A 144,179-nucleotide genomic window follows, 5' to 3' on the forward strand; every position below is an offset into this window, starting at 1 on the left:
TCACGAACTCCTTTGGGTTAAATTAAAGTCTCATATGAGAGTAAATCCCCATTGAGAATATCGTCTAATCTTAACAATTTTCTGATCATAACGTCAGATTTCATGGCTTATGTAGTGGAATCCACATGGTTTCGTTTATTGTGGGGTTTCAGCTATGTCTCTTATAATCTACGACTGCCAGACGAGCTGTGGATACTTGGGAGGGAGATTTCTCCACGCAGCCTTATTCGAGTCATTAGCGTGCATTCTGTACAATTTCCTTCCTAATTCTTGTCTTAATAGCTCCTGATACGTTTCGGAAGCATGAGCCACTGAAGTACTGAGAAAGACATAATAAATGACTCCACTGTTTGAAGATCTGGTGGTGAGATTGGGTAATGCCATTCCTTTGACCACAAACAAATTGTTTGCTGATGAGTACGTTAAGGCTGAAATAAACAGGAGAATATGAAATGACCATATGACCATATGAAATGACAAGAAGAAGTTTTAAAGTGTGGTAACTCAAAACATCATGTAGATTCACCAACAGCAAACGTCAAAAAAAAAAAAAAAAAAGTCAAACGATTTTATTGTTAACTGTCCTCCTGCGCATCCTTTCTAATATGTCAGCTTCTACTCAGAAGTCATCTTTCCCAACATCTGGACTCTGAAGACCAAAAAGAGCAAAAAAAAAAAAAAAAGATAGAGAGAGAGAGAAAGAAAAACAACAGTGTTTCAGACTTATAAATCAATCAGTATGTCTTCACTGCAATGACTTTCTTGTAAGCGAACCCGGTGAACTTCTGTGAATTGTCAACCCATTTACAATCCATGGGAATGCCTGTCTGATTATTATTCATAGCTAATAAAGATGTCATTTTTAATCGTGACATGCAAAATACATGAGCTGTACATGGCACTGTGATAAGCTACCGAGCAGCGGGTATGCTAATTTGGGTTTGTAACGGTGGATTTGCTGTTTGTTGGCAGTGTTTTGAAAGGGAGAGAAGAGATCAGACTGCAGGCAGAGTTGGCAACTGCCGTGTTTGATCTCTCACAGGGCTTTAGTGTTCTGGGGGAAAAAAAAAAAAAAAAACAGTCTGAAGAACTGCTGAGTTCTCCTCCATACTGCAAACACGTCACTAAAAAGACTGTGTTTACTGTAGAACAGACAAGGCAAACATGACTACTGCTGAAGTATTTATGGAGACAATGAGTAATGGGCGATCGCTTTACTGTCTTGTCTAAAATTGTAAAATATTGTGCTATAAGGTAAGTCCATTTAAACTGTCGTTTTTTTTCCGAACTCTGTTCAAAGGTATGTGAAGACAAATAATGCAATGGGCAGGATTTTACTGCAGTGAACATTCATATTTTGTGTGATAATGTTGACTAATTAGTCTCCTGCAGAAAGGTTACCAAAATTCATTGTTAGCAAGCTAATTAGCTTGTTCGACATGGAGGTCTTTTTTCTCCTCAGTCAATTCTCTTTTATTTTATCTCCTCATTTAACAGGCAGACAGACAGACAGACAGACACATACACACCACACACAAACAAACACACATGTTTTGTTTAATCCTTTTTTATTTGATTTCGGATTGTTTTTTCGACATGACCTTATGTTTGTAAAATACTTGACACATTGCGTTGTGCCCTTAATTGCTCTACTTTTGATATTTTTAATATTCAGCATGTTCACAAGAAAAAAAAATATAGCCCCTGTGATGCGGCTACCTTTTATGCCGAAAGCATTCCACGCATTTCTCCAGCTTCACAAGACGGCAAAGATTACTATGTAAAAATTCATACAAAAGAGTTACTTTGAACCATGAAGTCTCCGTTAAATAACCCTGAGTAAACCAGACAGTCAGGAAATAGCAGTATTGAGGCATCTTTCTTGAGGGTCATCCTGGATGGTTCAAGGTTAGATAGACAGGCATAGTTTATTCCAGTGGAATGCAGACCTCCCTCAGTCAAGAGAGGAATTTCACAGTCTCTTTTACTGTCTGATATACCAGCTAATTTTGGGGCAGAACAACCACGTTGCTTCATCAGCCCATACCTTCATCATGACATTATCCCCATAGTGACGATCCCTGAGGCTTGTGAACTCTCTTCAGCAGATGTAATCCAGATATTGAAAGGTGAGTCATCCACAGATACTGTCTGAAAAACTCGCCAGCTGCGGATTAAATCCTTTTGGAAATACTGCTGATACCATTCAGCCGTATTTTTGACCTGTTATAGAAGAGCAGGCTACTGATTATCTCTGACTCAGTGAAAGCAGTAATAAACTGGTCAAATAATAAATTGTGCAATGAAAATGAATACCCACAAATCTTGCACTGTTTCAACACATGCAAAAAAAAAAAAAAAAAAAAAAAAACAGGCAAAAACTCAGAGGTCTAAGGAGTCATTTTTCTGTTTAATAGCCTTTTCTCATTAATAACGGGCTGAGTGTGTACAGGCTGCAATCTAATGTCTCATTACATGTAACCTTCAACTCAAAGAGCAGATCTTACAACCTGACCTCTTCCAGAATGCTCAATTTGAAAAGAAAAAAAAAAAAAAAACCCAAAAAACTTTAATTTCCTCTATGCTCTGCCGTACAGCCAGACATAAGCGAAAGTTATGCCGGCCGCATGCACACCAGAGCAATGTGAATAATATAACACAACTGAACAAACACGGGCGCTGTTGATTCAGCGTGTCACAGAGTAGAGGCGGTGGGGACAGATAGGCCTTGTCTGTAATTGAGGAAATTAGAAAGTGCAGTGGGACAGGCGCGCAGTCAGCAGAGGCAACACCGCTGCGCCTCACGCAGGTCTAATGGAGCTGTTTACTGGTGGCTCAACAAAATGACTATTGACATTTTTAATGTGATTAAGATGGATGAGGGATTCCAAAGCTAAAAAAAAAAACAAAAAAAAAAAAAACCCCAGTGGTGAAAATTTACGCACAGCCGGTGAAAAGTAGAGAAAAAGAAGATCACAAATAGATCAGATAATGAAGATCTCGCTCATTTTATTCTCGTCTCAGCATAAAATACACATGGTCCTCTTAATGCGGCAAAACATTTAAAGTGTATATGTATCATCGAAATCTAATTTTGTCTCTTTTAAGCGTATGGATTTTAAGCACAGAAAGAACTTATTCAGAGATGAGTTTGCAACATTAAAATCCATTTATATATTTCTCCAATAGACAGTCTCACTCTACCTTCAGTGCATAAATTATATCTATAATCAGGGTTACAGAACTCAACTATGCTTCTCAGCCTTGCCTGCATAAATGTCTTATATTGTCGCTAATCATGTTCTCATCAGCCCACAAACATTAAGGGAAGAGGATTTGAAGGAATACAGGGCCTTTTTGAATGGTTTTACCTGCAGATAAACTGTGGAGCTTACAGCAGGGCCACACTGATAGAACCCTAGGTCTCAAAGGAATGCAAAGTAGTGAGAGACTTCTTGCATTAGACGTACACTTAAGCCCAATGCAAATGATATGCAAGGTGAAGGGGATTAATCATGCTTTAGGCTCATCTCACTCTCTCTCTCTCTCTCTCTCCCTCTCTCTCTCTTCTCTTCTCTGCTGGAGGCTGCCGCTTAGTTCTGCGGCTAATTGGAACAAAACACTCTCTTGTATCTTCATCCCAGGTAATTGAAAGGAAAGCACTTACAGTGGGGCTGTGCCTGGAGCCACGATACCAAACCAATGACAGAGTGTATCCTGCTGTGACACATTAGCCAGGACTTGGCTTGTGAATTTGATTAAACGCACGGTGTAAGCCCCCTCTGTAAAACAATAATACGACCATTTGTAACAAGACTCTGATGTAACCTTCTCACATTTGAAATACACCTCACAACTTCTTGTTCATTAGTAGTGAACTGCTGAACTAGGAGACACAACAATCACATCAAAAAGGTTACATTTTTTATTTGCGTACATCAATTGCTCTTTGCCTAAGTTGATTTATTAATTGCATGAAACACTGAGGGACGGAATCAAACAGCCTAGTTAGTTCCATTCATTCAGTTAACTTTGGACACAAAACAGAGTTTGATCTATAAGACTGTTATCCAAGTGTATGTGGGGAAAAAAGAGAAAAAGAAAACATACTATGGTCGATTAAGTAATTTGTATCTGATCAAAAGGTTTTCATGGGATTCCTCTGCTATTTCATTCTTTTTGAATGATTTTTAAGACTACAATGTAATGAATAGTACTTAGAGTGCAAGTAACACCACAGAGCTCACAGAACTGTGAACTGTGATTCAACTCTTCAGCACTTTCAGAATTGCACTGTTAATTGCACTAGACTTTCTTTTAATTAAATGACATAATCCTATTACAAGTTCAAATAGGATTAATTTTGCATCTCACTCTAGTGCCATAGCATGAGTGGAGCAATGAGACGTTGCAGTAAATTTGGTCTCTTGTTGCCGCCCATGCACTCCTAGAGATAGCAGCTCAATCGTTAGAAATCTCAGTACAAGAACTCCCTGAGGGACCCAGTGTTAAAGACTTGGTTATTCCAGTCTCATTACTGTCTGGGATCCTGTAATGTCGACTTAAGGTTTGTCACACATCTGCTCCGACATTACGGGATACAACTACCCAACATTACAGGATACAACTACCCAGAACATTTTTAGGACTGCCCTACAGACACCATGGAGACTTCAGAGTTAGTCCTCAAAGACCGCGCTAGTTACCACTGGGGTGTGTTGTCGAAGGAGCTGGCAGGTCTGCAGTGAAGGCTTAGCTGTCAAACTTGGAGACTAGACAGGTCATGATATGTTATTAACTGTTATTTATGCATTTTAGATATGTAATGGGCGCTTTGAAATGTAGTATTATTGTTGAATGTGGTATTATTGTTGAATTATTTGGTACCACTGGCCAATTGCACATATTTCTGTTTTACTCATGCATGCTCACAATACATCATGTATTAAAAAGATAGCTGTTTGAACAGTAAAAACCAGGGTAGCTATGAAAAACAGTTCCATGATTTATTATCAATTAATAGACTGATAGTCAATTGCCATGTTTCTGCTTGGGCTCTGACGCTGTGGTATGTTGTGGTTAGCATTCCAACTGCTGACTGGAGCCAGATGATTCAGTGGACTGTCAGTCATGTGGAGATAGAGACTGGCCTTGTGGCCAGAGTTCAGAGGGCCTGTCTGATCCGTCTCCTCCTTGCATAGCAGAAAACATATGAAGCGCTGACTCATCAGCCTCACTTTTCATTCAACACTGACCCCCACATTAACATCAGATAGGAGTGAAAAATGACCGATACCAAAGAACTGTGTTCACTTTTCCATGACCCTGGTGTCATTCACTGTCTCGTATTTAAAATATGTCTAATTACAAAAAAAAAAAAAAAAAAAAAATTCTCACATTACTAAGTGATTTGACAATACATCAGGTTTTGCATCACAGTTTGAAGAGATGAGGTTCATTTCGAGTCTGTTTCAAGTTAAGTTTCTGAACTGAATCTGATTTTAATGACCTCGATTCTTGGACCGCTTTTCTGAGTCATCCGCCGTACCGCTCGGTCGGGGTGTAGGAGCTGCATATAGTACACTCATTAATCCACCATCAGCAGAGGCATCAAAGGCAAGAGGATTAAACACTACACCAGTCCAACAACTTCATCAGTGTTTCCCAGCTCTGTGTTTCAGGCAGCCAAAGTTTTCTTTATGAGTCACTTACATGTATATTCATTCTGACTGTAGATAATTACCTCACACAAAGTGAGGTTAATAAAAAAAAAAGAAAGAAAGAAAGAAAATCGGATGCATTCTCAGGGCTGTAACCAGGCAATGTTCTCAAGGAAGTGAAACCATGGAGACTCCTTTAAGTTAAAATGCTACAATCACACGTGTTTTCTTAAAGCGGTGACAGTTTTTTTTTTTTCTTTTTTTATTCCGCCTGTGACTCCTCCCATCTGTCCTCATACTCACCTTTTGGTTTGTTCTCCCTTCATCCTTGCAGGCTACCTTTAATCCGAATGACTGTCAGATTTAAACGCTCTTCTCTGAGTGAAGCGTTTAGCAGTGCCAGACAGAGTGGGAAGTGTTGAGATAAAGAAGCATGCAGCACAAAAAAACGGCGGGGCTTTGCTCCGCAGATTACAAACACCGTATCTCCGCCGCTCTTTAATTAACACGGGGCTTTATCGGGGTGATCACAAGTTCAGCGCAGAGAAGTTCCCAGCTGATAAACGGTACAGAGAATCCAGAGCTAGTGATGAATGCTGAGTAGGGATGAAGGGGCCTGAGTGCAGCCTTTAACTTTAATTACCTACCTGCTTTTTTAACACGTTAGACTGCTTGCCGTCCGTGGTTACCTCTCACTAAGTACATCGAAAGCAACTTATGACAACCAAGGATGCAGCACTCTGGGAACAGTAGACAAAATGCATGTCCAGCTTGTATTTTGACAAACATGAACAACACAGACATAGATTTGTTTAAAAAATAAATAAACAAATCAAATAAAAATTGCTATGTAATACATTCTGAGGATATTTTGGTCGCATTTAATGTACAATGTTCTGGTCATTTTTGATTATTAAATGCTGGTCTCCAAGTCTCCGCAATGTCTGACCTGTTTGTTTCTGTGGGTATTAATAAAAAGGGTCATTAGCCACTGAAGTCATCCGAAGGAGTCCGTAAATGTCTAAAATACTTAGGCTACTTTATTGGTTTATTTCTTTACACAAACCATTTAAAACCTACAGGTTTGTTCTATGATTAATTATCCAGCAAAACGGCCAACACTTGAGATGGATTCTCGTGTCAGGACAATTGTGTTTTAAGCAAAAAGGAATGTAAGCTGTTACCCAAAATTACTTTCATCTGTCAAAGATACCGTGCTCTCTCAGTTCTACCTTCTGCAGCTCCGTCTATAGCCAAACCATTGAGACTTCAAGTATGCCAAGAGAAAGGAACAGATATTGATTATCCAGTGAAGGAATTTTGGCAGGGCGGAGTGTGGTGGAGAGTTAGACCTCAGCTTGAGAATTTCAGGGATTGTTTCCTGAGACGCGTCCAAGGCTATCCTGAATTTCAATCCCATGCAAGAATCTGCAGCAGCACGAGTTTGAAAAGAGAGGCCAAGTTTTTACAAACAAGAAACCAGGGGGAGCTGCGTTCCTATTTCTGAAAATGACGAGAAACAAATCCTTTTCGAGTCGGAAATCAAGTTTTCTGTCTATCAACATCAAAATCAACAACTGAAAAATAGGATCATTTTCAATATTTGCAATAAAGTTAGTCATTTCTCATGTTGAAATCTGTTTGGCCATGAAATGTTGGAGACTTGAGGCTTTTCTGGATGTCTCAGCCCAAATACAAATGTCAGAACAGCAGCTGTAAGGAGAAAACAGCCGAGTTGGAATAAGAAGAAGAAGATATGGCCAGCTTTCATTTCTCTCTCTGATGTACTGGAGCTGATGTGTCTGTGTCCCCTGCTCACACAGCAGATGGAGAAAGAGAGGGAGAGAGAGAGAGAGGGAGAGACAGAGACAGAGAGAGGGAGAGAGAGACAGAGAGAGAGAGGAATGTACTACAAACATGAAATTAAGAGACACTGGTGATTACATTCTGCCAGATGACCATTTGCCATCAAATATAAAGTGTGTGTGTGGGGGGGGGGGGGGGGGGGGGGGGGGGGGACAAGTGACAACCTAGGATATTACTTTATTACTTTAACTTACATGATTTTAACAATAATATTTACACCAAAAAGGATTTTGCAGGGTGAGCGCTTACTGATTGCTTACAAGATTCTTACGAGATGCTTACAAGATTCACTTTTGGTGTTTGACACCACTTCCAGGAATAAAGGAAACAATAAGAGGAATCATCTTAACGTAGAGGTAGAAAGCAAAATTCTTCTTAAAGATGCTATTATATTGGAGGTCTGCTGTATTGACTGAATAAACATAAAGATGATATTTCAGAGCACATTTTTCTAGGCAATATGCATCGGATTTAAGAGAGAAAGCACTGATGTCCACCTTTTGGTGCCTCACGTCCTCCTAGGCAACAAAATCAGGCTCGGAAAAAGAAAAAAAACAGAGACCAGCTTGGAAGCCAATGTACACAACGTCTCCAGTGGCAACCAAGCACCTGGAGCTTGCATATGGAGCTAAGCACCTCACTGAAAGCTGACCGCTTCCATTAGCCCAGCTCTATCAAAAACAACCAAGCTGTTATGCTGCACTGACCTCATCTGGTAGAGGTTCAAGAGAGAGGGGATTAGGTAATGACCACTCATTACTGAAGTACTTAGCAATGAGTAGTAAAGATGAGTCTCATTTTACATTTTGTTTGCCTGATGATTAATAGTTTGTTGGCCCTATGGTTTCAGGGCTGTTTTTCTGCGGATCAGTGCTGATTATGTGAGCATGACTCTGTATAGATTTTCAGAGAAAGCTACTTATCCGAGAGTATTACTATTTGTCACTAACGGAATGATTTTAACGACGTGTTCAGGCATCTCTCAACCTTTGTGTCCGGTCGTCGTTGGAGCGTTGTCGCCATGTGTCCGCAGTCAGGTTCAACTTTTACCCCGAATCACAGAAGTCTGTTTCAAATTAATACCAATTCTGTACACAGCTAATTATAATCAGGCCTAAATTCCATTTACGTTAGGGTTGACGAGTCATCAAAGACACTGCAACCTCAAAAAAGGAGAATAATTCTGGGAAAATAAACACTAAGCTTACTCTGGTTTCTCTAATGCCATACTTGTAAAGTGAAAAACACAGTATTACAGACATTGTGACAAATAGGAACCAATAAGGTGAATAAATGTCACTGAGTCAGTGTCGAGAGTACAGGCTCATTATTCCATAGTATTGAATAATGACTGCAGAGGGGGTTTTTGCTCCATGTTTTTCACAGGTGGAGCAGTGGTTTTAATAAAATGTACTGGAATTACTTAGGGAGAGGAAATTGAGTGCATTTTGAAGAAGTTTTTCTTTTGGCTCATCGGTATCATAGACGAGGTTATGTGGAGGTAGTGGAGGGATTAGAACACTTCAAAGCAGCAGCGATTCTTAAGCTTTTCAGAGCAAAATCCTCTTTGTGCAAAATAGATGGCCAGCCCCCCGAAGAACACACTGCAGAGCAGAGCAAAAATCCTGCAGTGATTGAGTTGCCGCGGCCGGTCTCTGCTAAACAGCCACGTCTCGCGTGGAGAAGTAAATCAGGCCCAAACAGGACCATCCAGAGTGATGGATGTTTTGGCCCTACCCATGGAGCAGGAGAACTCTCATCAGTCACACAATAGGAGTGAGTGAGTGTGACTTTATAGCACACAGGTCACATTGTGCCAAGATGGACTGTAACAAGCAACAATAGTTCAAGTGATTTATCGCTCCCGCGTTGTTGTTCTTGAATTCCTAAATATATGCAACTAGTTGATTGTGCCGGAGCATTTTAATGAGATCAAATAGTAGATCCAAACGCATGCAAGGCCAGCACAAGACGAACGCCTACGGAATCTGATTACATCAGAGGAGAAATTATATCCGCCATTACCAACTTCCACGGAACTAATAAAGAGTGGGATTCGAAAAGTCCTAGATGGAAGGGAATAGGCACTGAATATTTTGTTGTGGGGAGATAAAATATTTATCCAGATCAACTCAGGTGTGACAGCGTGCTCGAGGGACGGGCTCCAGACTGTTTTAGCCCCCCTCTTTGACCCTATGGATCAAGCTAACCTAAAATGCGATTGTTTTTCTGCTGTCCAGTTTGTGTCACTTTAAAATGCGTTGGAGTAGTTATTGCGGTAGTTCATGTCCAGAACAAAAGACCCAGCGGGCCCCGACCACACCCTTTTTAACGCAATGTTTTTATCTGAGAAATAGCATGTTGAAATCATCTAAATGCTACATTTGCTTCCTGACTTGCACCAGTTTTAATCCCTTAACTAGTAAAGGGCTGCACAGACAAATGTGAGAACAATAAGGATGAGAGAACAATGCTTCTTTAAAATGCATTCATGGAGATGGAGATTACGTAATGGAAATGAGACCACTATGTTATATAAGGTCAAAAAAAAAAACCCTTAGAATTTTGTCACGTTTTACCTGTTAGTGGTACACATACATAAAGAGAAGAGCTAAATACTAGAATCAGTATGATTATATGTGAAATATATAATATTTCATGTATTATATACATGGATCTCTTCAGAGTCTCATGATTAACTTAAATGGGTCAAGTGTATTTGAACTGATTCTTAAGCCTCTTTTACCTTTTTCATCATTTCAGCTTCGTATTCCGCTGTTTAACAAATCTTGTTATTGAATTAAGTTAATGAATGATAACGGTTAATTACATCTGTGACTATTTTACTTTTATAACTTGTAGGACAACATTAACTGTTCATATGTATTGCAAATTAATTCAAATACTAACAGCTAGTCTTTGTGGACAGTTGATTCAGGGTAATTAAAATATATTCAGAAAATTTTAAAAATCTGTATCACTTAACAATTACTCTATCTATCTATCTATCTATCTATCTATCTATCTATCTATCTATCTATCTATCTATCTATCTATCTATCTGTCTATCTATCTATCTATTTATCTGTCTGTCTGTCTGCCTGTTTGTCTACGTGTGTATGTGTGTGTGTGTGTGTGTGTTCATTTTTATGCATCACTGAGAGCTGTACAATGGAAATCGGTCTTACAAGAATTTGGAACGGAGTGATGAGATCAGTTAAAATAGAAGGAGGAATAACATCTTTAGTTAGAAGTATTTAACATTAACATAAACATGTTTAACATTAATCATTTGCTATGGGCTTGACTTCCTCCTAACTCTTAATATTACATTACAGACTAATTCTTATCATTTTTTTTCCAAATAAAAAGAAACAATATCTGCTTGTAATAGTACATTAACTACCTTAAAACTACCAGTAATGTTGCATAAATTGGTAATTATAGACATAGTTAACATATTACTATAAGCACAGCTTCATACAAATAGCCTTTGTGAGTAGCTAATTACTAGCATGTAGAGGAGGAGAAAAAATAATTATGATAATATTATAAATCATAATTACAACCAAAATATGAGATAAAACTGTGTTGTGCAGCAGGCTGTCTACATATTATGATGCATAAAAGTTAAACATATATGATATTGCACAGAGACAACAAGCTTAAATATACTAATTATTAGGATATTCTTCATGCTGGGATTTCTTTTTGACAAGACCGAGAGACCCAGAGCTCTCCTCTGCCAATAACGTTTCCTTTCTTCCTGAAGAAAGCTCAATAATCAAAATTCGATAGAACTAAAAAGAAAACAAAAAAGGAAGAAAACGAAAGAAAACAAGCTGTCCGTCTTAACATAGCAATTAAATTGGCAGTTGTGTTTCAAGCAGAGCCAAGCAGCGGATTTTTTTTTTTTTTTTGGAGCGGGCAAGGAGCCCAGTGGCCAGGCATAAGAATGGGGGGGGGGGGGGGGGGGGGTGTCTGATCCAGACCCCTCCTCCTCTCTCTCTCTCTGGCACTGCCCACACTGTGTAATGATGGCAAGAGCTAAGTGTTGGCCGTAGGAGGGAAAACTGTCCGGCCCCTGATGCCACCTTGTTTTGACCACCGAAGAAGGGTTGGAATAGCAAACAGGGCTGTCTCTCTGTCGAGTGAGCACACTTACCGTTATTCAGTCCCAGGCTCTTGGCAATGTCGGCTCGGTCTGATAAATTAGGTGGATCATTAAAAAAAAAAAAAAAGCATCCTCTAGTTGCTTCGTTACTCGACGTCCCACCACGGATATGGACCCAGAGGAGATGAAAGCAAAAGTTTACCATGGCAAGTTCATAATGTAGTGAGTGACTAGAGACAGATCAAAGAGACAAAAAAGGAAAAGGGGAAAGATTTTATAGGAGTGCTCTTTGGAATCAAGACACTGCCTCTGGTCCAGCAGACAAGCAAACCAGTTTACCATTCCTGCAAGTAAGGCAGCCTCCAAAAAGGATGGCTTTATTAGGGAGAGAGCTCCATAAAGATGCGTTGCCCTTTAAAAGAACAGTACAGCAGTCTGAGTAATTAAAGAGACTACACATATCAGCTCTATTTTATAATGTGTATCAGCCCATCTTTTTTTCTCTTTTTTTTTTGAGTATAAAGTATAGTCAAACTATGCAATTTTTATTAAGCTCCAGTTTATACAAATACATACCAACAAAAATGACAAACACACACACACACAGACACACACACGTATATATATATATATATATATATATATATTTTTTTTTTTACTTTTTTGCGGGATGGTCATTGTTTTTTTCATTTCACGCAGTGTTACAAACGGGCAAAAATGTCTCTGAGTTTTACAGGGAGCCCGTGGAGCTGCAATTTTCACATGCATGACAGTGCATTCACCATGGCAACAGAAGTAATTTGAGCAAATTAGTAATAAAGTGCTGTGTCAGTGGATTGATGAGGTTTGACTGCTGAGGTCGGAGGGTGAGCTGGAGGTTGATTGAGTTCAGTTTTGTTGAGCAATAAACACAGCATGACCCCAAGCAGTGTTGTATAAGTCCCCTGCGTCCCCTGTCTGTGTACCACGACTTTTACATTTGACTTAGAGACACACACAAGTTTTTCTTTTTTTTCTCTCTTTTTTTGTCAATAAACTGTTTTTTTAGAAACTGTCCTTTATTTTGGCAGAAAAGAAATTATCATCATTTATCTAAATGTATGTAATTAATTAAATTTACATTATATTCTTATATTCTGTAAATCTGTAATCGTAATTTAGATAAAAACCAGTAATTGGGAAATGTGGGTTCAATATAAAAGCAGACTTTAAATGAAATGTAGATCTGAACTGAAAGACAAAGACGGTAATTAGGTTCGGTCAAAAAAAAAATTAACCGGCACAATGGGAAACTCATGTGGAGAGAAACAAACAATATTAAATCTAATATTATTATTTGCATTCACAAGAGAGCTTTCAACAATCAAGGCAACAATTAAATCAGCGCATCAAAAGCCAATCAAATAGAAATAAATTGTTTGTTTTTTTTCTTTTTTAATTGTGTTCATTTATTTATGCTCCTTTAAAGTAATGTAGGTGTACCCAAAATATGGAGGTTGCCTGTACATCCCTAGAGTGTATTCAGTCACTTTGTCTCAAAGCATTCCACTAATTTGTGTCTCCTTTTGTGAGCATAGTCTTTGCATTTTGTGCACAGCAAAAGGAAAATCCCAGAGCCAGTCCCTATGTAGTTTAAACTCCCACTGAGGCATCTGTTCCTACGTACATTTCACAGAATATTTATATGTTGAAAAATCAAAGTTAAATCAGTGCGTAGTGGCTTATGGAATAGTATACTTAAATACACCAGTTACACTAGACTATTTTTTCTCCATTTGGAAGCGCAGTTGCCAAAACCAATAGGACAAAATCCTGGGTTGAATGAATGGATATGTTCAATTTTAAATAACAAAATACACAGACTTTTGTGATTAGCATATTTATAAATTACAAGCAATCCAAATGAAGAAAAATTTAATTGAATCTAAGACATAAAAAAAAAATGGAATAATATTTTTACGGGACGTGGAATAACATTTTCTTTCAGTGGAAAAACATATCCCAGCTTTGTCGTTTAACGGAGTTCTGTTAAGACTGAACTCAGACATGTGATTAAAAGAGACAAAGGGACAGAACTCAATCTAAATCTGGTCTGTCCTGGTCAGTGAACGTCTTTGTTGTTTTAATGAAGGGTGAGCCACCCCTCTGACCCGGCCTGGCCGCACAGCTGCGAGCCCCTCTCCTGCGCGGGCCTGCTGTGAATCTGATACAGTCGGGTGTGATCATTTAACGGGATAGGCGATGAGGTCGGCCCCCTGATCCACAGAGGCGGATTGCTTTTGAGTCCTGGGTGCTAAAACCCACCATCAGGTGCACTGATGACCCGCAGTCAAAGCCTCCAGCGCCTCCACCTGCGTCCCAAGGGTGTCGTGTCAGTTCGTATTATTCCTGTGGATGTGACACTAATATGTTTCAAGTGGTGCACGCATCATATAGTCAGACACTGTTGCATTAAATAAGCAAATTATAGTCATTAAACTCTACAGGGAAGCCAGAGTCTGCAAATGCGCTGTGGAGAAGCACTTCATCCCCTCCGTCACATAGGCTAGAGCAGTTCAGAGTCCCCATCAGCACTGCCAGACATCAGTCACACGTACACACACACGTGCACACACGCGCGCACGCACACACACACACACATACATACGCACACACCCACACCCACACACACACACACATACATGCACACACACAACAGACACACACACACACACACACGGACATAATTATATGTATGTATACTGTCTTACCAAAACAGGATTTAATGGCATGGAATAGCAATGTCAAAGTGTGGATGTGATACCAGTTTGTCTTTGATCCAACAGTAAAAATGCACCTCATTTAGGTTGACACATATGGCTGTGTGATGTTGACAGTAACAGATATAAGCTGTTTGTCTATTAGCCATACATGAACCTGTGTGTGCTAGATATCGAGCCACCAGCAGTGCTAGCCTGATCGTATTTATGGAAAATATCGACCGTCTTATTGTTTCCATCTTCAGCTTAATGGCTCATCAGACTCCTCAGGTCTGCTGCAGGAAAAGCACTGCAGGACATATCTCACTCATTGATCCTGAGTGTCACTCATGTGAGTGTAAATCTCATTAACGATGACAGTTCTACCCTGACAGCTTCCAACACACACACACACACACAACACACACACACACACAAGAATCATCATTCTACCATCACACACCGTCACACAGGTTCTCTACTCCCAATCTGTCACAGCAACCAAGTTTCTGGATGTGTGGTTGTGTGATTTTTGCTGTAATGAAGCCATATGGCCTGTCTGCTGGAATTGGCACAGTCACTTCTGGGGGATGTGAGGAGCGGGGTGCGTGTGATGCAGATGTGCGATGCATTTCCATAGGAGCCACTGGGTTGCCATTCTTGGCCGGCGTGCACTTCTGGCACTCTCAGAGGCTGCTTCTTGAGCAGGTTGCTATTTCGTTTGCTTTCTCTGCTCTAATAAGATGAAACGGTGAGAGGTTCGCTTCTCTCACCGTTGTGTTGCCTGTAAGCGGGTGCAGGGGATTTGCTAAGAAAATTGCGGCTTGACCTAAATTCACATGTTGAGGTGGAATTCAAATGACAGCAGATCAAGGCGAGAATCAGGCCTGTGCCGCTAGGGCGGATGTTACTGACTGGAGTGAAGCTACATCTGTGTGATAGGGTTTTTTTCTTTTTTCTTTTTGTTTTTTTCTTTTATAACAGCTGGAGAAAGCTCTCAGCAGTTTAGCATAACAATATTAAACAGTTTCCAAATTCAGAATGTTGCAAACATATTATTCAAGCAATTTCCTGAGGTGAAAAATGTGTGATTATATATAAACGCATTCAGTGATGAACACTTAATAACTAAGGAAAGTAACCCAAGTGGCCTCTTCTGCCTTGTAAAAGACCTGTTGCACAGAATGCAATCACGCCATGCTTTTTTTTCTTCCTGTAAATTATAGTAATTTAAAGTAAAATTCTTCAGGTCTTACAAAAAGGCTTCAGTTCTACCTTGTTTCTAAATATTAAAATGAAATGATGTCAGAGGATGGTCAAGCTTATTGTGGAAAATATGTCCAAGCAGAGAAAAATACTTTTGAGAAAAAAACAAAAAATGAACATTTTTTGGCAAATTGAAAATAAGGATCCAACCCTAACTAAAATTTGTTATAATTTCTTGTTGCTTGATTTTTAAAAACGTTTATGTATGTGTGTGTATTCAGTGTATTGAAACAATTTTTTTAAAGTAAATAAACAAATGAAATAAATAAGGGTAAATAAATAAATCAAACAGATAAGTGAATACACTTTGCAACGAAAAATAAAAAGCTGGATTAAATGCATATACTGTTGTTAAACACAGTAAAAATAGGACAATATTAAATTATATTATTATAATAAAATTAAGAAGACCATCAAATTGGTCCACTGTTTGTTTGTTTCAGTAAAAGTATTTTTCAATGTCAATATTCTAAAATGTTGTGTGTAACTGACTTAATTTATGGCATTTCAGCAAATTTCTCCTGTATTGTAAAGTCCATAAACTATGGAGGGCAAAAATGTCCATGTGTAAACTGTAACTAAGGCAAAAAAACATAAAGTGTATATGCTGATTCTGCAGTATATTAATTCTGTTTTTTTGTTTTGTTTTGATTTTATCATGTACTCTCAGTAAGAGCAGTCAGACTTTTCTTATTCTTATTCTTATTCTTATTCTTATTCTTATTCTTATTCTTATTCTTATTCTTATTCTTTTTATTATTTTGGAGTTATATTTGGTTTAATTATATAGGTGATATATATATGTGTGTGTGTGTGTGTGTGTGTGTGTGTGTGTGTCTATGTATGATGCATAAGGACTGCGACACTCCTTTGAAAACATCCTTTCTCTTTTTCTGAAAAATACATACAGGCGATAACAACCTCCAAAACTAGATTACTGTACATATTCCACTCAAATGTATGTGTTCCAGAGGAGTATTTTAAGTCGACCTTAAATGACCAACCAAAAAGAAAAACAAAATAAATAAACTGCATGCAAAGAGCACATCGTGTTGACAGCGGGTCCATGTGAATCTGTACACCGACGTGACATAAACTCATGGGTGTGCCACGAAAGCTGTTGATGTACGGGCACTGGCCTGGGCCAACACAGTGTTTCTGTACGTGGGAAGGCAGCACCTTGCGTGATCAGAACAAAGCAAAAGAGTAGGAGAGTAACTCCCTCAATGCCCGGCCTTTAAAAATGCACGAACCGCATGCACGCAGGAGCAAGGAAGGTAGATGTATAAATTATAGACCGAAAAAAGTCTACATTTCCACATTCAAAAAGGTAGGAGACATCACCCACATGAGGCCGCAAACTTTATTGCATGCGAAAAGGCGTAATAATTTAAAATGAACGTTAAGTTTTTCACGCTTGAAAACTTGCTCATTAATACCGTTTGCCGTGTTACTCAAGGAGGTGTGCGTGCTGTACAGAGAAGAACAAAAATATTTATGAAATTAGGATCCCTTTTACCCTTCCAAAAGACAAAAAAAACTTCTGCTAGCAATGGATTATAAGTGCATCAAATCTGTCACTTCACTGAGAGTTTGACTTCACAAAGTTTTAGTTTGTGCATTTTTTTTTTTTTTTAGCTTAGTTTATGCAATTTTGTAACATGTCCTAAATCAGTAATCAAGTGACTAACTGTTCATGGAATTTGCAGTGCACCAACCAGTGGTCACATTACTAGTTTGCAAATGCCAGAAAAAAAAAGTTAACATGATTATGTGCAGATGTTAAATCTGAGGTCACAAGATTAAAGATTTTATGTGAAAAATTATTTATGTATTATGTCAGTACAATACATTTTTGTGTAGTGCTACAGCCTGTATTATCTGGTACTAAAATATACGAACCAAATGGAAAAAATAACAAATGCTCACAGACATCTGCACTATCCCTTTAAGTATACAGTGTACTGTCCTTGTGTGCGCGCGCGTGTGTGTGTGTGTGTGTGTGTGTGTGTGTGTGTGGAGCAATCTTCCTCGAGACCTCCTTAAACTGTGCAGTAAGGCATGACTAACAGGAGCATGCAAGCAAAGCTCAGTTTGGTGGATTCATAGAGGGATGCAGGGAATATGAATATCTATACTTGAACCTCTGAGGCTATATCACAGCAGGGTTGTTGGTTTTCAATTGACAAACTTCATTCTGAAGCAGTTATTCGACGGACAGCGCAAGACGTAAAGAACTAGTCGTGTTCTCTTGAGGAAAATGAGTGAACGACATACTTGTTACTCTATCGTCCGACAGAGAGAGTTATGAACTTAACCGGATAAAATTGGTTATTTTTAAAGGCCAGATTTAACATGCAATAGGTCTGCGGTTTCTCCTTCCTATTTGTCGGTGCAAGTTGCAAAATATTTGTTTGAAAGAAAGGACACTGAATAATGCAGAGAATGTTGAATAATGCAGTGAACTTGAAGGGAGTTTCAACTTAAAAGTACACTGTTCAAAAGTGATGCACTGCTTGCCTGGATTCTTCACCAACACAGGCCCTCTCTGGATGACTGCTACTCTGAAACAGTCATTTCCTGACTATGAGAAAAATAATGTCCCTGATGGTCAAAGCACAGCATTTTCTACGCAATCCTGTTCCAGAGCCATAGACATACCGCTATGAAAAAAAAAAAATATTTAAAAGACGTTTATACATGATAACTTCAAGTTCTTTTGAAGCCAGAGGAGAAATAAAGTTCATGAGGCAAAACCAAGACTCATTGGCTGCGTTAGCGAGCCATGAGAACCTTAATCCCTTCCCTGAGGTTCTGAGGGAAAATGTATTTTATAACCAAGCAACACTTACAACAAAGCCAGTGTATTTATATTAAGCTGGGGGATCATGTTGATGTATTTGTGACACTCCGCAGTATCGTCAAAGAACAGCTCGGATTGTCACACGAAGAGAGAGCCGTGGAAAAGAACGCTTTAAACTCGGCGATAGAAAACACAGCCCGGAGAGTGTATCTGTTTAGGGTGACTCATCCTGTCTTAAAGCAGCAGTAGGTGGATTTGGCACTTACTCCAAAGAGGAGAAGCTCTAATTCTCATCAAACTGAAGGCAATAGCAAATTGTAAATCATTGTGTTAGAGCGGTACAAACCATTTCTTACATCCGTCACAGAGGATTGCGCGAGGTCATCCAGAGTTTTCTCAGCTATTGGGATGGGTACTGAAACTTTTGTCCTGAAATAAGCACGGCTTTTCAATGGTGAAACGCTCTGGCTTCTCAGAAAGTTCGAATGAGCAGAAAAGTTTGATCAATACTGTAACTTTTTCCTACAGAATCACAACCCCCCCCCCCCCCCCCATCCCACGCTTTTACAGTCTCAGAGTCTATGAAATTAGAGGAAGTACCAAAAGTTGCTTGGAGAATGAGAAACATATCTGTGGTTTCAGTTGATTTCAGATATTTTTCTTTTTTGCTGGTTGTTGGTCATGTTTCCACCCCCCTGTGGATTAATACAGCAGAATAATGTGCCCTGAGTTATTCCACACTGCACATTCTACACGCCGACACAAGACCTGCCTGGGGCCATGCTCTGCAGGTGAACCACATTTTATTATGCTGCTGCAAATTTAGCACCGCTATTCATATCACTCAGGGATCAAGAATAATGCATGTCTGCACAGCAATATCACTTTAGCACATTTGTGAAGATAATAAGTGATATATGATGTCGAAACGAATTATGTAAGGAGACATTATTCAATGGATTTCAGTCAAAAATGGTGTTAGACATCACGGTTTCTCCGCAGAAGTACAGTCATTTGTTTTACTTTGCAAAGCTCTTTAGATGTGAATAAGTAGGATGCCCTATTTTGTGTCTAACGTAGGCTGTTCCAAGTCTGTTGGAACACAGAGTAGAAAAGCAGCAGAATGAGTGTGAGAGCACCACTGCAGTGGTGTTTGTATAGGTACAGAATGCATGAGACATCATGTTTACATCCCTGCTTGGGCGACGTACTATAAATATACAGACTCTGCTGTTACGCTACAGACATGTCTCCCCTAGAGATCAGATCATGGTTTTGCAGCGTTGGACGGCATTGAATGTAGGGTCAACATACATCACACTTATTGCAAGCTTCAGCCTAGCAAGCCTGGGGATTTTACATTACCTGTACTTGGGATTATGCATTCCCAAGACTATAAATATGAGCTGAATGAATTACTTATATCTCAGTAACTGGCATCATGCTAAAATATGGTTTAATTGACCTCTGCAAAGGCCTATGCCAAACATAAAGTTCAAATGAATGAAGCAAACAGAGGGTTGTTGAACAACGGTTATTGCTCATGACTATGTACAACTAGCACGCGGGTCCCTCGCTCTTATGAAACTGTAGACGTTTAACACACCGGCATTAGGTGCATTATCACCTGACTGCGGTCCCATTCACCCCCTGTTGATGCTTGTTCTCCTGCCCCCATGTGTTGTGCGTGCTGTCCTTGTTGCTGCTGACACTGTTGAGTTTATGGCTGCGACTTGCATAGCCTGCCTCTGGTGATGGTGCAGCTAGAGTGGCCTCTTTGCAGCTGCGCACTGTGGCATGGTAACAGGGCAGTACAACGGGCACAAAGGGGTTAAGGCTTGTCTGACTTCTCTCTCTCTCTCTCTCTCTCTCTCTCTCCATGCACCTCCTACTCGCCAGGAGAGAGTCTGGCGGCGGGAGCCTCCATTTCCTAAAGCTAAGTGGGAACGGGGGGGGGGGGGGGGACGAGCAACGCCGCCAAGCATGGCTAATCCGAAAGGACAGTTCCTGCTTATTATAGAACCATTGCAGATAATAAAATCTGAATCAAACTGCCAGCTGAAAGCCACTGGAGAGTTTCCCCCTATTTAATTTTTAAACTTATGGAAGCACTTGACACTGGGGTGGATCAAATATCACTAGTTTGCGTGCAAATACTTACTTAGCGAGTTGGTATGTCCAAATCTGTGCAAAAAAAAAAGAGGAGGAAAAAAAAGGAGAAGAATCCAGGTGAACAGCAGTGTTTCAACAACTAATTACAGCGACCCATCTCTATCTCTCTCCAACTGTCACTGTTGGCCCTTAAGTGATCACGGCTGATTTATTTCGATTAGTTTTCACAGGGCCAACAGTTATGACAAATTCATGTTTTGGCTGCAGGAAACTGGTGCCGATCACGAAACCACCACAACATCAAAACAGACGGGAGTGCATCTGCCCAGGCTGTAGACTGCTGGGATCCTGGAGCTAAGTGCATGGAGGAGCCCTGTGGCACAGAAAGAGAGAGGGGGGAGAGACAGAATGTAGCACAGAGAGAGAGAGAGAGCGAGAGAGAGAGAGAGAGCACACACTGTCTGGCTGCTTTCTGTCTGTCAGCCTTCCTGCTCGTTCGCCAGCTTCTCTCCTCAAGCGTCTCTTCTCACACACGCGCACACACACGTCCTCATTTGGTGTGAACATCAACCCTCACACCCCAGCCTATTTACACTTATTCCTAAATACATGCGAGAGGCATTCCCTTTTGTAAACATTTTCTCCTCAGCGTTCACACGCACGCTCTCACTTTGCCTCCACTGCAACTAAGGCCACAATTAGCATCCTTCTCCTAGAGGATCTGCTCAAGACTCCGCCCTTCTCAATGAGTCTCCGCCCCTCTGCGGTTCTCTGTGTACGTGCGCAGCCCCCCTCGTCGCCAACCCCGCCCGCTACCCGGCACCTGTTCAGTCATGGGGAAAGTACTTAAGTGATATACAGCAACAAGCTGACAGCAAAGGGTGAGTCAGTGTGCATTTCAGATCTTGCCAGGGAACAGGGCATTGAAAACAATGCGTGTGGGAGTGGCTGCTTGTTCGGAGTACAGGGAATATCTCAGCACTAAGCTCCATTGCCCCTGAGTGTAACTCAGGAGGCTGTGCAAGACCGTGTGCCTTACCACAGAAGAAAACAGACAGAAAATATTGGAAACAGATGAATATTGAAAATTTCACTGAAAGCATGATTTTTCTGGGGGGGGGGGGGGGGGGTGGCAGAGGAAACCAAAGAAATGTAAAGATCTGTCATATGGTTATTCTCACATGCCATGAGGTTAGGCAGATTTGCAATGTGGTTGGTTAAAAAGTTGCAACTTATCTAAAGAATGAGGATCACATAATCCATAGTTCCCGAGGATCAAAATGATTCATGCGTAGTTAATATTCCAGTGCAGTATGACAGATCTGGACAGAGACAACCCAGCTCTTTGAAAAACTTGCACTGTGTCTTAACAAGATACTACAAAATAAACATCTGACTGAAAAACTGAATAAATCTGTACGGTTGGCATCCCAATAAAATGTTATTTAATATGGACTCACATCAGATATTAAATCATATTCTATATTAAAATTAAGAAAGACAGAAACAGAATCTGTGATTTTGAATGAAGATTTATACAGAATCATAACGTGCAACTCCAAAAATATCTTTCACACTCAGGCCACAAAATATTGTGAGTTTTAACAAGGCAGGAAGCGAATTTCTCTCAAAGCTGTCTACATACTCTCACACTCTGCTCTAGTGATAATGAGTGTTGCTTCTGGGTGCAAGCAATGATTTAAAATATGTGTCTCTGCGTATTTTTTCAACAGCGTCCTTGCCTCTACCCAGGCACAGCCAGCGTGGAGATGGGGGTCACCCCATTGCAACTCGACACATATTTCCAGAACTATAATTTTCAGGAGGTATGAAAGAGGCTCAATTGCACAGCCTGACAGCTTAATTAATGACTTGACATGCATGAGTGGCATAGGAGTTTGGCTTAGGAGTGCCAGAGCTTGTTTTTCAGTGGCGAGAGGGAGAAAGGTACTTGTTAATTACGATAATATGGGATTTTGGCGGACTCTATAAATCATCCCTCAGGTGGAAGACACAATAGCAGATGATGCAGCTGCAGGCTGTGACGGCTGCATGATCACAGAGGAAGAGAAAAAAAAAGGTTGGGGGCCAACAAGCTCTTCATCAGATGAACAAGTCCAACTGGGAGATAATTACACACAGAAGACTGGAATCCTCACGTAACAAATTTCAAATGAGCGTGCACATCACCTTTCAGGACGGTAGAGAGGTAGTCAGCGTAATTGTCTTCTTTGGCTAGACAAGACTACATGTGCTTTACCCATGTAGCGGTCTATCTTTTCGACACTTCTGTTTTTCCTCTCTCCTGACAGAAATGTGTAATTTAGCTTCATCTAATGGAGCTATTTGGCAAAACAAATGGGATGAGATCTTTGGAAGTACCAAGTATGGTGTTTCTTAACTGACTGGCCGTTTAGATTTATTTGCATCTGGAAAAGTGAATGAAAGAATTTATCAGGAAATCAGCGCCAGAACTGAGTCAGTAAGTTGTCCGCGCCATAGGTGGATACGCTGAGGCCAGTGAAACCTTTCAAAGCCACTCTGCTCATTCCAATCTGCCTCCACAGCCTAAACTAAATAAGATAACTTCAGTGTTTTGATGTCTGGTGGGAATCAGGCTCAGTCCTTCATCAGAAACAATCTGATAAGTGAATTACCCCTTCCTCTGATCTCGCTCCTGATAAATGTGTAGTTTCAGTTCTCCAGGATATAATTTACCAGAGCTGAACCACAAACATCTGACCCCTGAAATCTTCCCATCTAACCTTTAACAACAGCATTTAACTGGAACATAAAGGATGACTCAAGCGGTGGTGTGGTTTGTGGATTGGTAGATTATTTCAAAGCCTGTGAGGGCCAGCCACGACAGTAATAAAGAGGCTGTCTGTGAAGAGGGACAGGTCTACAGATTCCGAGACAGACTCAGGGACCCAGCAGTGCAGACTGTAAAGGGATGGTCATGCAGGGATCAGAAAGGATATGTTTTCAGAGGAGACTCAACAGGGATCCAGAACAGTACACACTACAAAAGCCAGGTTGTGTATTGGAACACATCAGCCTACAACAGACACAAGGAAGCATGCAGTTCTGAATTGTCCCAGTTGAAATCAAAGGCCCCTGCTGTAAATTGAAACAAAAAACTCACCTAAACTGATAGTGAAGTCAAGTACCTAAATACATGTCTGCCTTGTATCCTTCCCTAAATATTCAGAAGAATTACATATCAGATGAATGCAACCTGAATATTTAAATCAACAGAAGTGAGACCTTTTTTTTTTTTGAGACATTCAATAAGATATCATTTTTATTCATCCCACTCAGTATTCATTGTCAGGGGGCTGCAGGAGAGAACGGAAGAGAAAAAATAAAATAAAATGAAAGTGCACACCCAGAGGGTGAACTTAAAAGAGATTAGTCTAATTTCAAGCAAACAGCACAGAGAGGGCAAGAGGGTTTTTTTTTTTTTATCTCACGCTTGAAAGAGAACTTTAAACGTGCAGAGATATGAAGCGTTATTAATTGCATAGGCATATTAAAAAGACCTCGGGAAGTGACCTCCTCTAATATGGGAAAAAGCATGAGAACAAAATATGTCTTAATCTTCTCAGCGCTGCTTAGATAAATGTCAAGAGTATCTATCACCTCAATTAACCAGGCAGAGAAAGCTGTCAGTGTCTAATTCTCCCACTGCATCTCATTGGTTCGCTCTCCACTATGCCTCTGCATTCTCATGGAGATGACACAGTGAGAACAGGCTATTTTGGAAGGGGGGGGGGGGGGTTGGCTGTGATTACCTGCCTTACCTATATCTGCACAACACAGCAAGATCAGGCAGTTCTCTCAGACTGAGATTACCACTCTGCCTATGTCCTCATAACACAACAGACGTAAACTGTTTTCTGTGTCTGGAATCACAACACAGCTTTGGCAGTTCTCTGAGAACATTGATCTGCCAGTTTACTGCGATCCTATAGGTAGCACAGCTAATGCAGCTCTCTGGGAGTCTATCAGTACTAATCAAGCTTTATTTCACCATAGAAACCAAAGCTTCACTGTGTGAAAACACCACTATATATATAAATATATATTACTCTCCTTATTCCCTTTTTTGGAATAGAGTTAATTCATGTGCAGTAAAAGTATTGTAAATAGTGTAATTAAGCTAATGTAATCATTGAACCCAATATTTACAGAACCACCAAAGATTCATTAAACAATTTTCAATGTTACTATGTCTGTCACAGGTGGTCAACATATAGCCAAACTAAACCAATATGTGGTCATTAACACTTTTCATCAAGTTCATGGTTGTGCCAACATCATCCACCAGGTCTTAAGCAGCACAGATGTGTTTCTATAGTGCATCTCTTTCAGCATGAGAAATCTATTCACTGGAGTAGCTGCCGTGTTCTGTACGTCTGCAGGTTTGCTGAGGATTCCATTCGCCGAGGACGGTTTTTTCGCTCGAAGCCACGCGGCAAACATGTGTGTGCCACACAAGCCTCTTTTTTTTTTTTTTTTTCACTTCTAAAGTTTACACAGGCAGATGGTAACCTTTTCTGATTGGAACCAGCACCGCCTTGTGTGGTCGCGCGTCTAGACAAAGCGGGGCTCAACTGTGCCACTCACGCACAACAGACGTACAAGCGGCAGCAGCTCCATATTCAGAATCGGGTTTATTGCCAACCGCGCGACCTCAAAAAAAAAAACAGCTGCCAGTTTCATGTCATGCCCATTTGTGCATTATAAGAGGGTACAGAGGGACTGGACAGTGTCGTTGAGCTGTCATGTTCCAGAATAGCACAACACCCACTGTGGCTCGAAAAACCATCAGAAAATGTCGACTCCTTCTCTGCCCACAGGCAAATAAGGAAAGAGTAAATCTCCTTCCCTCTCAAATGCCCATTAAAAGTCAATTTGGTCACTTTGTAATGAGCAAAATGGAAGTTAATATGCTTTACAGGCCTGTAAAGAGCCCATACGCAACTGGCCTAGTTTTTTTTGGTGGGGGGGGCGAGAGGGATGGCTTAATAAATCATGCTTTGCGATGAATTTTACTCCCATTGCATTGTCATGACAACGCTGTTTTACTGAAGGTGTTTTTCCTTAGGATGCTATCGCCCTCCTCAGCCACAAGCTATTGACCTGGCAAGCATCTGATTTCCGCCGAGACCGGCCACGGCAAATTGAAACAGCCGGCCTTTACCTGAAACATTAAACCTTCCACGATGCCTGTCATCACACTGTGTCTGGCAGATCTGGAACAATGACATATAGAATCTCTGTGTTTGCACATAATGACACAATGACACGTTCCAGAGAGACAGAAAGGTTAAACAGATGGGGACAAGTATGAATTATACATGCAAAGTTCTTCTGATGGGGGGGTGGGGGATTCAAACATATATTGTAGTAATAAATTTGTGCCTTGACGTTGTTTAATTCTGTTTTTCAGGACCGTAGCACTGGAGGCATATTGCGGTGGACCACACACACAAAAAAAAAAAAAGCCATTGTTTTTACCTGTCTGTTTCATTTGTATTCACATAGCTGACTCTTTAAAAGAACAAGGACAGAACTCCACAAAACACTCAACCTTTCCCACTTTCGCATTCATTCACTTTCTTTACCAGCACTTAGAACACATCAGGCCCCTGACAGCGCCTTAATTTAATGAACTTGTAGCTAAATTAAACACTATCAATACTTCTAAATTGCTGTGGCTTTATAAAATGTCAATCAATGTCCTTGGAGCCTTGATTCAGCATCAGGCATAAAGCTGATATTTTGATTACCCTCACTTTGTTAATGTCCTTAGATTTATTGCCCTACTTAGGACAGTTGACTTTATATCACACAGTGATTTAAAGCCACTGCAAAATAACGTGTCCAGTGAACCAGCGTTCACTCATATACGTGATGGCTCTTTCAGAACATCACCACTGCCTGACATAGCTACATTCACACGGCGTACCCACCTTGAAACTCCTTGTTATTTCTGTACCATCACGCTCACAACTTTTGACATAACCGTTTCGTGTCTTTCGGCAGCCGTCAGAGAGAAGTCTCTGACATCTACGCGTTCTCGAACTGATTCTCAATGGAGCTGATGGTAGTCCATTAACTGTTTTAAGGTGATGTCAAAAGAGCACACAGAAACCTAACACCGCTATGGAAGCATTTGATTGATGGCCATCATTTTAGACACTTTGCTGTAATTACACAAGTTCACAGAGTTAACTAAACACTCAGAGCTATTTGAATCGATGTTACAGGAAAGAGAGGGAAGAGAAAAAATGAAGACGAATGACCTTCATCTGGTGAAAAATCTTGGAAGTAAAGGAATAATTTAAGTGACAGTTAAAGTTACAGTGAAATATACACTGATATATAGCTTTTGAGGATGAGTGGACCTTTTTTTCCAAATTCTTTCTGTGTTACTGTGAAACATTTTACACAGTAGCTTATAGTCACTACATCAAAAGCAATCATTTTGTTATAAACATTTCTGTAATATTTACATGTAGAAGTTTTATCATCTGTTGTTTATATTCACATTGTAAAATAAACAACTTCAAATTACTGGACTGACCGTGCATACCACTAAACAATTTTCATTTAATTTTCTTTCATTTAAAATGTTTTGACTGGGATGAAATATGCTAAACTATGTGCCTGTGTTATGGGCAGTTCAAGAAAAAAATTATAGACTACATTTCATGGTTTGGTTCAAATAACTACATGAAGGCAATCGTTAACCGTCAATCCAACTGTTGAGAATGTTTTCTTTATTAAGATTAAGTAATATCTAATTTCCTTCAGTGCCTCGTTGCTATTTTAAAAGCTAAACTTACTAAAACCGTGTCAATTAAATGTTCATTGTTTGATATTAAGTTTGGCAGAATGTGTTTGTTCATCTGGGTCTCTTTCATAAGCACACAGCCTAATTTGGCAGAGCAGCAGTGAAGTTGCAGTTTCCTGTAATTGAAGTGGGTGGCAAAGGTTTGCTCTTGGGCACGCTGCATCGAGACAGTCTTTTCCAGACGTGTCTCTGCTTTTGTTCTGAATTACATCCAACCGCCACACTCACAACAGCGTATCTCTCGGTGGTCTAGAGTGCACAAGTTCACCACCCCTGCTGGCCCCCTCAATGTGCAAATTCTGCGATGCTGTTGGTCCAGAATCATGAGAAGATTTCTGAGACAACTGAACTTAACGTATTCTCGTTTTCAGGCTTTTTTTTTTGTCTTTTGCCAAGAAACACAGAGGAGGACCTGTTTACAAAGTCGCAATGAACACACAGACGCATCGTTTCTCATCGAAATGATTATACACTGAGCGTAAAACATTGGATTTGTAAAATAAACGCGAGTCTCAGTTGAAAAGGCAGAAGTGAGTTTTGAGAAAATGTATTTGAAATTGTAAAGTCTGTGTTTAAATAGGAGGTTTTTTTGGGGGGGGGGGGGGGCACGTTCACATGTGAAACACATTTTGCCTTTGACTTTTTAAAAACTAGCTTCTTCATAAAGACAGTAACTTTTCAGTAGAGCTAACATATAAGGTAGGGCTGAAGTCGCGTGAAAAGGGGGAGTAAAACGGTCTGGAAGCTCTCCCTTCTCTTGCTTCTGAATAAAGGGACGATTGAATTATTCATATTCTCCATTTGTGTTGAGGAAGGATCATGCGTGGATTGAGTTGGCGTTCTATAGGTGGATAAAATTGTCTCATCAGCAGAAGTTTGGGGAGAGAATTGCTTACACAGTTTGCTAACAGGGCTCTGTTCTATTTCAGTCCTCAAATAAGCCCTGGTTATATCCCATGTCATAGATTTCAAACTCCTTGGGTGACACACAAGTTTTTTTTTTGTTTGTTTGTTTTTTTTCAATAATGATAATAAAAAAAAAAAGAGAGAGAGAAAGTTTTTTGCTTTGTTTTTGTCGTTCTGGAAACAAACATGCTGACACACTGGATACTGTGCCTGTGCTGTCAAGTAGCCGTTGCGATGACGTAATGACAGATGTAACGTTACCCCCCCCCCCCCCCCCCCCGCCCCCCCCCACCCTGCCCCAAAGCCTCCGGTGCTGAGAATTTGGTCGGCTGAATCATCGGGGGAAATAAAAACGAAGGGATGGAGGTGCCCAGGGGCCAGACCTAGATTAGGATGAATGAAGACACTCCTGGATGTCAGCAGCAGGCATATCAAGTCCAACGGAGGCATGCAGCTAACAGCTGGATCTACTGACGGCCATCGATTTACTCCGCTCTCAGTCAAATTATCAAGGACTGTAGGCTGTACACCCCTCACACACAAACAAAGAGCAGGAGTCCTAAGGGACAGACAGTACTCACAGTACTGCGGAGGGACATTTTATCAATCAATGTGACCTTCTCCTAGAGCAGACAGCTCCTCTCCTTTGCAGCAACCTGTCCAGTGCGCCAGGCAACATGCCACAATACCCCTTAGGGAAAGTGCTGCTTTAGCACTAGGAGAATTGAAACCATTTAAGCAAACTGTTGGAGTGACTTTGTAAAGAATGTTGGAGTGTCTAGGTTCTAGTAAGACCCCATGGGTAAGTCAAGTACAAGAGGAAATCATCTCAAAATGACCTCCTAGGAAAAAAAGAAGAACAAAGGGGGGGAAAAAAGAGAGAGAGGAAAAAAAAAAAGAAGAGTTACGTAACGTGACTCTCCGTTGGCAAATTGACTTTTGCCATTTCCATTCCTCTGCAGAAAGAGTGTTCTCTAATTGGATTAGGTCTTTGACAGGAAGTCAGGATCGAGGAAGGTGGGAGCCTTTTCCTCTGCCAAGAGCCAAAAAAACCATTGACCCCTGAAGTGTCACCCCCATGAGGCCAGTAACGGTACTGCTGTAAAATGAATCATTCTTTCAGACTCACTTTCCCAGGATGGCCTTGCTGTGAGGTGACACATACAGACAGAGCCGTACAGCTGTTCTTTGGAGCAGCAGTGGGAGAGAGAAGATGACGATGAATACACATTCTAAGCCCTCCATTTCAAACGTGCAAAACTACACCCTTTTATCCATACCTTTTGTGTTGCTCAGAGCAGCCCCCTCTCTCATACCCTGTATTCAACGACTGTAAATATCCATGTGAATGGCTCCAACATTTGTTTTACTTAAGTTGTGAACGTGGGTGTGATCACTCTTAAGGTCAGAACTTTATCCCTAGCCTTATAGTACCCACTCATACATATAAAGGATACAAACATGGTGGACTATTAACAGCTCCTAACAGCCTCCAAATGTCCACATGCTGACGTCATGGAGAGAGAGAGAGAAGAGGGTGGGAGGGTGGAGGAGGTTCATAGGGGAATTGAAATTAATGAGTGTAATCAGTGGCAAACAGCGAAGGAGGCAAGGGCAATTAATATAAACAGGCTACCAGTGGGCTGCAGATCGGTATTAAGATGCAGAGAGGCAGCACTGCACGGCAGATGTCCTGGAGGAGCCAGAGGACGTTGGCATTGCAGACGGCAGGCCAGAGGCAACCTGACAAGCTCCTGGCACAGGAAGATAACATGATCATTTCTCCATTCAGCACCACGCTGGAACCAGCCTCACTGGCCACTGCAACGGCCTCTGCCAGCCTGCTGGCAGAATCCTTAATAATACAGAGTAATGCGTCACTACAAAAAAAAAAAGATCTGAAATTCTTGTGATACTCTCATAAAATCGGTTGCGAGTCGGTTATTGAGGGAACGTTTACATGAGCGTTCATTCAAGTTTGCGCGCTGCATATTACAAATGATGTTTTATTAGGATTCATCCAGTGTAACTGTTTTTTTTTCCTTCTGTTTGTTTGTTTGTTTTTGCTTTCATTACTTTCATAGCTCTTTAAAATGTGCTTTTTACACCTTCTGCTGGTTGTTCTTCATAGCAGTGCTACAAGACGAAAGCATATAATCCCCGAACTGACTCTGTTTGTTTCTTTAAATCCGAGCTCTGAGAGTTCCTCTGTTTACGTGAAATAATTATGCACGTGTAAGCCTATACTGGGACGAGCCAGAGAAAGTTGACAGTAAAAGCCGTCCGCCGCTTAAGTCAAGAACGGTCTCTGAGGAAACAGAACAATGATGTCAGCTGCTTTCCACCTATGGTAATAAGTGTGGGTCTTACACATTGAGAGAATGAAAATGCCAGATTGCTTAACATTATTTAACAAATTATATAATGGGATACTTGGCCTTAATTCAGACAGTTCTCCGCATTCATTCCTGATTTAAAACGATCTATGGGAAAAGAGTCATAAACATCTGAGTCACAAAAGTTTTGGTAAACTAGGGAAGTTTCGGTCAGCAAACTATTGGTTGCGACAAACAAATTTCCTCTTAAAGTAAAAGAAACACTTCACACAAACAAAAACTAAACAATTGGTTTAAGTCACATTCCTAAATATGGCACTCTCTTAATCATGTAGCCAGACGTTTCTGGGTGGTGTGGTGGGGGTATGTGGGGGTTTTTCTCGACTGTCTGCATCGCACAGCATTCCTAAGCCTAAGGTAATAGTGCGACCATGTGTTTTTGTAATGTACGCAGGTCAGTTGATAAATGACGACCTTCTCCCGAGGTTTTGCCCTTCCCAAAGAAACAGCGCGACCTCTTACGCACTTCAGACTTAGTCGTTGGCATTTCAGGCCGTGTTCCCATTGAATTACACGTTTGAAATTTGTATTGCGGTTTTCATTCGACTCAACATTTCAGTTTAATTGGTCTGCCAAGGTTGAACAGAAAGATTACTTTCATTTGATTGATTCTGCCCCACACACATAAATCTTCAGGAGTTTATGTAAAGTTTGTTCTATCGCTGTGCTGTCTGCTGATGTCCCCACTCAAATCCATCAATGAATTATCAAGAGTTTTAATATCCTCTACAATATGTTTCATAGTTTTGGAAAACATTTAAAAGGCTTTTCTTTAGAACTCCGTTAATTTAATAGCAAGCCATACACAATAAACTTAAAATTTATCGTCTTGTTCACGACCTGGGCTATAATATATTGCCGTATTACATAAACCAATGCGGAGTGTGCATTGAAATTGATGACTTTCCTCACGTAATCGGTTTAAAAGCTTCTGATCTGGCCAGAGATCAAAATGCAAATGTTAAAAAAAATAAAGCTACAGCGCCCCCAACAGGGGATTACAACACCTTTCCAAATAGAGTTGAAAAAGACCTTGGAAAAGTGGAACACTAGGTTAGCTTTGTATCGTAGTTTTGAAAAAGTTAACCATAATATAATTTTATCATCTCATCATTTTGAGAGTCACCTCAGAAGAACACAAACTTTTACCTTTTTTTTCCCTATTAATCATATGCAAGTACTTTGTAAACGCTTAGACTGTCAGTTTTAAATTAATGTACAGCCTTGCAGAGAGAAATACTTTCTGTCCTTTAACTTACAAAGCTTAAAGCTACAAACACAAATAACTGTTATTTTAAATGTTAGAATCATTGCAGTTCACCACAAACTTTAAAGACTTACATAACTAAGGGTTAACATAATCTTTACGAGAAACACACTTCTCCATTAAAAAGGAAAAAAAAAAGAGTCACAGTGACCCAAGAAGACACTAACGAACAGTTTTTTTCATTTTCTTTCTTTTTTTTCTTTTTTCTTTTTTTTTTTTGATCCAGTGTGTCATAGCTGCAAGAATTGGCCAAACCATTTATTAAAAAAAGCTATGCCAAGTGCCATAAAGACAGAGGGCAAGCTGCTTGTTATTTTTCTTTCTGTGAGACGAACAGGAAAAAGATCAATGACTGTACTGCTTTCATTTGCCACAACTATGGCATATTGAGCCATAAAAGCATGGCTCCAGAAAAGATATTAAGATTCACTCGTCTTTGAAGAAAATGCCAAGAATAATTTCCCACATGTAACATTTCCCACCAAAACCACACTGTCGCTGCTGCATGTTGTACCACTCCCATCAATGCCATTAGTGCATACACTCCACTTCACTTCACAGAGAGGAACTCATTTCTCCCTGATGAAAAAAAAGGAATGAGCGTAGTTTCTTTGTTGCATTGCAGGAATTAATGCCTAATAATAATAATAATAATAATGATGATGATGATGATGATGATGATGATGATGATGATGATGATGATGATGGTGGTGGTGGTGGTGGTGATGATGATGATAATGACGATAATAATAATAATAATAATAATAACATCTAAACCTTAAGTCTTCTCTATACCATGTAACAAACTTTTCCACCATGTTAAGGTCTTATTCCATTGAATTTTAAACCACTGGTGAGAAGTTTGGAATGAGAGGAAATATAGCCATGGATGACTTCCAAACAGCCAGCCGCTTAACTGGTTCAAGTCAGAGGCCTGCTCATTAAGTAAAAAATGAGTGCTTCAATTATTTGCAAGCCTTAAACAAATGAATTCAAATCCAGCACTCAAATAACAGAGCTATGGAAAACAACTCAACCAGTTTCATATCTGTTTTTTAAACGTGTGTGTGTGTGTGTGTTTGTGTGTGTGTTGGAAAAGTAACAGGACACAATAAGTCATAAAGAAAAAGTTTTCATTAAATGAAAATAATAGTGTGTCGTGCCATCTTTGGCCTTGGTGATTTCTTCACTGTGCCACAGTGGATTAGGTAAACAGATTTCGATCAGAAGATTATTTCATTAGCATACCAGTGGGTAATCAAAGCCTTGCTTTGTTAATGCACTCTAATTAATCCACAATCCTCTCTGTGCGTTTGATGCAATTTCAACTACATTGTAAATGTAAGACTGTGATGGACTGGCGACCTGTCCAGGCTGTTTCCCCGCCTTTCACCCAATGAACGCTGGGATAGGCTCCAGCACCCCTCGCAACCCTAATTAGGATAAGCAGCTTAGAGAATGAATGAATGTAAAGGTAAGAATTACCACTGCTGCTTTACATACGTAGAGTGTTTTACATACTGCTGCTGACTGTATCAGATGACATTAAAAGCCAAGCAAATGAGCAAGAACTCAGATTCCCTTATGTTCAACAGATAAAGCAGAACTACAGATAAAGCAAAACTGAACTGAAATGACAGATCACTTCTTATGAAGCATTAGCATGTAGGCATTTAGGATTAAATCACATTTGACCCAAACAGTTCAAACATTTTTTTTTTCCTACATGCGTACACACATAGTAAACATTGGTCAGAAATTCAGTAACTTTTCCAAATTCACAGAATTTGTTAACACATACAAATAGCGAAGAGAGATTAAGAATCCCCATAACTGCTGCCCGAACCAACACTAATTAAACAAACAGACAAACTGTGAGAAAACCGAGATTTTGTAGACTGAAGTAATCACATCACTACTCAACAAGGCATCTTGTGGTTAAAAAAATAAAACAAAATAAAAAAAACACATAAAATCTTTAGATTTTGTTATGTTACATAACTTTAACTTTAGACTTTTGTTACAGCTAGCTAAACAAAGATATTTGTTTGAACAGCCACTTAAACAAAGATATTATCTGACATTAAAATGAAAAGCAAACTAGCCTATATGCATCAGGGTAAAGTAAAAAATTTGAAAGCCAATTGCACGTCCCATTCAAAAAGTTTCAGAGGGTCCACTAATAACTAGACATAGGCCTAGTCAAATGATCTTTAACTATACAGAGAAAGCAGCTCACTTGAATCAAATGTCAGTGCAGGTGGTCCAGATCTCTGTGCCGCTTGAATTGCATTCTGTCCTGTTATTTTCAAATCCACAAATTTAATCTTCCAGCTGTTATTGGTCAGGGGGGAGCGTATGAGACCAAAAACCTGCTCAAAAATGCCAAGACAATTGTTATGCCTGTAAATAGTTCCAGCTACTGCTACTAGTACCAGCCCATGAGGGGAAGATATGCACTTCAGCCCCTGACCTTCCATGTTGGGGTTAAATAAGAGCTGCTCTTCCTCTGCGAGGGCCTTTAGTCGCATGCTGACCATTTCAGCACCATGGAACTCCTCCATCTTCTGTTCTATATCCAAAAAACCAATCCGTAGTCTTACAGTTTCCCAGAAATGCTGAGGCCCCCAGTCCTGCATTGGCTGACCCATCAATGGATTGTGGGAATTGAGGAGGCTGTAGAACCAGTGACAGAACTGCTGACTCAAGGCTGTAAGATCAGAGAGTCCATCTCCAGCATAAACTGCTCTTTGACCGGTTGAAACCGGAGCCGAAATCGAAACCTGTAGATTGAAGAGTATCAGAAGGGAAAATGAAAGATGAAAGTTTCCAAAAGTGAGTTACATGCCGGTTTAATGTTATGGATTTTAATGTGCACATCGTTGAAGTTTACTTACATGGCTTACATGGCTAGACCAGAGTTCAAGCGTCCTTTTTATAAGCTGGTGTTTTTCGCTACTTGGTGTGATCACAACACCTTCTTTCGCAAGGTATTTAAAGATTACATCACGGTGCACCTTCTTTCGCTTCAGGAGCTCCTCCGCATTTTCGGAGTATGTGACAATGGCCTCAATTGCCTCTGTTAATTACAAAAAAAAAAAAAGTGTAAAGACATTGACGAGCTCCACTGAAATGCGTTACCTATCATTTAGAAGCATCTCACGAGATTTTTTTTGACTCGATTGTATACGAACATATAACATCAAAGACGAATTCAATACAAGATACAGTTAGCAGAAAGTAATTAAAATGAGTACACTTATCTTTCATGCAGTATTATTATCAAAGGGACGCAAACTTCGAGAACTCTCAGGATTTCGTGCCTCACCTCTAGGGTTCTCCACCGAAATCATTCGGTTTGTTACTGTATCACTAAGGGACAGTAAGTCTGTCTCTGGAAGTAATTCCAACAGCTTTCTGCAGCCATCACGCTCCCGGTCTGTCAGCTTTGGCATATCTACAATACCAAATGTCTATACCGCAAAAACTTCCTTGTTTCTGTCACTCTGAGCCTTTTACACTCCAGCACATTCCTGTCTTCCGGAGTTTCTATCGACATCGGTGACTCCAGTGTTACACCAAAACATTTCCGTGAAAAACACGTGACCATGCTTTTCGGACCGTCCATTTAGAGTGGGTATTTTTTCAGGATAGACAATACATTGGCTAAATAGCATTTATCCAACCGCCAGGAAATTACATGTTTTGGCATATTTTGCTTGATAATTAATTTTGTTTGTTGAACCTCATAGGAGAACCTTATATGTCTAAAAATTTTGTGAATGGTGATTGTCCATCAGCAAGTATTGTGAAGTAAGACACGGAAAGGCTCGTTAAGTGATCTTTCAAAATAAAAGCTTTATTAAATCAACTGCTTTGTCTGCTTTGCGGCTGTGAAACTCATTTTCTCTGGTTGGTGGAAAATAATGCTGCTGGTTGTACCAAATTACAATAAAAGTCAAACAAGTGAGCAAGAACACAGGTTTTCTTATGCTGTTTAAAGTAGAAGTAAACTTAAAATACTGGTGTGTGACTGTGTATGATTAAATCAAGTTTAATCCAAAATGGTTCAAATCTTTTTCAGGATGTATTGAGACCCCTTCACTTTTTCCACACTTTGTGTTATGAACACGATTCAAAATTAATTAAATTCCAACCCCCACACCTGTGGTACATAGTGTCACAAACTAATATAGATGTGATTAAGTTACTGATGTGGAGGGTGAGTAACACAATGAGAGTTTAGTCCAGTTTAACCCGGAGTGCATGTATGGCAGTGTATGAGTGTCTTCAATAAATGTTGAGCTCACGCAGTTTAAGTCAAGTTTGTGGATATTTATCATATATATATATATATATATATTTCGAGTCTTCCGGTCATATGAAACTATAACAACATCCAGTCAACACACAATAACCCATAATGACAAAGTAAAAAGAAAAAATTATTAAAAGCACAAAACTGAAATTCTCTCATTTCTCTCGTGTATTTAGACCCTTTATTTGGCACTTTGTGAGACTGCCTTAGGCAGCCATTATAGCTGCAAGTCTTCTTGGGTATGCTTCTCCCAGCTTTGCACACCTGGTTTTGCACACATGGAGTTTCTCCCATTCTTCCTTGCAAGTTCTATGAAGCTCTATCAGATTGAATAGGCAGTGTTGGTAAACAGCAATCTTCAGAGCTCTCCACACATTTGTATGGTTCAAGTCTGGGCCTCAGCTGGGCCACTTAAGGACATTCATAGATCTGTCCCAAGCCTTCTCCAGTAATGTCTTGGCTCTTTGCTTTGAGACCTCGTCATGTTGAAAGGTGAAACTTTGCTCTGGTTCAAGGGTGTCAAAATCCAGTCCTGGAGGGCCACGGTCGTGCTGTTTTTCTTGTCAACCAACTAAATACAATCTCTGCACACCTGTTTTCAAGGTGAAAATCAAGAGGTAACCGAGAGGTGAAAACAAAAACCGGCAGGAACCTGGCCCTCCAGGACCAAATTTTGACACTGCTTCCCTAGTTCAAGGTTGTGTGTGCTCTAGAGCAGGTTTCTCATTCTCCAAATCCTTTAAGAGCTGTTTCCCAAACTCCAGTCACTCTGCCAGAGAGACCTGAACGATGGAGTGCTGCAGAGATTTAATCTAAAACACAAAAAATCATGGGGGCTAGATACTCCCTGTAGCTAATGCATACAGAAGGTAACGCTGATGAAAAATTCAACAACTTTCCAAATTGACCGAATTTGTTTACATACATACAAACACACAGGCAGACAGACCATACAGACGGAGAGAGAGAGAGAGAGAGAGAGAGAGAGAGAGAGAGAGAGAGAGAGAGAGAGAGAGAGGAAAAGGAAGAGGACTAAGGATGCCTATTGCTGGTCTTGATACCGATTTAATGAACAGCAAGAAAACAGGGATGAGTACTTCCTACTGTCCTGCTGCAGGCATCAGTAACGACAAGGCGTTTCACGTATAAACATGGTAACACACAGTCAAGATGGCAGTCATTCTCTGAGTTCTTCCTTTTTGTTTATTTTGTTTGTTTGTTTGTTTGTTTTTGTTATAAACTTGAAATCCTCAGATTTTGTTATGTTACAAGTTTAGACATCCAGCTGATCACTACGCATCTGAAAATAGAACATAGAGAGAGATTAATCCATTTTAGGATAGTAAAATAGAAATGCATCATTGTAAAGTGAACTGTCTATTCATCAAGCCATCAACAACCTGATTGCTTAATCGTTATGCAGTTTCAGGACGGTAAACCTCTAATTTATTTTTTTTTCCTGAAGTAACTGAAATTAATGTACTTTGGTTATAAAGGCACTTTGTCTTTCAAACTTCCAACAGGAGGCAGCAGCATACTAGAGAACTGTCTCTCTGTCTGTGTGTGTGTGTGTGTGTGTGTGTGGAAACGAGAGCGAGGGAGAGAGATTTGGACTTTTTTCGATCAGTGGTTTACTTTTGCTTACGTGAATAAACTGTTTGCAACGCCGAAATCATTTGTATAATGGTAATGGGTGCTTAACTGACTATCTACACCCAGCACAAGATTTTTCAGTCCCGAATATGTGTCTCGCTTTACTTTTCTGGTTACGAGTTGCCCCGCATTTTTCCTGAGCTAAATGTTCGATTTATAGATTTCTGTAGATAGGTTGTAAAGTGCATGAGATGCAGCGTCCCGAAAGTAGCAGTCTTCGCGACAGTGTGCATAAATCATACCAAATACCTCATAATTTAAGATCGGGGAAATATTTAATCTTATAAAATCTTACTGGATGCACGACGGTGATGAGACATTTAGCCTTCCATTACGTGGCCATCCATTTATTGAGTAGGCGATTAATTTACAGTCACACTTAATTAGTTCTGTCGACCTATTGAACACTAGATGGCGATAGTGGTTTTAAAACGTAACAAAAGCGAATATAACAGATTGTGGCGTGGCCCCCCACTTTTTTTATTCTTTTTGGCCTCCACAGTAAAGGTAGAGACTGAGGAGGCTAGTTCACTTCAGCCACTCCCCATGGCCATTGACTCGTAGTCCCGATCTGCCCTCAGATCTCCATTGAATGCCTGCAGAGTTGGTTGAGAGACGCGTCCTGGCACTTTAACAGTGTACAAGTCTGTTGTTCGTGGATAGCTACACTTAGAAAAAATATAATAAAACAACGGGGAAGGGACTGAGGACTCACCAACTTTCAGCTGGTTATCGGATTTAATACTGAATTTCAAGAGTGGACTGAAAACCGTAACTCAAGTCTTCAGTACAGGCAAGTTCAGTTTTCATTCAAAGTTCGCTCTTTCTTCAGCCGAGTCTCTCTAAACTTAGCAGACTTTCTTGGGGTTGATGATGTTAGAATGCTGACCTTGAATGTAAAAGCCAGGGGGTTAATTTGTATCTTTCAGTTAACCTCTTTGTTGGCCAACGCACAAACAAAAGCAGTAATAAGTAAAATGTGGACACCACGGGCATTGTATAAACTGTCTGAATGCAGTTTGGAGATTTGCTCATTTGAGCATCTCATTGGAGCAAGTTTCCCAACTAGTACAACGTTAGCTGGAATTTACATAGCCAAATTCCGCACGGTACTGGAAAGAAAATCAAATTAATAACATCTTTGTTAATAACAGAAATTATGGTTAATTGGGTTGACCTGGCATGTCATTCATACGGGCAGTGCTGCTTAGTTCAAAACTTATGGTAAAACATTGCAACGAAATGTACTTTCTTCTGCAACTCCACCGAGGAGTTGGGCGTTGTTTTCTTTGCAGTTTTAGTAGCTTTTTAATCATGTAAACTTTTTATTGTGAGCATGTGTGTGCGGACCATTATTGATTGTGCTAAACGCACACGCAAAATAGTTTAAGTAACAGACCGACTGGTTTCAGACAAAGAGCAAGGTCTTTTGGCTTCAGGACGAAACGAAGTCAATTAGAAATGTCATTCACTCTCACCAACGTGATGATAAAGTTCTAAGAAACCAAACATTTCGCTCTTCACGGTCATTCTGTGTAAGAAGCGTATATCACCTTTATGCTCTTAGACCGACTAAACCCTTGTACCGCCCAGCCCCCATACTCGCTCTCGCTTGCTTCTTGTGACTAATTGTTGTCTCCTGTGTCGTGTATAGGGCATGTGTGCCTTGACTAAAGTTATGTCTCCTCTTGAGTATAAGTTAGGGAAAACCCACAAACAAAACTAGCTCTATGTCAGCACGCACTGATATATCATTGTCGCTATGTCCTCTTCTCAATATGGTGTGCACATTCATCAAGCTCTTCAAGACATGATTTAACTGGACACGTCTAAAATAAATAATTCTAATAACAGCATTAATCATGAACATAAGGACTTTTTGTTTAAAAAGAAAAAGTGATTTACCCCGAAATGTATTCCAGACGATTTTTTTTTCTTTTATTCTTAAGTACAAGTTATTTTCCCTTGTGGCTTCCTTGTGGTATCCTCTTTTCAGATAGCGTGAGGTTTTAATATTGTGTCCGTGAGGAGAGATGCATAGCATTGCCAGATTCTAATCTGCAGCTCCTGAAAGCATAAGAACGCGTCCATACTGGACAAATAAATGGAGTGGGACAGCACTGATTGTCAAGTATCAGTTATTTTAAGGCTACCAGCTGAAAAGGTTTCTTGAAGTCTGTAGAGGAAAGAATCGGAGGGCCTTTTAATGTAACATTAAAAATGTTGGCCCAATTAAATCACTGACAACGTGTACCCTATATTTCAAGTTAACATTAAAACATGAACATTCATATCTATCCCTATTGCATTGTCTCGTTTTTCTGGGTGTTGCGTAATGTTTTGAGTTCTCATGCTGAACACTTACGAGTGCAAGCGTGTTGTACTAAGTTCACTTTCAATGTATGAGCTTACCATGATAAGAATAGCAAGATCATTGTCATGCAGTCTATTCAGTTCTAAGTTTGCATTCAACCTCATAGTAGTGGTGTGAATTGGCTAACTCTCAATGGTGCAGAGCGAGTTCTAATAAAAAGCAGCTTCTCTTGTGGCTTCTGTGGTCACATTAAATATTCATGGAAGTGATGATCAGAGTAGGTAGATGCTTTGACTGCTGCTGATTGGACAGCTGGAAAATGTGGAAACGTGGTCAAGCTGACATGTGTCTCCCTTCAGAGATGACAAATGAACCTTTAAGAGTTGTAGGATCAATCTTGTGGGTTTTTCTTTGCTTTGCTCCGCAGTAGATATTCTAGTCTTTAACACAAACCAGCTTTTTTTTTTCTCCATATAACCATTTTGTGGAGTACATTTGTGGATCCTCCTCATGCTAGGTTGAGAACTGCTTATGATATTTGTGTCATAATGGAAGCAGAGACAGTGTAGCATGACCATAAATTCTCCTGAGGACTCAAATAAGAGTGATTCTATTCAACATGTAGTTGAGTTAGTGTTGGAACCAATGCTTGTTGTTGAGGATCTACGGTTGGAAAGCTAATGCTTGTTGTTGAGGATCTACGGTTAAGCTATTATCATTTTTAAAAAAAAAAGTGCAATGCACTTTTTTTTCCCCTCAAAATTGATGTTGAAAAAATACCTGAGGTAGGCGATGTGCTTTCAGCAGAGGTCACGTTGTACCTTTTTCGCCCCCCCCCCCCCCCCCCCCCCCCCACACACAGGGCATCAGCATTAGCCCACCCACCTAACGCCTACAACTCCTGCACTCAGCTAGTCGGTGCTTCAGGTTTCACACTCAGTGAAGCCCTTTTTGGAACATTGCATTGTTTCAGAAGAACTGCAGAAGGGTGAGCAACGTGAGCAGAAAACTTGCAAAAAAAAAAAAAAAGAAGAAGAAGGAAAGAAAAAAAAAAAAACCCTCCATCCATGCTACAAGCTGTGATCCAGTAACACATTTGGATTTGTGGTAGTGCAGTTATGAAATATCATATCCCGCTTTCTGCGAGTCCCCAGGTGAACTCATGCAGCTGTTTTTATTTCTAACAGGTCTTCTGTTTTGTTCAGTGTGATGTCAGTCCAGAGGTACATGAGGACGTCCAGGGTGGCTGTTTTTACCATTTTATGGAACTGTGAAAAATGACACAGTTTTGTCTCTAGTCTACAGAAAACCTGGAAATACTGTTCTTAGAAAGCCATCAAGCGTTTAGTTGTTCATAAATCGACTGCAATAGTTTCAATTTTTTTTTTTTTTTACCTCAGTTTGAGTTATTCTGGAGCTAGTCTTTAGATTTAATTGGTTTGGGCATCAAATTCAGAATTAACCACCGCACTGTATTTTAATCGTAAATCAATTTCCCATACAGTGTTGAGATGAAGCCCTCCTGTGTGCTTGTTTGAGAACTGGGCACTGTGGACAGGAGACATCTGTTTTTTTTTGGGGGGAGGGGGGTGGGGTGGTGTTGTACAGTGAAGGCCTTGTCTGCCTCTACCTTCGAGAGTGTGTTTTTGTACAGCTTTTTTTTTTTTAACCGAATGTGTGCGTCTGCACCCTTACCCCACGGTTTCTGAGAGAGGCAGGCGACACTCAGGATGCAGCAGTTGGAAGATGAGCGGTATTAACACACTGCGGGGGGTGGTAAGCATCAGTAATGGGCACGCACACAGCTAGCCAACAGTCGCTGTAAACATGGGCCCCATGCCAGGGAACAGGAGGAGTTGTAGATACAGATTAGAGGATCCATCCTTCCACTTCACTGCACTGGTAAAATGCCTTTGCCTATGTGAGCAACAAGGGACATTTTTATTGCTTATCAGGGTGGTGGAGCCTTTTTTTTTTGTGTGTACTCTTTTTGTTTTGAAGTGTTTACCAGCACCAGAAAAATCTCTTTAGAGGGCTACTTTCAGAAATGGATGGTTTTGAAAAAAAAATCGCATGAGTGAGAACAGGCCCAGGTAACAGGCCCTCGCATGTCTACCGATCCTTATCTGGCTCCTTCATCACAGAATGTTACATGAAGTGCAATATGGTTACGGTAGTAATGCATGTGAAGAAATGACATGTGAGTCAGTCACTGCTTTCCTCTGGGCTGTCACTTTGACAAAATGAAAACTATTAATCATTAAGGTTCTAAATGCGGAAACTGTCGTCATCGCCTTGTCAAACTTCAGTATTATTGAAAAGAGGCTGTTCCTTTTGATTCCAAGTCTGGTACATTCTCTGTATTCATTTTTAAATATACTAAACACTGAATGTCAGGGCTCTTAAAAGTAATTACACCTCCGTGGAAAATGGAATCGTTAAGATTCATTAGTGTCACCTGGTTCATAGGAGAGGACGTCAGTCACTGTTTTGCTTAATTCTGTCTGAAAGATGAGGCTTTTTGAAAGTAAGGAGGATGATTTCAGTATTTTAAATTGGTTACCACTTAGAACTTGCTCAGTAACCATTTGACATTTGCTAAATGGTGCAAACCAATCTTCAGGAAGGGAAAATGAGTAGGCTTTCACCCATACCAACAACTGACCACTAATAAGTTGTGCACCTGGTACTTTCATATCTTCCATATAACATAACTGACCTCAGAGGCAAAATCCTCTCCCTTTCCATACACTACAAGTCAATTTGTGAGCTGTTTTGCAAGGCTGGTAGAGAAGATTGAAGGCCTGCCAAGATGAGCTCCTGCTGGGCTTTGGAAAAGTCAATCTCTGAGGGTTTACTCTGGCAGCTGGACAGAGGACTGTGCAGCCTTTCAGGTCACTAGCAGAGCTAGGCAGTCTGCACAAAGAGTCACAATAGCTCTGTTTCTGTAAATCTTCCTCCCTCTCTCTCTCTCTCTCTCTCTCTCTCTCTCTCTTTCTCTTTCCTGCTGCTCCATTTGGAACAGTCTTAATCACCACAATTGCCAACAAACTACAGCTTTGTCATCTTTACCCCACACTGCCTGTTTGGCGCTCCACTGGAGGATTTGGGCTCAATTAAGATCCATTATATACGCTAATATCACTTTCTTGGCTGAGCGTCATCACACACAGCAAGTCTCCTTAAATCTAGTACTGATGTCCAATGGACTTTGTGTTTTGCTTTTTTTGTGTGTCTGATTCTGTTTTGTTTTTCAATCTGAAAGCATTTGTTTGGTTTAGAAGTGGTCAGTGTGAAACACTGCCTTCAGAGTCAAGGTTCATTGTTCACGTGTCCACCAGCTAAACAAACAAATAGCCACTGCAGACTATTTCACCCTGTTCCTACAGCCCCCCTCCCCCCATACACTCTCTCATATTCTCCACAAACAGTAATTTATTGTTTAAAGGAGGTATTTGAGAGAAACGAAGTGTCAAGCATGAAAATGTGCCCAAGGGTGAGTGAGAGAGAGAGAGAGGAACTTTCCCTTACTCTCTTGTCAGTCAGTGGAAAATCACAGCCTAGCTCCGGGAATGGTAAATTATAGATTATTTGTGTTGCTCTCGGGGAAATGTGGGGCAGCGGTGGAGTCTGGTGGTGATCCAGACTAGATGAAAGGTGACTTGGTCTCTAATCCTTAGACCTGGCTCTTGTTTTTCATCAATATCCATGTGTCACACGGTAATGGTATTTATCATTTTTAGGTTTCTATAAATCTGTCCTCTAATCTGTGGGATTTACGAAAGACATTCTTATTTTCTTACAGTGACTCTATGAAATGATTTAAGCAACTACTCGATTGTGGTAATGTGCTCCAGATAAATCGCGTTTTAATGACTAAAGCAGGTTTGACCTGGAGACTCATCCAAGACAACGTTGAGTTATCATTTTTGCATCAATCGTTTCAAAATTGCCTGGAGGACATGGTTTTTGAGTAAAATCTGTTTATAATATTTGGGGAATGAAGGTATGCCTATATCCATGGTATGCTTTAGTTATTGACCTTCATGCCTTGGCAGAGAACTGTGACAGATTTCGCATGTCAGCTGATGAATACTATTACAAAAACCAAAAAATTAAAAAAAAAACCCCAAAGTAATTCCAAACCATTTGAACTTATTTTTTGCAACTTGTCTTTCACCTCTCACCTTTAATCACTATCAAGAACAATTCAAGGCAATGTATTAATGTATCTTGTTCCTACCAGCTCAGTCTATCGGTTGTGAAGGGTAATCCCTTGTGATGTTATCTGTAGGTGTCAGCCTCTTTTACTCTAATGGATTTGATGTGACAGTGCTTAGGCACTCTCTGTAATGCAGCAACATCACTAGCTGTCTTTGGAGAACAGGCAAATCTGGCCTATTGACCTGTCAGAGTAGTAAGTGAAGAGTGAGTTCTCTAAAACAAGTCGGCGACAGTTAAATAATGTATTGGCTGTCTGTGATTGTCTCCCCGTTTGTGACAATGCTGTGTTTTTTGTTATGCGCTCTCTCTCTCTCTCTTTCTCTCTCTCTGTCTGTCTTCTCACCTGATTGGAGCTTACAAACCACCTGAAGGTCATTTCCTTGTTTGTCTTTCAATGCATCTAAATATGGATTACCTTCCCAGTTAGTCTGAGTTTCCACCTGCTATGACCCTAAACATTGTTTAGCTTATTTCCATAGCAGCCAGGCCGTTCAACCATTCAGCTTTATCACTGTCAACGTTCATATTAAAAATGTGTAGCAATAACATTTTTTCTAACTTTAGTTTGACTTGAATTGTTTTATGATGACAGAAAAATAAACTTGGACTATGATCAAATGAAATTTGAGCAAGGACATTTAAGCGCTGTATTTTTCAGCCTCTGTTATTGACTGTTTTAATTGTTTTTGTGAAACAGGGACCTCAAATCTGACTCAGGGCCTCAACAAAAAATGTTTTTAATCCTTTCAGAGCATGCACTGATGTGTAAACATAAGTTAATTGATGTTAAGAGAAAAGGAGAGAAAAGGGTAGTGGGAGTGGCTTTTGGGAAGCTTCAGTCCAGTGCAGCGTTGACTTGGTTTATTGGCTAATAATTTAAAGCCCACCCGGAGGAGTGAAAAGAGAGTAGCCTAATCTGCAGGTGTGGTTCAAGAAGAATCCAGTTTCTGCCAACAGTTGCTATGTGCTGGAGAAAACAAGCTTTGGAATTATTCTCTTAAGAAAGATGGTGATCTCTGGTGTTTGTTTGATTCTTTAGTTCTTTACAAGTGTCTAGGTTTTTTTTATTTACAACACAGTTTCCCCAAAACAGGACTGCCTTTTTTTTTTCCAACTGAAACTAGACTGGCCTTTTGAATCTGTTCCATTTTCATGAAGTAAGTACAGATAATCAGCCCTCAGCTGGGTGCTTAGTTACAGCCATTGCTAAGATACAGATGGGTACAGACATAGATTAGTTTTTATTACATCAGGAGTCAACACGGATAGCTGCCGCACAGAAAATACAACAGACAACAATACTCGCTCATAGGAATTCAGCATTTTCAAGTCGTTATCAAGTTGATCAAGAGCTTTTGATTCGTTTAGCAATACCGTGAAAAAATTGTGGTGGCATCTATGTATGAGAGAGGGCAGGTTAGCTAATGTGACAATGGTTCTACTGCTTTTCCCTTTCACTGTGTTAAGCTGTGGCCTCTGGTTGGGGGGAGATTAAGATAAAAACACATTAAGTTGTGCAATAGTAATCCGGGATGCTGCACACAACTGGCTTTTGATAGTCCAGCACCTTGGCAGTTGCAGCAGCTTAGTGTCTAGGTCAGATGTGTGTCCCTGTCAACACTGGTTTCCCATGCTCAGATCTATCCATCGCGTGCTCCCTACTGATCCTATCCCATAATCCTTTACTTTTAAAGACCATCCCACAGCCAGGCTAGTTTTGTTTTCAAATACGACACTTCTGCAGCTTTAAAATGATCCTCACACATGACAGTAAGCAGGGCTCTGGAGTTGTCCATACCATCCAGCTTGGACCTGCACTTGATGACGAAATGTATTTTGCAAGTACTTTTGTTATCTTCTTTTAAGTTGTGTGTTGGGTTTTTACTAATTGTTAGAGTTAGTTCTTATTGCCTCGCCTCAGTTATGTCTTTCAGCCAGTTCATTATTGCAATGGTTTTGTGCTGATCTACAGGGTACAGAGTGGTAGCGTTAGACAAATGAGGGATGAGCATGTCGCTTTGCCCTGGCCCCTCTGTTTCAACAATGCACAAGGGCTTTGGGGTTCGGTAAAGCCCGGTATCAAGCCTGTGAATGTAGTTCAGGCCCCCTTTTATCTCTGGTGCTATACCGCTGGGATTAGTGGCTAAAGGAGACTGGTACAGAGGAGTAAAAGTGCCACCCCCAGCAGTGTCTTTGTGTCTGCCGCTCTGTCCCGGATCCACCAAAATCACACATGAATGGGGGAAGTCACACACAAAGCTCATTCAAGATTCAGAGGTAAACGTTAGCGTCAGTATTAAGTTTGCTTGCCTTGTCCCTTCCAAACTGTCAGAATGTGTGGGGGTCGTTTTGAGGACCAAAGCCACGCAAGTCAGTGGAACATCTCAAGGTCAAGAACATCGGTTCTTCCATTACATAATTCCCAGTGGAATTTCTCAAGTCCGTGGTGTTCCGAGTGGAGCTTGAACAGGCCATTCCAATCAAACTACCCTCTTGGCCTAAACCTTCTCCTGTGCAAACATAGATTTTAGAGTTTATTTACACAGTCTGTGTTCAGAACTGTTTTCTGATAGGTGTGCAGGACTTCTTTCACTGACTAGTGACCAAGATTAAAGTGCAGATACCTATGCACCACAAATGGTGTTCCAAAAGTGGCCTTTGAGCAGGGATTGAAAGAAGTGTCAGTTTAAATGTGGCCTGATCATCTGATGAGTAACATTTTGTTTTGTCTCTACAGGGGGGGATTATGTCCAAGATGGAGGTGAAGACATCACTTCTCGACAATATGATAGGGGTGGGTGATATGGTCCTCCTTGAGCCCCTATCAGAAGAGTCCTTCATCGATAACCTGAGGAAGCGCTTTGATCACAATGAGATCTATGTAAGTCCCATAATATGAAATGCGTTGTTATGACAATGCAGTTATATGGATCAACAAAGTTAAATTCATTATATCTGTCATGCATTGTGTGATGTGTTTCTATTCCTGTGCTCTACCCATTCAGTTTTTTTTCCTGTATTTGTAAGTTTAGCTTCGTTCTCTTTTGTGCTGCACAAGTATGTTTATGTTCTTGATGGGAAAATGAGAGTAATAAAAGATGAATAAATCAGCATAATCGTTCATTGTTCCGTCACAGCCCCTTAGATGTCCCCATTCATTTGGCTCCCCTGTCTTAGAAACAGTGGTTCCTAGGAGAAACCACAAATTCCAACCAGTCAATAAATGAGGTCACGCAAGAATGTAGATGATTTTCTAAATAAAGCAGAACACTCTGAGAACATTGACGATTCGAAGAACGGCAGACCCTCCCCCCTCCATTACCTCTGCCTTCTCTCAGGCAGCAATTGAGAGTCCAGATAGAGGAAGAAGAAGAAGAAAAACTTTTTATTGATCCCGTGGGGGAATTCATACTCTGCATTTAACCCACGCTATACACACACTAGGAGCAGTGAGCACACACACACTAGGAGCAGTGGGCTCCCAGGGACCAACTCCAGTTCTTTTGCCAGTGCCTTGGTCAAGGGCACTGACAGGAGTATTAACCCTAACATACATGTCTTTCATGGTGGCAGGAAACCCACGCAAACACAAGGAGGACATGCAAACTCTAAGAACATGCAAACTACCATGCAAACATGCTCTGGTTCTTGGGTACTCCCAGGCTCCTCTGTTCTCTGTGGCTTTGTGGCCCAAGCTTGCGTTCCATCGTCATGAGTCTGGAAAACTCTGCTTTGGAGGATGATGTCACTGCGGCTCTCAATTAGGTTTTCTTCCCTCCTGTCTCAGCCTAGAATGTCCACAGCCCTTGATTTCTGAGATTACAGGATTTTCCATCTCATTGACATCTCTTGTGAACAGCACCTACTGTTGTGTATGTGTGTGTATGTGTGTGTATGTGTGTGTATGCGTGTGTATGCGTGTGTGTGTGTATGTCTGTGTGTCCGTAAGATTGAGTAAGGTCTCCAATAAAGCTCTTGGGTCATTTTTCCACTACAGATTAGCTCAACCACAGGAGTTCAACTTGTGATGCAGAAGAAAAATGCGCATTGACCTAGTCAGCCCACAATTTGCTTGTATTCATTGTCACAATGTAATGTTAGGTCTTTTAAAATTGGAGTGGTATTTTTGGATCAGTTAATCAGTAGTGTAGTTGTGGACATATAAAAGCTAAATAAGCTGGTTATTTATCAGGCTGGCCTGTAATTGTGGTAGTTAGGTGTGGCTCCGTGCCAATGATGGCCAGCTGCTGGGAACTCCCAATATAGCACGGTGTGTGTGTGTGCCGCACCTTATCGTGTTATTCGAAGCCATCTGAAGTGTAACAATCCTGTGGAAAATTAAACTGATTTTTGTTTCTTTTTTTCTTCTTGGGTCAAGAAGCGAGCATGTCAGGATCTTTTAAGTCATGTTTTCTGTGACTTTGGTTACCCAAACGGTGCCGTTTTCCACTGAAAAAGCCTCAGAACTGCCAACAATAGTTTACAAGCACATCCTCAAGACTCATAATTAATCCCTTAATTATCATCCCATAATTTGGATTTGTTAGCCTCATTTTATAGAGCAAGTGATCTGAGCCTGGCATTTTCCATTTATTTATCACATGTACTCAAAATTGCCTTGTCACGTCAATTTCATATCTAATCATTGCACTGCTACAGAGTGCAAGTATGGGTTCAATAACACAATTATCCCTATGTATCTTAATGTTGAGACTTTGGTCAAGAACAATGGCTACAAATAAAAGCAAAGGTCTTGATAAACATCAGTGTTTAAAACATGGAGACACTGGACTGGTAAAAGGGGACATTGTTACGACCCATCAGTTTAGAGGCTGTGTAGAGGCTGAGTTTGTCAAATATTTTTATTTCTTTCACCATTGTACGTGAACATGGGTTTCCTGTAACTGGACACAATGGGAGTAAAGAGCCCAGAATCGGAACTAGTCATGCAGCAGCTTCATGTCCTATTGTTTTCAAATAAGGATGCCAATTGTTAAGAACTTGAAACTCAGCAATGACAGCTAGTAGAATGCACCAAATACCCATTTAGAGAGTTGCTTTTTGAGGTAAGAGCACAATGGACAGAAACTGGGGGGAAAAAAAATTTGCCAGCTGGCATTAAGGTAACATTACCTTGGCCAAGTCAGTAGGTTCTGTCCTACTTTACAATATTAAATTTGCTATATACTGCTTAAGCATCTTGGGTGAAAGCATAGACCTCTAATAACCTCTCTGGCATTCTACCCTGCCTGGGATTGTATTTGTTTGTTTGCAGGTTGTCCTTTGTGTTTTTAATTAAAGCCTGAGCAGACCCCACTGCGCATTATGAAAAATGACTATTAAAAACTAATATGTTTATGCTGCCTTTTGTGTCTCTGACTGGAACATGGATTATCAACTCCCTTTTGTACTTTACCGTGCTGTTATCAGAAACCTTCAGGAAAAATAGGATCCTAAATACAGGGATCATGGGTGATTCTTTGCTTTCCCTATTCATGTACAAGATAACAAAGCCATAGTTTTCAGCTTAAATTTTACTTAAAGACTCTGCACACATATCAGATGGCAGACAGTGCAATCATCAGAGCATCTTTTTTTTTTTTGGTTTGTTTGTTATGAAACATCTTCCAAATATTTCTGGCTTTGTATCTCGAAGGCCACATAATACCTCCTGTGTAAGTTGACAATAGGTTGTGGGTTGAGTTGCCATGGGAAAGAAGCACTAGCTCACCACTCCAGCTGAGTGGGTTACACAACAACCATTAGAAAGGGAACAAGTAATGACTGAATTAGATATAATTCTGAAGCTTTGGAGATTAGCTCATATTTTTGAATAATAATGATAAAAAAAAAAAAATGTTCAGGGAATGCACTACACAAAATATAACAATATTCTGGATGGGAAACGACCATGAAACATCATTTTCTTTTTAAAATAAATACTTATATTCAAGGGTATGGAGGAGGTGTTACATGAGTGTACTCTAAAAAAAGCTATAATCCATTTATAACATGCCACCCTTAAATGCCTTTAAATTCACATGTCATTCTGACAGTACAACTTCCACTGGTCATTTTTTTTGCCACTCTTCTCCCACTGGTGCTCCCTGGGATTCCGTACATTTTTCCGTCGTGTTGTCGTCTGCCGATGCTTTTTGGTCCCACATGCCTGAACAATGCCCCAGGAATTCCCAGCTGGAAACTGCAGACGGTTGCAGAGTTCAGCTCACCTCCGTGTAGAGACAGAGTTCTTGTTGTTGTTGTTGTTTGCGATCAGCAGGCCTGTATCTGAGGATTTTATGAGTTTCTGTAAAGCAGGATTGTAAAGCAGTAGACTAAACATATGTATCGCTATCATCTTAAATACCTTCGAATGGGACTGATGTAGCTTTTTACTCTCATCAAAAGCCGCATGTTGCCATAAGAATCACTGAATGTCTTGTTATATTTAATACCTTGCTGGAATCTTGATGGCTCTCTCACACATTCTTTCTTTCTTTCTTTCTTTCTTTCTTTGCAGACATATATTGGCAGTGTGGTGATATCTCTAAACCCCTACAAATCCCTGCCCATCTTCACAGCAGACAAGGTGGAGGAGTACCGCAACAGGAACTTTTATGAGCTGAGCCCACACATGTGAGTCCGGGGCCTTTTACCACCCAACCTCCTGTATTATTCACATGGTCTGAAATCTCAGGGTGTAGGATGCTCTTTCAATACTGGGTCACAGTCAACAATGCTCCACTGTCTGAAAAACAGACCTCTCAGACCAATTCAAGACAAATGCCCCATGAAGGCATGGACATCATAGGTCATCTTTTTTTTTTCTGATTATATTCTCGTTGCATACTTAAAGAAAGATTTGAGAACCAGCTGGACAAGCCCTTTCTAGTGAATTGTTATTCCAAGAAGCCTCAGTCAGGACTTCTAATGGATTAATATTTGAACAGATGCCTTTTATCACCATGGTGGAGTCTGATGCGGTATTTACTCAGCATCATAAACCTTGCATGACCAGGTGATGACAGCTGCAGAAAGTATATTTAATGCCCTTTGTGTAATCAGAAATGACTGTTCATTCACAGCGTGTTGTTTTTGTGTGGTGTATAATTAATTAAGTAATCATGGCACAATTCAAACTTCCCAATGAATTGAACAACCATAACTGAACAATCAGATCTCCCAGTCAGACGGATCACCCCAGCCACGCTCCTCTCGACGCCTAAGTCATGATGAACAGCACTGGGAGGGAGGGGGTGGGGTGACCTGCTCCTTTGCCCTGCCACACTCCGGCAAATGGCCATCTGTCACTGCAGAGTGCTGGCAACAGACTGACAGTGCTTCTACACTCAAAACAAAGCCGCCTGCTTTGTTTAATTAGCCCCGCTGCTTTCCAAAGCAATCAGCAAACTCTCTGGCCCCGCGAAGCAGTCTGGTCCCAACAAGAGCCCCAGACAAAAGAGCGAAGCTGGTTCCTTTCAGTGAACCAAAATGAGCAGCAGAGTGTGAAATATAGAGTGTGAGGTCACAGTTCAGGCCAAGAGTCTGTTTATCTTTATTGCCTTTTTCTGTTTCTGAAAGTATATCTTTGTATCTGTATTAGTCTTTATCTCTTTCCTGTGAAGGTGCAGTGGCATGTATTTCCTTAGACTAGCCCCCCCAACTCTCTCTTCAGGCTCAGTGTCAACACAGCAGCTGTATGAAGTAATTTGCGTGATGTTGGGCAGCTTCCAAAATATGTTTGTCATTTCCTTTTAGTTGAGTGTTCTTATAACTCTCTCAACTCATCCTCCTGTATCTGTCTTACAATAAACGAACTTTTTTGTTTGTTTTAGCACACGGTTTTCTTTTCTAGAGCCGCTTTCCTCATCTTGTTCATGTATTTAAGGCTTTCACTGATGTTGGGGTCAAGGCCCCACAATCTCTGATCTTAAGCCAGTGCCGAAGCTCATGCGATACAGCTGCTTTTGCTATGTTTCCTGAGAAGTAGACCTCTGAAATGGTGCTGGAATGATAACTTGGATTTACTTTCCTCCCAGGGATTCACATTCCGACAAACTGGCACAATAGGCTGTAACTGGGCCTGTTAACAGCACAAAAATTCAGACAGTATTTATAGTCAGCACCTCATCTTTCCAGTAAGCACTGTCATAGTGGGTAACTGGGGCAGTTGCATTAACACAATTTATGTAGACGGTTTAATTTGATGCGTTTTTTTTTTTTTTTTTTTGCAGTTCTCTCTGGTCATCGGTTCCTCGTGTACTGAATAAAGGAACCAATCAGAAACGCCCCCTGTTACTTTGTAGTCAGGCAGGATATGAACAACTTCCAGCTTTGAGAAATTCCTTACCGAAAAACGAATCAGTCAGGATCAACGGGAATCATGATTGGTTTTGTACTAGGCTGTTGGCGGGGCCACCGTCGGTGGCCGTTTACGCTTGTATCTTCATTTGTCACCCAGTGGTACCGTCCCCATGATGGTTTGGTCCTGTTATTCTTTTGGAGAACTTGTGGTGATTAAGGTCTCTTTAGTTAGATCTTTTTTCAAGCTGTGAAGCTCCCCTCAAAGCTACCTCTTTGTGAAACGCTTCATAAATTCTTAATCCCCGGTCAGACATCTGCTTTCGCGTTTGTATATCTGTTGATTGGGTGGACACTTTGTCTGAATATTTATGCAACGTCTGCACGTGTGTGTCACGTTAGGTTTTTTTTGTCTCCTCCCACTCTTGCACTAAAGTTGTTTTTTGTGTAATGTCTTTCATGTTGAGTGTTACTGCACCACAGACCAAACAAATTCCTTGTATGCATGTCATACTTGGCAATAAAATGATTCTGATTCTAATTCTGATTCTGAAACCACTTCGGGTTTGACAAGGTTCTAGTAAACCATGTGACTGTAGAGACCGCCTCATTTGCAGCTTTAAGTGTTTTTTGGTGCTGAGTCACCATATGACATAATCACATGCCACTTTGCTTATACCTCCAACCCCAGGGCAGAAATCTCGTAAATGTGCAAAGATGAAGCTAATTGTGGCAAAAGTTAAATTTATTGACTTTTGTATAGGGAGCGCATTTGCCTCGTGGCAAAAGAGCACAGGCTAGTCATATAAACATTTAAAAAAAAAAGCCTATTATAGAATGGAAAATATGCTGTCACTCAAATGGTTTGCATGGATTTACATGAATGTTTGTGTGCAGCTGAGAAATATGAGTAGCTTCAGATCATAGAGTTTCAACGAGGATGAAAAACACAGCTGAACGGACAGATACAAATGATTTTTTTTTTGGTCCTATACCATAGATCATGGATCAAAAAAAACATATATTTGCATTTGCAAATTTGCAAGTCGTTTTTAGTTCTGTTTTTTTTTTTCCTTCTCTTTTTAGTGGCAGCAGTTGTATATGAGAGGATATCAGCTTTTGTTTTATGGAAGGAGAAAGCAGCTCCTCTGAATGCATTCCATCAAGAAAATCCTCTTTGACAGCAGATAATAGCCAGGCCACGCCGTGAATCTGAAGACCAGTGAGAACATCTAAACAGGAAAGGCGATGTAAATTTATGTTGCCTCTCGTAGAAGTGAGAGGAAGGAAACTCACTGTCAACGAGAATCTTCAGGGGCTGGACACTCCTCTACGAAAAGCTATTTATTTTACCACACCAAACCGTGCTTTCAAAGGTCACCCATGCAGTAAAACACCCAGATTAAATGAAAGATAAACATTTACTCAGCTTAGCAAAATCTCCGCACATGCCGCTAAACTGTGCAAAGTGCTCTTCGTGGATGGCAAAGGCCATTTTGACTATTCAGTTGAAACCGTTTTCATACAAATGAGGGGGAGGAGCAGAGAAAGAGAGAGACATGGTTCAAATATGTCTTAATTAATCCCACATTTCGTCCCAATCCACTGTTCGGTGGGATAATCCAGATCCCTGACTTTTAAGGGTCTTGTTTTAGGTTTGTCAGTTCACAGTAGTTTACCATTCATTTGTATATATTGCAAGTATTGAAACCAGCTTATTCTGAGGTGTTTTGTTTAACTTTTCATATTTTCTTTTTTTCTTTGTGTGAGAAACGGGGCAAAACATCTGTGACTTATATAACCTCGGACTCACAGTCATCAGCATCACAGCACTTTACAGTTATAACTTACCTTAAACATATTTGATGAAACACCATTGAAATCTTCATAGGTGTATCACAAAGAGGGCCTTCCTGTCAAGTCTGTTTGTCTTCAATGACTCAAAGATCAAGGAAATGCCAGTACAATGTGTGTAGTCCCAGTACACTGATGATGGTGGTATTATTTTCCAGAACTTTGGCTACAGGTTAAGGATCATAGAAGTGTTCTGTGTGGTTCGAGCTAAACAGGATCTGCTCCAAGCAGCGCTTAAACTAGAATCACCTGCATAGGCCTTACCTTCATTACAGACTTAAGGCCCTAAAACCACGAAGATAACAAGCTTAGCTGTTTAGCATGTTCAGCGTTTCCGCTCTTTGACAACTGGGCAAGCCAGTCGTCTCACATTTAATCTTCTCTTAATTTGCCGTTTTATCCTCTCTGTTCTTCCTGGATCAAAAATGAAGAGGATTTATTGGGTAACATAAACAAATGGTGCTGGACAGTATTGTACAAACAGAGCGTTGTCTTTTTATAAAGCTTTGTTTAAAGAAAAAATGCCTGAGTATTCGCCACCTGGGAAACACCAAGTGTTGTCCAGACGGACTTCTGAGGCACTAAGGTCCCACACACAGCAGCACAGGGAAAGTACAGCCTAACTTTAGGGCTCAGGAGGTTAGGCTGCACCACCTCAGTTAAGTGACGCCTGTGTTTCTACGCCCAGGTCTATAATGGTTCTGGGAGGAGCAGTACAGAGGAGATAAGAGAAGTTTTACAGGCTATCTATATTAGTCTTTTTCACTCCCTCATATTCTCAGCATTCTCAGGGGTGGTCCTCCTGCAGGAGGCGAGGTTTTAAACTCCTCAACACATTTTTGTAAATAGCTTTATAATTGCTCGGAGAAATGAAGTGCAAAAAAAACAAAAAACAAAAACAAAAAAGAAAGAAAGCCCAGTGTAACAAAGTAGGAGTAATGATTTCCCTATGCAAACATTATAGTGATCCATGATTAAGACAGGAATCCTCCCCTACTGAAAAACAGTTCCGTTTACTCAGCAGACTTCAACATGATTTCTAAGAATACTTGTTGTTCCAGCTTTTGAGTTATGGTTCACTCTGGCCTTTAAAATTGGACTTGAGATTAGCCAGCGGGACCTGAGTGTTAGAACTTCACAGTTACTGAGAATGTTCCATTTTTTCCTTGGGCCATTTAAACCTGGCTCCCCATTTGCAGTGCTACACAGACCAGCCAAGCTATAATGGTGGTTTTTAATGACCGTTGGGCTATTTTTTTTGTTATAAAAGATATTTCTAGCTCTGTACCATTGAAACAAGACAGAGATTTATTTGAAGTGTTTATTGATGAGAGAAGCCAGTGCTCATTAGTTAATTAATTAGCCGATCTCGTGAAACGCTGGGTTACCTTACACCATCCGCCGTCTTACATTATCTCACCATCCTCCTCAGTTAGTTTATTTTACTTTGTTTTCTTTTAGAAATTTTTGCAATTTTTAGTCGGACCACAAGAATTTGATGTTAAGCTTTGGGTGTCAGACTTCTTTCTCTGTAATGGACCAGGGTGACTGTGTAACATTACACATTGGCAAGCTTACAGCGTGTGACGGTTCCGGAGGGCTGTCCAGGAGATGGTGAAGATGTTCAGGCCAGCATGAGCAGCTCCTCACTGGGCTGACTCAGAGAACTGTTTTGCTGACTATGGGCTTCAGCAGACATCTGTGTTTGGTGTGGTCCATCAGGCAGCTGGATGCGAATGAGTTTGTTCACATTGCTGCAGCCGGCTGAAATACAGTACATCTCAAATGGAAAGCTAACCCATGATCAAACTCAGACCCTGAGCTGGTTCACTTTAGAGCCAGTTCGGACTGTGCCATCACTGGATAAACCAACAAGTCATCGCATGTGGAGCAAAACTCAGCAGTGATATGAGGAGAGAATCTGTAGTAGTACTCTAGAGAAATTAGCCTTTTTTTTTTTACTTAGTGGCTTTAGTTCATTAAGAGATACTTAGAGGTTTTGAGGAGCCAGCAGTCTTCTCATTATGTTTCTGACTCCAGATGTTAGTGTCATCTTCTTTGTTCTGATGAGTATTCATGCTCGTATACATGTGGCGTGTTTCTTTCAAGTCGTGTTTCTCAGATTAGAGGACAGATCCGTTTTTCTGTAGATTCCTTAGATTTTGTTTTATCTGGCAGCATATTGCAATAGGGGAAAAATGAAGTGTCTGGCCCTGAAAGTGTTAGAATAGTTTGGTAAGTCTTGTGGTTTCTGGGAAATTCACCAACCTTTTTATTTATTTATTTATTTATTTTTTATTAAGCATTGTAGTTAGTATTGTAAAAATGGCATTGCAAGACTCACTAATTAGATAAAATGAGCGAGAAATCAAATTAAGTACAACATATGTTGTCAGCGATAAGCCATGAAAAATGACTAAACTAACTCGCTTTTTAACACATAGGCAGTCCAAGTTTATTTTTTAACATGAGTTTAGATTATAAAAAACAAACAAACAAACAAAAACATCCCCTATAAAATCCTTTGTGCCTCCGTATTCAGTTATAACACTGCCTTGCTGTGACTTCACTTTCACCATTGATTTTCAGACATAAATAGGGAACTCTCAGATGCTCCAGACTAGTGCTGTCTGTCCAGACACCTATTATATGACTGAGTGCTCATATGTAATCATTAGGTTCCCTTCCCCCTCCCCCTAAGATTCGACTGAGTCTTATGGATGTACTCACACCTGCTTCTCTATACAATAATGCCCAGAGAGACCAGGGCAAAGCTGTGCAGTTGTGCTCTAGGCTATTAGGCTTAATTGAGTCTGGTCACAGTAGGGTACAATCAGTGGCCATTACTGCCGTACCCATGATGTCATCTGACCCTGTACCAAGGCCCAGAGTTTGTGATAATAAACATACATGTCTGGCAAATCACGAACCAGCATCTGCACGGGTGACAAAGATGTGTTTCCAGCAATCTGAATGGGGAAAGAAAGAAAAAAGAAAAGAAACTGCCTGGTGTTTTCCTTTCCTTAGTTTTGAGACGTGAAAGGTTAATGATGATGTCTGTCTTGCTGTGCTCTGTGTACAGTGGATGTGCAGATGGAAGGGGTCCCTTCTTTGTATTTCTCTGTGTGAGTGAGTGTGTGTGTGTGTGTGTGTCCAGATTGGGCTGGTACAGTGCAGTGCAGGGTTGCTGCCTCCCTAAGGGGAGGATCATGTTACACTGTGTGTAATGAGGTAATGGGACACTGCTGCAGTCACAGCCCTTGGCACTCAGCATGCTGTTGTTAAGGGCCATTGGGGAACCGTTCAAGGGGAGAGTGGATCCCACTGATTGATCAGCAAGACCAGCAAAATGGCAACAATGGGACAGCTTATATATATATATATAAAAAAAAACCTTGAACTCTACTCATTTATCACAATTCAAGATGATGAGTGAAACGTTTGTCTGATGGGTCACTTTTTGATACTTCTCAGATTGTTCTACAAAAGAGGCAGAGTTAAGAAAAAAACATGACAGAAGGTGCACTCTAAATGAAATGGATATAAGCCATTTTGATATTCTATCTTTACAGGCCATGTGTGTATCATGTTTCTTAGTGACTGTGTTTTTAAGCAACGAAAGTCGCAGCAAACATGGAATCTAGCCCAACTACTGATTTACTCTGTGCACTGACTGAAGCGTATGTCTGTTTTGGCTCAGAGGTCTATAACATCCGCCAGCAGATCAAGGAGTCAGTTTGGAGGTCAGGCCATGGATTGGCTCCTCCTTCTCCCCCATAATTCAACTTCTCTGTAGCATCATGGCAGTTTAGGTATATGCACTTCTGTGTGTGGAAGCAAAGTTCTGAAGGCATTGAAACTGAATTTCTCTCTCTCGCTCTCTCTCTTTCTTTCTTTCTTTCTTTCTTTCTTTCTTTTTTTCTTTCTTTCTTTCTTTCTTTCTCTCTACTTCTCTCCATTTCTCTCTCTTTAGACCTCTTCCTCTGTCTCTGTGCTTTAAGCCCTACAAATGCCTCAGCATCATTCAGGGAACCGGCCTGTCAGTCCATTGCTGACCTAGAAACCGGATGGTGATAATGGATTTAGTGTATTAAATGTTCAGGCCAAACTAAGCTTAAAATTCACCTGGTCTCCAAATGTAATGTACTCTGATATTTGTTTCAGGCCTTACCCTAGAACTTTTTACTATAAAAGTAATCCTGTTTTTAAGTCACAGATCGGGCCAGCCACAGTAATAGTGCAAACAATCTGTGGTCTGTTTTGACAGGACTAATGCTCTATCCTTCTCTAGGTAGAGTGTGTATTATTTTGGAGGATCCAGTACATTAATTTGGGTTATGGTCCTCTGCACAAGTATGTTAAATTGCTGCCATTCAAGGAGACAGACAGACTCCACTGCATATTTTACACATTGGGTTCTGTATCTTTTTATGACTTCCAGAAGGGAACCGGGCCATCTTTTTCATCAGAAGCTTACTGTAGATATTGGCCTACAATAAAGGGGTTTGAGAAAGGGGAGTGAATTGTGTGTGTCTGTATGTTTGTGTTTGTGTGTGTAAATAAGAGATGTGTGTGTTTGCCTTGCTATCTTAGTGCTGAATCTCACACACACGTGGTAAAGTGAGTGGCAGGGCGTGAGTCTGCTGGTATTACTCCCAGTGCATGGGCAAACGTCATCAGTGCAAAGGGTTTGACACAGGCATACTCAGGAACAACAACCTCATACATAAACCTACTGTTATCTCCATCTGAAAATCGGATTTGACAGAGGCTGACACTGCGCTGGAACAAAAAACTAGCTTAATCCAGCCTCAAATATGTGTAAACCTGTATTACATCATGCCATGGATAGGTGGAAAAATTTCATTAAAACCATTACCTATTAAGTTAGAATGATCCAGAATCTTTCATTGGGCCATATAACTGCCATCAGCTCTGTTTGCTCTGGCACCCATGGAGTTCAAAGGGCAAAGAATTAGTAAAAGCAACAAGGAAGAAATCTCTTGATCTCCCCTCTTACAACCTGTTAGATAAGATTTCAACCTGGAGAAGGTCATCATAAGTTTCAGTTATGTTAAGTAACAAGATGTTTGATGACTGGACCTCCACCCATAGCTGTGTGTCAATAAGACATTTGCTCTCTTGTCATTGGTTTGTTGGTAGGATTAGCATATTTATTTGCTTTTCCAGCATCTTTTGGACTGACAGTCTTTACGGACAACGGTCTCCCCTACAGTGGCTTAAATCCAATCTGTTTCCACCATAATGCCGATATTTTGACAGCTGTCTCTGATGAAAAGTCTCGTTTGTATGACAAAGTTCATTTAAACGACACTTGTTATCAGTTTGAGAAGAGAGTCAGTAAAAGTCAATAGAAGTCCTCCCCCACGTTTGATTACTGCTCTCTGACAGCCAGTTTTAGTAAATGGCTTTTCAGTGTTCCAGGGACACTCTGAGTGAGTAAGTGCATCATTTTTGCTAATTGGTCATCGTTGCAGTTGTTGGAGAAATGACAGTCAGAGTGGGCAGGGTAGAGCAGTGCACTTAGGACTTTGCATGTTGGCGGAGCTTGCGTCGGCCGGTGTTGTGGGAAGGGGCAGCACTTTTCTACATGAAAGCGTGGCCACCCACCCTCCGCCTCCGTGAATCAAATGCAAATCAAATTGGCCCCCGTTCCCATAGCAACCTTTCACAATAAACAGCCGTACTCGCACCAGCTGAGAAGCCGCACGGCAACTGAAAGGTTGGCCCGGTCTTCTCCTGTGTTATGATTCCCAGGAGAAACAGGGGGGAAAGAAACCTCACACCCTGACTGGAAAGTACCGTCTAAAAAGAAGCACTGATGTGCTTTCACTCTTTCATAGAAAAAGTTGGCCCGTTTCTGTTCTCCACTGTGTTTGTAGATAGGCAATCCTGTAACTACACAGCCAACTATCTGTCATCAGTGGCTACTCCCCCTAAATTTGTGGCATGTATTTGTACGCTGCTGACATCAGCTAAGGATCTGAGAATATGAAATATGAAATGCATGGTTTGGCTTTCAAGGATAATCGTGCTCAAGAGTTAGTGCAAACACAGAGACCACTCCACTCTTATCTGATGTGTTCGAAAAATGAGCCTTGCGAAATAATTTATTTTGGAAAAGAACGCTCCCTTGCAAACACGTAACATTTGTGTATTTTTGGAAGAAAACTGATTAACATCAGATGTGTACTCAGATTATTTTTCAGAAGTATCTCAGTGGCTTCCTTTCTTGCTTGGACCTTTTTTTTATCGATCTAGCCAATAAGTAAGCATTTTAAAGATTGTTTGACCCTCATGGTCACAGAGTGTCTATGTGAAACTTATCTAATCAATATCGGAACAAAAGGCATTGAGCTTTATCTTTGTGGCCAGCTTATACAATCAGCAATGGCTTGAATGAGTCAATGAGCATTACTAAGGTAGACTTCAAACGTGTGCCCACTTTGTAGTTATATAGGAGAACAGAAGTTTTTTTTTCCCCTAAAGTGTTCTGTTTATGGCACATACTAACACATGTGTTAATCATGAACCTCTCAGTTCTTTGGGCTCCTTTGCGTGGCAATGTGCATTTTCAATTATACACGACTACAGCACTTATTTAAAAGTGCACATGTGTACTGTTATGTAATAAGCATCCTGTAGGTTCCACATGTAACTTTAGACCATTTGATTAAAGGTGCACAGTTCAAATAGTTTACAGTGATGAATCAGAGTGGCCTCAGAGGATTTCTACTGTCAGTGGTGTGCCCGTGGCTAGAACATACCTGATGCTGTTGGAAAACTTAAGATCTCTCACAAGCATGATCACAAGATTAAACATGAACTTGCCCATACGTTATGGTGATAACTTGATTACTTGGTTAAGTTCAGATGAGCTTGAGGAAATTTTCATTTAATGGAATAATGGTGTTTTAAGAAATTTCAGACAGTTTGTAAATGCTCTGCTCTCTGAAAAGTAAAGAAAAAAAATACACATTTTCAGAGACAAGATACGCATGTTTTGATTTATAATCATATCCAAGGGACAATTTCTTAAACCTGACCTTGGCTAATATTTATTTTTCTCATTGCTTACATTCCTGTGTGGGGACTTTCCTTGGTTTCCCATGATTTCAGCAATGACTTAACAGATTGCTTAAACAATCTCAAGGTGACCTTGACATTGAGCCAACTGAAGAAAGGAAACAATACGTTTTCACCATTCCAGATGACACTTAATCACTAGTATGCTTAAAAAATCAAAATGGAAAAATTGCTGAGGCAGTTTATTGAACCAGTTTATTCCTTCAATTTCATAATCCAAAAAAAGAAATGCTGCCTTTTCAATGGGATAATAGAAACTGAGGATTATTGCGACATGATCTGCGTCATCTTTATTATGCAGATTTCTCCCTCGAGCGGAATGTGATGCATTATCTCACCAACTCTTTTGATGTAAACGTGTGTCATTTAATTGTAAGTCCTTTAATAAATCCTGTAATTCCAGTTCCTTAGTACTGCCTATCAGTTCTCTCTGCTCGGGACAGGACTTTCCAAAGTTGTTTTTTTTTTTTTTTGTGGGCTTCCAATTACACACCAAAGCTCTCCTTTTGCTTTTCTTTTCGACCCTCAAAATGTAAAGGTGACCCTTTTTTTTAAGCATGGATACCCTTCCCTCATTTCCTTTAGCGGGGTTATGTAAACACACTCTCTGCCCAGTATGTGTATATATATATATATATATATATATATATATATATATATATATATATATATATATATATATATATACTGACCTCACTGTTGCTACTGTTACTTAGCATGAGCCCCACTGGCTCCGTCTGTAGTCTAACACAGGCTGGTTTCTTGCTGCCCTCAGCGCTAGATCTCTTCCTCAGGCTTGCACTTTTAAGTCACCCCTCCCTCCAAGACATGTCAAGTGATGTTTTTTTTTTTTTTCCTGAGATGTGGTGTCTGTGTATGCTCTCTTTGTCACACTAAAGTGTGTGTGCGATGAGGAAGTTGTTGGTCACGAGGTCGATGGTGCTTAATGTATTATTCAGAGTGTTTTTTTTTGTTTTTTTTTTAGTTTTGCCTGTCTGAGCCAGTCTGGTGAGATGGAGAACATAATTGAGTTTTAGATAGCTCTGTATAGCTTTTCCTCAGGAGACGTAGGGAATGAATAAGGGAGGATGTCCTCGCCATGGGGCACCAGGACGTTAGAACACACAAGGGTTTGTGTGAGGCCCCCCCCGAGTCTTACTTAGGGAGTATAAAAAAGAAACACTAGATTGAATGGTTCATTGCATTCTCGCTCCCGGTCTCTCTTTTCTTTGCCCAGGTTTGAAGATACAAGCAGACCCTATGAGTGTCGCGTACACACAGTTCTTTGCAAATGACTCAAAGCTTTTTAACACGCAGTTCCCATTTCGAATTTCCTAGTGACGTACTGTTGCGAAGTGCAAACTTCATAGGGTTTTATGGTCAAACACTGAATCTTGAATCCTCGGTCTGTGTCAGTGCGGCACTGATTTCTACAAGTGGCCTTAAGAGCTTCACCTCTCACTGAAATTAGAGCTTGGTGTGTGGTCCGTATATGGCTTTAGCCCCCACGGTAGTCGGGGAAACGTGGCTGTGCAGAAGCTTCCAGAAGGTGCCCTGGCTGGAGTTCCTCTGATTCAGTCTCAGCTGGCCAGACTTGGGACATGGGCTCCAATCAGGAAAGCTGAGTCAGAAGAGAGGGCTCAAAGCACAGACAGAAACGGAAACGGCAAAGCTCCATCCGGTGCTAAAAACACACTAGCTGTGTCCCCTCTGGTGCCCTGTTTGTGTGTGGGTGTGGATGCAGGATGTGTGTCTGTGTTTGTGTGTGTTTGTGTGTGTTTGTGTGTGTGTGTGTGTGTGTGTGTGTGTGTGTGTGTGGGTGCAGGATGTGAGTGTGTGTGTGTGTGGCAGGGGGGTGGGGGGTAGGTAGGTAGGTAATCCATCACATCAGGAGTAGCACACACATACACACATGCTTTTGGCAGCAGAGATTCTACAAATCAAAGATCAAAGACATTCAGCTGATTACATAAAAGGGGCCAAGTATTACTGAAAGCACATTTTTATTAGGTATAACATACGTACACACATAAATAAATAGTCATTTCAGTGTTTTGCTTTTCATAAGCCTACAGCCCAAGAGGTTAGACGAAAGATTTTTTTGAGGAAGAAAACTATTCTTGTTGCTCGAGAACGCTCACACTTTCCATATGATATGTGTGGTCTTATCAGGTAGCATTACTGTCCATAGCACTGAGTGTGTGCTAAAGTCTTCACAGTAATTCCCTGTTCCTGCATATTGCCTCAGCACACAAAGCCTTGGCTCTGATTTTTAGTTCTTTATTTGGTAACAAACGAGATGTTTTGGCCCACCTGGAGATGCACACCTGTTTTTCTTCCCTTTTTTTTTCTTATTTTGTGATGCTTAGCTTGGACCCATTGTGTATTTTTTTGTTTTGTTTTGTTTTTTACTGCTTAGGGCTTTGTCAGAATACCACCTGGAGCTGTTTGTAGGAAGGGCTCACTTCCACCACATCTCAATTAGCACAAGATACGGATATCCTGCAGCTCACAGTGGACGGAGCAAGACAAACAAGCAGGGCCAGCTCTGGCTTAATGTCTCACAATTGTCATCATTTTTCTTACAACACAATAGATGCTTCAGGTGCCAGTAGTTTTCACGGAACAGTTTACTCAAGGCACATCAGCAAAAAAAAAAAAGAACAACAGCTCTACACGCTGACTGATTTTTAAGTCTGGGGATTGGTTGTCCGGAATAGACCAGGATACATACACTATCAACCCTAAACATGAATCTCATTTGTCTGCGGAGAGCTTTACATGAAAGGTGGTGAACTCCTCTTCCTCTCTTGTCGAAGGTTACACTTGGGTGATCCTGCGTTTTTCACCGAGGCTGTTCTCCCTGTATTTCTAAGGGTTACGAGAAGAGAGAACACACTATTTTCTGCTGCTTGCCTCATGCTGTGGTTTTTGGCCCTGCTGCTGCCACGAGGAAACTGAAATTACAGCTCTGTCTCTCTCTCTCTCTCTCTCTCGCACACACACTCACACACACACACACACACACACACACACACACGCACGCATTTTGGGGGATCCAGGGGTGTGCCAGGCACTCCTTATCCTCCACCCCTCCCTCTCTCCACCCTCCCACCCCTCAGAGAGCCCCCAGTCAGATGTGGGAGCCTCAGACCTCTGGCTCATCAGCTGCCCGCTTTCATCTCCCCATTGGTCCCTTTTGATTTCCACACACCACGCTTGTATTAATCTTGGTGCTATGCAAAACATATATATGTATGTTTGTGTGTGTGTGTGTGTGTATACATATAAATGGGATCCACTTCTGCTGCACTCTTGGCTAACTGACTGCTTCTCTCTTTTACTCTCTCCTTTGCATCTACATGGTTATGAGTCCTTGGCTTTACAGATGTTATAATTTTATTTCAGACTTCCTCTCTGTCACAGGGTGTGGTCACAGGACCGGTGTAGAGACACATACTATATAGAAGAACATCTAATGATTTTTTGTGGCCTTTTTTTTTTGTCTTAACCAGAGCCTGGTTTTGGCTCAGGGATAAATTGTGATAAATGACACGCACGTGTCCCCACTCTTTTCTGTTACACAACGCTTTTTTTTTGTTGTTGTTTTTTTTTCCACGATTTGTTCTTAGCTTTCCACAATTCTCCACCCAGCAGCCCAGAGCCTCTATTCATATTATGATTTGAGCCATTCATATGCATGCAACTCGTCTACTCCATAAAGAGATCCCCCCTGGACATATTTAGGGGGCCTGGTGCATCGTGTTGGACCACGGCTGCTAATTTGGCAAATATCCGAGCGTCGGTCCGCCCTGCCCAGCCCTGTTGTTGCCCCCCCTCCTCAACTCCCTCTTTTGGGCTTGGGGTAATTGTGTTATGGTTGTCCTTTGTTAGGCTCAAGTCGAGCGGCTAGGCCACTTCACAAAGCACATACATCTGTTCGCTTGGTCCTGCGCATTTCTGGGGTGATGTAATGTCCCATGCCCCCTTGTTCTCTGTCTCCCTCCCTCTCCCTCTCTTTCTCCATCTATTCTGCGCCACTACTCGTAGCCCAAACCTTTGTGCCCCAGTTTTTGGGGTTTTTTTTGGGTTCACCCCTCTGTGCACTCTAGTAAGCATGTGTGGTAGACTGTATTCCTATCTCAAGTGGAACCCTGTTCATCTCTCCTGTTATCAGCCCAGAGACAATATGGAAAATCTTTTGGTTCAGTGTTTTAAAAATTGTCATTTATTTTAATAGTAATGCAGTCCTATTTATGAAACTGCGCAGATTCAAATACAGACTGTGCCTTATTGATCGCCCATCCAGCGCGATGACTCTCAACTCCGGTTCCTGAGGTCCCCCTGTCCGGCACGTCTTTGTTTGAACTCCTCATTATCACAGTTGATAATGAAGAGTTAAAACACATCCCCCAGGACCGGAGTTGAGAATCACTGAGCTAGAGCTCCATCCGTGCCTGGTTAGGGGAGTATCCAGTCTTCTTTGGAAGATGCGCAGACTGGAAGTTTGGTCATAAATTTCATTAGATATCAATGTACCAATGCTATTATCACTGCTTACCATGGAGCCTAATCACAGAACTTTGAATACTTTGAATTCTGGTTCTGGCAAGAGTTCCTGGCTCTTTCTGATGTTGATAGTTGCTAACTTAATTAACTCTGGCTCTCAGTTTATGGGGAGTATTACTTCCTCCAAGTTGAATGACTGATTCACACAGTGCATCTAAATTCAGGTACAAGGGGAACCCCAGCTTCAGTGCATGCCACTTAAATTACCTAAGATCACAGACTGTACTGTACGATGAACGCCGTGTAAACCGACAGTAGATGTGATTCATGGTTGTGGCAAAGATACCTTGACTACGAGTATCATTTTAATGACCAATTATGTAGTGATCCTTTCCAGACCTCCTCATAATTATTATTATTTAGCTTCAGTAGCTTGCATGTAACTGTCAGTTGCCAAGCTTGGCTTCCCTTTGACAATGCACATAAGCACCATAAAGGCCCCCCCCCCCTCCCCCATTTTTACATTTTGGGGAGTTTCTGAACGTTTTACAGGAGAGGAAACTGCATGCAACATTTCCTTCACAATCAGAGCTATTATTAGTGGTGGTTCTGGAAAATTCCTCCAGATTGATTGTGTAAAAGCAAAAGCAGAGAGAAAAATGGGAGAGTCAAGGCAAGCTAGCTTGCTAATTTAGAGTCTCATGGGCTGGAAGAGGTGGAACTGCGAGGACTAAGCCCAGAATCAGAGCTTTTTTCAGGCCGAAATGGGATCCAAAAATGGGGCCACACCTCAAGTAAAAGGTTGTCCCTTTTGAGAAAATGGGTGCCTCCTTTTCGCGTTCTCCCCTCCTAACTGATTCTGTCTGCTTTCCCAGACTGGTCCTTGTTTGTCTGCAAAGTCAAACAGGAGTAAATAATTTACAATTGCTGTATTGTCACAGGATTTAATGTGTCTGCCATGCTATGGATCACGTGACCCACTTTTCCAATTGTTTCACAGTCCTGGAATTTGTGTACAATAAAGCTCGCTTAATATGTGCTGGCACATAAGAATATAAACAGTTTTTCCCACAAATGTGTAATATTAATATGCCATTGTCAGCTTCATGGTCATTATATTTAAAGGATAAACAATAGCAATGTTTGTTTTAACATCTTTTTACTTTTGCTTATGGAAGTAGAGTGTTGAACATCACCATGTACATACCAGGTATAATTTAGCATCCAAATATTTTATTTGTAATTGCTACCAAAATTGATCATTTCCTAGAGTAATTTTTAATTGTGCATGCTTGACTCAGAGGAACATGTAGGAGACAACATGAACCAACCAGCAAAACTATTCCATGCTCTGCATCTTGGAAGCGTGGGCCACATATAAGGTTTCTGTCAGTCTTTCAACACCCTCGGAGACGACAGGGAAGGAACCTTTATCGAAACGTTTCGCATTTTAGATGGCTCACAGTCGAGATGAAAACGAACTGTACGAAATGTTGTAAGGACCCACGGCAAAGTAAAATCCAATCTCATGATTCCACATGTTGAAGATCCAATTTGGATTGTTACACAGATGCGACCTAGTTTCTATGAGGATACAACGTGCTGTTGATTAGCAAACATGTGGCCCAGACTGGCATTTCCTACTTTTAGCCATGCATTTCCTCTCTCACATTCTGGCAATCCAGAGTATACCAGGAGACGATTCTGTTAAAAGCTGCACTTTATTTCCACCGTGAATTCAGCTACACCCCACTGTCTGTATCAGGGCTCTTAAATCAGTTTGTTCACTATAGAGAATATACAGTCACGTGCTGTGTGTCTGTAAAATTCTACGCTCTGGTTTTAGATGTTCAGATCATTACACACTGTGTGAAAACTGGTTTTCAGTGTTCTGTTTACCGCTTATAGCTTGGCTACACTACAGCCCAAGTCTAAATGATCTAAATAGCTTTCTCTGTGTTCTGTCTTCCTCAGTTACGCCCTGGCAGATGAGGCGTACCGCTCACTACGAGATCAAGATAAAGACCAGTGCATCCTCATCACAGGGGAAAGTGGAGCAGGCAAAACGGGTAAGGACCCCAAGCCCACAGCGGACCAGCCACACCGTTTTCAACATTGGTGGTGGACACACTTTTGTTATAAAGCATGCTATAACAGAACTTGGAGAATATTAATCAGAGCTTCAAAGGTGCTTGCATTAAAGAAGCAGAGACTGAACAGGACTCTGGTGTAGTGCTGGATTTACTACATCAGATCTAAATAAACAGTAAGAATTCTTCCCATGTTCTGCCCTCTGGACTGTTTTGAGTTTACTCGGGTACCGTCAGTGCTGAAAACAGAGCGAATGTTTTCATTTTTGCAAGATAAGAAGACATTGGGGGGGGGGGGGGGGGGGGGGCAGCGATTCAAACAGGATGTATCAAATTTCTTTAAACTGAATAGCTTTAATATCTTTTTGATCCTGAAGAGTCTATGTCAAAAGAACCAAATAATGCAGCTAGTAAGAGAACCTTTTGTATTGGCTGACCTCGCCTCTTCGCTTGGAGACTTGAATCCCGGAGACCCAGCCAGACTACGATATTTGAACTGGGTAGATTTGAAAGCTTTGTACCTCTGTTGTCACGTTAAGATGGCATCACTTCCTCTTCTCACACATTTAACTAGTCTCTCACCTCTCTCCCATGTGTCTTCTGAAGTTACTGTTTAAACAAAACTGTGGAAAACAAGTACAATGGAAGGTTTTACAGTTACTTCACAATTAATTTAATAGACTTCATCTTTTAAGCTCAGCGTTTAGGGTTTCTGTCAAGGGAACAGAGGTCCAGAGCAAAACTGTCAGAAAGTCATATGAGTGTTAACCCTTTGGAAGTTTAAAAAGCCCCTTTTTTATGAACCAGAAATGTGAATTCCTTGGATCCGCTTGGATCTTTTCAAACATAAACAAAACAACGACAGTTGTTTAATCCAAGCCAGAGTCAGTTTGTTTTCATCATTTGATTGAGGTTGGATGTAAGGGGCCTTTATTTAAAAAAAAAAAAAATCTAGTTTATGTTTTTGCAGCTCAACCTTAGCGTCGGAGATAGAGGGAGATGAGCAGATGTCTGCCAGGTGAAGATATGGCACCATGTGAACGCATCAGCAATGATTTACGGTTTCAATGCAGTCAACTCCCACATCTGGTATCCATCAACCATTAACATGTGGCGACCATCTCACCATTAAGGGCCAACAGTTAGATCTGACCCTTTGTAATTACAGCGTGGAGAAGGTCCCTTAAACTCAAATTAGAGACGAAGTCTTACAAAGTATAGATTCTCCATCCCAGAGAAATTGAGCCGTCTTGCACTGTGCAATGACAGTGTTATCTCAGGGAGTACACAATGTCAACTTCTACGTCAGGTCTCTGCACTGCGCAGATGCACACAGTACATGGATTGCTCCCTCTGCTAATATGTACTATAGAACAAGATACTATCTCAGCGTGTCTCGTCACTATTGATAGATTCAGTCGGCCAATGAGGATGGAGAACACTCGGGTGTCACGTCTAGATGGGTAATCATTGGTTGCCATTCACAGTGCAACGGCTTAGGATTTAGAACTCACACATCTACTGTAGAGTGGCTTTGGATTTGTCACTTGTTGGAATCGGCCAACGACTCCAAACCTGAGCTCATCTTATTAGAGCAAATTTAACCACTGATGTTGGTTTTGATAGCGAGGTTTTAATGCTCTTAATGTTGCCTGGGTGTTGTATGTTGTTAAACAAATTTTTTCTCCAGGGGAATTAGTGTACCAGGAAACCTGACATGACCTCTGTTGTTTAGACAACAAACATATCTTGGCTTCTATAAACATTACGTTTACTGAGCTCAGGTGACCTAACATGTTGACAAGAGAGAAATTTTCTTTTTTTTTTTTTTGTTTTCTTTTTTTTTTGCTCTCCATCCCTGTTTAAACTAAACTAAGCCAACACATTTCAAACGCATGAGACGTTTGGTACTTTTCCTATCTGTTCAGGGACTTTTTTTTTTATATGCCAAGCAATTGCTGCTTTAAAAGTTCAAAGCAGGAAGTCAAACAACCAGGCCACTAGGCTGAGTCCGGATTTGAGTAATCTCCTTGTCAGTTTTGGAGGTTTAACATGGAGCGGGGCTGATGAAAATGTTTGAGTTTTTGGATATGGTCACAGAGTTGTTTTTGTGCGGTGCTCTGCACAGACAATGAAACTGACTTAATTGAATAGCATATGTAATAACATCTTCTATAATTCAACCACTTATGGGTCATGTATATGTTCCGTTAAGTTTTTGAATTGATTGTTGTGGATATTGGTTGTCGGCATGTGTTGTTTTACCTGCCGTGTTCATTGTTCAGTAATACCTATCTAAACTACAAGAGTTATTGGGTTTTATTTCGGTCTTTTGTGTTTGGTCTTCTAAAGTTATAGGGATAGACATTACAAAGGGTTTTACCCGACACCATGCAGGTAGCAAAACCTGTTTTTGTCTTGAAGATAAAAATCAAAGTATTGTTGTCTTTTTGAAAGGCCGTGACTGAAATAAAAGTAGTTTCCATCATTATCATAGCCTGCCTTTTGGGTGGCCGTGTAATTCATTGTGTCAGGATGAATAAATGGTCGATGATCCTCTTTCTTCACCGTTCAGTTGGTAACATTGAAGTTAGCGTCTCAGTTTGCATTATATGTCACCTCAGTGTGCATCAGGGTCTCGCTCAGCTCTGCTGCCCTACTTTTGCCTCCTAACTTTTTTTTTCTGCTCTATTTGCTGAGTTTCTCTTTTCTCTCTGTATTTAACCACCCTTTTCCAGACCTATAACTGACACCTCTTCAACTTTTTCCATCTTTTCTCCCTCTGATTTTTCTTTGGGCAATAATATAGCGCGGGTTTTTACTAAAGATGTTTTGTACTAGCACTCCAGTTATGATTTCTAACGGGTCTCACAGCCACGTTGACAGGCGTAGAAATATTGATGGGCCTGATTCATGCTAAGATGACTCCTCAATGCACAATTTAAACTCAACCTCACATGCAGGAAATTATCACTTCTGTAAACTAATTTGTCGGTTTTTCGCAATTGGTTTTGATAAGTAATTAACGGAGGTTTCCAGAAGCACGAGCTGTCCTCAGTGCAGACATGGGAAGATAATTTGTCATCGTGGATTAATTGTACAGACTTGTCCTGTTGACGTGGGTGTCTGGGTGTAGGCTCTCAGAAGTGTTCCCCTGATATTAACTGATTGCAACCCAGTGCAATTCTGAACTGTTAACAGAACAGGTAACGTCATATTTGGCTATAATAGGGGGGGAGGGGGGGGGGGGGGGGTTGTGATCTGTTCCTCTGGGGGTTCCAGTGTGTTTACATAGGCCAGGGTGGGGCGGGAAAGACCGTGAGGGCTGACAGAAGGGGGAGAAAGGGGTGTGGTCCTGTCTGGTCAGGATCAGAGTGATCTTAACCCTTATGCGCTACTCTGTTCCAGAGGCCAGCAAGCTGGTGATGTCATACGTGGCTGCTGTGTGTGGGAAGGGCCACGAGGTGAACAAGGTGAAGGAACAGCTGCTGCAGTCCAATCCTGTTCTAGAGGGTGAGTCTGAATCCCCGCCCTTCCCACCCATATATAGTGTTGCTCGCTCTCTCTCTCTTGCTCTCATTCTCGTTCTCTCACACTCTCTCTCGTTCTCTTTCTCTCTTTCTCCCTGTCTTGCTCTCTTTCTTTCTCTCTCTCTCTCTCTCTCTCTCTCTCTCTCTCTCTCTGTTTACATATGTATGTATATATAGAGAAAGAGAGAGATCTGTCTTTCTCACTCTCTCTCTCTTCGTTTCTTCTTCTCTCTGTCTCTGTTCATTATTTAACCATTTAATATCTGTCTAACCTCAAGGTCATTCTTGTCCCACAACCAAACTACTTTTAAACGTGGCTATGTACTCTTGCCTGACAGCTTTGACAGGGAGCACAATGAAATGTTTATCGATAATTTTCCCATAATTTCACTACACTCACAGCAATCTGCCTTTCACTGGTAATGAGGCAAAAAGCACCCCCGCCTATGTTGGCATTCGGGCAGCCGTGTGTTTAATATGAAGTTGTAGACAGGAAATGCCCATGAGCGATGAGGTGTAGCAGTGACCGGTGGCGTGTTCTGCTCCAGAACCGTGAGCAGAGACCCACATCTGTGAAAGTTTAACTGTTGGTTGTAATGCACCAAATGCTGCAGACACACTGCAGAGTTCCTGCCCTGTACAATCTCCCACATACTCCTCCACTGATCAGTCAAACTGTAATATTCAGTGAGATACAGCATATTTACTGAGGCAGTCGGATTTTAAAAATAAAACAACATTTTCAGTTTGGCTCGTTCCGTTGAATGATGATGAGATTCATTGCATTAATACTTGTAAGACGATTTCTCTTTTTTTTTGTTCCATATACCGTACAAAATGAAACACACAGAAGCCTTTAATGTGATCCAGGGGTCTTTGTAAGCTTTCTTTAATCCTCAGTCTTTACAACACAATTTCATAAATCACCAAGCGTAATCATCCAAAAAGCTTTGGCGACATAGGTGTGACACGGTTTGACAGCTGAATCTAGTTTAGAGCTCATTTAGGATCAGGCTGGTCAGAGAAAAGCAAGGTCAAGTGCTTATCATAAGCCAGGCATATGCTGGATAGGGAAGGGAGATGCAGTAAGACCGTGTTGGGATCAAGCGCCGACTTGTCTGATGGTAATCATTTTTTGACACGGACATGTCAGTCAGTGCAGAAATCGTGTCAGACCTGATTCAGAGAGATTTGTTTCACAAGAGAGAGAGAGACATGATTCATCAGGCTGAATTTGAAAGAAATCTTCCGCACCCCACGGGATGTAGAATTTGAAGTGTAGCAAGTAAATGTATTTCAGCATTAATCAAACAGATTCCCAAAGTCAGACTGGGAATCAGATGTATCGCCTAATGTCAGACGGCTAGATGAGAACCGGTTCGAAGAATTTAAGTTCAGCAGAAATCTGAAATAAAAAATGTACTGTTGTACGTAATCTGACGTGTATTGTCCCTTTTTGTTGTTGTGTTGTTTTTTTTTTTTTGTTACAGCTTTTGGAAATGCCAAAACAGTGAGGAATGACAACTCATCTCGATTTGTGAGTATCTGTTTCTTTTTGTTCCTGTGCAGAGAGTTTTACAGCTGTTTTGATCCCTAACCCCCCCAGCAGGCTGTGTGTTAGTTTAAGATTAGGTACACGTGGACTTTTGATCCCAGTGTAAATGCAGGGAAGTGGCAAAGGCTATTGCCTCTCTCATTCATTCTTACCCCCTGCCGGTCCCTCTCCCAATCTCACGTTTTCTCTGTCTTACATAATCCAAAACTCAAGTCCTCTGAGGAGCAGAACAACGAATGATTGAGACACACACATGCCCACACACAACATTTTTTTTTTTTTTTTTTGAATGTGCCCCAACTCCCCTTTTTGTTTGTTGTGTGTGTGTGTGTGTGTGTGTGTGTGTGTGTGTGTTTTGTGTTCAGTCCCTGTAGAGAAGCTGCTGTTCACCAACATCTGGACGCGTTTGACTTTGTGCGATGCTGTGCCTGACAAAGTACCAGGAGAGCAATTACTGTTACAGCACTAAGCAGGGTTTAAATGAAACCCTAGTCAGCGTAAACTTTCTGGCAACTACCTCCAGATGTGTAAGCACTGTGTGTGCCAAGTTCCGTGGATTTGGGAACAGCTCTCTCTCCTGGCGATTCTCCTCTCAGAGGTTCTAATGGAGAATGAGAGACCTCCGCAGTGCTACTTATCACCGCGTTAATACAGCCCAGACATGCACGGTGGACAGTTAAAGATAACAGCAAATGCAAATCAGTCTTTGTTGCGTTCAACCTGGGGAGAAGTTAGTGACTAGAAGGAATATGGCTCTGCTTGTCCTCTAACTCTGCCCCCTTTCCTGTCTTTGGCTCCTAGTCTGCCGTGACGAGCTGTCCGCCTAAACCTGATAAACATCAACTTTACAGTTGACGTTTATACCGACACAAGAGGGCCGAGTAGACCCTACCCAATTTTAACGGCCGTTTGTTGAACCTGCAACTAATTTGGTTTTAACTGCTTGACTTTCAGTATGTCTTGATGAAACATGTGTGAGTCTCTTCAGATGAAGAGCACATGCAATTCAAAAGTCATGCTCGGTAATTATTACGTTTTAGTGCATAAAGCACTGTTGCTGCAGGTTGCATCACCTTCCTGATGTCATCGCCATATGCAATTGAATAGTATGCACTGTATTTCCCATGACTCCTTGTGAAAAAAAAGAGAAAAAAAAAAAAGTTTCATGTCCAGAAAGCAGAAAGGATGACGGTCGTCCCCTCTGGGCGGCAGCTTTTGTACAAGAGTTCTCACGATCGTTCCATGTTGTGAGAGAATGTGGGCCTGCTGGCAGTCGTAGCTGTTTCAGATTCCTGCCCGATTTCATCGCATGACTCCAGCCTTCCCCAATTAGACCAGAAACACAGTGTGCTCAGCCTCAAGCAAGAAAACCCCCCCCCACTCCTCCCCCATCATGCACTGGGAGGCAAAACACACGACAAGGCACAAAGAGGATGTGTTTTTCACCTTCTCTTTTGTTCGTGAAATATGGGATAGGATAGGATAGCACTTTATTAATCCCCAGGGTGAGATTTCATGATCCATAGAAGTTACTGAGTTGATTAAGTGCCATAAAAATCCTTAACTCATTTGAATAATCTTAGAGGTGCCGGTAGAACCTTTTGAAGTATCTGAGACCTGCTTCATATTTTGATGTTTTAATGGAGGAGAATTTTCCTTAAACTTCGTATGCAATACAGGTGTTTTTTTTTTTTTTTTGCAAGTCGTCCAGTTCAATCTTATGTCATCTTTGGCAGTCCGCTTAAAACGGTTTGATCTGTTACTTCCTTTGGCTCGGAGAAAAAAAATCAGTTGAGTTGTTGAATTTGGCTAAAGCTCTTGCCAATGAGGCAGTGGTTTTTGAAGAGCTATAAATAAAAAAAAAAAGAAAGAAAGAAAGAAAGAAAGAAAAAACGTAATGGCAGAGACACAAGGCTTACTGTTCGACTCCACGTTTTGAATAGAGACAGAGAGAGAAAGCAGAAGGAAAGAAAAAAAAAAAAATTCCTTCACAGTAGTCCTTTACGCCATTGCTAATCTATGTGTGATTGGTAGCTCCCTTTATGAATATGTCCACGCCTGGAGAGAGTCAGTGAGTCTTTCTTTTCCTTTTCCCTCATGTACATCTCATATTGCAGCATTAACTGCTATCCTTTGGCCTGTTCTTGCTATTAAAATGAACAGCAGAGCCCTGCAGAACGAACATGCCCCTTAACCATATGGTAGCAGGGCCTTGAAACAGGGTCATCCTAGGGGAGGGACAGCCATCTGAGACATGCCATTGGTCGTGCGTGTCTTATTTTGACTACTCTGGACAAAAGTTCTGTGCAAAGAAGTCAATCCGTAACTATTTAAGATGCAGAGAACAGTGTGTTCTCCTGTGTGCTGTTTTTTTTTTTATTTTTGGAAATGCTGATGTGTTTCTCTTTTACTTCACAGGGAAAGTACATGGACATCGAGTTTGACTTCAAAGGCGATCCCTTGGGCGGAGTCATCAGTAACTGTGAGTCTGATTGAAGATAATGATATTGGGGAGTGTCAATTGTTTAAAGTCAGAGATCCTCAGCTGTGTCACCCAAAAAAAGTTTCCCCCCTCCTAAATCACATATTCGGAGGTCAATGGCAACTTTATGGTCTAGAGTGAGAACTTTGAAGCTGATCCATCCTGAAACGAGAACTAGAAGCTGTAATGTCCTGATGCGAACCTCCAGACAGGCGCCCCACATGCCCCCATTCCGCACTTAACGCATCTGCCTCTGTATTGCCACAATCGCATGTGCACTTGCAACCACCATACATTCTCTATGTTGTTTCCCTCTGAGTCTGGAACGTTGCCATGTTCGGCAAGTCTGTCAACAAATAACAGATCCGGCCCCAATTGAGTTTGCTTCCAGGCCATTTTATGTGCTATGGATGGCTTTATTGACTGAAACAGCTGAAAGTGGAAGTCCATTACATGCAGTGTAACGTGCACTCGTTTAACTTGGTGCGGAAAACAGTATTGACGCAACATTATCATGGCTGGCCTACATAGCGTGTTCCTTTGCTTTCTGTAGGGCAAAAAATAAAAGTAAACACTGGCTGTCCATTGAGATCCATATATGGAGTAGAGTAAATATAGAGGAGTTAAAAACTGGCTTTTCTAGGCGCTCCAGTCTTGTAGGTCCCGTTGATCCACTTTGCACACTTGTCCCATGTCTTATAGCTAATTTTCGGCATGTAATATATTGGGCTCTAAGAGAAAAGGATTTACGAGCAGCGGCGCAGCAATCCACAGAAGAGCAATCAGCATATCGGCACACCAAAGAGAGCGATCGTCCCATGTTAATGTTTACAATCCCCTTTGGAGGTTCGGTGACATCGCTTTCATTGAACTGATTTTCTCTCTCTCACTGGCTGTCATTCTCTCACTCACTGTCTCACTCAATTTCTCTCCCCGGCCTTCGTGTTCCTTGTATAGATGTTATTACTTTTTGTTCTGTTTTGTTTCGTTTTATTTTGACTGCGTGGAACCGTCCACAAAGGACACCGGAAATGAGGAGTTTATGTTACTGATGCTTTACAGATAGTGGTTCTGCCGAGGCATTTTCAAATGGTCTGCATTCTGTCAAAAAGGCTTAAGGAGACATAAAGGTTAATATTGAGATGTATGAATTTTGAAGCTAACATCACCCATTACAATGGCGTTCATTATTAAAGGCCAAAAAGCGAATGTTGCGTGGACCCACCGCTATGCAAGAATCTTCTAGGTTCTTCAAGCTGCCTTAGGAATTTGCTCTGAAGTCAAAAGCAATAAAGACCCCACTTCCATCTCGTCCGTCAACTGATTTTTTCCTCTGTATTTCCTCCAGTGTCAGCTTTCTTCTTTTCATCTGGGATGAACAAACCATTCACACAGACTCTCAACGGTTGTGGCAATGCTGATCAAAGCACCTCTCAGGATGAGCACTTTACAGGGATAGGGATGAATTGAAGTAATTAGATTAAGTCAAAGCGATCAACAAGCTGTTTCCATAACAGAAAAACAAAGCAGATGTATTTTTGTTTTCCAGGATGGAGGGGGAAAAAAAAACCAAACAAACAAAAAAAAAAAAACACATGAACCTCATTGGGACACCAGCATAGGATCTCAGAGTTTTTACATGTGAATGAATATTTATCTGTTCAAGAAGCATGTCCTTACCATGGCCTGCTGGGAATGCCATGCCACACATAGTTTCTGCTGCCATAAGAAAATGAAGCTGTGCAGAAACAATAACAATCCGGTGATGCTTAAGTTTATGAAATGTCGAGGGGTCACTGTCGAATCTCCTCGAGGAACAGAGTGTTCCTGAACATATTTCAGCCCCATCCTGTCTTTAAAATTTACACAAACCTAAGACAGTTAACACAAGGAAATGAAGGAAATGAACAGTTTAAAAAGAAAGAGGGCGAGAGGGAGAGAGAGAGAGGAACAGAGAGAGAAAGGGAGGGAGAGAGAGACAGAGAGGGGCCTTTCAGAACAAGTTTCTCTCTGTCGTTTTGTCTCTCGGCTGTTAAGGGGTGGTACTCTACAGGGTCTATTTAATAGCCCGTGCTGTATTGATGAGGACTTGGCCCGAGGCCATTTGGCCACTGCTGTGACCGGCATGGGGGAAAAGACATGATGGGTAGCAACAGTTAACATATCTGATACCTTCTGGCAGTATCTGGTAATTTATGAACAATTTATTTTATCATATATTACATAGCTGTTAAAGATTTAACCTTCGCAAGGTTAATACATAATACATTTATCTCACCAGCTCATCCAGTTCCTTACATCTGTAGAGGATGTCCATTGACACTATATCCTTATATAGACTTCAGGTAGTGAAGTAGTCACAGATGTTGGTACTGTTTTGTACAGGAGTTCACCCTTGGATATGTTTTTTGTTTGATCTGGTGTACTCCCGTTCCTTGCATATGAATCCTTCCTTTGAGACTTCCTGTCCCAGCCAATCTCATACACAATGAACAATGACAGAGGGTCTGTAACGCTGTTGTCACCTTGGCAACCCAAATATTTAGTTCTCCTGTTAAATGGATATGCCTTACGTGCACCCGGAGGGAAGTACTCTCTATATTTTCTTTAACTTTAAGACATATGAAACTTTGACCGGGCTAAGTGTTTTTCAACAGACAGTGGTTGTAGTAATGGCAACAGTTTTGTTATAATTAAGAAAAAATGTGAAAGGTAATTGGCATTCAAATTAGTCATTCAAATGTGGTCTCACAGCTTAATTAGCTTGAGGAAACATAACATTAGAATCCCAAATTAAGTTTGTTATGTAACAGAATGGTTTCCTTTTTCCAAGTGATTTTTTTTCTGTAGCTGGAGAACCTCAGCGGGTTTCTTATTTTAGCCTTTTAACTGTCTTCTTCCCTCTAGATCTCTTAGAAAAATCCCGTGTGGTCAAGCAACCCAGAGGAGAGAGAAATTTCCACATCTTCTACCAGCTGCTGTCAGGAGCGTCAGAGGACACTCTCAGTGAGTAACTTATCACAGTCTCTTCTTCAAGCACCCCATAAATGCCCATGTGAATACCTTATGAGCTGTAGTCTCAAGCATGTACAATAGGCATATTGTAACAGGCATAGTTTCAGTGAGTTGCATATATGTGTGTGTGTGTGTGTGTGTGTGTGTGTATATATATATATATATATATATACAGTGAGAGAGAGAGAGAGAGAGAGAGAGAGAGAGATGGGGCATATTTAGAGGAAAACAATGAAGCATTAACTGAGTAAGTTGTGAGTGGTCTGTGGATGTGCCTGGTGAAAAAAAAAAAAGTTTTGTATAATCTCAGGTCAAAGTTAATAAAGTTTAGTGCACTTTTCAGTCGTTCCGTCTGTGTTTAAGTAAGCACCGTGTGTTAAGGTTTTAGTTCACCGTACAGGTTAAATCAGTGTCACTCCTCCTCTTCATCCACCCGAGCTCCTACACTCGTCATAACGCGGCACATTTAAGCTTGCGTTCTCTACCCATGCAGCCACATGCGCCTGAATACTAAACTGATATTGCAGTAGTTGCGTGCTTTGAAAAACATGACCCCACATGTCAGCTGGCACTTAGACCATAACACCCAAAGGGAGCGCAGAACCCTGGAGAGTGGAACCTGTTCCTGTGGGGAAAGGTCGTTCTGTGCTTCTGAGCTTAAGTCTCAGAAAAACAAAGATTGCTGCTGCTTCACGGTTTATTTGCACCTTACTGGACCGTGGCTATTGTTTGACATTCTTCATGAAAGAGACCAATATAATGGCCTTTGATTTCATGCATCAAAGAGGGTGAAACAAGCGGCAGTCAGCGTAATGGGTAACCCAGTCTGTCATTTGCTATAGCAGTGGGATATTCCCTTGATACGTGATACACGGTTCCACAGGGCTTGTGTTTGTTAGCCGGGTAGAGGACCCTTTGACTCAGTGTTAAAGAGAATAAAGCCTCCCAGCAGTTATTCAGATTCCCTTTAAAAGAAAACCACACACTTGCGCACACACACACACACACACACACACACACACACACACATGCAAAACACACAGTTGCTTTGAAGAACATGCTCAATTTCTTTGTACTTTTACAGGAAAGCTGAAGCTGGACAGGGACTTCAGCAAATACAACTACCTTAGTCTGGATTCAGCTACAGTTAACGGGCTTGACGATGCAGCAGGCTTCAGGACAGTCAGGGTGAGTTAACGTACAGACGCGCGCGCACAAACACACACACACACACACACACACACAGAACAAACACAGCTGAAGTACACGGTCATTGCACTTAAACACAGAGGCAAAATCCTACAAACTCCAATTTAGTCATTTAGCTAATTCTGCTCATTTATAGCTCCACTGCTAAATGCCACACAGTTAAACTCTCCTTGGCTGAGCTGAGGTGTGTGCCACCCCCCAAGGAATCAGCAGTGCACTTAGTTCCCTTATCATTTAATTGAATGATATAACAGTTTGATAAGATTTCATGGTGAAGTTTGATCTTACCAGCACTGAGCAATAGGTTATTTGGCAATATGTGGCACCACTGTTTTACAACAAATGAGATGAGAGGTCATTGTAGGGAGTTCCATCTGTTAGCCTCATCAGAGAGAACACTGAACTCCGAGGGGAAGTACAGATCCAAGGAGGAGTCCCTGCATCCTCGCCAGCTCAGAGTAACTCTTCAGTTCTCTACGCTTTAGCCCCTTATGACTTAAATGTGACTGCAGTAAGAGGAGGTTGAATGTTGGCTGAACTCTGTCTGTCCCGTCTTTACAAAACTAGTGGATGTCTGCAGACTCGGCATGCCTTCACAGATCCTGCTGCTTTGGGCTTAGCGCTTGTGTGTATAATTGTATTGAATTGTACAATTCAGATCTTTACAACAATAGCACTTAGCTTGACTCTCCTGTTCTAAACGATCTGGACACGCAGTTTGGTTCCCTGCTATCAGTCATTTTCACTGAAAAATCAGATTTGTTTGACCTAGTACAGCAAAATATTTGATCTTTTTCTGTTTTTTTTTTTTTTGGTTTGGTTTGGTTTGGGGTTTTTTTTTTTTTCTTGTTGTTGTTGTTGTTGTTGTTTTTGTTTGTTTGTTTGTTTTTTACTTTTTATGTCTAGTGGATTTTAGTGAGAGACTGAGATACATCATAAAACAAAACCAGTCATTTCTACATGTTGTCTCAGGAGTACAAGGCCTTTCTTTGATCTTTGACCTTTAACTCTAAGAATGGGTAAATGCAGAGCATTCATCTGAGTTTATAACAGATAAGAACCGTGACACTCCTTTCAGCAGAAATTCAGTGACATTCCTTCACTGACACAATCATTGATCCGCCATACATTACAACACCCCTCCGTAATGTACTAAGACTGGTCCCTTCACCTCACCGACAGAAACCCTGGTTATTTACTCAGATTTATTATTGTTTTATTTCCTCATTCCCATATTTCCATGCTCTGCAGTACTGGTGACAGCCTCACCCTTCTCTGGGCCTGTCTACTCACGCTTTACAGCCGCTCATGCACATTGTGCAAAAAAAAAAAAAAAACATTAATGACAACTTTATAGCCAAGTTTATAGGCAGGTATAAGATTGCACATTTTTGTCAAAGTGGTATTGGCAACGTTTTGAATGGGTTCTCTTTGGTTCTCCCACTCAGAATGCCATGCAGATTGTAGGCTTTATGGAGGACGAGATGCAGTCGGTACTGGAGCTGGTGGCTGCTGTGCTGAAACTGGGGAACATCGAGTTCAAACCAGAGTCACGCGTCAACGGCTTTGACGAAAGTCGGGTCAAGGACAAGAACGGTGAGTGCTCCCTGACCTGGTGAAAAATAAAACAACGTCCAACCAGTACGGTAATACACAATTTCAGCCACGCTGTCACTCTATTAATAAGATCCATAATTCTAAATCTGATGGTATTACCATAAGTAGGTTAGAGCTGTATATTCCTTTCAGGATCTAGTTGATTTCTCAGAACAGTATTTTCTTGTCAGCATCGAAATACTCACAATCACTGATAAATATTATATCTGGTGTTAAATATTGGATTTACTAAGGAGGGAAATGATGAATAATGAATGGAGAGAGAAGCCTGCTTATATGGGCTTTTCTGTAGGTTTACCTGATTAACCTCTACTGCCACCTATTGACATGAATGTTAAAACCAGAGTGTAAATTCAATCAGCGGCAGCAACTGATGGTAGATGGTTTCCACAGCCCTTAATGAAACAACACGTTCCTTTTGAAAAATGGCTTTCTTAAAACATCCAAAAGTGTCAAATATGGGCCAGCGAGCAGAATGTATGGCAGAGGAAATGTGAACTCCACGGACTTCGTTTTCACTGTGATGTCTTGTGAAAGGAATGTTATCCATCCTGTATCACCTCAGTATTTGCTCCTCTATAGGACTGTTGTTGCAATAGTTTCCCATGCACAGTTTATGAACCACTGCAGACTAAACACTCTGACCCATGTCAACACCTCACCCTTACGTAAGACAATTGTCTGAGAGAGAGAGAGGCGATTTGTCTGTGACAGTTAAACCCATTAAGACCAATAAGCTTTCCTGTTCCCTTCAAACACGCCTGTTTTAACTGCAGGCTGCTGCAACAGACAGAGCTGTTGTTTTGGCTGCACGGAGAAGTAATTTGATCCTGAACAGATCCTCTGAAAGGCCAGAAAGTGAGTCACCTTAAGTACTCACTGGCACAATGTGAACCGTAGGCGCTTCAAGACTTTGACTGATGTAGTATTGGCAGTCAGCACTATGGGAGAGGTGTCTAATGATGCAGATAGTACATCCTAAAGGTCATTTCTCTAATATAATTCATTTAGTTGTAGTTTAGATTGACTTCACCTTGGTTTCGAAGCAGAGTCGCGATAGAGTCAGGCCCTGTTGTCTTTGGCACTATGATGTTTGTGTCCTGGTTACGAAAAGCATACAAACGTGTGTGGTCATCTAATTGATTTGATTTTTTTATTGAGTTGTCCCACAGTGAAGGAACTGTTTGTTGAGCGTTTTTGTACGTTTGTTTTGCGGTGTCCAGGTTTGAATAGCTGGGTGTTTGTTGTCTTGCCTGTTTTTTTTATATGAAACTCTTTTGATTTGCTATGTCTGTCTCTTGCTGATCATGTCTCAGACCTGAAGGAGATGTGCGAGTTGCTGGGTATCGAACAGTCCGTGCTGGAGAGAGCTTTCAGTTTCCGAACGGTAGAGGCAAAGTTGGAGAAGGTGTCCACCACCCTCAATGTAGCCCAGGTAAGCTTCACGGGTATTCATAGGTCATAATATTCTTGTTTCCCTCACCAAAGCAATCCAGGTCTTTGTGTTCCCTGAGATGACCTAAAATATACAGAATTTTAAGACCCAATATAAGAGGACAGGAGAGCATTCCTTGATCACCAGATGGTTCCATGTGTAATGAAATGTAAACTTCTGAACTCTGTTTGCCCATTAAGACTAGTAAATTAATATTATTAGATGCATCCCTTTCCCTTTTTACTGAAAATGGGGAGCTGTCAATTATAAATGAAAATCTGTCTCGTGGAAATATGAAAGTAGGCCAAATGATGGAGTTTTCTGAGTCTCAAAAAGTCAAAAAAAAAAACCCCAAAAAAACTCGAATGTCACAGAAATATTTTAGTTGTAAAACTACAACATATGTAGTCAGTGGGGTTGGGTTTCCTCACAACTGCTAGTTGGAAACGTCCTCGGCACAGATTTGGTTTCGTGAGGAGCCATTCTATGGAGCCGCGCCGTCGCTCCGGAGGCCAAAGCCTTCTGTCACAAACATCCGGCCAGATAAAACAAACAGAATTAGCAAGAGGAGAGGCAAAATTGTGTTAGAGTTAGAGCTCTAACAGATGGTTGGGGCAGCGTTTAAGTCAAAGCGTTTCCCCGAGAAAATTCGCAGCACGCCGATCAGCGCAAGTCCCGTGAGCGTCCGTTTGCGTGCCGCTGCTGGCCGCGCGGGACGCTGCCTTTACCATAGCTCCGTGTCATTCAGAGTTCACCCTCTAACTCAACGCTGACCGCATGCTTTTCGCCAAGTCAAGTTGATAGATTACAGGCTTTACTCACTGGTGGCTCCGTGCCAGGAGATGAGACTTTAAACTGGGTGGATTTTTGTTTTGAATTGGGTCCACCCTCTCTCTCTCTACTGTGGGGCGAATTTGCAGTCGCTTCATTTAACTGAGAGACATATTAGAGCTGAAGTCTGTGCTATTTGTGCAACGTTAGATATCAAGAGTTAATTCATAGAATGAAGTCATAATTAATTAAGTGCTTTGGGTCATGACAGACAGCTTGATAAATCCCGATATTTAATGGGAAAATACTTGGTAAGAATAGTGTGTCATTGCTGCTGGTGAGAAGGTGGAAGCACTGAGACATTAGATTGTAATTACTGAGAAACCCCTCTGTTTTTACCAAGTAGTCAAATCAGCCTTAATATTGCTTATAACTCCTCAAAAATGTATTCTTGTTCTTCCTTGTAACTTCAGTCATGACAGTAAGATTGTTTGCCCAAAATGTTAAAGACATTTTTATTGGCTACAGAGAATATTTCTGTTCTTGGAAGTGGAGGTTGTATATATCCACTTGCCAGGAAAGCCCCTATGTAAACATTCTTGTCTGCAGTGCTGTATTGTAAATTAATGGTTTGAAAATTTTGGGAAGCACTTGGTAATACCAGCAATACATTTAAAGTCTAGTTTAATTTTACCCAGTGTCGTTTCTCACTGGGTGTAAAGTTATCCAATTTTCACAGAAAAGGTGAGGGCCAGTTGTAAAAAAAAGTTAATGAAAGTTGTGCTAGATTATTTGGCATTAGAAAAGATTACCAGATATTGTCAGTATGTATCACCACATCGAATAGTCAAGCATGACAAGTATAGTGGTATCACTGATTTAAAAAGTTGAATTTCCAGGCATTTCATCAGTTATGTCCTTTGTCCTTGGAATCCATACTCCTGTTAATGACCAGGTTTAACCAAAGCAGTAAGACCTCTGTATTAGTGGAGGCCATAAAAAGGCTCAAATATGTAACAAGTCATAACCAGTCACGCTATCTTAGGCAAACATTAATTACACATAATTCTCATTTATTTTCCCAAAACGTAATTGGAACTATAAAAAGAATTATCAGATCAGTTATTAAATGTTCATCTAAAGGTGGCATGATGCAGGAGTCGTTTGTAATATCACGTGGAATTTATACTGCAGTTTGTTCAGGAGATCTGATCCCTTATGGCCAGTCAGTCATAGTATTTTTGTTCTTTTTTTTTTCTGCTTTAATAGGCCTACTATGCCCGGGACGCCCTTGCCAAAAACCTCTACAGTCGACTTTTTAGCTGGTTGGTGCAGCGGATTAACGAAAGCATCAAGGTACGGTTCCGCGGCTCTTCGTTCTGTCTCGCTGTCATCACTGAGAGAGATTATGTCTTTTTTATCCTTCACTGTCATGTCTCATTTTTCTCATCTCGCCCGTGTAGGCTCAGACCAAAAGCCGGAAGAAAGTTATGGGGGTCCTGGATATCTACGGCTTTGAAATCTTTGAGGTAAGGCTCTCGACCCAGGGCAGTGAATTTTCTTACGCGTGTAATTAGAGTGGAGGGAAATTCTAAAGTACAAACATGTTGTTTTTATTGTGGTTAATGACCACGTAACATCACGTGAAGTCTATCGATGAAACACAACCGGGGGAAAAAAGGACCATCCCCCCCCCCCACCTTTGACACACACTACTCTCTGCACCCTTTGGTCTGGTTTGTTAGTTTGTGTTTAAACTGAGCCAGTCACACCTGCTCGTCCGATAAATACGGCAGAATCTTCCGAAGCAACGCATCCCACGTTTCTGTCCCTACATACATCCCACACACAGAGTACTTCAGGTTATATCGCTTAGCCACCCCATCTATTTTTCTCCCCCACTGGACAGTGAAAAGGGTTAATGATTGTAAAACTGGGAAACTACGTTTTATGCGTGAACCACCCATGCAATAAAGCGTAAAATCAGATATTTTTATTTTTATTGTGTGATGGAGCTTTGAAGTTGTCTAACAAGCCCTCTGTCGCAGTGTCCTTTGCTCTCCTACATGTTTACTAAATATAGTCGGGGTATGTAATTATGAAAACATATTAACATTGGTGTTCTTGAGTTTTCTTGACAGTATTAAGCTTTTGTTTACTCTTTCTCCACTAGAGCGATACGTATACTGTTCTCAAGCTCAGGTTATTTTCACAAACTAAATGCATTTTTTTTTTTATGCTGTCTGACTTTGTTCCTCTCTCCATGAATGTTTTTGTTTTTGTTCTTCTTTTTCTTTGTTTTTGTTTTTCATTGTTGTGTTCGTGGCAACAGAATGGAGTAAGTACACCTACCGAGGATGTGACGTGGCAATGTGCATGCTGCGATTCTAGCCTTTTAATCCTAGTCCTAATTCAGCTCTTTATCTCAACAACTCAACCTGTCCCGGTGCGGCAGAGCCGGTTTGCTGAAGTGCAATGTTACGTCAGTGTTGCCAATGTTAGAACAACGTTGCAACATTGGTTCTGGAAACGTTGCACCTCAGTCGAGAGGCCCTGCACCTTCCTGAACCATGAGGCAGTTTGATATATGAAATACAGAGAATGACTCGTACAGTCATTCACAAAAGACAGAGCTGATTTATGTCAGCCCCATAGATAAGATGCCCCTTTCATGTAATTTAGAGCTTCCACTGGTGCAGTAGGAGCATCAGTCATAGAAATGTTGCTAGTGGCTTAAATCAAAGAATACACTTAGGCTGCTCTGGACGGAAGAGATGGGTAAGTTGGAAAAACAGCCTTTTAAAATGGGCCTGGAAGTTTTCTATGCTGCCTCCCCTTCTGTTTAGAGCAGCCCCGTGTGTATACCCCTCTTATCTCATTGCTGTTTCAGTAGAGGCATCAACAATCCTAACCCCTGTATCATAAGCAAATGAGTGTTACCTAACCCAGCCCTTGCTCTGAAACCAGTGAACACTGTAGACATCTAACTGCTCATATCCCTGTTCAGTGCAAGATGACCCCACTGTGACGTAGGGACAGTTAATCATCTATAAGACCACGTGACCTAAACCAAGACTTTAAAGAGTGGGTTTCATGAGGCAGATAAGAAAAGCGTTTTGATTTGTCGGGAATTGCAGACGTCACATCTGCAGTAAAACGGAGAGATAAAGATTTTATGGCTACACTGTCTGTTATGCAACGTTGGGTACATTGTTTGTTTAGGATCACTTGTAAAGACATGGAAAGTGCCAGGATGCAAAAGGTCCTTTTGCCGTTTTGTTCATCTGCTACACAGTTTAAAGGAAGTGGCCTCAAAACCCATTATTTACTTGGAAAGAGAGTTTTTAAACTGTAGCATGGCAAGATATTATTTGAAGAATGGGTGTTTGGAGTTTATTTTAGCATCACAGTCCGAAGGGAGTAAAAGGATAAAGAATAACAGAGGGACTGAAAGAGAAAGAGAGAGATAAAAAAAGAGAGAACAACATGCAATGGGGAATAACAGGCGATTTAAGAAACAGAGAGGAGTAGATGGCTTAACCCGACGTGCCAACGGAGGTGAGCAGGTGGTATTGCGTCGTTCGTGCGGTTTGCTGTGTCGGATGCTGTGTTTGCAGTGAACATCCGGATTCAACAGGGGGCTTTAAACGGCAGAACAGGAATCTTACACAGATCTCTGTTTTTTCCTTTTCCTCCACAGGACAACAGCTTTGAACAGTTCATCATCAACTACTGCAATGAGAAGCTTCAGCAGATTTTCATTGAGCTCACCCTGCGGGAGGAACAGGAAGAGTACATCCGTGAGGTAAGACGCCGCCCCTCCCGCCACTGAAGAGCCACACATACTGAATAACAAAGCCAACGGAGGCTTTCTCACAACGGCGCGGGTCTTTAACACACGTGCCGGTGGGCATCCAGGTTTGCCTACCGCAGTCCAAAGCGGATTGCTTTTTTTTCCTCTCGGTTGTATGACAGTTGCCCACATAACAAGTCTCGATTCACATCCTCTCATCTCACTGCAGTGACCGAGAACTAAAGCACCGTGGTATAATCAGGTCCTTTTGTTATCCTACTCTGTTTCCTCTTTTCCAAACACCCCTCCTTCACCCAACTCCAACCCCACATCTCTCCTCCTATGTGATTTTTTCAGAGCGGAAGTGATCCGTCACTCCACTAAGAGTAAACACGCTTCTCCCTGCGGGGTTGCGAGCTCTGTTTGCTTTCGGAGCCCTAAGTATGTACCCTGATGCACCCATGACCTCTTCTCCATGATATTCCACTCCCTGGCCTGAGTCCTGGAGAATGCATGGGAAAATACCAGTGGGGAGGGCCCAGGGGTCTGGATGATTGATTCAACCAATCCACGCTCCCGATTCGACATAACCTGTCCCGCCTACTTCCAACCATCCCAATGGCTCACTGGCTTTTCACATAGCTTAATTAACCCTAAACCCAACTGGAATCCGTCTTCTAATTTTTTTGCCCTGTTGTCTTTTGCTTACGCAGCTCTCAAACACTGAGAATCTGACAAAAGCTTTGAGCCGGGGTGCACATCAGCCGCCCACTCTAATGCAGAACTATATGATGATCTGCTAATTACAGCTCGTCATGTAATGTGTCATCTCAAGAAACAGGGAAGTCTCGGCATCGGAGCACAGCCATGTTTATTTTGTTTTTCCGCTGACTTGTCTGAACTGATCACGTCACACAATCAGTTTAGATTCTTTCCTGGTAGTTGGTTCGGACTGGCTTCCCAGCATGTCACTTTAATCCAAGAAAAAAAGAGCTGATGTGGGTTATTCTTTAAACCACTTGGTTTCTGTCTGATATCTATTAGGGAGAAGCATCCTTGGAATATACTCCACTATAAACAGGAAGTGCTTGTAGGGGCATGAGGAAATAGCTATTCACCATGATTTTTGTTTCTTAACAGGGCATTGAATGGACAAACATTGAATATTTCAACAATGCCATCATCTGTGACCTCATCGAGAATGTGAGTTTTATGCTTTTCCGTTGTTTTTTGTTTGTTTTGTTTAATTTTCAGATATTCAGCACTATTGGTTAGATATTTAAGCAGAGCTTTACCCTGTATGTACTTAAGAATGGCAGGTCTAAAAGGGTCATCGCCTAGTCGGTGTCTATGGAGACGCTACATTTGTGGTTATCCACACACATAATGTAATTCAGCACATGCATTTAAGATGTTTACGTCAGGTATAAACATCATTCTAATCTCCACATTGTCTGTATTCTGTGACCTCTGTCTGCACACAGAACCAGAATGGGATCTTGGCCATGCTGGATGAGGAGTGTCTGAGACCAGGCACAGTGACAGACGAGACCTTTCTCGACAAGCTGAACACAGTGTGTGCTGAGCATCAGCATTTCGAGAGTCGCCTGAGCAAAAACTCAAAGTTCCTCACAGACCACAGCCTCCCACACAACTGCTTCCGCATCCAACACTATGCCGGAAAGGTGAGGAGCGCGTACACACTTACACATACACACATATACACACACACACACGCGCGTGTGCGCACACGCAACCACGTACACATACATAAACACATGCATGCAAACACACATACACACACACTTACACATCTCATCACAGGTACAGTTATACATTTTTTCAAACACTACATCACAGACGTGCAGTCGTTTGATTTCTACGGTCATTTCTTTCACTCATTAACAAAGTGGGTGCATCTAAGAGGCCAGAGGGGATTCGTAATCATAGCCCACTGTTCTCTCGGATAGGCTGTGGTCTAGAGTAATTTGACAGAGTGCACTACCTGTAGCACTCTCTTTTATAAACTCATTATATAAATGAAAGAAATTACAGTAATATGACAAATTCATAGGTTATGTGTGGCCCAGAATGCCCCTGCTCTGTAAGCTCTGTAAGCTGTAAGGTAATAGCTTTTTAATCACTCAGAGGATTCAGAAAACTTTAATATAATAAAAACTAGGCTATGATGCCATAACTGGGACATATTTTTTTTTATCTAACAGGATGTTTTTTTGGAAGACGAATGCATAGTAAATGAGGTGATGTGATGCTGTGTGTGCGTGTGTGTGTGTGTGTGTAGGTGCTGTACCGGGTAGAGGGCTTTGTGGACAAAAACAATGACCTGCTGTACAGAGACCTGTCTCAGGCCATGTACAAGGCCAACCACAGCCTGATGAAGATGCTCTTCCCTGAGGGGAACCCAGACAAAGTGAACCTGAAAAGGCCTCCCACTGCTGGTTTCCAGTTCAGAGCGTCTGTGAGCACACTCATGAAGAACCTTCAAACCAAGAACCCCAACTACATCAGGTTAGTATGCCAACAGTGAGCCGCTAGCAGATCTTGTCTGTAGCCCCTTTATCAATTTTTTTTTTTAATTGAATCTTTTTGCCTTATTAAACAGTGATTAGATGTTTACTAGATTGTCTATGCAAATCTGTTGTATAATCCAAGGTTTCAAATGCTTTCTTTTTTTTTTTTTCTTTTTTTTTTTCTTAGATGCATTAAGCCCAATGAGAAGAAGGCACCCCACATCTTCACTGATTCGCTGGTGTGCCATCAGGTGCGTTACCTTGGTCTGATGGAGAACGTGCGCGTGAGACGTGCGGGGTATGCTTTCCGCCAGGCGTACGAGCCCTGTCTAGAACGCTATAAGATGCTCTGCAAGCAGACTTGGCCCCACTGGAGGGGTCCAACCAGGTGAGAGCATCAGCACTCTGTGTGTTTTAGTGTATAGGAACCCATTGACTCTTATCCACGATATAAGAATGCGGTCTCGGTGACCGTATTGAACAATGTTACACGTCAGTTAATCAAAGCATCTTCCTGTGCTCCTTTCTTGAGACTGTCCGATCGCCTTCAGTACCACTTGCGCCCCCTGCTTTGCAGAAAGGCAGTTATATTTACCAAGCACGTTCTCAAGAGTTACGTCAGTTGTTTTTGAATCTAGTCCCTTTCTTCTGTCGCAAACTCAAGTATTTTTTGGGCGCCCGTCTCGGACAAGATTTGGTGTACTGAATTGTAAACGTTCCGTCTTTTAAGGATTAATCAGCATACAAGATCTTGCCTGAGGAGCTTCCTGTTAATTATGTCACCGTGTCTGTTTTGGCTATCTGGCTTATCGAGGACAACTATCTTCAAAGCGTGTTCGTTGCCGTATCTTTGCGGTGACCGTCTGTGTCTAATAGCAGACGTGTTTGGACAGAAATTGCCCATACTGCTATATTCATAATATTCACTTGTTTCGTTTAGAAAGGAGACGAGACACTGAATCACGTCTGTTTTTTGGCTGTTATCTGTGCTACATTGTTATTACTATGTCTGTATTCTTTCCCTTCACACAACATTAGGTTGTGTGTTAAGAATGTTTTTCTGCAAACACTGATGGCTGTCTAAAGCAATGTCATTTTTTTTTTAACAAAATTGTGCCTCACACGGTGATCTCCCTTCAGAGTGTAGATCACATGATTTGCAGTCTGGTCAATTTGAAAATGAATTGTTTACTGTCTGTCTTTTGAATTTAAATTTGTATTTTCAATTGAATTTCAGTTGTTTAAAGAAGTGACTCTTAAAGAAGTGTTTTAATGTATAATTGTAGGAATGGGGTAGTGAGTGTGGATGTGTGTGTGTGTGTGTGTGTGTGTGTGTGTGTGTGTGTGTGTGTGTGTGTGTGTGTGTGTGCATGTTGACATGTGTTTGATTTTAAAAATATTGAAATTAGGATGTCATTTGTCCAAACAGAAAAGGAGTGGAGGTGCTGTTGACAGACCTACAGGTACCTGCTGAGGAGTTCTCCTACGGACGCTCCAAGATTTTCATCAGGAACCCCAGAACGGTGAGTAGCTAGATCTATGACGTAGTACTCCCTTCATCAGTTCAGTTAAACAGTGTTCCTTTGAAAATAAGAGAGAGACGATGGAATAAAATTAAAAGCAAAACTGGCATAGGAAGAGAAACATGGTCACTTGGGTTCGATTTTTAACATTTTCGAATTTAACCTTACATGTCCATTCATGTTAAAGGGAGTTTAAATAATTCAGTAATACAATATCATGTATCTCCAGTGCAAGAATTGACTGGGGGCTTTGTAACAAGTAAAAACAACATTAATAAAGCTAAAGTAAAAGTTAAGTAAGATCATCCTCAAGATACTGAGGAGTTTTCTTGTACAGGAAAACGTAGTCCTCTGAGCTGCTCTGATAATTAGTTGCAAACACACACAAAAAAAAGGAAAAAAAGAAACACATGTTTTCACTTAACCACTCCACTACTTGTCAGATGGTATGGGAAACAGTGGGAAATGGATATTTAGGCTGAGAAACTCCATAGGAAGACCAAAGCACTTTTACAGGGCCTCTTCTGTCGTGGAGCGCAAACGTGACTGTGAAAACCTCAGTGTTTCATCTTATCCATTCACATTCCTCCACCATAATCTACATCTACAGCTGTTCAGTCACAGTCCTATCACCACGGGATCTCACTCAGGGTAGGGCTCCAGTTTTAACCCTAGCTCAATGAACTTCACTGAACTCAAATACGGTTGCCAGGAGGACAGATTTGACAAATGTCACTTGTTTATGACCGTCTAATCAGAGAGGCTACAGTCATAATTTTGGTTTTGGTGTATACCATATGTGACAGAATTATCCAGAAATGCCCACAGACGTCATTTTATCCTCGGGATTTGACAAATGTTCTCTGCGCGCCCTGAGCGTATCACGATTCCGATACGCGTGAAAGATATTCCATTTTCAGATACTATCTGTTACTCACGCTGTTTTTCCCTCTGTGTCTCCTTAGCTTTTCTTTCTTGAGGAGAAAAGGAGGCATTGTCTGGAGGACTTGGCTACGCTCATCCAGAAGATCTACCGCGGCTGGAAGTGCCGCACCCACTTCCTCCTGCTGAAGAAGAGCCAGGTGGTGGTGGCCGCCTGGTACAGGAGATACGCGGTAAGCCCCCCTTCCCCCAACTTGGCCCGCAAATTGCCCGTTTTTTTGCCGGCTGTCTCAAGAAAACCGAAAATGACAAACCAGAGTTATGGTGCTTCCAAAAAACAATTTCCGCGTTGTTTTCAATAAATCATTTGCGCAGCTGTAGTCCGTTGAGCTCCAAGTCGCTTGTTTCTGTTTGATTGCAGCAACAAAAGAAGTATCAGAACATCAAGCGCTCGACTATAATTGTGCAGTCATTCATCAGGGGATGGAAGGTAGGTCCAAGCTACAGGTCACGAAGTCAGTCACCTTCTGAATGAAGTCTGTGGTCTCTGAATAAAGTGTATTAAACTTGATCTGGGTAATAAGTTCTGTTACCAGACTTTTTTCTTTCTCCTTTAATCTCCTCAGGCCCGTAAGATCTTGAGGGAGCTGAAATACCAGAAGCGGTGTGAGGAAGCAGTGACAACCATCGCTGCTTACTGGCACGGGACCCAGGTACCGTCTCTCCTCTCTTATGTCATACCTCAGATTCAAAGCGTGAGAATGGTCTGTAAAATGCCAAAAAATCAAGATGACCACGGAAAAAAAAAAGGTGATAACGTTGAGGGAGATTAAATGTTTTAGGATAAGATGTTAATTGGCGGTTAACTTGGCTTAACGTGGAGCTGAGCCAGAAAAGACAGGTATACAGCTGAGGGAATCCTCTAGAATTTCTCTGGAAAGCACCCGTACACTGAGAGACCATTCAGCTTCTATCATCTCCTGGTGCTTAGTATCACTGCTTCTTCTATCCATGCCACTCTCTGTCTCTTTCTTTCTCTCTCTCTCTCTGTCTCTCTCTCTCTCTCTGTCTCTCTTTCTCTTTCTCTTTCTGTCTCTGCCACTATTGCTCTGCACGAACTTTCCTGCGACTTCTAACCGTGTATCTTCGTGTCTCTGCTGTTCTACGGCCCGCCTCGGCTAACCTCCGCAGGCCCGCTGGGAACTGCGGCGTCTCAAGGAAGAGGCGCGGAATAAACATGCCGTGTCTGTCATTTGGGCAGCTTGGCAAGGAACGAAGGTATTTACGCAGCCTCCCGTCATGTTTAGCTCGTCCTGTCCATCATCTCCCGTGTCGTGTCTCCCTCGTGGTGATAGACCAATGAATGAAATCTACTACGTTGTTCAAGTGTTCCACTAACCCCATATACTCGTGTGACTAACGTTGCCATGTTATTTCAGAGGTAATGTTTTGGTTATAGACCTTTGGGGAGATACTAACAGCATTTTAGCCTGTGCTAACTGGCTGTTTTGAAATTCTCAAACACCCGTATGCCTTGATTAAAGTAATATCTTTATTCCACTCTAGGAACTTCATTACCGCATGCCCAGCCTTCAAAAGAATATTTCTTTGTCTCAAATATTGCACAACTCTGGTTAATTATATCAATTTGTTTTGTCATACACTTGAGCCATACTGCAAAAGCAACTATGAGAGGACAATTTTGATTACTCATTGCGAAGTTTCAGGCTGTCTCATTCTGCCAAACACATGGCCTAGCCCTGCTTTAATTAAGCAGCTGATGGCCAATGAAAACACAAAGACTTCACTGCTATCACTATCCAAATATTCTTTCATTCTTGACTTTGAAGCACTTACGACATTTTTATCGTGATCTCTCTTAATCCAAAAGAGTTCCATCACACATTGGATGCAAGGACAGTTATTAGAGTACTCGACCTTTTACCATCAAGTCATTTGAACTGGGAATCTGTTTCTAACCTCTGGTTAAGGATTTGTGGGTCGTCCCATTTCTCTCTTGAGCCATTGGAGGTTCTCAACTTGTGTTTTCATCACAGTCATGAGTGACAGATCAACCCCTATACTGAATATGGGATAAATACACAAGTTTTGAAAAGCTGTCACAAGTTAGAGAAAAGGACAGATACACGAGAGGAAACAAACTGCACAAAAAAATGATTCACTGTTTGCTTTTAGCTCTCCAATGCTGGTGGAGAGATTCTTTTTTTTCTTCTTATGTTATTTTAATCTTCCTTCTTTCTCTCTCCCTATGCCTCTAACTGCTGTTCTTAATGCCTTTTTGCTTCCCTTTCCCCCACCCCCCTGAAAAATCTCTAAAAAAAATCACCCACACACTAACCCAGGCTCGAAGAGAACTGCGGCGGTTAAAGGAGGAGGCTCGGAATAAGCGTGCCGTGTCTGTCATCTGGGCAGGCTGGCAAGGGACCAAGGTATTCAGGACGTTTGTGACCGCCCTCTGTGTGTTCCATCAACATCCCCATAAAAAACAACAGCAAAAAAAAAAATCTGTTTGAACTTCGCACAAGTAATAACCGGACATAACCGTGACCCTTGCCATGCCCTCTGAACCTATTACATCTATTACTGCATGCCATCGTACCGTGAATGCCGGCATTCACATACCACTGCATGGTGAAAACAACATGTGTTTATAATGTAATGGGGAAACGTGTGAGGTGGCAGACCCCCCCCCCCCCCCCCCCCCTCACCAGACCCACTCAGATGACGAGAGAACGAGAGATGGTAAGGGTGGGGGGAGGGGGAGAAGGGCAGGTTCCAGTCACTTAAGCCTCTTTAGTCTGACTGCCGATGGATTTAAGCTCATCCAGACGGGCACCCAGGGGAGCGGGTCCATTCCCACGTGCTAGGCTAACGCGGCAGCGGGCGGCGCCTGCCCCCGCGCCAAGTGGCCCAGTTAGCGAAACCGAACACTGATCCCTGCTTTTCGTCATTGTTTCAGGTCTCTCACACATTCCATGGTTTTCTGTATGCGATTTTTTTTTTTTTTTTTTTAGTTTTGCCCATATAAGCAAGGAGTATTTGCTTTCCATTCTCTTGCCCAAAGGAAACGTTTTGGCATGTTCTGCTTGCAGTGCTCTGAATTGCTAGCTTCCCATTAAGATTTTGTTCTAACCAGTACTCTCTTCAGGATATGGAATGGTGTGTTTTGGTTTGTGTGTGTACGTGTTGCGTGCTCGTGTGCGTGTGTGTGTGTGCGTGTGTGTGTGTGTGTGTGTGGTTTCAAAAAGGAAACTACTGTATATTTGATTTTTTTTTCTTGCAAAGAGAAAAAGGAACAAATGTGATACCGGAGCTACCATAAATGTATTCCCATCAACAGTACATCAACAACCATATCTCCACAAGAGAGAGAAAGAGAGCGAGAGAGAGAGAGAGACTGAGAATGACCAGTTTGTGATGTGTGTCCCTCCGTTTGCCCTGTCGTAGGTTTGATTTTGCGTGCGGCTTCTTCATACTCCTCCGTTTCACCCCGCTTCACTCTATTCTGCGTTCTTTCCTTCCCTCCCCCTCATCCCGAACAGGCACGCAGAGAGCTGAAGCGATTGAAGGAGGAGGCCAGGCGTAAGCATGCTGTCGCTGTCATTTGGGCCTACTGGTTGGGACTGAAGGTATCTGCCAACCATTCCCTTCAGGGGCCCTCGGGCCAGCCTTTATCCAGGCACCAGTGGCCGGTGGGAAGGGGGGGGAAGAAAAAAAAAAACCATGAACATACAGCCAGCCTCTCCGTGTCACGGAGCCTCATAGACAGGGGGCTCGTTCGGTCGCTGAATGACATTTCTCCTTTACAGGCCCACTCCTTTACGGCTGTCACCTCAGCCTCAGCCTTGACGTGCAGTAGTGTTTAGAATCCGCAGTTTGAATTGTTTAGATGCGCGCCAATTGGAACAGAATATCAGTCTTGTTCCATAAAACAGAATGAAATCTGCTCTCATAATCCAGGGCTTTAAATAATCTCTCACTGGATAATTTTGAGGCAGATGCTTTTTCTCCCCCCCCGCCCGTCCAGTTCTGTTCCTGAAGACTGCAGTTTCCTCAACCAAGAGGTCAAACGCCTTGACCCCGACTGACACGACAGAGGCTGCCTGAATGTCGTTTCTGCCTGTCTCTCTGTCCAACCGTCTGTCTCTCTTGTCTGTCTCTACTTGTTAGCCTGTTGTGCCTGTCTGCATGCTGCTGTGTGACTTCTAACGCTCAACGTTTTCTTCTCTCTCTCTCTTTCTTTTTTTTTCTTTTTTTTTTTTTTAAGCGTTCGAGTTACGTTGTGTCCATATTACATACACTCTGCTGTTTTGTCTTTTGCAATGGTTGTCTCTGATGCCTTTTTTGTTGTTATTTTATGTGTATATGACTGTTTGAAAGTAAATTCTGCTTCGTGTTATCAAGGTTTCCTGTAGAGGAGCTGTTGGGTGCTTTACTTTGAAGTGAGATTATAGTCTTTTTTATGTGTCGTAAAAGATTAGTGGTTTACTAGCTACTCTCACCTATCACTCAGCAACTGCACACAAGTTTATCATCTCAACGAATTCTAGAGAAACAACAGTTGATTGACAGTGACTAGGATACAATAACTGTCTGTCTGTCACTGGAGGAGCTCCTTGTCTCTTGGTAGAGTAACCAACATCAGTTCCATGGCCACTACGGGATAATTTCTACTCTCTGTCCATTTTTAGGTTTGCTGTTTGTCTGGTAATGGGTCTGTGTTTGCCACTAACCAATCAGCTCTTATAGTGTGTCGTCATAGCGTGTTTTTTGTTGCTCTGTACATGGGTGCTCATTGTTGACTTGTCTTTTTCCGCGAACGGCACATGGGAAAATGCCATACCATCAGATACTGTACTGACCATTCTTGGTTCACAGGTTCGTCGGGAGTACAGGAAGTTCTTCAGAGCAAATGCAGGAAAGAAGATCTATGACTTCACTGTTCAGAGAATTGTAAGTCACATGAGTGATTTTGTCTAGTTCATGCACAACGTACAATTGACAGTATATCCTTTGTGAGAGTTTAGTGGAGTAATTTTGTTTGGATTACAGATGCAGAAGTACTTCCTGGGCTTAAAGAACACAATGCCCTCCATGTCACCCACTGATAAGAACTGGCCCGCCAGACCCTACCAGTTCCTGGATGGAACTCATCAGGCCCTCAGGAGAATCTTTCATCTGTGGAGAGTAAGCAGTCTCTGAAACCTCTTTGTACTTAGTGACAGAGCATGACATACTCACTTCCAAAACCGTGCCATTGTTTCTGTGACAACGAAGCACAAGTTCTCCTCCTTGTTATGTTGTTATTCTATACACAGCCAAATAATCTGATTTTGGGTAAATTTTCTTATCTGTGTGACATGACATCAGTGCAAGAAGTACAGGAGCCAGTTCACGGAGGAGAAGAAAGCTATTTATGAGGAGAAACTGGAGGCCAGTCAGATGTTTAAAGACAAGAAGGCCCTATACCCCAGCAGGTATGAATACATGAAGGCTGTTCTCTATCTGTCCTTTGCAGTATATCTGACCATAAATAATCATTATATGCTATATTACAGTGCATGGAGGTCATACCTGTACTTTAGATGAGCATGTAAAAGTAAACTCCAACGTGTTTTGCCAGTGTGGGTCAGCCTTTCAAAGGAGACTATCTGGAGATCAAAAAGAATCCCAAGTACCAGAAGCTGAACAGTGCAGTGGAGGAGAAAATTCTCCTGGCAGATGTGATCAACAAGATCAACAGGGCCAACGGCAAAGTAAGAAACACAATACTTTCTTCCTCTCGACAGGATGGAAAATTGTATAACAGCACCTTTAGAACTCAATCAGCGAAAAACGACGGAACGGTTAGGATTCTCAAATCCCAATCCGCTCAAGAATGAGGACTGACTTTGATTTGTGCTTATTCGTTACTTAGAGTACTCCGAGAATCTTCCTGTTGACCAAGAGCCACTTTGTCCTGGCTGATCACAAGACGGGTCAGGTCAAGGTCAGCGTTCCGCTGTCTGATGTCACCAGTGTCTCTGTGAGCACCCAGAGCGACGGCTTCTTTGCCCTCAAGCTCAAAGAGGTGAAGAGCCACTATCTCTCAGAATCAACACTGAATGCAGCAATGACGAGTCGATAACCCGTAGTGTACTACAACGAAGAATATGAACGTTCAAGAAACTTTTTTACAATGCATGTCAGGAAATACTTAAAAAACGTAACATATTACATATGGCTGTACGTATTGCACTTGAAACGTGCCTTATATTTTCATGCTGTCAAGACAGACACTGGTCCACTGTAAATGAACTGAAAGGCCATATGCTGGTGTTTATATTCTCGTGTCTCTGCACAGGGCTCTACATCAGCAGCCAAAGGCGACTTCTTACTGAGCAGCGAACGCCTGATTGAAATCATCACCAAACTGTACCGCACTGGAAGTGCGACAGCTGACAGGGAACAATTAAACATTGATATCACAGACGAGTAAGTCCTTCACATAACAAAAGCCTTTAGTATGTATAAAGCTACAGCTCCTGATTGATCCATGTGCTAGTCGTGTATCAATTAACAGTCATAAGATAATATTGTTAACATGAGCCAACGGTGCTAGTAAATCTGCCAACAATTTTGGCTTTAATTTTGAGAGAAAGGTACGTTTAATCATAGTACAGTCTCAAGATTCTTGACATTCAGAAAAAGGGAAAAAAAAAAAAAGTATTAAGAAAAAAAACCTGTAAGATTTGCGAGAACCATCCTAAGGAGTACACTGTCCACTCACTTGTCCTCTCCTGTTTTCACCACTCTGTCTTTAGGTTCCTAGTGCAGTTCAAGCAGGACAAGGTGTGTGTGAAGTTCATCCAGGGCAGCCCCAAGAACGGCAACAGCGCTACGTGCAAGCGCAAAAACAACCGACTCGTGGAAGTGTCTGTGCCATCGCCATAAGAGATGACTAATCACCTTTACCCTGCTTGGGGTGTCAGTTCTGAGAACGTTTACCATCAAACCTAAACTCCACCCCCTTACCCCCCATAATTATTGTGCAATTATAATATTTTTTTTGTCATTTGTTATTTCTTATTCCTGCTAGTCATAATCATCGCTTAACTATACACCCAGGGAATCAAATACACGTTAGAGGTACGCAAAACCAACAACAACAAAGAACTGTTTTACTTGTGCTCTGTTTTTAATGATTGGGGGGGGGGGTGGGTGTTAAAGGAAGTTGTGCTCTCCTCTCGCTGTTGGAGCTCATGACGGTTCCACTTTAATTACGATCTCGTCGACGGCCATTCCGATTAAGACGAAACGGAAGACATTGGACGGCACCAGCAGCGACTCTGCTAAACGAATCCCTTGGTAGGATGATGGTGTGCTCAGTACAGCCAGTTACACTCCTGTCATCCACTGCAGTGCCAACAAAAGCCCCCAGAGCGGGGAAAACCAGGCAACCTTTTTTTGGGTTAATGTGGGCTGCTGAGCAAGTGAATCCCAGTGGGCACAGATGGTGAGAGAACAGATCTATGGAGCTCTGGGGGTCATTGCTGAAAAGCGACTCACATTGTGACTGCATTGGTGGCCACTCAAGTGAGAGTAAGAAGAGAGAGTGTGACTGAAATTTGAAATTTGATTGTGATTCCACTTTGTCTTTTTTTTTTGTTGTTGTTGTTGTTCCTTTTTTTTGTCACCTTCAAGTGCACAGATATTTCATTTCAGTGTAAGCCATAGGAGCTCAACGATTTTCTCTGTTTTTTTTTTTTGTTTTTTTTTTCATTTAATTTTTATTCTTGTTTTCTTTTGCCAAATGATCCACACAATAACCTTATGCCATCCCGCTGTCCCATGCTTCGTGGGAGATCACGCTGTGTGTCATCGTATGTCAACGTACAGTCAACCTTTGTCGCTTGTTATCGAGAAGCCAAAAAAAAAAATCTCAATCTACAATCATTCATGCCCCCAAAAATGATTTTTTTTTTTTTTTTCTGTGATCAAAACTGTCCGTAGGATTTTATGTGATGTCCTCTCACCTCAGAAGATAACTGAATATCACTCCTGTCCCATACATTGAACATGAGAAGAACTGTCCAGCTTTGCATACGTTGGAAACACCAAAGGTAGTGCACCTCACGGCTGCACAGAATTAGGGGATCCTGCATTTAGCACGTTCCCTTAACAACCTTCCCAGATGCCACAGCAGCGGCAGCAATCGCAGTGGGTGACTGTGCTTGTTTTCCGAGGGGCCTCTGAAACGGAGGAGAAGAACGTGCTTTCTTGCCTAAATTCTCTTCCCTTAGTTAAGATGTTCTCTGTCCTCAGTCAGCCAAAATGAAGAGAGGGTACTCCCGAGTCCACAGCAGAGCAAGCCCAACTGTTTTTTTCCCCCCCACACAAGTGTGAAAGGACGAGGTCCCATCATAATATTTCTCGCTGTGTACAATATTTTACAGCTGTGCGTTAGCAGAGCTGTAGATTTTGTGTGGATGGTGTGAGTAGGGGTTAATTCTAGTACATATAGTACATACTTATAGTACATGCTTGTTATCTTATTGCTGTGTTGCAGAAGAGAGAGAACTTGATGATTTCCATTTCGTTAGAATGTGGACTTTTTTTCTTTTTAGACGGCCCATGTTGGTTATTAATAAATGCAGTGTTTTCTATGGGCTGATCGAAATATTGCGCGTGTGTGTGTGTGCGAGCGAGCAAGCGTGCACGCGCACGTGCTAATGACCAGACATTCTTTACATTTTCAAAAAGCGCCGAACTCTACGAGTACAGCTTTGCTTTTTGCTCCCATCAAATCAAGCATACACACATCTGTACACACACACACACACACACACACAGCTGTCTCACTCAGACTTGCACCACAGAACGAGAAAACGAGAAAAAAAATAAAACGTGTGCGTGCTACTTTCAAGCCAAATTTCATATGATATCTGCTATGGTTGTTTTAATAGACTTTTTTTTGTACTCTATCTGTAAAGCAGTAAATTCTTCGCAGATATGACAGACACACAGACCTGCCAAAGCACCTATGACCACATTCCTTTGCTTCGGCTGGTGTTCCATGACTTTACATGTTTTGCCATTTCAAACAAACAAAAAACACTAGTTGAATTTAGAGGAATGGATACTCTTCTCTCTCTCTCTCTCTCTCTCTCTCTCTCTTTCTCTCTCTCTCTTAAGGATTGATGGGGAAGTTGGGCTGAATTATGCTGATTTTTGATTCTTAATTTTGTACAGTTTCAGTCTTTAATGCAGTATCCTCTTTCTCTTCTGTGTTAGTAGTTTCAAGTGAAAAAGAAAAAAAAATTGATGTACGCATTTTGTGTGCCTAAATGTAACCTGTGCTGAAAGACAACATGGGAGTGTTTCAATAACTATTAAGTGTAACAAATTGCAATTAATCTTTTTTAAATTAAAGCAAGAAATAAATTACTTTGGATAATCTGTGTGGTTTTGTTGGCATTTGGGAGAATATTTGTAGTAACAACACAATTCAAGCTCGCCGCATGTTTCTAAGATAAATAAATTCAGAAGAATTTCTGGATTGAAGTTTAACTCACATTCACAGTCATCATCAAGTAGTCTGTTCCAACTTGTATATCAGAGTCCTGCAGAATTGAAATGTTCCTTGCTATCTTTGTCAGTGTCAACTACTGTAAATATGAAAATAGAAGGTGTCCTATATCAGTCTTTAATTATTGCAACAAAAATGTTGAGGGAAGAACTGTAATTACGTTTTCTTTTTTTTTAATTATCATTATTATTGAGACTGACGAGGACAAGAGCAGGGGAGAGAGACCCTTGCCCGTAGGCAGCTGAAACCAGATGTTTTCCATCACAGCTGCAGAGCTGTCCCTAGTTAAATTCCGCGGCTTGGGGGGGAGATGCTGGTGGCAGGTCCCTAAGGAGCTTGCTTTGACAGATTATGCACGTCCAGTTAAAAATAGCATCCAATTACAGCATGGCCAGCAACAAGTTCCCACCATACTACAGCCTGGGAAAGGAGGGAGTGGCCTATGCTCCTACTGTGTTCTTGTCTATTTGGGGGAGTGGCTACTGGGGGGGGGGGGGGGGGAGGTGTGTGGCTTGATTGACAGTATGGGGAAATCATTTTGCGACTGCCCCTGAGGAAAAAGTTGGAATTCCTCAAGAGAGGATGTGGTTTTATATATACATATATATATATATATATATGTACACCGTTGCTAATGTAGTCAGTCACCCCCTCTCTCAAAAGTAAGAGACAATCGTAGTTTCAGTGGGCTCCCGATGATCATTGAACTTCAAAATGCATAGCTCAAAAGTTCTTGTTATTTATTTATTTGTTTATTTATTTATTTATTATTTATATTTTTATTTTTCAAGTGTTCCAGGAATAAATATTATGGTTAACAAACGAGTACATTCTGGTTGTACTTCCTCTGACAGATATATGTCAAAATACCGAAATAATGTGTTTTGTTTTGTTTTTTACCTGTTTTGCACAATAACGCCATCAGAAACTAACCAGTGATTAATTTCAATTCATTCAGTATGTACAGTGGGACTTACCTCCAGCTGGAAGGTGCCTAAATAGAAACCCATGGTATTTGCACTTGCCCGATTCCGAGGGGTTTTTTTCCTCTTCTCGAATGTGTCGGCGCAGTGATACTAAATTCGATGGGCTTCAAACGCTTCAGATGAGATCCAATGAAAATGCATGGTGACCGTGCGGAGCGCTAGATCTATCCGTTGACAAGTTTACGATGCGTGCCACTCTGATTGTTTTAACAAGTCCTTTGTCTCCATCTAGAGGTGAAGTCATGAACTGTATGTGAAATGGGAAGTTCTTTCAAACATGAGTTGTGCTTGTCCTCCTCCTTCTCCTCCTCCTCTTGTTATTAAGTCCGGTGAGTCTTATAAACTCCGTCTGGTAGCCCCATCAGGTGAAACGCCATGGCAATTCGCTGGGGAATTTGCAGTGCTGGGAAAATCAGCCATGATTTTACCGTGGCATTGAGAACGCTGCCTTCCGAAGACCACCAGGTAACCACGAGTGTGTTGCATGAGTTGGCTACATGAGTTCGTTTACAGTTCAACTTGACAAGTATTATCATGGTTAAGCAAACCGGGGTTGTGCATAGGGTGGATTCGCTTAATTTTTCAATCCGTGCCGCGCAAACTTCTGCAAAACTATAGAGTAATTCTGTGAGCCTTTCATGTTCAGATCTTGTTATCAAATGGCCGCGTTGTAAAGGGAGTAATGATCTGCCTCTGTCTACTTCTAAATATATAATAGTTGTCTTTGACCGTCACCTTACTACATTTATAACTTAAGGTTTAATTTTTATATTGTTAATATTTTCTCGTTGCATAAAACCTCTACCGTAATGGCTCGAATATTGTTGCAGCACATATTTATTACCAACTCTTCTCGAATAATTGCATTTAATTTACGACTCATTGTGGAGAAACGTGTTCTTTAGTTCCAGTTGAAACTACAGTTGATCTGTTTGACTACGGACTAGCATACTGTAGAGGGGAATATCTTGTGTAATCGTATTGTGTAATCGCAAAGTATTCATTAACACTGCTTTGTCCCCCAAGGTGGTGGCAGTGGCAGCACGAGACCTGAAGAATGCCCAAGAGTTTGCCGAGAAGCATGGCATCCTTCGAGCCTACGCAAGTTACGAGGAGCTTGCCAAAGACTCAGAGATAGGTGTGCTTTGAACCATTCATGGCCTGATTTCACAACGTGAGAGGGAACTAATTTCATAATCATGCCAAAATCATACCATTATCAGGTGACAGCTGTACTGCTTAAGCTCCAGCTGGTGCTATTGATTCTTTGACCCTTAAGGTTCATTTCAGGACACCTAGTTACTTAGTTGCTGAATATTAAATGGGGGTTCAGGGTAGTAATTTTATATAATTGGGTGAACATTGCTGATAACGGTCAGGGAAAGGTAGGCTTTCACATGTTCCCCAGTCTTTTTATTTTATAGTCAGGATGTGTCGAACAATGTTTTCTCCTCTCTTTCAGATTATAGTTCTCACCTTTCATGGTTTCAGACTCCTAGAGTCCTATTTTTCATTAAAGCTACATTTACAAAAATGCCTTGGTTATATGTTCACACAAGGCAGGAGGTGTAAACTAGACAGAAAATCACATTTAAGCGTTCAGTAATCTGTGAGCTTGTAAGGAATCTTTGTTTGCATATTTCTTTAGATGTAGTTTATATTGGCACTATCCACCCTTACCACCTGAAAGCTGGTCTGCTTTTCATGAACTGTGGGAAGCCGGTGCTTATTGAAAAACCACTTGCCATGAATGCAAAAGAAGTGAAGGAGCTGGTGGCAGCAGCCAAGAAAAACAATGTGTTTATGATGGAGGTGAGTGAAAATAGAACAGAACTACCTTTCAACCTGTAATGTTGTTGTTAACTTTACTTGGAGCCCAACCAAATGCTTATACCACCATGACATTGCAAGAAAAAAAGCAACGCAGGTGATAACCATATAATAGAGTATGTCACCAGACCATGAGGTGAACTGATTGCTACTGATTATTTTTTTTTAAATTGGCCTCCCAGTTTTTTCAGTTCTTTGTCAGACCATAGCCATGACAGATACTGATATGAGTTCACCGAAGAATACATTTGCTGAATACGTTGCCCTATTAGTGCAGTTATGCATCATATTAGAAAATCCATCTGTATGTTGTCAGTTGTACAGATTTTCTAGTTATACTGTCGGTAGGTAGTAACATCATATATTAATCAGAGAAGTTCCATCACTTGTTGCTAAAAATGATCTCAGAAGATTAACGCGTAAGTAGCACCTACACTGTGTTTGCTTAATTTGTTCTTCAGTTCTGTCAAATCTTTATGAAATGGTTACAAATCCACAATACACCATGTTGTTACTCTTCACCACCTTAAGCAAACCCAGTGAACAGTTGTCGTGGCCAAAGCATCACTGTGACTCAGCATTCATTTTGTAGGCGCTGTGGACTCGCTTCTTCCCTGTATCGGCGGCGCTCAGGCGTTCCCTGGCTCAGGATGAAGTGGGGGAGGTCATGATGGTGCGGGCTGACCTCGGTGCCCCTCTCTCACATATCCCTCGTATGGCAGAGAGAGACCTGGGAGGGGGGGCCTTGCTAGACATTGGGGTTTACTGTCTGCAGTTTGTGTTAATGGTGTACAATGGGGAGAGGCCTGAGTCCATCCAAGCCACGGGTTATAAACTGGACACAGGTAATGATTCAAACCGAAGAAACGTTAAAGCGCTCAAAGTTCTTAAAAAAAGAAACAGAAAACGGGGCACGGCCGGCGTAGCTTCCCTTTCAAGTGTTAAACAGCGAGTCGAGCTGTGCTTTGCACTTTGTGCTTGTGGTTTGCACTTTATTGATTCCCTACCGGAATCAATAAAGTGTGACAACAATGTGAATGCCTGCATTAAAGTTGAAAAATATCATCGCTCAGAAAGCTGAATTAGAATCAATGTCATACGTAAATGAATTGCAGTACAAAGCGCATTCTGTGTGAGCCCATGCTGATGCGTTTTGATGCATTTGTCACGATGTGTTTAGGTGTCGATGGGCATGCAGTTGTTGTTCTGAAGTTTTCCCGCAACAGAATGGCTGTGTGCACATGTTCCATGACAATGATGCTGACCAATGATGCTGTCATAGTTGGCAGCAAAGGAATGATTAAGGTTTGTAAAACAATTATAAGAAACATACGTTGTAATATAACGTGTTGGTGGGTTGAGCTACTTTTCTGTGATAAAATGTTGTTGACATCAGTAATATCTTGTAATATAATTATTTGTGAATTAGAATAAAAAATATTATCGCTTAATCGCATTGAGTATCACCCAATTTTTTTCATCATTCCTCTTACATAATGTTAATGTAGAATTATTCTTAAAATTACTTTGATTCATTTCCTTTTTTAAAAATGTTGTCACTCTGTTCTGTATGTTTCGATGGAGGGGACACTAAAAGCCGCATATAATGATCATTAGGTACCAGACCATATGTGGTGCCCCATAAATTTGGACGTGAATGGGAAGGTGAGTCAGCACCCCCTGCCCGAGCCCCCCATGCCTCTCAACTTCACTCACAGCGCGGGACTCCGCTACGAAGCCCAGGAGGTCCGTGAGTGCCTGCTCAAAGGTAAGAGGAGTGGAGTCCCCTATCATCATACCTGTTTACAGGTTTGCTTTGGTCTGTGGGTACTGAAAATTTCTGCTGTTTGTGGAAAATCCTAATATCCAAACCAAAGCAACCTGTCTGCCTTTAGACTTTTCTGATTTGGAGTGTCATTGTAGTTTTGATTTTAAAAAAGGAACAAAAATGGTTTAATGTAGTTTTTATGCTTGAAGAAACATAATTGTTCCTGAACCTCTCCTCAGTGCTAAGCTTAAACAATATGGATGAATAGTTCTTGCTCTGCATGTGTCTGAACATATAGTAAAGTTAAAGCAGTGCTATTGGTCCCAGGCCTGTATTAATATGTAGTGTTTAACCCTCAGGCCTGAAGGAGAGCCCAGTAATGTCCCTGTCTGATTCTACCCTTCTGGCTGAGCTGTTGGATGAGGCCAGAAAACAAGTTGGTGTGACATACAACCAGGACAAGTGAGGATTACTAAGGATCATTCAGACCTGTTCCCCTACATTTTCTCAATAAAGCTTTGATTTTTTTTCTTCATTCAACATATGGTAAAGACCTGTGTTTTATATCCATGTAGACCACCAACTCAGTGGCCACTGTCAGTCCAGTACTACTACTAGTCCACTCTGACAATGTTATGCTTATTCTTGCACCAAAAGAACTGATTCAAAGCTGCAATAATTAGTTCATTCGCTCAGTTAGATGTATTAGAGGCCATAAGAGTTAAGGGGAGGCAATTGGGTCCCCATTACCCATGGAACTAGGATACACCCATTAGCCTGTCCTCCCTCTTCGTGGAAAATTCATCATAAAAATGCACCTAAGGTATGTCTCCACTAGATGGTGCTAGTGATAGCCTATTTTCTCAACAGAGAAAAACATTAAAGGGAAAGTAATAACACAGTAAGTAAACCAATGTTACAGTCCTATAAGTCAAAGACACCATTCCCCTAAAATTCTACAACAATGACACATTCAAGGAATGGTCGTAGTCTTGCTTATTATCCTCAATTACTTCATTACTTCAAGTACTTCATTATCCTCAGTAATATCTGTCAAAGCCCCATATCGTCTCTGACTAAGGACTTTGAATGTCGAGCAACTCCTTTCTGTTTCCAGCAGCGGGCTGTGGCCCCTCAGCCACTCTCTATTGGCTGTTCCCAGGTCAGCCAGTCAGAAACCACTCGGGTCTCCCCAATAATGCGGCGATCAGCCACCGTCTTTTTCGGCACAAAGAATTGGGAGGGAGTAGACTTGTGGAGAGACTGTTATTGTTTGTACTTGTGAATAGTGCTACTGTGCATTTCATGGGTTTTTTTTCTGCAACATTATGTGCATTCGGATACCAAACCACACATGCACATGTCCCTTTGTACACACATTCCTTTATACACACATCTTGCATACACACATCTTATCCACGCATTTCTACTTCCGATAAAAACCTTTAAAGGAACATCTTGTTTTCGCGTTCTGACCGGATGCATCCTAGCAGCCCCACACTTTCATGAATCACACAGTCCTTTATATACACCCACCACAACACCGCCTTTTCATTACGCTGTGGTGTATCATTTACACCACACACTGCATGCTCTGTTCGTAGAGCATTTTGAACAGAGGAAGTGAGTTTTGCTTGTATTATCCTTTCTTTTATGACCATTAAGGCTTCTTATTGTTAGCTTTGTCCTTTCACAGACAATGCATTCGGAAGCTACATTATTGCTCCTGTTGCATGAGATCCGTTGCAAAAAAACATTGATTTTAATATGCTTTTAGATAGTTGATGTTGCATCCAATTGCACGTGTAATAATTCTTTGGGAAAAGGTTGATGGTGTGTCTGAATTATTCGGTCAGGTTGTTGTTTAAGTCGTTTGTTATTCCTTATGTGCCATCCTCAACTGCATATTTGAGGTCCTCACTTCAATCCCAAACATTAATGTGAAACCTAGAATACAGTGAATGGCAGAGATATAAATCAGAATTTTCTCTGGAGCGTATTCAGTGCTTTATGGACTTTCCCCCGTCAGTGCTGAGTTACTCATTAAAAAGTCACATTTTACTCATTATAATCATAGATGTCCGATTTAAATCAACTCTTCACCTAGAACAAAAAGTGTACAATGCAGTGCACTGAAAGCTTTCACTCATTCATTATGTTAACATTTCTTCTGCCTCTGAGTACAAACGGTCTCACATAGTTGTGTTAGAAATTGTGTAGGAAAACAATTCATGTCGTCAGGGTGTGATGATCAGTTGGCAAGTCGGATCAGGTGAACAGGGCTACCATAATGTGATGTCTGCCTGTCCCCAGCAAACTCCCAAAAACAAACTCGCTCTTCATTAACCACAGCATCTTATCCGGCCTCTATGCTGTTGTGTGTGATTATTTGGGGTAGGATGCTATCAGTCACATTCTGTTCATATGTCGCAAGAGGAAATTAAACCAAAGCTGGTGATGCCAGAGTTATTATTATTTCCCGAGCAAGAAGCAGCTGTGTGTCTCTTATCACTAGAATAATCTTTCCATTTTCTGTCATTCAGCACGTGGAGTACCTCTCTCACAGAGCAAATGGTGGCACTGCACTGATTCCCATGCTTTAAACTCAAAACCTGATGTATGCATTATTTAGCATTTAACATCATTAACATGTACATGTGTAACACACAGGTAAAATCCGGTATTAGCATCTACTGTTACTGGATATGTCAAACATATGGCTGTGGTGAGAGCTCGTCTCCCCGTTTGTAACAGTCGGTGGTGCCTGACATGCAAAGCAAAGTCTTGAGAGGGAGTGATAACCAAGTTCATGAAAGCATACAGAGAGGTTGGGCAAAATAATGGAAACACTTTGTTAAATAACAGTTTTATTATTTAATATTGAGTTGGTCCTCCTTTGGCAGCAATAACTGCTTCGATACGTCGAGGGATGGATTTATACAACTTTTGGACGGTGGCTAAGGGAATTTTAATCCATTCCTGAAGCAAAACCGGCTCCAGCTCTTTCAGAGATGATGGTGGAAAGAAGTGGCTCCTTACTTGCTGCTCAAAAATATACCAGAGATTTTCGATAATGTTAAGATCTGGTGATTGTGGGGGCCAATCCAAGTGTTCAACTTCGCTGTTGTGCTCTTCATGCCAGTCTTTAATGATTTTAGCAGTGTGAATTGGCGCATTATCGTCATGAAAGATGGAAAAAGTGGAAAGACTGTTTAGACAATTGGGTGAATTTGGTCACCCAAAATTGACAAATACTCTTTAGAGGTAACTATTCACAAGGTAACCCATGCAGTACTAACACAGGACCAAGAGAATTCCACGATATTGCAGCCCAAACCGTTACAGAACCACCTCCATGCTTGATGGTTGGGGGCAAATGAAATCAAGGGCTTCTTTTGGCTTCCTCCAAACATAAATTCATCCTGAACAAGGAGAAAGCGTGAAGGATGATTCGTCAGAGAAGATGACTCTCTTCCACTGGTCCATTGTCCACTCCTGATGGTCTTTGCACTATTTTAGGTGTTTTCGAACATTGATGGGGGGAAAGAAAAGGTTTGGCAATGGCAGCCCTTCCATGGTATCCAGCTGCACTGAGCACTCAAGGAACTGTTTTGGTTGATGCTGGGTTAGCAAGATGTTGGTTTAGCTCTGCAGTCACTTTAGTAGCTGTGGTTCTGTGATTTTTTTGACACAACGCGTTTTAGTGCTCTGCAGTCACGTTCACAGAGTTTTGGCTCCCGTCCAGAGTTACGCTTCCCAGAACTAGTTTTCCCTAGTTTTTGGCATGCCATCATGACTTTAGAAACAGTTCCTCTTGATACCTTAAACAACTCAGCAGTTTTTTGGTACTGAAGCGCCATTTGCGTGCCAACAATTTGCCCTCTTTGGAAATCTGAAAGGTCACACATTTTAACTTATACCAATACACAGACCTCTACAAAAAGAAAAATCTTGGATAATACATAAAGCACAGGATGCCTGCAGTGCCTATACAACATAAGATTTACATGTCACTGGGAAACGTATTAACGTCTAAACGTCAGCAAATTTATAGGTCTTGAAATACCACGCGTTTCCATTATTTTGTTCAACCCCTCTGCTTGACTTAACTGCTGTGGGCCCATTAGCCATAGTTAGAGGACATTTGAGGGGTTGTGTCTGAGAGAAATGGCAGCCAAAATGGTGTCAATAATTCATGGTATTAATGGGATAATTATTGATGTAACTATATTTATTTCATGAAATTCCCTGCCTTTGGTTAATCTTTAATAACTGTCTGCAGCTGACTGTGTCTGAATATTACTTGGTGGTAGGGGAACGCGTGGCCTTCACTGACTTAAACTAGAGAATATAAGCTCCTTTGTCTGGTTTCCAACGATCAGAGGTATTTCATGTTACTTCTGGAAGGTGAAACACTGAAATGATTTTCTTTTTTGCAAACAAAAATCCACTGGTATTTCTTACATGGCAAAATACAGAACCGCATCATTCCACTGCACTTGTTTTAGGTCAGTGGACAAAGAGAGAACATTGTGTCATGTGACTATGCTCTCTTCCTCTGAAATAATTCAGTTACATAATTCAAATGGTGCAGTAATGCCATAAATTAGACCTGTACCACCTCCGCAATCTGGGCAAGTTAGAGCAAAGTCTCACAGGGTTGGGTGCGTAGGCTGCTCCACATTGATATGCTAATTCCTTTCAATGTTCTACATACCAGCTAAAATGCTAAAGGAGCGAATCAACACAGAACCGAAAGTCTCTTCCTCTATGATCCTTCTGGGTTTAAAAGGCTCGTCGCACGTGATTTATTGCTGCTTAGAGCCTGTCTCAGTTTAAGCTGGATGGACATCATTCTTTAAGATCATTAAGTGTTATTTCCTTATACCTTTAGAGCACAGTTCACATATTCATCTCGCTCTATGATTGCAGAAAATCTACAAAAATCTTTCAACATTGTATATTAAGTTTGTATAATTGTCGAATATGTCCAGATCAAACAGACTTCATGGAGAGTCATTGCACACATCATTATGACTACAAATATGCATGTGGTTACACCTGCTTATCTTCATCCACTACCTTAACAAATGAGATGTTTGAATTGTACTTTTGAAACAGAAAGCTGTGTGACAAATTACTGAATGGTTTCTTGCATTTCTTCAGATAACAATCACCTAAATGAAGGCTGAAATACTGTTTAATATGTTGTCAGCGTTAAAGTTAAATTGCTGGCTCTTTATTAATTTTTCATAGCTTGCTTTTTCTTGTTATTCTCCTCCCTGGTAGGGGGCATTGACAAAGATTGCTTCTTGTCATTCACTGATTCTGAAGATATATATTACATTTACCTCCTATCTCCCAGTCTGTTTGTAACTTGCTAATCCTCACAGTTTAGAATTCTTTGGAAGAGACACGCCTTTATGAGTCATGAGGTTGTTGATGATAACTAAGGTTGTTTTAACACATAATTATCATAACTCTTTCAGGACCTTTTGGGTCTTTGGTCTTCAGTATTATTATCCTCACTCTTCCAGGACCTTTCAGTCCCTTGGTCATCAGCATTATGCTTCCTTCCTTCCAGCAAGAATATTAAAGCTTGGAGCATTTAGACTGGTCAGAACTGTTTCGTTTGCACTAACAGGGCTGTGACATCACAATTATACCCTCATTGTCCCATCCCTGATCCTGTATGAAACAACTTGTTTATTTTACTGTATTTACTTATGTTCTGATTACAAGAACACACACTACTCTATACTGAACTTAAGGTAGGCTATTACAGGGTAGTAAACAGTAGGTGCTTTCAGGTACTGTATGTGTTTGAGTGTGTTTGGGAGTGTGCTGTGAATTGTGTTTTAAAGCTTATGGCAATAAATGGTGTTAAGAGAGAGGACTAGAGCCTGTAGAAAGACTTCATGGCCTGACTTTAGTGCTTAACCCTATCTCAGACTGACTTCCTTCCCATCACAAAGGCCAAATAAAAGTGCCATTTCCAAGGAAGAACAAAACAAAACAAAACAAAACACAGAAGGGCTTCCAGTAACAACGGAGACAAACAGGTAAGAGAAGAGAACCTTGTACATAACAGCAACTACTAACACCCGTGCCCACGGCGTGTTAGAGGAGGGAGTACTCTCAGAATCACCCATAAGGGCTTGTGTGTGTGTGTGTGTGTGTGGTGTGAAGACTTATAGGCAAAGGCAACACTAGCTTTCCAAAGAAAAGCATGTCAAAGTGACTGCATACCCCAGTGTGTTGTGTAAGAAAATCTTCCAGAATGATATTCTGCTTTTATTCTCAGGCTGGGTAATGTACTACAGACTGTATCAATACCAGGTAATTATTAATGAAGACTTTGGAATGCACTCCACTGATGGACCTCCAATAAGTTGTGGGTAACATTTAATTTCTCGTTAGCGGCCAAAGAATGGAACAGGAATTCACACCATACATTCTTTTACTGAAACAAAGAAAGCACATTTTCTGTTTAACAGGAAAGTCAGTAATTTCTTGTTAACACAAATTCAGATGTGAAACACATTATTTGCACAACGGTACTAACATATCTCGTGATCCAAAAATCAGTGAAGCACTATTCCACCTCTCCCTGCATTCCTATCGAGACAATGAGTGTGCAAAGCACAGGGAGAAAACTGCAGTGCAAAACACATTGTGTTTAATGTCGAAACGAATGAAATCAGTTGTGAAAGTATTGAGCAGCTTCTGGTGTAAAACCGAGATGGCTACAGTGCAGAAAAGGCAAGGTATTCCATTACATTTACGAAATTCAACATATCCGAAAATACCATCAAAGAACTTAAGCGACTAACAAAATAGTATTGCCATATTTGTTGTACAAACGTTTGTTTTGAAATCAGTAAGTCGTCATAGCAGGTATTGCGACATATTGACTTAAAATCGATAAACGCGGTTTCATACCGTTCCTGGGTAGATGAGTCATGTTGACAAAACCGGGAACTTCAGGTATCATCCATCTGACGTGAAATAATTATCTTAACGTCATATTGAGTTTGGAGCCGGATAGGGGAGGACACCATAATATTTATACAAATCTATTCAAATTTAACAAAAAAAAGACATGAAAAAGAAATAACAAACATATTTTATTGAACTAATTTTTAAAGCAGCATAATTTGAATTGCACATATTATGTGATAAATTATTTATTTTTCTTTTACTTTTCCTGTGGTCCCCCCGCTCAAATGCACCAGTCCAGCCCTTTATGTCCTGAACGCCTCGCCAGAGAGGAACTGTTTCAACAAATTTTCGTTGAACGGATAAAGAAGTGTGAGAACCCCTCATCAACTGTTTTTGATCAGCAAATTCATTTCAGTGAGTAAACGTACGTCAAATGATATTATATTTAGAGCTTGTTGAGTTGGCTTAGGCTAATCAAAAACAATATATTTTTATGTGAGTCATTATATTGTCATTTCGTTTGTTAGAGTAGCTAAAAAGTGTGCTTTGAGCTAGCGAGAGAAAAGTCCCTTCGGCCCTTGAAGGCTCAGTTTGTGAGTTTGCTAAATCTTAGCTGTAGCTTCTACTCTGTAAGCTGGCGTTGTTTAAGTTTTAATAAGTTACCGGGATCACGACGGATCAGTTGGTCGATGGTACAAAGGAATCACGAACTACTACTGATGTCGTCAGAGAAAACAATTATGGAGCTTAGCTTTTCCGGTCATTTTGTAGCGAACAATAATTGGGTTATTTTATAATGTTGTAGGGGCCACATGTAAGCTAGCTTGCGCGTTAGCCGGCCAAGTTAGGCCTAAACCAGTGTTCTTTTGTTGTGTTGCTGCTAGCTAGCTATGAATGTTCTCTTTAAGAGCATTCCTAGCTCAGCCGATGGCCTGCGTGTCTTTATTAACTGGCCGTGTGAAATGCTGAACGTGGTTCGTCAGGATAAAGCCTATCTTCTCTCAGTCTAACAGTTCACGAAGTGAACTTGTCTTATATAATGTAGCAGCTGTCTAACTTCTGTTTGATATTTAACTTGTTGCGATTTAAGTGCTGTAGATTTTAGCAGCATTTAACCTTTTATTGTCTTTGTCCTCACAGGGTGTCTTTTATGAGTAATCAAAGGCAGCAGAAGCCTACGCTAACAGGCCAGCGTTTTAAAACTAGGAAAAGAGGTAAGACAACGATCCAACTGGTTGTCACTCTCATTGTCATGAGTTTTAAAGTTACCCTCTCAGAACATTTTTGTGTTCGTTTCAGTCAGTGTATTTCTAATCATGTTAATCCTTTTTGAAATTTTCTTAACAGATGAGAAGGAGAGATTTGATCCTACACAGTTTCAGGAAAGCATTGTACAAGGACTGAACCAAACTGGCACTGATTTGGACGCAGTTGCAAAATTCCTTGATGCCTCTGGAGCCAAACTTGATTACAGGCGCTATGCAGAGACCCTCTTTGACATCCTGGTGGCTGGTGGAATGCTGGGTAAGAGGCAGTGGCTTAGTTTAGTGTGTTTGATCTCCTTAATGCTTTAGAAAACAGGGATTTAACTGTTTTTTTAAGGTTTTAAATTATTTTTCTCCCTGCCATCTCTTAGCCCCAGGAGGCACTTTGGCTGACGACGTGACCCGAACGGACTTTTGTCTGTTCACTGCACAAGAAGACCTCGAGACCATGCAAGCATATGCTCAGGTGTGAATAGTAAATGTTCATACATCATGAACAGTCATTTCTCGCTCTAGTCTCATTTAGACATATTAGAAGGCACGTAAGTGAGTTTCATTGTACAAAGTCTAACATGTTCATCCAGCAGTTTTACATGCATGATTTATCAGGGTATAAGGTCCTGATTTTTTTAAGATTTTTTCATCCTATACCTCCAGAGTGTTTTGATCCTTTTTTTTCCCCCCCATTTTACTTCTAGGTATTTAACAGGCTAATCAGGCGTTACAAGTACCTGGAGAAAGGTTTCGAAGAAGAGATTAAGAAGGTGAGTTGACTTAAGTATTTAATGATACTCTTTTTTTTTTTTTTTTTTTTCCAGTCACAGTTGTGCTGTAGTTTTGCGACAATGGGCTCATAAATGAACCAAGTTTAACTGATCGGTTGTCTTTCCCTCACAGCTGTTGCTGTTCCTAAAAGGATTCACAGAGTCTGAGCGCAACAAGCTGGCCATGTTGACCGGCATCTTACTGGCGAACGGGAACATATCTGCCTCAATCCTAAGCAGTCTCTTCAATGAGAACCTTGTTAAAGAAGGTAAGAGACCTCAGGTGCAGGGCTGGCTCTCTAACCGTCAGGACCACGTGTGGAGTGTCTCAGATCTTTCAGTTGTCTACTGCTCTGTTGCACTCTTGCACTATTCTGAAATGCGTGTGTTGGGAAGCTTAGGGTTGAGCCAGTTAATTGGAGTCTTCTGTCTGCTTCACATTTAATTGCAAATGTATATTTGGACTTGATGCGCACAGCTGAATACTTATACTCTTCAGATTTTATTACATAGTTTACATGCATTTTCTTAAGTTTGCAACCTTTTTTTTTCTCCAGCTGTCCATTTCATGTAATACTTCATTTCCGTTCACTGTTCCAGGTGTCTCTGCAGCCTTTGCTGTGAAGCTGTTCAAATCATGGATCAACGAGAAAGACATTAACTCAGTTGCTGCCAGCCTCCGAAAAGTTGGCATGGACAACAGACTAATGGTGAGTCTGACAATGTCCCTGTCAGGGTTCGCTCGAATCGTAGATTGTCTAAAACTAAAGTCATTTAAATTAACAGCATCTTCTCGTATGAGTAATCAACCTCTCCTCAATCTGGGATCATATCCTCATAGGAGCTGTTCCCTGCTAACAAGCGAAGCTGCGACCACTTCTCAAAGTATTTCACCGACGCTGGGCTCAAGGAGATTTCAGACTTTGCTCGAAACCAGCAGTCCATCGGAGCCCGCAAGGAGCTTCAGAAGGAACTTCAAGAGCAGATGTCTCGTGGCGACTCATTTAAAGATGTAAGCAAAAAAAACCCTACAAGCATTTAACAAAGACACCAACATGAGTCCTGCAAGATGTTAATCATTCCTTCGACGTTTGTCAATGTTGAAATCGGGCAGAAACCGATACTACTTTAAACGTTAATGTTTTTTTTGTTTGTTTGTTTTTTTAGATCGTCGTTTATGTCAGGGAAGAGATGAAGAAGACCAACATTTCAGAGCAGACCATGGTCAGTATTGTGTGGAGCAGCGTGATGAGTTCTGTTGAGTGGAACAAGAAGGAGGAACTTGTTACGGAACAAGCCATTAAACACTTGAAGGTAAGAGGTGAAGGATAAATAATACGCTCAGTGTCTTGTTTGTCTTTGTTTTTGGAGGGGACGTGTGTTGGAACTGCTTTGGCCCAGGCTCCCCTCCAAAAACAGGGCTAACTGAGCCAGCACGTTAAACTCATCATAAAATCTTCAAATTGCAACCAGCTGTATTCCTTAACACTTGTACCCCAGTCAGTCCCACGTTACTTTTTAGGTTTGTTTATTTGACGCGTTCTGTTGTCCAAAGCAACGAGCCTAACTAATGCAGTCGTTACCATACCACGTGCTTTGCCTACCCATGTCGTCCTGAAATGCCAACCCTCAAATGAAACGGGCTCGTTTTGGTGGAACATTTGTCAGACGCGTCTGTTTTTTTTTTTCACACAGCAATACAGTCCTCTCCTGAAGGCATTCACCTCCCAGGGTTTGTCTGAGCTCACCCTTCTGCTTAAGATCCAGGAGTACTGTTATGACAATATTCACTTCATGAAGGCCTTCCAGAAAATCGTGGTATTGCTCTATAAAGGTAATTATTTCCCTGTCGGCGATCAAGGACTTGATATTCATTGTTAACCTGTCCTTTGCAAGTACCCCCCCCCCCCCCCCCCCCTGCTGTTTCAACTGACTTTACTCTTTGTTTCCAGCGGATGTTTTAAGTGAAGAGGCAATCCTTAAATGGTACAATGACGCTCATCTTGCCAAAGGGAAGAGTGTTTTCCTCGAGCAGATGAAGAAGTTTGTGGAGTGGCTTAAAAATGCAGAAGAGGGTACGTTTGGGGGTCTAAATGTATCTTGGGGGGGGGGGGGGGGGGGGGTTCATTTGGCTTGAAAAACTAGTGTGATACATATGCATGTGTACATGTTATATACCAGTGGTTTGTTTGTTTTGACAGAGTCAGAGTCGGACGAGGAGGAGACGGACTGAAGCTCAAATCAAGATTCTTCGTTTTAAAATAGAAGTAGCAGCAGGAGTAGTAGAGCGTTTTGCTATGGAAGTGCTTGTCTTTCTGTTTTTGTTTTTTTTTTTTGTTTGTTTTTTTCCTATTCTACCTCCTGTACTCAAACTGTAATGCCTACATGTAAGTTAAGGGCTTTATAAAAAAAATTTCATTTTAAACCTTTTTTAATTGAACAAAAATAAAGCTCCCTCTTCATAAAGTGCAAGTCATAAATTTATGATCCCGTCTCTTAATAGATGGACTGTCTATGGCTGCTTTCGGAATTTATTATTTTAATATTTAAGTGTTTTTAGTTTTTTTTAATTAACTTCTCACCCTATAATGAGTTATCTGTGAAATGTATTCACATTTTAAGGGATTTTTATTGTCTGTTCTGTTCATTATGCTTTTTTGCCAAAGTCACTTGATGGGTTAATTTTTTTTTTCCCCCCCTCTCTTGTCATTAAGTTGAAAAACTATGTTTGGAGAAAAAAAAAAAAAAAAGCCTGTCAGGTGGGTGTGAAATCACCGTGGAACTTGTCAGTGACAAAACGCCAGCCTTTAAGTTGATATTTTTCGTTTTCTTTGTCAACGGACTTTTTTTAAAAATAAAGTGAACAAAATGCCCTTTTACTAGTTGTCTGGGTTTTTTTGTTAAAGATATTTAAGTTTGTGGCTATGTAAGAACAAGTGGTGTCCATATTACCATAAGTCATTAACTAAGAACAGTCCGTCAATATCGCAATTGTTCTTCCTCAGGAGAAAATGGCATTATGAATACATGATTAGTTAGAATAACCCGTTTGTGAGAAATGTGGATATTGTCGGTACATCTTGCACTCACAGAAAGAACTGGAAACATTTAAAGAATGTATGTAGTCTTGTTTGCTGTGTCATGCCTTGAATGGTCAAATGAAATACTGCTTAACAAGATACAGGTTTTATGGATTCAATCCCATCAGCATGCAGTAATTAAATTAATTTTAGTTTTTTGCCCTGACACAATCCTTGTTGCATGGTATGATAAGACAATTTCCACTTGATTTTTAATATACTTAAAACACTCTTTTTGTGGGAACAAAATACTGAAGAATTGATCTGACAGTTTCTTCGGATTATATACCTAAGAATGTCTTTTATTTGAGACTTAATGTCTCACTTGAAAATTGCATCGACAGCTACCTTCAGAGTTTTATATTCATTCAAGTCTTTATGTAACAATCCATAGATTCTATGTAGTCGAATATTTTCATCAATGCGTTTTATTGACGTCTCTCCTAGCTCTTGTCTATTAGACTGGCCAGATAAAATATGTTATTTATAGCTCTGCGCTAATACACCTGACTAAAAGAAGAACCAAAAATAGGGACTGGTTATAAAGATATACAATTATTGCTTAATCATAACTCAAATAATTTTAAAAGAAGTTATAGTCAGTACGACCTGAGCCGGGAAACCCTGTTTTAGCGTGCGTTGTAGCAGCGCCGCCCCCCCCCCCCCCCCCCCCCCCCCCCCCAGTAGTGGGGGCCTGCCTTTAACTGCTGGTCAGCCCACCCCAGGAACGGAATGTCGGTGTACCAGCTGTTGCGACACTCAGCCAGCGTTTTATCTGTATAATTAAAGTGTTTGACTTGAGTTTCTGCTATTTTAAAAGGTCCATTGTTCTCCTTTACACTGGGAGTGGTACCAACCGGCACCATCTACCTAATCTTCCTAAAATCATAACACATACATTACCTATGGGAAAACCCTATGGGGAAAACCTAAAAAATGCAAAAGTAAAAGACAGCCGATAGAGATATAGAGAACTCCATTAAAAATATTTATTTATACAAACATATGAGTGACATGTGAGTTTGCTGGGCCTCTTAAAGACAGTTCATATATGAGATTGGTATTTAACTATTAGGCTACAGTATATTGATTATTGCAGCCTGGTATTGATTCTTTATTTAGAACTCATACTGAATACAATCCATTCACTTGTGATGACTACACCTCCTGCTTCACTGAATGGAATACAAAATCCAGAGTTAACAGAAGTTTACGCTTCTGTGTCTGCTACTGGAATGGTACCGTTTGTTCATCTGCATTTCCTGTGAACATTTGTCCTTGACTTTTGCAAGTACTACAGGGAAACCAAAGCTGTACAGCCTTCCTGGGTGTGTCACACACACACACACACACAAACACACACACCAGGCACAACAATCAGCACAATTAACAAAAGTCTGCTTAGGTGAGCAAAACCTTGTTTCCACTATCAAAAATAACATGACTACATGACTGTACATTAAGTTCTGACACATGAATTATGACATTACACAAGAATTATCGTTAAGGTAGCTGATCCCTCAGTAAACATAGGTATAAAAAAGACAGACATAAAAAAGGTTTAAAAAAAAAAAACAGACAAGAAAAGAATGTGGATATATGCAAAACTATGCAAGTGAGTGTAATGGTAAAACTTTGTAAAGTAAAACTGCAATAACCGTCAGTTCTTAGAGGATGTTGCTACATGTTTCATATGTGCGAAACTGCAATTTTCTGTGCTGGTGAAAGTAGCATGTAGTCACCAGGCTGGGAAGTAGGGAAATCCATCTGAGGTGATCAAACAATTTTTCCATGCCAGAGTATCATTTTTTCTGTGATCACTTGTCTGTTTGTCCTTTAAAGCATAACACATCATCGATCAGTTTCATGGATGTTACATTTCCACAGGGAAATAACCATGAGATACTCTCTCTTTCTGATTGATATTCAATTCCAAAAATGAAATTCAGAGGACTTCAGCAATGATGTATCATAAAATGTTCTCTGGTACTAATACATGTCTGACCTGGGACAAAGAAATGTATATATATTTATTCTTAGCCATTTAATACATTTCTGTTGTTTTAACAGAGTGACAGTGTGGTTATGAATTTGTTCTCATTGCATTTTAATAAAGAGAAGGTTTCCCACGAATGTCAAAGTATGTCGACTTGTTGGTTCGTGCAATGTGTATGGGCAATTGAAATGCAAATAAAATTTTGAATAACTTGACTACCAAAATCTTGGCAGCTTTGGGTTTTTTTTTAACATGTAAGTGAGAAGATTTGGTATCCAGGGACTTTTGAAAAACGTGTAATCAGAAAAGAATTGTATCTGTATGACAATCTTTTGGTACAGTCTGTACATGACGAATGGTTAGCACACACATATCAAAACACCTTTTAAAGAGCTCTGTACCCTGTGAGGCACAGTGACGTCTGAGACAAAGTATTCTTGCCACTCCTAATCTACTGAATTCTCTAGCAATCACTCGTGCCCCTGTGTCAGTATTCTTTCTGAGCATTTTTACCACTATGTTCGTGTTAGTCTTTTAATATCTTCTCATCTGGTAGGTCTGAGCTCATTTCTTCCCTCTAAATAGGACAGCATCTTTGCACCTTGTTCTGGTTTATAAGCTGTCCTGCATTCTTCTCATTTTTGAACCATATTAAATGACTAGCTTATCTGTAGTCTTGTAGTGCTTTGTCCTTAGCTTGTTAGTCTTGAGGGAGCACCTGCTCCTGGTTACACCTCAATAAGGGAGGCGTTAATGCCTTCCGACCGAACTGTAAAGGAGTGGTCAGTTTATGTCAGTCAGCAGCTAAAGCAGGATGCCTCATTCATTTTATTTCCTTATCCACTGAAACACAGTCAGAGATCAGCTCCTTACATTTTGATTTGTCTTTTCTGGCTTCAAAGTTTCTGCTTTTCCTCACCATCCTTCTGGTTCTCTATAAAAACACTTACACATCTAAACACCTGTTATTCTATATCCCTTGTCTCATCCTACAGGTTCTTAACTTTCCTTCACTTCCTCACCGGGTTCAGAACATGGAACTATATCCTTAGCTGGCTCAACTTCACTCTTTACAATTTCCTGGACTGTTGAAATCTCGATTATGTTCCAAGCTTACGTCAGGCTGTTGAGGCGAGTCAGTCACTTGTTTTTCCTGTTCCTCCTCAGACACCTGCAGCCTGCTCTTAGACTCCACTTCACTTTCCTCCTCTGCACCTCCCCGGTCCGCAGTGCTAGGTGGTGAATCATTTGATTCGTTCAGATCTTGAATCTGCTCTTCATCATTCTTCTCTTCCTGGTTCTTGGGCGTTTGTTCTTTTTCACTGTGGCTTTCTCTCAAAATGTGATCTGAACCGCTATCGCTGTTTTTCTCTTCTTCTATTTCTTCTTCTTTTTCCTCTCCTTCTTGATTTTTAGTCTCATCTCCGTTTGGTCCTTTTTCTGTCTCTTCAGGCTCTCGGCTATGAACACTGCTCATCTCACCGCATGGTAGTTCATCCTCCCTTGACTTGTTTGTCTGCTCTTCAATTTCTTCCTTGCCTTTACTAGCTTCCTGGTGTGGTACTACATCTACATCCTGGTCATCTTCTTTCCTCTTTTCACCCTTGCTGTCACTGATAGGTTGAGCTGACTCAGTTGTGTCTTTGTGTTCCACATTCCCCATCTGTTGGCTGCTCCCTGACTCTTTGCTCTCTGTATCCCCTTCCTCTCCTTCTGTAATATCGGCTGATGTGCTCTCTGGTTCACTCAGTTCCTGATTCTCCTTGCCATCAGCTATATCTGTGTTTTTCACACCTTGCTCTATGTCCTCATCATCTTTGCTTTCAACCCGATCAGAATCATTTTCACTGTTTTTCTCTTCTTCCTCGTCTACACCATCTTGGCTTTTAACATCATTCGTGTCCTCTTCCTGTTTGTGATCCTTGCTATCATCACTCAGTGCTCCCATGTCTCCTGTCTGGTCTACCTCCTCTTTGTTCTCCTTTGGCTCCTCTGTTGAAACATGGCCGTGATGATCTGAGTCGCTCTTGCTGTTTTCTTCCTCTTCATCATCTATGCCATCTTGTTCTTTAACATCATTTATGTTTGGTTCGCTTTCTTTTCTGTCCTTTTCCTGTACATGATCCTCACTATTATCATCAACCAGTGTTCCCAAGTCTCCTGTCTGGTCCGCCTCCTCTTTGTTCTCCTTTGGCTCCTCTGTTGAAACATGGCCATGATCTGAGTCGCTCTTGCTGTTTTCCTCCTCCTCCTCATTTACTTCATCTTGTTTGTTAACATCATTTGTGTGTTTGCTTTCTTTTCTGCCCTTCTCCTGTTCAAGATCATTGCTATCATCATCATCACCTAGTGTTCCCATGTCTCCCACATGGTCCACCTCCTCTTTGTTCTCCCTTTGCTCCTCTGGTGAAACATGGCTATGATGATCTGAGTCACTCTCGCTGTTATTCTCCTCTCCCTCATCTACGCCATCTTGCATTCTAACATCATTTGTATTTGGTTTGCTTTCTTTTTTGTCCTTTTCCTGTACGTGATCCTTGCTACTATCATCACCCAGTGCTTCCATGTCTCCTGCATGGCCCACTTCCTCTTTGTTCTCCTTTGGCTCCTCTGATGAAACATGATCTGCCATTATGTCCATATCTTGATCCGTCTCACTGGTTCTGTCCTTTTCGTTCTTGCTCAAATTTTTGTCATTTCCCGCATTTTCGTTTTCTTGATGAGATTGTGCCGTCTTATCTTTGGACTCTGCCTCTTCAATCTCCGGCTGGCTGCTCTGACTCTCTCTCCCATCTGCCTCTCTACTTGTCTCATGTGATTCAGTTCCGCTGTTTTCAACCACTCTGTCCTGGTTAATAGCCAAATTGTTGTTTTGTACTCCTTCTTTTTCTTCATCCTCATGTTCACTGCTAATTTCAACATCTCTTGTCTCCTCTTCCCCTGAATGGAGCAAGTCCTCCTTGTCCTCCTCTACTTGCTCTGCATTTGAATCATGATTTTGACCCATGTCCTCCTTGCCCTGTGCTGGTTCCTGTACCTCACTACTATATTTTCCAAATGCGAAGTGATTAAGATCTTGTTCATTCTCCTCATTTTTTACACTCTCATCTTGTTGTTGCAATGACTCCTTGCTCTCATTAGGAGCCTCTTTTCTTTCTTCGGATCGGTCTTCTATACTTTCCGGTCTTAAATCTAGTACATCCCCATTCTGATTAGTATTGAGATCATTAGTAATTTCCTTTCTCTCATTATGTCCTTCTTTTCTTTCTTCTGATTGGTCCTCTATACTTTCCGGTCTTACGTCTAGTACATCCCCATTCTGATTAGTATTGAGATCATTAGTAATTTCCTTTCTCTCATTATGTCCTTCTTTTCTTTCTTCTGATTGGTCCTCTATACTTTCCGGTCTTACGTCTAGTACATCCCCATTCTGATTAGTGTTGAGATGATTAGTAATTTCCTTTCCCTCGTTATGTCCTTCTTTTCTTTCTTCTGATTGGTCCTCTATGCTTTCTGGTCCTATGTCTAGTACAACCGCATCCTGAGGAGCATTGAGATCAATAATATTTTCCTTTGGCCCTCGTACACGCTCTGTTTCAGGTGACGCGCAACCTGCATGGACTACTACTTCCACTTTATTTTCTGCATCTTTGTTTCTTGACTCCACGTCAGAGTCAGAGTCGAAGTCTACCTCGTGATTGCTCCAACTCCCCGTTTGTCTGTCTATTTCAGCATTTGCCCTCCTAAAAAATGACAGCCTGGCATTGCAAGGGAGTGTGGCATTAGATGGACTTCTTAAGGTGCTTTTCTGAGTCGTTCTCTCCTCATCCGTCTCATCCGTTGTATTTACAAGATTCGCTAATAAAAAAAAAAAATAAAAAAAAACACAACATGAGTGAGACGCTACTATGTTTAATTTGAGCTTGTTAGGAAATACTGGCTTTTAAGGCCCTTTTGAACAGGGAGCATGTGGATGCCAGTAGCTAAAGCTCGTGATTATTATGTAAAGAAATAATTACAAACATATGGTGGCAAATACATGAAATAACTTGTATGTTAAAGATTTAAAAAATATAAAAATAATGTATAAATATAAATGCAGACAAACTTAGACGAGGCAGATGGAGAATGAATACAACTCTGCTACTGGACGAGACATTTGCTAAGGCTCTTGCGGAAGATCTGTTATCATTCTTTGAGATCAATGTTGGTAGTACAGACAGCGTGGCGATAGTCTAGGAGGCATCTAAAGCCTACATCAGAGGCAAAATTATCGCACAAACTTCCAGGAGAAAAAGAGAAAGTATAGATAAAATCAAGAAACTCAAGACAGAATTAAGTGAAATGGAAAAGGAATTGGCCAAACACTATTCTGAAAGCCTATTTAAAAATATTTGCAAATGTAAATTTGATATTCACGAAATTTACAATAAGAAGTCAGAATATGCTCTGTTTCGACTTAAAACAATGTTTTACGAATCAGGGGAGAAAACAGGCAGGCTATTAGCCAGACAGCTAAAGGAACAAAACCTCTCCCACATAATCCCAGCGATTAGAACAGGGGGCTCTCTTGTGACATCCTCAAAGGAAATTAATGATACTTTTAAAAAATTCTATGAGAATCTATATAGATCATCTGGTACTCCAAATAAATTGTCGCTGCAGCAAGTTTTTACTAATATACACCTTCCAAAATTATATTCTGAGCAAGCAGCTTTTCTCGATGAACCAATGACACAGGAGGAGGTGAAACATGCTATCCTGACTATGAAGGCAGGGAAATCACCTGGAACCGATTGACTCCCTGTCGAGTACTATAAAAAATATATAGATATAATTACTCCAATACTAACAAATGTATTCCAGGAAGCTTTTCAAACTGGTTCACTTCCACCAACACTTAACGAAGCACTTATCTCATTGATTCCTAAGAAAGGTAGAGACCATACAGATCCTGCTAATTTCCGACCAATCAGCCTCATTAATGTCGACAGTAAAATACTGGCTAAAGTACTGGCTCTAAGGCTTGAAACGGTTTTGCCATGCATTATACACACTGACCAAGTAGGCTTTATAAAGCGGAGATCCTCTACTGATAACCTACGAAGGCTTCTACACTTAATGTGGTTAAACTCTTCAAGCATGGTGCCAATGGCGGCCATCTCACTGGACGCTGAGAAGGCCCTTGACAGGGTCGAGTGGGGTTTTTTATATGCGGCCCTGCCGGGGTTTGGCTTCGGTCCGGGGTTTAGTGCATGGATAAAACTAATGTACAACAATCCCAAAGCTGCAGTTATGACAAATGGTCTCATTTCCTCATTCTTTAATCTTTCCAGAGGAACACGGCAGGGATGCCCCCTCTCACCACTCTTATTTACAATAGCCTTGGAACCTTTGGCGGCAGCCATACGAGCACACCCAGCCATTAAGGGAGTGGACGGCGGTGGGAGTCAGCATAAGCTAATGCTCTACGCTGATGACATTCTGCTATTGACTAGTGATCCCAAAAATTCCCTACCACCTTTAATGAATACCATTCATGACTACTCAAAGTTATCAGGCTATCAAATTAACTGGAACAAGTCTGAAGTGATGGCAATATCCAAACATTGCCACCCACAAGTAACAACACAATATAAATTCAGATGGATCCCAAAAGGCATGGTATACCTAGGTATCAAGCTTAGTCCAGACCTAGGCGAGATAATAACGTTGAATTTTTAACCACTCCTTCAGAAAATTAAAACAAACCTTGGGAAATGGGAGAAACTAAACTTGTCCTTATGGGGAAAAGTAAATGTTATTAAAATGATAATAGCCCCCCAATTTAACTACATATCCATGATGCTGCCACTCAGTATACCTGATCACATTTTTAAACAATACGAGAATCTCATTACAGACTTCCTCTGGGCAGGGAGGAAACCCAAATTTAAGCTTAGCAAGATGTGTGCCCCTAAAGACAAAGGTGGCCTTAGCCTACCAGATGTGAGATTATACAGTTTGTCATTTGAAATGACTAAGATAGCCATCCACTGGAGGGAAAGTACATCTGGTTTGGACTGGGTTACTATAGAGCAGAGTCTTGCCGCACCATTTCATCCTATCAGTGTGATATCCCAACATTTGAGTGACACAAAAAAAGAAATCAATCCAATTATTAAACACTCTAGCGAGGTTTGGGCGAAGGTACATAAAATGCATAAGATCTCACATTACAAACAGCGCTATGCCTCACTTTGGTTCAATCCAGAAATACGAATAGGGAAGAAGAAAGTGTTCTGGAAACGGTGGCTGGATAATGGAATACATACAATCAGTGATCTTTATAAAGATGGTACATTCATGTCATTCTCTGAATTAGTTCAAAAGTACAAATTACAAGAGAAGCAAGACTTTTGGAAGTATTTACAAATCAGACATTGTATCACTAGTAAGTTTCAGTCAGATGATGCAGATAATCCAATTGTTAAATATCTTGAAAACCCATTCAACCCTAAAGCGTCAACATTTTACAACAACTCAATTTATTTAATTAGTAGTACATGTGATAATTTGAGGATGATATGGCAGAGAGACCTTAACTGTGAAACTGACAAGGACAATTGGAAACAGATTATGGCCAATAACGGTAAATATATTAGGGAAGCTAGAGGGAAATTTATTCAATATAAAATTTTGCACCGATATTACTGGACACCATGTAGGCTTTTAAAATAGGTTTAATAAATAGCAGTACGTGCTGGAAATGTAAACAAGAGAGGGGCACCTTTCTCCATCTTATATGGGAATGCTCTAAGGCCAAACCATTCTGGCATGAAGTGCTGGAATTTTTGGAGACATGGGTGGGACAAACCTTACCGGTTTCCCCACGCTTATGCCTTTTGGGAGATAAAACAGAAATACCGAATGTGACAAAAAGTGCATATTCAGTTTTGATGGTTGGGATAGTCTCAGCCGCTAGAATTATACTGAGACATTGGAAATCAACCACGCGTCCGACACTTCAAGAATGGAAAGTGCTAATGAGTGAAACAGCATCATACGAGGTTATGTTGGCTAGGATGGGGGGGAAAGGTTGCCAAGCATTGGAAATTTGGGATTATTTTATGGTTCATTTGACCTCTAACTAGAAGCTTGAATGTATAATTTTCTTTATTTTCCTCCCTCCCTCTTCTGAAATATTTAAATACCAAAATTCCTGAGTGTTTAACATGTACAACTTGATTTTCCTTTAACCAGGAGCACTTGTTTTTTCATTGTTCTGCCATACCACTGTCTGACTTGTCTTTCTGTATGTTGTGCCACATGAGCGGTTCTGTACAATGTTTAAAATAAAAACTTAAATTACAAAAAACAAAAAAAAAAGATTTAAAAAAAAAATACCGTTCAGAATTTACAGTTGTGAATGTGCCTTAAATTTCATTTGCACAGGTGTACTGTATCTGTCAGTTTATCTTGTCAGTTCATCTTACCCAGGGAGACTCCTTTTGAAGTTTGCCCTGACTTTCCATATGACGTCAAAAGCTGATGATCCTCATCTAAGCAATGCAAACAAAATGGACTGCATTTCACAAAAGGTAAGAAAGCAATGTATTCCATGCACATTGTGAAAGCAAAAGTTGGTTTACAGTTATTAGCATGTTGAGACATGTAACAGTATCGTCTCAACTTGTAAGGCCAATGACAGTTATAAGTTGACTTCCTCAACAACACCACGCAGAGCAAACATGCGTACACAAACAAACAACACAGATTATGCACATCGTGACATAAAACGATCTTGTGTTCATTATCCCACTCAGCACAAAGACAGTTAAACAAAAGAAGAAGAAGAAGTTAATGATATATCATGTAACACAATGAATGAATAGTAAGTGCAGTTTCTTACCATACTTAGTGTCGGATGTTCTCGGCCATGGTCCTTTTGCTTATCAACCCAATGAAAAAGAAGAAAATATGGTTCTTGGTCTGGCTGTTACTGGCTATGGTGAATTTGTACAGGTGACTAAATATGATATAATAATGTTTCAAAAGCCTCCCACTTTAATGCTGCACGTTCATCTTTGAATGTTCAAAAATCTATCAATTACATTGAGTCAGCAAAACATTACAGGAAGTAATGGCTAAGATTCATTTTGTTATCTTTACAGCACTTGACTCAACAGCAGACGGGTGGGGTGAACAGCTCTCTGATATATTTTTCAACCACGTGTGTTGAATGTATATCTTTCTTACCTTTCCTTCGCCTCCATCTTAAGAGGAACACGATGAATACAACGATCAGAATGACAATGATGATAAATACTACCCACAGGACCGCAGGAGAAGAACCAGAGGAGTGTCTCTCTGCGGCTGAAAGGCCAAAACAAAGAAACACTAGTTATTACACCTATTACCTGAACAGTTAAGCCAAAAGCAGGATATTTATGGTAACATCAGGTTTCTGAAGCCAGAACGGAAACTCAACTTTATAAAATACTTGTAATGTAATAAGAGCTCTGATACATTTATTATCACTTTCCCTGTTCCAAATGTAGTGTCTCTTGGCATCTCAATGCATCAAAAGTTCACTCGTCACGAATTTTGTGTTGTTGCACAAATTACGTATTAAAGTGCTATTATACTTGTAATTTGTGTTGTATAATAACAATGAAATTACAGAACATACTTCATTTATGGAATTTAAGAGTCAGAAGTTGTGTGACGGGCAGCTGTGGTCTAAAGGTTAGAGAACCGGGTTTGATTCCCAGGACCTACATCCACGGCTGTGTGCCATTGAGCAAGGCACTTAACCCTAATGCTCCCCGGGCGCAAGGAATGCTGCCCACTGCTCCTGCGTCTGTTGTGTGTGTTCACTACTGGTGTGTTGAATGAGTTAAATGCAGAGGACAAACTCACTGCTCACTGTTCACAGCGTGTGTGTGCGATCACGGAGATTTACATTTACATATATACATATATATCCAAAGTGATCCCACTACATTTTTTAAGTATAGCTGTATTCTACATAATTTCACTTACTTAAGAACTGTTAATGTATTCATCCCACACAAATTAAAAGTGTCAGTTGTTGGTGTTAAAACTAATCGTTATGGTTTCCAGAGATGCAGTTGATTGAATTGGACATTACTCAACTTAAGACAGGGTACCCACAGAATAATCTCACCTGCGTGGCAGTCCTTTAGAACAAAGTGACTGCTTTTTCTGCTGACTTCATTTCTCACAGTGCAAGTGTAGTTCGACTTCTCCTCATAGCTTCTGATATAAAGCACGGGTCCGTGCTGGTTATAAACCTCCGGGCCGTTCCATTCGTAAGATGCCTGAATGTGAGGGTCCACTGAGCAAAACAGTGTGGCCGCATGTGACAGTGCATCCGCACTGCTGTTCAATTCACAGGTCACTGTGGGCTCTGAAACAGCCTCTGGGAAAAAATATAAACATGAATTTAATGCGAACGAATTAGACACTGACAGGTGCAATATGCAAGTAGCTCACAAATCACTGTTCAGATTCTTGGTAAATAGGATTAAGCTCATTATTACGGTAACGATATTAGTATCGTTTCCACTCTAAGCAACACAATTATGCTTAATAAAGCCTAGTGATCCAACTCTTCTGAACAAGTAACTCACTCACCAATGACTTTCACATTATGCTTGGAGTACTGTTTCCTTCCATCTATCGTTTCGCACTCATAAGTACCAGCATCATCACTGGTTAGTTTCGAGATAATCAACTCTCCACTTTCAAACACAAGGACAGCTCGTCCACGGAAGCTGTCGTGTTCACTGATCTCTCTACCGTCATATTCAAGCACAGATTTGCCATTGTGTTTCCACCGTAAGTCTGTTGGAGTTCCTTGGATGTGTGGGTCTAATGTGATGAAAGTCCCTCTCTCAGCATAGTCGACGCAAACTACACCGCCTGAGGAAAACCCAACAGAAATTAGCACATTTTCTATCCTCGCCACGCGTTAATTTCAGAATCTATACGCATTGTAAATTTTATTCTTTGAATAGCATGAATTAAAATGTAACATATGGTATAAAGCTTCAGTGAATTTTTGGTAATACTTGTTCATTTATTTCTTAAAACTTCCAATACGTATACCTTGCATTGTACCATACAATATGTGATACAAGTTAGCATTTGACAAAACAGTCAGGGGGCCTAAAGCTTTATTTCAGATTTCTAAGTCTTTGCTTGTCCATACTTGACGCTGACGTTCTGAATACCGAGCGCTCTCTCCATTAGGGACTGTGTGAGTGAATAGAGTTCTGAAAGAGCTTTGTTCATCCAGAAACAGGTTTGGATGATCTACTGAGTTCTCAGGTCGGTTAATAATTGCAGTACATGAAACTCTTGCGCAGGCAGCCCGTCCGGGTTAAACACGGTCCAGAATCACGGAGTCCACTTTTAACGTAATATTGCCGCAATTGTTAAGCAGCCATAATAAATGTTATGTTTTAGTTCTTAAGAAAAAAATTATCATATGCTAATAAATCACTGCGTTGAATACCAAGTATTTGAAATTGGTCAGTTAAATGTGTATTTCGCAATTAGGCGACGTTTCCTTGTATCCATACGTGTTCAGAAAACAGTGCAATTTTAACAGAACGTACAAACTTGATGTCGTTTATTCGTAATAAAAACATACTGACGTCTTGATTCAACGCTGTCATTGTCAGAATTCCTTGCTCTCAACAGCTAACTTCCGAGCATGTACTGTGTGGTGTCGAGGACAACTTACCTAGGGTACAAGTAATGAAAAGTGCTTGAAAAGAAAATGTGTTCCTCCTCATCGTTAGTAGTACATTCGATCACAGTAGATGTCCCAACAGGTACGCTTCAAATTTTTGAAACCTTTATTGGTCTTTCCCCCTCTGCATTTAATGAAAGTAAACGAGGGTGAAAGTGATCTAAACTTTGTCTATTGTAAAATGGGCGGAGACACAGGTGAGCAGGCTCACAATAATGCATATCAAGTGCATTTTCCTGTTAATAAACCAAATGTGATTAAAAATGTATGGGAAATTAAGGGAAACAAGAATGTCGTCAGTACGTTGAGCACATATTGAAACAGTTTGAGATCATGTAAACATTGTCACGTGGGCTACTTTGAAGGAAAAAATGATCACGGATTTTCAACTACTTTTCGAACTTCGCCTGAACTATATTTACGGATCTGCTGCGTTCAGTCGTAACTATAGTGCAGCTTTAGCTGAACGTCTTCATGTTATCTTGCGAGTGGAAAACAACAACGACCAGTAAAATAGATAATATAGGAACTATAACGTCGGTTCGTCTTACGTGGGCTGCTAATTTTGTATTCCCATATCTAGTCTACATGCTGCAGGAAACAGTCCAACAAATGAAACATTTGACGTGAGAAACAGGACTGGTCGTGAATGGATTGTTTTCTTTTTTCGGGGATGACTTTGAATATGCTTTAAAGATTGGAATGGAACTGTTGAGGTGGCAGCATCATTATAAATTCTTTAAATTAATGTTTTAATATAGAAAGTTGTATGAAATAACAGACTGCGTTCAAAATGTCGTGCTAGTGCCTTTCTTCTACCATGAAGCACTGCAAAAGGAATTTTGTCAGGCATTATTGGACAGGCCTCAAAATGTTGTCATATGGTGTGGCGCTAATGGCCACCAGATGGCAGCATGACACTCCTGTGTGCGTCGGTCACGTTTGATACTAATAGCAGTATATTAATATCGGTAACTCATTCTCAAATCCCTGGGATCACTCGATAGTTTTTAAAGCCCTGACATACCAGATTCCTCTGGTATGTCAGTTATACCCTCAGCTCAATCATGTGCGTCAGGGCAAATTTAGAGTAATTAATCAAGGAGTTTCCAAAAATGAATTAAGAAGAAATAGTTAATCAACAGATTTATCATGAATGTGTAATTATACTGAATAATTCCAACAAAGGATATTACTCAGATGTACTGATGTGTAGTTTTGCTTAAACTTTTACTTGTATAGTTCATCTGTGTTTTGATTGCTATTGACCTCAAAAATGAGAGGCCCACACAGAACACCCCCATACACACAGAGACACACACAGGAAACTCTGTCATTTTCAATGTCTGAGCACAGTACAATATCTCAGTTTAGAAGCTTTGCAAGGATGTTGCATAATTCGACTCCAATGTTTCTGTTTTCCTTTAGCCTTGTAATTGGCTTGTCAAACGGTAAGTTACACATATTGATTTCATTGTGTTTTCCATACATTTATGATTCTTTAATTATTTACTTAAAAAGCAACTACAGCAACTTTATGCCACATGTAAATAGAGAATTATAACGTTTGAGTAATTCTAATCATCTGTGACTGAAAAATGTCCAAATGAATTTTTTATTTAATCTTTCCTGTCTTTTTATTGTTATCATTATCCTTTGCCGTCTGAACTCTTAAAGAGAACCCTAGCCACTAGATCACATTTAACAGTTCTCAGATTTCAGAGCCGAGAGCACTGAGTAAGTCTCACGTGAATAACATGGGAACAAAGTTTTGTCTGGTTTCTTCTAAGTTTTAGAAACTTTGCTGTTAGTGTTAAATTCTGAGAAACATTGTCACCTTTGATATAATTACATTAATTTTAAATAACATACACAGAGAACACTAAGTGAAAAAGCCAAGGCATTCCTCTTTTTTTTTTTTTTTTGTCCATCCCTGGAATATCCTTCTAACATTTGGAGATGACTTGGTGGCTAACCTCCCTGTTATCTTTTGCTCCATCTTTGTTAATGTGGTTCTTCGTAATGATACAATGGTTCACCTAATACATCAGATCTCAACAGTTATATATGACTTTGAGTTTGAAATTGTACCTCGTGAATGTATTTTAGCTTACAAAATGTATAGGAGAAGTTTGAAATAAAAACCTGAATTTCACCTTCGTTGTTTTACTTTAGCAGGAAAAAAAGTTGATGCAGTTTCTCACTGCTGTTGCAGTTTCATATGATTTTTCTCAGAAGAGACACTCAGCCTTACCGCTTGGCTTAACTGACTCTGACGCAACCACAATCTGTTGTTTTGAGTTATTGTTTTTCTTCCTTGACCAGAAATATAAGGCCTTTGTCGCATCTGTGGTTGTGATGATATGATCTGATGCGCAGTGCAAGGCAACAAAAATCAAGTTATTGAATCTCATTGCTCCGCTCAGCAGATGATTTTTGTTTTTCTGGACTTGATCAGAGACTCAATGAGAGTCTGATATATTTTATATATATATATATATATATCAGTATATGTTTATATCTCTGTAAATCTGTGTGTGTGTGTGTGTGTGTGTGTGTGTGTGTGTGTGTGTGTGTGTTAGGCAAAGCTAGCTTACTGGGGGTCGTGACCTAACTGCACACTCATGGTGTGGGGCTCAAAGTCAGTGCGGGGCACAAAATGCTGCTCCCCACTAAGTGAACAAAGTTTTTCTAACGTATATTGTTGTTGTTGATAAACCAAAAAGCATCAAAACATGTCTTTGGTTAGACTTAAGGTTAGGGTTATAGTGAAGGTTAGGGATAGGTTAGTATTCTTTAGTTACATGAAAGTGGGAGTCAATAGGACAATAGGATTTCCCAACAAAGATATGAATGCAAACTTCTGTGTGTGTGTGTGTGTGTGTATATATATGTACCTTATATAATTATGTGTGTGTGTGTGTGTGTGTATACAGTGCAATTTAATGTCCATTATTGTCATCATTACTTTCACTTGTGTATTTCATGCTGATTTTATTTTTTATTTTGAAAACTTAATTAAGTCAAATGCTTCAGTTCTCACTGCATTTAAATAATCTCAGAAAACTGGAGTATCACTCTGGTTAACCACAGCATACGTCACCAAAAGTTATGAGTCAAGGGGACATTTATGTAATGTGTGTATGCATATGTGTGCATGTGTGTGTGTGCGCATGTAAGTGTGTGTGTCCACTTGTTAACCAGAGATTACTTAATACCACACAAATGCGTTGAAACATTGTAATCCGCACATTTACACTCTATTTTCTATACTCTCTTTGAGGACAAGAAACACCTTGTGTCTACAAAGCAGTGGGTGACAATTGGACCATTCCACTGGGCACAAAGCATCTGAAAGTGGACCTGTCATGGACGCATGATAGAGAAAGAGTTTACCTTATGAAGAAGTCTGCTGTCAAGATTAAAAAACTGAATACTACAGATAATGGCTCTCTGATTCTAAAGAATATACAGTTAGACAGTGCGGGGACCTACAAAGCTGAGGTTCATGATGCCCAAGGAAGAATGACAGGGAGCACAATAAAAAGTCTGTGTGTGCTTGGTAAGTGAAAGGATGTAAAAACATACATTCCTAAGACCTAAGTATTGGATGAGTGTGGTAAATCGTAGCATTCAGAGTAAACCAAGCTACGTGTAAGATAAAGCCTTTGTGACTAGTCACTAACCATTATTGTACATATTCCAGAGTTTAATTCCAGTGTGGTGATTTTTGCTGATTTTAGAGTCAGGGACGTGTTATTCTGGTAATATGTCATTCTGATATACACCTAGTGCTTGTACGACACATTGTGCATATTTTTTATGTTGTTATTTTGGTTACAGATAAGACCTTAATTCATGTGTATATCAGGCAGTAATGTGCAACATTTTTCATTTTTAAAATGTTATTAAGGAATTGTGTTGAGAAAGTATTTTCAGCCATATTTTACAAATAGAGAGGCAACTTTAGTTTGTCCAGATACACTTTATTGTTGCATTATTTGCAATAGCCACATGCATGGTCTCAGAGATCACTCCTGTGAAATGGCTATTTAACACAATAAAATATCTCTGTGCGCTTGGTAAGTGAAATGATTTAACAATTCTAATTCTGAGAACCACCCAGATTTTGGGAGACCATGATAAATCTTCGCACTTAAAACAAATCTAGCTGTGTATAAGATAAAGTGTTTAGGATTAGTCACCATACATTATTTGATATATTTCAACATCTGACTCCAGTGTGTTGATTTTTCCCTGATTCCAGAACGAGTTCCTAAGCCTGAAGTCACATACACATGTCAGGACTCTGTTCCCACCTTGATGTGTAACGTTAATGACTTTGCATACGTCCAGTCTGTGATTTGGAAAAAGAATGGAACGGTAATTAGTGACATGAAGGATAATGAGAACATTAGACTGTCTCCACAAGACACCAAAAGCCAGTTCTCCTGCACGGTCAGAAACAACATCAGTGAAGACACAAGTCAAGAGGTTCAGCCAGCGTGTGAAGGTATAGTTATATATTAATCTCTGATTTGGCTTTGACAGATTTGATTTCTTTTAAAATATATAGATATTTTGGTCAAAATTAACAACTTAATTTATGTACATGAACAATGCACAACATTGTTCATTTTCTTTAACACTGCCAATGTTAACTGTGTTGAGAAATTGTGCTCAGGTGGGTATGTATAACAGTACTAGTACAGATTCATTAAAGGAGGTTTGCTTAACTGAGTCATTGCTCTTCAGCTCTCGGTAAAGGTGTTGATAATGATGATGATGATGATGATGATGATGATGATGAGTGTGTTTAATACAAAAGTGGTTATTGCTGTATTTGCTGTCTTTTTTTTTTTCAGACCCAAATGTTTTATTTGGTTTGGAATTTTGGGTGATGGTGAGTATTTTAGCTGGAGGAGGAGCATTTCTCATCCTTACAATCATCTGCATAGCTCTTGTCTGCTGGAGCCATAAACGCCGTCAGAGACGAGATAGAGGTAAACAGATGTCATTATGTTACACAACAGGATGCTAAACTGCAAGGAGCAGTGAGACTCATTGCAATACATACCTAGATTTGCATTGAGAATGTCCGTCACCGAAGTCTATATAATAAAGTGTTAGCTTGTTAGTGTCTGTGAGACACTAATTCAACTTAATTTCCTGTGAACATGAAAGTCAATATGGACAAAACAGAGTAACCTGACCGATGCAGCGTTCTGTACACACAAAGATTTTTTACAGGTCTTTTAAATGTACATTCAACTAATGCACGGTGAACATGCAAACTTATAAATGGGCTTCAGAGTTCAAATCATAGTCATCCCCCATTAGGCTGCATTCACTTATGTTTCCTCGGCCCCTGTCTTTCTCTCACTGTCATGGGACATAGTACAGAACAAGGATTAAAACAATCTTCAGCAATTGTTACTTTACGTTTATGATTTATCATAACTTCATATGTACAAAATATCTGTTGGCTGATGTTTGGAAAATGATTTTTTAGTGTAATGTAATACAAAATCTTTTGAACAGAAGAGAAGGAGCTCAGACTGGCCCCACTGATGCAACCAGATTACAGCTATGACCAGACCCCACCCAGGAAGTCCATTCAGAGCCGGCCTCTCCCTGCTATACCTAATCGTGTAGGTCATGTGCAAGTGGAACCGCCACCGAAGCCTGACGCCGATCCGCAGCCATATCTTCAGACGCTGGGATCCTCATGACATCTGTCATGTGTGATGTAAAATTTGACAGATGACAAGGATGACATCTATCCATTCATGTATACCTACATTATATACACACACAAACACACACACACACACACACACACACACACACACATATATATATATATATATATATATATATATATATATATATATATATATATATATATATATATATATATATATATATATATACACACATGTAAAAATCCAATTTATATTTGGAATATGTGACTCCAGTTCTGATGTAAAAGGAGTTAGAATAAGCTACAAACAGATAGCTGAAATGAGATTGAGCCAACAAAATTAACAGTGACTTATTGTCAGTGCTGTGGGGTTTTTAATAATTTACCTTACTTTGAGGAGTGTTTTTTTTTTTTTTTTGTCTGGAGCAATAAAGCAAAACTTTGTTATGGATTAACCGCAATGACAAGTATGCAACAATGTTAAATGAGAAATGGCAATTTTTGGTCACTTTTTTTTTTTTTTTTTTCATTTCAACAATTGTGTTGTATTTTATAATCCGCTGTATATTGTTTATACCGAATAACAGTGAGTAATATGAACTGCAGTGAAAGTACACACTGCTTAAAGAGAATAAAAAGAGTGTCTATTCAAGTCTTCTCTACCTCCTCACTTAAACAGCACTCTCAGCACATCACTGAATACTTTCATTTCCTGTGCTCATATGTGACTTGTAGCTATTGCGAACATTCGTTGCAAGCCCACCTTTCTTGGTGCTTAAAACTGGGTCTTTGCTCTTTTCCTGTTATAACTGAATTAAGCCTATCGATGCTGCGGTTGGAAAGGCTGCTCAGAAAAAAAAAAAGAGCCTGAAAGAAAGCTTAACCCCAATGAACAAGGCACCAATGTAACATTCAGCCGTTAGAGTGATATGGTATTTATGAAATGAGGTTTAAAAAAAAAAAACACTTTGAAGGTGGCTGGATTATAGTTTACATGTATATTGTCACTCAACCCAACTCTTTTAATTTTTCAGCATAATTAATATCAATATGCAAATCCGACAAGTGGAACACAAAGACGTGTGAACGTTTGGTGTGATGACATTGTGGTGAATGTGGGTAACACTGCTTTTGTCTAGTGGGTGTTTAAAACTACTGTATAGATTTTCAGTTCCCTACAACGCATTCAATAAAATAAACATTCATTGCATTATCAAAATATTACATTATTATTGGGGAAATAACTTTGAATATATCTGACCTGTTAAATTTGTGAAATAATGTAATTTCAGGATAGATTCATCCTGTAGATTGCCTGAGGAGACTGGGGAACTTCAAATCAGAGAATGAACCATAACTTTGAATCTTTTATGGAAAGGCTTTAATAAAGACAGGGTAAAACAAACAAAATAAAACTTTCTTTGAATACTCTGTTAAGCATATTAAAGGTAAGTATTAAGCAGAAGGTTTACGGCAAAAATCACTTTCAACCTAAATTACTCCAAACTTAAAGAACAGCGAGGAGAGGTCATTCTAGAGGCCACAGGCAACCTTGAAAAAATGAAAACCTCTAAGACTCCATTCTTATTTTCACATTGTTATCGAAATGTGAAAAAGATTTAAAGAAATTGGGAATTCCTGTTTGCTCTGCTCACATTTCAGAGAGAATTTACAGGCCGAGGGTGGAACATTGGTCAACTGATGTGTTTCCTGTTTTTCTGTGCTCTGCGATGATGGTTGACACACATTCATTTACATTAGTTATGTCCTATAATTCTCGTTCTAAGTCAGTAAAAAATTTTAAGAACTCAGGGACTGAAAGAACTTCACCCCATTAATGAATCTAGAGAAATATAAGTATCCAAAAGCATATGTTCATCAATCTTCAAATTAATAAAACATAACATAAAGGAGGATAAAAAGGAGTTCACTGAAGTGATGTCAATGCTTAATAGTTTGTTACATTATTTACTTGAAATTACCTGTGTGTGTAACACTGTTATATACAGCAGGATGGGCATAATGTGTTGAAAACATAATCTGATTCTAATCTGAGACAATAAATCATTTTGATTCCTTGGTTAGACCTATTCATGGAAACACAGACAGTAAACTGAGCAAAGAGCAAGATAAAGGCCAACAGAAAAAACAGACAAATAGAAATATGAGGAGAAAAAAAGTGAGAGAGCAGAACCTTAGAGAACCTTCTGTGCTCTACAAGTCCGAAATATATAAACATTCTGCTCAATACGTCAGTTAAAAATGACATTCGTGAATCATTTAAAGAGAGTGTTGAATGATTGCTTGTGTGTGTGTTTGTGTATGTGTGTGTGAGAAACAAAGAGAGAGAGGGAGAGACATTCATATGCAAATGTTGACATGTTAATATGGGTTGTTCTGGAAGATTCTGAGATGCCTAGTTTCCTGCAGTGAAGAAAGTTCTGAGAAGTAAGAGACCATATAGAGAAGGGGGTTTTGTGCCAACGCTTGTGTTTTACCGAATGATGAAAACAGGGCAAATCATTTGGCAAATCTGTGTGAATTTTGTTACAGACTGAATGCGCACAAACACATACATAGGTACACACACAGCATGTGAAGATCGCTGAAATTTCTCTGCATTTGAGTCACACGTATTGAATCTAATTATGAAGATGTAGTCATAGTGACAAGAGTAAGAAGCTTTTCTTCTGTGAGAATGACATTTACTGCGCCTCTCACTGCTGTCTTTGGAGAGTACATAATATATGACTCACCCTGTCCTCAAATGATCTAAACAATTGTAGAGAGACTGTTTATGAATATATGCATGAATAACTTCATTTTGGCAAAAGAAGAATTGTGTCTGTTTGTAAATGATCTTATCTAGTTCATCAAGGTCCTTACAATATTTATATGTAAGTGCAAATGTATTATCTCTTCACGTTAACATTTCCACAGCTATGTAGTGAAATCAATTCAAGCTTTTGATTAGTGTCAGTGCTGCCCCCTGCTGTTTATTTTGTGTTCTTGCAGAGTTTATAGAAACACAGAGACTGGTGGAGATATGGCAGGAGCCTCTAGTCCATGTCAACGCAGAAGACCCAGATGTCACCCATGCTCTGTATTAAAAGTATCACTCTGTATGGCTCAGCTCTGCAGGTCTGCAATAAAAGAAATTAATGAAATGTACTGCAAAGGCCTATTCTGGACGTTCTCCTTTTCCCGTTTGTACTGGTACACAGAACGACTAATCAGACAGCGAGACAAGGGAGAACAGAGGAACAGAGCAAGGAGGAACAGAGAAACATATGAAGCCACTGTACAGTGGGTTTATTATCATATGCAATATTGGCCTATATTAAACACATACATGATCACCTGTAGTTTCATTTATAATGCAGCTAGTGCATCCCCATTCCCACGTTGTTCTTTGTTTCCAGGTCTGTTTCTGGTTTCCCAGTACAGCAGGTCTGTCTCTGAATTAATGATAGGGCTCTACTGAGCTCCTCAGTATAACCTGGGGTCTTAACACCTTGGTGTCACGCAAAGAACCCCCAGTGCAGTCACTTACTTGTAGTTCAACACTGTACCACTAGGAGGAGCTTTACTTCCATATTGTATATTTTTCATTAAAGATTTCAGACTCAAGAGATTTATTTGTCACATGCTTGATTGTACAAGTGCAACAGCAGTAAAATTAATTGCAACAACTCCGCAAACAACTGTGCAAACATATATCAGTATAAAATTAAATAAGAAAAGAAAAAGTGTAAAGCTTCATACAGGCAGTAATCAATACAACAATAATAAAACAAGTAATAAAATAAGATAAATTAATGCTCTTCACATTACTGCATAGTAATACTGGCAGTCCCAATGGGATCATGTACTTACTTAACTTGACCAGAATTATATATATACACACTTACACACACACACACACACACACACACACACACACACATACACATACACACATATATATATAACATCTCCCATCCCCTAACTGTATAATTTGAGGAGATGTTTTCGAATTTAAAACTAAAGTCTTATATTGATGACTTGCCAAGTTAACACAAATAATGAGATACAAAATGTATGTGCACAGTTTGTAAAGGAGAAATTGTCAGTAACTACATATAAGTTAAGGAAGTCACTCGCAAACAAACTGTATTCTACAACGCACAGTAAAAATAGACATGAGAATTGTATGTGTGCATGTGAGAGAGGAAGTGTTAAAGACACAAATAGTTATTTTGTACTGATAAATATCTAGAAACAATTCATCTTCATCAATCCAAGGAAAGATCTGATGAGTCTCTGTATGCCAGCTGCCCTGTTGCTTTACATTACATACACGTCTTGAAAGAGTGAGTTTTCAAAACTATCTGGATATGTGCCTGTAGACAAGGCCAGAGACCGAGCCAAAAGCCACATGAGGATGGCAGCACTCTCAGATAAGGGGGAAAGAAGCTGTTATGACGGTAATGGCGATTACAGGCTCAACACCGCGGTACACCTCCTAATACTGCGGTATGACGGTGATGCGGTTATTGTTGCAGCCCTATGCGTTCATGACATCTAGATTAGATGATTGTGATGCGCTATTAACTGAATGCCCTGACATGTACATAAACAAGCTTCAGTGGTTTCTGAATGCTGTAGCTAGGCCTCTTACAAGAACTGGGAAGTGTGAACATATTACTCCAATATTATCCCCTCTACACTGGTTACCTGTTAGGTTTTGTATCAGTTATAAAATTCTGCCGCTAACATATAAGGCCCTTAATTCTCTAGCCCCCCTGCGCCTAAGTGATGTCTTAACACCTTACAGCCTGCACCGCCCTCATAGATCAGAAAACTCAAACCTTCTTTCCTTACCGAGAATAACAAAATCTACAGCTGGTGGCAGGACCTTCGTTTACATGGCTCCTAAACTGTGGAACAAACTTCCAACCACTGTGTGAGATTCTGACACACTCTCTTAGTCTAAGTCTAAAGACCTACCCATTCAGCCTAGCATATAGCTAATCATCTTAGCCAAAAGGGTTGGGGCGGTGGACCGTGGTCATGGAGTGTTTTAATGAAATGAGATGTCAATGCTGTCTCTTCTCTATTCACATGCAATCACTTAAGTTTGTTGATAATGGAATGGAGAGTTGTTGATGTCTCAAGGACACCATACGGCCATGTGGCCTGTGGCTTCCCGACCTTTTTTATTTTTATTTTTTTGGTGTCAGAGCTCTATTAATTAGGACTGCCAGAGCATTTGTGCTGCAGTTGAATCAGAATCAATGCCATTATAAATTTAAAAAAAACTACTGCATGCCTCAGTTTGCTGTAACTTTCTTGTTCCCTCTCTTCTTTTATCTTCACTTCCCTGCCCCAACACTGGGGTATCCATTCTGAGGTCTACAAGGTTCCCGTCTCAAGCATCTGCTCCCAGAATGAGGCCTATATACTTCTGTGCCTCCTGCCTGGACCTTCTGCAGGCCCCTGTTCTGAGCCAGCGCCGCACCTGTTACACAACTCAACCTGACTATGAACCAAGAACAACCTGTCCCTTGTAGCCATACCAAAATCTCAATTATAATTATAGCAAAGCTAATCGTTCTCAGCCACTATATGGTTGGTCTTAAAGACAAACTTACTGATATGAATACTGCTTGGTTGTCAAATTAATCTATACCTGTTACCACCTAGAGTTCCTAGAACCTTGTATATGAACTCTTTAATACTATAAACAAATCACTGTACACACTTTCTACTGTACGATGTAAATAATTGCAGAGACCACTGAATCTGTTTATCTTGGACTCATTCTACACCATGAATGTCTATTTTATGTGCTGGCCAGAGGAGGATGGGCTCCCCCTGTTGAGTCTTGGTTCCTCTCAAGGTTTCTTCCTACTATTCATTCCATTAGGGAGTTTTCCTTTGCCACTGTTGCCTTGGGCTTGCTCACTGGGGGTTCAGGCACTGATTGCTGTAAAGCTGCTTTGAGACAATTTTGATTGTGAAAAGCACTAAACAAATAAACTTGAACTTGAAGTGGCGGGCATGAGAGAAGGTAGCAATGGTCAGAAGCATCTCCTGAGTCTACTTAAGTGAACATGGATCAATTTCTAAACTAATTAAGTCATATTTACAGTTTGTTAGGTTCTCTTAAGTTACTGTTAGGTACTCTTATCTTGATGCTAGAGATAGATTAAACATCTGAAGTTTCACCAAAAGACAGCTAGAATATACTAAGAATATTCTTCTTAGGTGTACCCTCCCTTCCTCCCTCCCTCCCTGTCATCTCTCTCTTCATCATTGTCCTGATGGCTGCTGTGGCTCCGTGACTTCCTGGGCCTGTGTCGTCCACCCCAGCTGAGCCCCCTGCTGTTTTGTCATTCTTTATATTGTCTACTTGTTGTGTTTTCATTTTCATTATCGCTGTGCTGTTTGTAATTTGCCCACTGGGTTGGCACCTATTGCACACCTGGCTGGCCTAGAAGGGGTCTCCTCTCTCTGTGGTCCTTCTCAGGATTTCTCTTATTTTTCCCTAGCGTCTGGGTTTTTTGAGGAGTTTTTTCTTGCCCGCTTTGAGGATCAAGTCAGGGGGTGCCACCCTGCTCTGTTTGTTGTAATCCTGTGAGCATGTAAAGCCCTTTGAGACTGTTAGCAGTGATACTGGGCTTTAAATGAGCTTGAACTTGATCTTGATCTTGCATGGTTTGCTTGCTATAAAGTACCTCTACTCAAAACTCAGTTGATGGTTGTCAGCGGTGCTGCTGTGTGTGGCTGGACTGCACAGTGTCAACAC

At 40.7% G+C, this 144,179-nt stretch overlaps 4 protein-coding genes across 9 annotated transcripts; 3 read left to right on the forward strand and 1 right to left on the reverse strand.

Annotated features, from left to right (window-relative positions):
- Positions 1 to 34,203: 34,203 nt before the first annotated feature.
- c10h3orf38 (chromosome 10 C3orf38 homolog) lies at positions 34,204 to 35,482 on the reverse strand. The gene is made up of 3 exons (XM_030787315.1): positions 35,319 to 35,482; positions 34,888 to 35,069; positions 34,204 to 34,773 (listed from the first exon to the last, which is right to left on the reverse strand). Exons 1-3 carry the CDS (start codon positions 35,443 to 35,445, stop codon positions 34,204 to 34,206), a joined length of 879 nt encoding a protein of 292 aa, XP_030643175.1. The 5' UTR covers positions 35,446 to 35,482.
- A 3,072-nt stretch (positions 35,483 to 38,554) lies between these two features.
- On the forward strand, positions 38,555 to 100,358 carry myo1b (myosin IB). Of its 4 annotated transcripts, XM_030787188.1 has the most exons (32): positions 38,555 to 38,754; positions 47,237 to 47,380; positions 51,020 to 51,135; positions 68,245 to 68,339; positions 71,769 to 71,873; positions 73,381 to 73,427; positions 75,864 to 75,927; positions 78,835 to 78,933; positions 80,027 to 80,130; positions 81,600 to 81,747; positions 83,085 to 83,203; positions 85,244 to 85,330; positions 85,438 to 85,503; positions 86,307 to 86,312; positions 87,675 to 87,779; positions 88,908 to 88,970; positions 89,252 to 89,452; positions 90,070 to 90,296; positions 90,486 to 90,686; positions 91,728 to 91,821; positions 92,787 to 92,936; positions 93,125 to 93,193; positions 93,330 to 93,416; positions 93,895 to 93,981; positions 96,267 to 96,353; positions 97,603 to 97,677; positions 97,777 to 97,911; positions 98,095 to 98,201; positions 98,348 to 98,480; positions 98,642 to 98,794; positions 99,068 to 99,198; positions 99,528 to 100,358. In XM_030787188.1, the coding sequence occupies exons 2-32, from the start codon at positions 47,246 to 47,248 to the stop codon at positions 99,655 to 99,657; spliced, it is 3,426 nt and encodes a 1,141-aa protein (XP_030643048.1). In that variant the 5' UTR covers positions 38,555 to 38,754; positions 47,237 to 47,245; the 3' UTR covers positions 99,658 to 100,358. The 4 variants fall into 4 exon arrangements, with proteins under 4 accessions (XP_030643048.1, XP_030643049.1, XP_030643050.1 ...); XM_030787189.1 differs by lacking the exon at positions 86,307 to 86,312; XM_030787190.1 differs by lacking the exons at positions 86,307 to 86,312; positions 93,895 to 93,981.
- A 3,186-nt stretch (positions 100,359 to 103,544) lies between these two features.
- LOC115822318 (trans-1,2-dihydrobenzene-1,2-diol dehydrogenase) lies at positions 103,545 to 107,410 on the forward strand. The gene is made up of 7 exons (XM_030786095.1): positions 103,545 to 103,743; positions 104,305 to 104,416; positions 104,927 to 105,090; positions 105,701 to 105,953; positions 106,289 to 106,413; positions 106,726 to 106,876; positions 107,236 to 107,410. Exons 1-7 carry the CDS (start codon positions 103,654 to 103,656, stop codon positions 107,340 to 107,342), a joined length of 1,002 nt encoding a protein of 333 aa, XP_030641955.1. The 5' UTR covers positions 103,545 to 103,653; the 3' UTR covers positions 107,343 to 107,410.
- Positions 107,411 to 114,158: 6,748 nt separating this feature from the next.
- Positions 114,159 to 118,726, forward strand: LOC115822057 (basic leucine zipper and W2 domain-containing protein 1-A). Of its 3 annotated transcripts, none has more exons than XM_030785700.1 (12): positions 114,159 to 114,232; positions 114,959 to 115,032; positions 115,166 to 115,342; positions 115,455 to 115,549; positions 115,782 to 115,847; positions 115,981 to 116,116; positions 116,448 to 116,557; positions 116,689 to 116,859; positions 117,015 to 117,161; positions 117,543 to 117,681; positions 117,800 to 117,922; positions 118,049 to 118,726. In XM_030785700.1, the coding sequence occupies exons 2-12, from the start codon at positions 114,969 to 114,971 to the stop codon at positions 118,078 to 118,080; spliced, it is 1,260 nt and encodes a 419-aa protein (XP_030641560.1). In that variant the 5' UTR covers positions 114,159 to 114,232; positions 114,959 to 114,968; the 3' UTR covers positions 118,081 to 118,726. The 3 variants fall into 3 exon arrangements, with proteins under 3 accessions (XP_030641560.1, XP_030641561.1, XP_030641563.1); XM_030785701.1 differs by having other exon boundaries at positions 114,165 to 114,242; XM_030785703.1 differs by lacking the exons at positions 114,159 to 114,232; positions 114,959 to 115,032; positions 115,455 to 115,549 and having other exon boundaries at positions 115,167 to 115,342.
- Positions 118,727 to 144,179: the final 25,453 nt, after the last annotated feature.

The sequence above is a fragment of the Chanos chanos genome, chromosome 10, assembly GCF_902362185.1.
Source record: "Chanos chanos chromosome 10, fChaCha1.1, whole genome shotgun sequence".
Taxonomy (NCBI): domain Eukaryota; kingdom Metazoa; phylum Chordata; class Actinopteri; order Gonorynchiformes; family Chanidae; genus Chanos; species Chanos chanos.

Bases quoted from the DNA above. Each gene is read 5' to 3' on its own strand.
- c10h3orf38 (XM_030787315.1), bottom strand. From the start codon at position 35,445: ATGCCAAAGCTGACAGACCGGGAGCGTGATGGCTGCAGAAAGCTGTTG. The intron at 35,070-35,318 runs GTGAGGCACGAA...TGTAATTAACAG, and splicing joins TTCGGTGGAGAACCCTAGAG to AGGCAATTGAGGCCATTGTC. The intron at 34,774-34,887 runs GTAAGTAAACTT...TTCAATCTACAG, and splicing joins GGTCTAGCCATGTAAGCCAT to GTTTCGATTTCGGCTCCGGT.
- myo1b (XM_030787188.1), top strand. From the start codon at position 47,246: ATGTCCAAGATGGAGGTGAAGACATCACTTCTCGACAATATGATAGGG. The intron at 71,874-73,380 runs GTGAGTCTGAAT...TTTTTGTTACAG, and splicing joins GTCCAATCCTGTTCTAGAGG to CTTTTGGAAATGCCAAAACA. The intron at 83,204-85,243 runs GTAAGCTTCACG...CTGCTTTAATAG, and splicing joins CCACCCTCAATGTAGCCCAG to GCCTACTATGCCCGGGACGC.
- LOC115822057 (XM_030785700.1), top strand. From the start codon at position 114,969: ATGAGTAATCAAAGGCAGCAGAAGCCTACGCTAACAGGCCAGCGTTTT. The intron at 115,033-115,165 runs GTAAGACAACGA...TTTTCTTAACAG, and splicing joins TTTTAAAACTAGGAAAAGAG to ATGAGAAGGAGAGATTTGAT. The intron at 115,550-115,781 runs GTGTGAATAGTA...TTTTACTTCTAG, and splicing joins CCATGCAAGCATATGCTCAG to GTATTTAACAGGCTAATCAG.
- LOC115822318 (XM_030786095.1), top strand. From the start codon at position 103,654: ATGGCAATTCGCTGGGGAATTTGCAGTGCTGGGAAAATCAGCCATGAT. The intron at 105,954-106,288 runs GTAATGATTCAA...CGATGTGTTTAG, and splicing joins GGGTTATAAACTGGACACAG to GTGTCGATGGGCATGCAGTT. The intron at 106,877-107,235 runs GTAAGAGGAGTG...TTTAACCCTCAG, and splicing joins CCGTGAGTGCCTGCTCAAAG to GCCTGAAGGAGAGCCCAGTA.